The 144,179-nt window shown below is 47.4% G+C and overlaps 1 protein-coding gene across 4 annotated transcripts; it reads left to right on the forward strand.

Annotated features, from left to right (window-relative positions):
• The first annotated feature begins 5,249 nt into the window (after window positions 1–5,249).
• On the forward strand, window positions 5,250–100,436 carry LOC119445459 (ribosomal protein S6 kinase beta-1-like). 4 transcript variants are annotated; one of them, XM_037709738.2, is made up of 16 exons: window positions 5,250–5,693; window positions 10,566–10,603; window positions 18,072–18,189; window positions 20,665–20,733; window positions 35,822–35,893; window positions 39,973–40,106; window positions 43,088–43,188; window positions 46,412–46,502; window positions 47,533–47,623; window positions 54,278–54,319; window positions 56,354–56,419; window positions 56,999–57,139; window positions 68,575–68,682; window positions 73,921–74,027; window positions 75,191–75,422; window positions 81,582–83,024. In XM_037709738.2, exons 1-16 carry the CDS (start codon window positions 5,601–5,603, stop codon window positions 81,621–81,623), a joined length of 1,545 nt encoding a protein of 514 aa, XP_037565666.1. In that variant the 5' UTR covers window positions 5,250–5,600; the 3' UTR covers window positions 81,624–83,024. The 4 variants fall into 4 exon arrangements, with proteins under 4 accessions (XP_037565666.1, XP_037565665.1, XP_037565667.1 ...); XM_037709739.2 differs by lacking the exon at window positions 81,582–83,024 and adding an exon at window positions 94,525–100,436 and having other exon boundaries at window positions 5,251–5,693; XM_049663323.1 differs by lacking the exon at window positions 81,582–83,024 and adding an exon at window positions 94,528–100,436 and having other exon boundaries at window positions 5,251–5,693.
• Window positions 100,437–144,179: the final 43,743 nt, after the last annotated feature.

A 144,179-nucleotide genomic window follows, 5' to 3' on the forward strand; every position in this document is an offset into this window, starting at 1 on the left:
TATTTTCTGTGCGTCTTCGAAGACAAACTAAACAAGCTCACTCAAAAATGCCCCGAAAAAGTTATTATTGCGAACGGAACGAGCCGACAAGCCATTGTTTATGCGGGATACTAAATTACTCATGCGAAAAGAGCGATAGCCCTTTTGAATAAATATAAACTAAATGCTTAATTTTTTTTAGCTGACATAAAACTGATCGTTAAAGACGGTAAGGTCATAAAGGCTCGAAATAAAAGTGCAAGAGAAAAACTGAATTTTTCCTCCCACATTTAGGACTCCAGGCCCAAATATCCCTGGAAATTCGTGAAGTCACATGCGTAAGGAAATCAAGTATTGTAATTCCTGCTTTGGAATCAAATGGTACAATGGTAAACATTAACTCTTATAAAGCCTGTTTGTTCAACGCATACTTTCAATCCGACTTCACTCCGCCTTTTCCAAGTAGCCTTCCCACTCCCTCTAGAGCGTATATATGACTCCCATATTAGTCCCGTGCAACGGTGTTTTAAAATTACTGCACGACGTTAAAGTTAATTCGGCCAGCGGACGTGACAGATCAATACAGACCTGCCGGGACACATATTTTGTGGTGTAATCTTTTGAAAATTTGTGAAATCATATAATTGTGGGTTCTTTATATATATATATATATATATATATATATATATATATATATATTGTGAACTCAGGGCCATGACTTCTGAGCCCAACGACCAGCTGAGGCTCTCAGAGACGACGCCAGGCAGACAAGCAGGGAGCACTAGCTTTACTGAGACTAAAGCCCCTTGATAATTTGAAAATAGCGACACTCTCCTCCCCGCGGCGCTTTCCTTCTCGATTCTCCTCGCGCGCCGACTACGCGCGCTGCGCACGGCACGCTTTTCCTCCTTGGCTTCCGTGAACGGGCCACTGCATCCGATGGAGGCGCGTGGTTCTGGGCCAGTTGCGCGCCCCACTCGTCTAGACAATTTTTAACAATGATGATAACAGCATCGAGAATGCTGAAGGTTACGTTTATGAGGAGGTTGGTTTCTTCCTAAAGCCGTATGAGTGGGGCACACCGATGTAAAATGAGCTTTGCGGCGAGTTCTATACTCGAGGCAATTTTTTCTGCCCCATGATAAGATATTGCCTTACTTCGTGCATCTGATCTAGTATTGCTTGTTACAGATCCCTCTCTATTTGGCTTTTTTTTTTTGTTCTTGCCTGTGCGCGCATGTGCACCGCAAGTATTATATTTTCAGCGTGCCTTCTCATAATGAATTAGTCGCGAGTGCATGGTCCGTCCTTGTGTTTGTCTCCTTAATGTGAAAGTAGCTTTTGCGCTATGGTCTCCAAGCTGAACATGACGGTTAAGCAATTTCAGTGCGATCAATAGGTGCCGGCAGCCACTCATCGACCCCCATAATAGAAGCTGAGGAAAAGATTTAGAGAGTATTCTTCAGGCGTCATTGTCAAGGAAGCCTTTAAAAAATACTAGGTATATGTACCTATGAGAGAAGGAGGCATTGTATATTTTTAGGCAAGAGAAACACCCCTAGAAAACGTGTTTTGATAGTTCACACCAAAATACCGAATCGGCTCGTGTTACATCGATGGAAAAAGTTTTCCCACAGAACAAAACCGCAGAAAGGTGGTTTTAAAGCACTCGCCATTAAAGCGAATATTCCCGGCTTCTGCCTAGAAGTCGATATCAACAGCAAGCGATCATGTGAACACCCCCTGCACACCGCCGTTATATCCGTGAGAAAACCAAATAATAATGGTCGCCAACTCATGCGTGCGTGGCAGCCCAATTCAAAGGAAATTCAAGAACTGATAAAAAACGCTATGTGGACTAGGTTGCGTTCATCACCCGCAATACCATGGGTATACTTGCCATGAACTGTTTCAGGGCCTGCATTCATTGTATCTAAGTAACTGACGCACACATCGAAGTAAGCTGGAAAGAATAGCTCCTCTACAAGCCGCTATTTCGATTTCAGAAAACAGGCAACGGATCCTAACAGCCACGAAAAGTGCGATCGAGAGGCTGTATCTTCGGACATAATTATTCACAGCCGAAAGCAGGACCTATAGTGCTGCATTTCGATCAGTCAGTTGACAACGTGCGAGGTGATGGAGTCCGAGCAGAAAATTCAACATACTGAGGACAGCCCCATTTTTATGCAACGTGCAAATTGTGGCAGCAAACACGCTGATGAGCAGGCCGGAAGAATTTTAAAATGCAGCATTAGGGGATGCTTTGATAAGAGCAATAAAAAGACGCCTTCTCGCAAACAACAATGTTCTTTGTCGGAACAAAGTACTTTCGGCCAATTTTGTGCAGCCACTGCGCCTTATGCAAGCCGTCACGCTTTCCTTGCGGTATCATAAAAACTGCATAACCATCTTCAGGCTTCTTGCTGCAGTTATATGCGCTACAGCAGGGCATAGCGCTAGCACAACACCGCAGGAAACGCAGCGTGCAACGTTCGCTGCTCCGAGCCATCTGAGCTAAGGAGAAACATGGCGCCAACGAAAAAGAAAAACACAAGCAAAACGCAAAGTCCGCTCGTTTCCAAGGGCAACGGCAGGGAGACCAATCGTCGTGCAGAAAACGGGCGCAAAAGCGGTTCCCGCGGAGGGGACGCGCGAGGGGCGAAGAGGAGGCGCGGCGGTGGCAGAGTACAAAGTGTGACGGTACTTTAAAATTTTCAAGGGACTTCGACATATCCCAGGCTCCATCTGCCGAGGCTGCAGCCATGCAGCGCAGCTCCCTGAGCAAGCCCGGCCGCGTGCCACGGGCGCATGTCTCAGATCGGGCATCACGATGTCGAGGAGCTCGAATGATGACAGCGCTCATAATGGGTAACTCAACCCCTGTCGGAGTTACTCAAAGCATGTGCACGGCGTAATACCGGGTCACTAAGCTAGCTCGTACTAAACTTCGCGGCGACCTGAAGTTGTACTGGTCTCGAGCAGTGTGGATCATAGAGCAAACGGGGATAGCCGATATTTTAGTTGACATTAAGAGGGAAAAATGGAGCTGGGCAGGCCATGTAATGCGTAGGATGGATAACCGGTGGACCATTACGGTTACAGAATGGATACCAAGAGAAGGGAAGCGCAGTCGAGGACGGCAGAAAGTCAGGTGGGATGATGAGGTTAGGAAATTCGCAGGCGCAAGTTGGAATACGCTAGCGCAAGACAGGGGTAATTGGAGATCGCAGGGAGAGGCCTTCGTCCTGCAGTGGACATAAATATAGGCTGATGATGATGATATATATATATATATTACATGGCCTGCCCAGCTCCATTTCTTCCGCTTAATGTCAACTAGAATATCGTCTACCCCCGTTTGTTCTCTGATCCACACCGCTTTCTTCCTGTCTCTTAACGTTACTCCTAGGATTTTTCGTTCCATCGCTCTTTGTGCGGTCCTTAACTTGTTCTCAAGCTTCTTTGTTAACCTCCAAGTTTCTGCCCCATATGTTAGCACCGGTAGTATGCAATGATTGTACACTTTTCTTTTCAACGACAGTGGTAAGCTCCCAGTCAGGATTTGGCAATGCCTGCCGTATGCACTCCAGCCCAATTTTATGCTTCTGTAAATTTCTTTCTCATGATCAGGGTCCCCTGTGAGTAATTGACCTAGATAAACATATTCCTTTACTGACTCTAGAGGCTGACTGGCGATCCTGAATTCTTGTTCCCGTGACAGGCTATTGAGCATTATCTTTGTCTTCTGCATATTCATCTTCAACCCAATTCTTGCATATATATATATATATATATATATATATATATATATATATAAAGACCGTGGCTTAAAGGTTGATGATAGTTCGTCCCTTTCTTTTTTCTTGCGTCTTTGGCGTAATGATATCTGGCGCGCGCGCGCACGTGCTCTCGTACGTGCTACGCGACGGAAGCGCACGCGAGCCCTCTCAAACTTATTACGGTGTGTCAGGACGCGAAATACTCGTAACTAGCCCAGCTACAAGTAGTCGAGCCCTCTAGAAACTTGGCGTTGGCATGAAAAAAGTACTCGTGTGATTGTGGCCTGATGGATTGAGCATCGGGCTGTTCTGCTGCGGAGTCCAAGTTACGACCTCACCATCGGACACGTTGAGCTGTACTAGACAGGGCAGCAGCAGCAGCCACGGTCAGCAAAGTCTAGGGAGGTTTCGCTTAAACCGTGGCGGGAAGAAAACATTAGGCACCGCCGAACTCCCAGTCAAGCCAATATCATACATCCTAATTCTAAAATGTTGAGCGTTATCTAGCGCAACGTGCTTCGACAACAGTAGAATAGGGAGTGAGCACAAGATAGCACCGATTCGGGGAACAGAAAAGTTATTGCTCGTTTTACAGATTCGCTATGCTTGGAATCAAAAAACAAAGTTGTTTTCGAATTTTCGAGCATGAACAGCTGCAGTACACCCGCATATGTGTTGACTGAAATTCACGTTAACATCTAATAGCTGTAAACATTAATTGTTGCCTGAGATAGATAAAACTTATTTTCACTACACTCGTGTACTTATGAGAGGGGTTAGCTTTTATAAAGTGTGGCACAATGCATGACACATGCCTAAAACACATAAGCTGACAGAAATGCTATTTCGCTGAATGTACACCTCGTTGTCAAAAGACATACACGTGGACACACACGCCTGCCATGGCAAGGAAAACGTTAAAATTATCTAGAGATTCCGGCAGAATTTTGAAGGGTAACAGCACATGTTTGTTCAATACATGACCTAACAAGTGAAAAGAGAGCGGAATGTGATATTCAATGAAGCGTTCTTCTCCGCTTATGCATGGTGAAGTGAGAATCTTTAGTAATGAATATCGCCTGTTGTGTGCAAGTATGAACCAACTAACCCAGAAACATGTTATTTTAAATGCCACATACACATAAACTTTAAAAAAAAAAACGGCTCCTGCAGTCGCTTTTGGCGCCTTCATTGAACGATAGCAGGCTTCGAGATTGCTTCCGTTTATCCGATGAAGCAATCGCAGGGACATCAACTATTATTGATCACATGTCGGAGACAGCGCATAGGGGGTGTTGGACATGATAGTGCGAATACCTCAGTGACAGGACCGAATAGGAGAAGTTGTGCATTTGAATTTCGCGGGCGATAGGTGCGCCATGAAAATGCAAGTGCCGAAACAAGAACTGACCAGATTGCAGCGCCACGCTTTGTCTGGCAAGGCAACTTGGCAAATAAGGTCAGGCCTTGGCCCGTCGTCAATTTTTGTTATCTCTAACAAGCCTTGAGAAAAAGCCCTTTCGCTCGTGTTTTCTTTTTTTCCATTACGCTTTTGAAACTTCATCCGTTATCGAGGCTAGCTGCGGCTACCATCGACGAGGGAGTGAATTTGTAGTCCGCCGCGTCGTGCATCTTTTGTGAGCCGTGGAACGAGCATTACACCAATCTGTGACCACTGTGTGCGTGTGTGTGAGCAGCCCTTTCCGTCGCTCGCATCACCTGCGCGAGAGCGCAGCGGCGTGGTGGTGAAATTGGGGTGCTTGGTTGCGCGCGCGTGTGTGTGAGTGTACTCGTCGAGACGTCATGGGCCTGTCGTAGTTGAAGGCAGGCTCCTGCGCTATGATGGCCGGTGTGTTCGACTTGGAGCTGCACGACGCCGAGAATGACAAGAACGACGAATCCAGCGACGACGCCATCGAAGTGGACGAGCAGGTAGGCAGAGCACGCGCACTGCGTCTGCGGCACATGGCAACGCACCGCGGTCACCGCATGGCATATGGGTCCGTTCGCGCAACCGGGCTCGTTGCCGCCGTTGCGAGCGCGCTCGGCACGCGGCGTGCACACGGGTGCGCATTGCCACCGTATGGCGGGGCGGCCCGCCGAGCGCGCGCGTGGGGAAGGCCTTGCCCAAGCTGCTCCACTAGCCCAGTTCAGCCGCATTCCGAGACCGACAGTTGCGCGCCACGCTCTCTGGACGGAGGAATTCCGACGCCCCGTCGTTGTGCGGGTGGGTCGCCACCCCCCTCCGCCAACGACACCGACGAGTGTGCGGGAGCCCTGTTTATTTTGACACGTGCTCTCGTGGTCCCCCTTCCGCTGCGGCGTCGGCGGCGAAGCCGTTAAGTCTTGGGTTTCACCGGTGCGCCGCCGAAGCGCCTTGCCAGGAAGCGACGTAATTGCTCGAGCGAGCCGCAGGTGTGCGGACTCTCTCCTGCTTCTCCTCGCGGACCACGGTGCGATCATCGGCCTTTCTGCCCACGCCCTCCTCCCCCGAGGCGTTCCGACTCCGCGTCGAGTCGTGGACCCCGGCGGACGGGTGTCGCATTGCTCGATTCCGCGTAGTACTACGGCGCGCGTGGCACTGCTGCTGCGCTCGCCGGGTGGGCGTGGACGCCTTCGGGAAAGCTCGGAAAATGGGAAGAACACTTATGCCGCGGAAACGACGCCGCGCGGCGCTCGACCTCGCGCAGCGCTTTGCAGCAGTGAAGTAACGATGCTGCGCGAGTTGCCCCCTTCGCTGACGACACCGTGCGCTGAGCTGTCGCTGATTCAGAGGGTGCGTGTGGCGCCGTTTCCTGCGCGCGCGTGCAGATATGCACAGCATAATGGTGTAGTGGAAAGAAACCGGAGGCGACGCAAATAACAAAGCAAAGCGGCGCGACCAACTGGCGAAGGGAATGCGCAATACAGGCGAATAAACTTGACCTCGAAATGCAGCAGCGGCAGACTCGCCGGCCGCGCGTAGCCTTTCGCCCTCCTCGCAAGGTCGTCGATTCCGCGCTGATGTGTGGGGAGGAGCGCGGGGCGAACACGTGTGCCGTGACGTGATTGCCACGCAGTGTGAATGCCGCGTGCGACATCTGTTCGCGCGAGCGACGGGTTTTCCTCACCACCTGTGCGATAAGCTGGGACGACGACGGGGGCTGCCGCCCGGCAGATGCGCGTTTGAATGACGGCGTCTCCGCGACGCCGTACTTGGCCTTTCTGGGCCTGATTGTCATTGCGGAAGCGCGTGTTTTAACTGAGTGCTGCCAGCAGTACTGCTACATCTACAATATGGATATCCATGTATCTTGTAATACGGCGCTAGTGTGTTTTTTTTTTTCCTATTGCTATAGTTTCGGAACACCCACTACAATGTAGTTTTGCACTGTTCATGAACAGCACTGCCAGTAAAAAAAAAAAAAAAATGTATTTGTGTTATAGTGCATGCTTGCCGCATGTATTGTTTTCACACACAGTTAATATTCAATAGGGCAATTGCATAAAGCTTACAGACCTAAGCTTCAGTCAAGTAACGCAGGTTTTTTGCAGCCATTGCGAAGGATAGGCAGAGGCAGCGTCCGGTAGCAGGACAGAAAATTCAGCTAGCTTGGGGGTATCGACAGAGCACACACTGTACTTTAGCATGACAGATGTGCCGCAAGACTAATCAAGTACACAAAGCACTACTCAAAACTAAAGTGTATTAAAGGAAATAAAACACTTACGTACACAAAGAATGCCAGGTATCCAGGTAAGAATATGAGAAAAACAAAAGGGATTATATCTTTCTACCAGTGATGCCAGCAGCATTCTGTGCATACATAAGTGCAGACGGTGATGCACATAAACGTTTTTGGGAATGTTAACACAAGCACACCATCATTAGCATGCTGTCATCAACATTCAGTCGTGGACATTCCGCAGTCGTCTTACTGTCATTTCGTACCATTATCATGCATTCATCAGTCTATCGTCATCATGCCATTGTCATTAAATCTTCGTCATGCAATTGTCACCAATGAGTCATCACACAGTAGTCGTCATACCATCATGGTCGTACCATTGCTGTCATTTATGTTAGTCTAGCCATTTTGTCATACCGTTGTATTCACGTGATCATTGTAATTCCAGCGTTGTCATCGCACTATCTTCGTACCGCCATCTGTCTTAACATCATAATTCCATCGTCGTGTCGTCATACCACCGGCATTTCAGTGGCGTCCCATTGTTGTCATACAGTTGTCATCGTCATGCTTTCATTGACATTACATTATTATTTCACAGTCGGCCTTCCATTGTCATCATATCCCATTATCCTTATGTCGTCGTAATCATGCTGTCATTTCATAGTGGTCATATCATAATCATTGTTTTCTATTCATATATAGTCGTGCCGTCATGGTGATTCTATCGTCGTCAAGCTGTCATTGTTGCCGGGGTTTTATCATTGGTCATTCCAGTGCCATCATGTCATCGTCATCATTGTTTTGTGCGTGCTGTTCAGAATTACTTGGAAACTGATGAAACGATATGCCAGACCTTCTACCATGCATAGGCTAACATAAACCACAGCAGTTAACCGTTGTTGCAGAATATGCTTCCAATAATGCTGCTCTTTCTAATGTGCAATAAACGTTGAAACCACACACCAGCCTTGAAGCAGCAGTCGAAAGAATGCACCGCAAATGGCACAAACACTCTCTTTGAATAACATCTTTTCATAGAGTGGCCAGGTGCCAGAGCTGCAAACTAGGCTGTAGCAGGTGGCGGCAGTTGAAAGGCTGGTGATGCTGCACTGCTGCTGCTGCGTTCGAACGCAGTCGTGATAAGTGTTTCGTTTCTTCCAATAACCTTCAGTTGCAAGTGTAGTGCTCCATCCTTGTGTTACCTTCGTCTCGTGTCACGTCTAGCAGTCTACATGACATCATGCTCTAGTAGCTGGTCACCTGTTCCACCACCTGCTTTTGTATGTTCTTTGCTGTTTTTCCCACATTCCTTTTGTGAAATTTGACATGCCGACCAACAGCTGCATGCCACTATGCAATCAGTGAAGTGCACAGCATTCACTGTGGCATTCAACGCACTGTTTTGCTGGACAACTTAACCGCTGCATGGCCATGCCAACTGTTTGCCTGATTTTGCACTAACTGTAACAGTCAAGTGCAGCAGCTTTAGCTCACTAGTCTCTCAGTATATTGAAAGAAATGTGTAAAGGGTACAGAAGGCTAGTTATCCGTTTTTCAGAGTCATGAGCACATCACCGTCATAATAAGCTGTGTGACTCGCCTAATGCTGTGTAGGTGACAGCAACCGCGTTTCTTCAGCCAAGGATCAAATGCCGCGGGTGACAATGGCTCCCTCAAGCTGGTTTAATTGTACAGCCGAACACTCAATACTGGCGGACAGCTTTCTGTGGCAACGAAGGGAAAGCTACGGAGGCAAAGTGCGCACAAGTGAGAGCGTTTCTCAAAAGAGACCTGCGTTTTAATCCACGTTGGTTAAGGCTGGGGAAGAGAAAACATAAACAGCTTTTATTGGCAACAGTTAAATAAGACAGAACACACCACTGAGTGTAAAAGTTTACTCATTTTGCGAGTTTTCCGTTCCGCATCTGGGCAAACGCGAAACCATCGCATGTGGAAGCTGTGTCGATTCAGCGTCTGTTCCGAGCAACCAAAAGCACAGTCAAACGCTGCCGGACTACTTGGCGCGGTAACACATGATCAGCGTCCACGCGCCCGTAGCTTTGCCTTCATTGCCACAGAAAGTTGTCTGCAAGTATAGCACCTGCGAGGGGGCATGTGTGTTGTCGTTTTACATTAATGGTTATCTGGAAAGTACGTTCTTGCTACTGTTAAAAGTAACAAACGTATTTCATGTACTGCACCACTTCGTAAGTGCACTGTAACCTTCGTTTTTCTACTGTTTCCGTTTTGGATAAGGCATTTACCTTAATGCAGCACGAGCATTTACAGTGTTGTGTCATCAAATGGTGCCACCTGGAACACGAGTGCAGTAGCTGCCACAGTTGCTCGTGGCTACGGTGTTCTGCCACCGAGCACGATGACGCAAGTTCATTAGGTGGGGCCATGGTGGCTGCATTCTGATGGAGGCAGCACGCAGAATATGTTGCGCACTGAGATTTGGGAGTACCTTAAAGAGCCCAGTGGAGCCACACAGCCACTTTGTGAACATTCCTTTTCCACTCTCACAATCTCATCACAATTTCTTGAAAGCCCGCAGAGTAGGGAGTGTTCATTCGTTTGGAGAACAAACGATGGACGAAACAGATTGGACACAAGGAGTGCAAGTGCTGAGTCTTCAACTCAAGCTTTAATCAAAAACATGCAGGATATATGGTAATTCATGGTCATATCAAGTAGTTATCCTTTCAGAAACAAATTCTCTGGATGACTGGTGCATTTTTCTTCTTGAGTATGCCATGGTTTGATTACTTCCAGTGTTTCTCTGGTCATGATGCCTTGGCTAAAATGTGAGCCTGATGGAATAGGGAGTGTATTTATTACTAGTCACTAGAAGTGGTAGTTGCTCTTGCTACAAATGCTTTTATGGTCATTTTTCTCCCTTTCTCAAGAATTGTGCTAATTTTGGGGTGGGCACAAAACAGAGGCCAAGATGTGGCACAAAATTCTCTATAAAAGGTTCATTAACTTTGTGTGTGGACAATATAGAAATCTTGAGGTCACCAAAAGCGAACTACGTGACTTATAAACATCGTGTCAGTGCCCCTCGATTGCATTGGTTAAACAGCCAGCTCCCTTTTCAGTGAAACTAACTACACATTTTTCTCTTTTGCAGAGCCTTTCGGTGGAGCCCAATATCAACTCCATATTAGAGTAAGCACCTTTGCCCTCTGTCTGTTCCTTTTATTTCCTTCCTTGTTATTCGGGTCAGTTTTGAATTGTGTACGAAGCAGTGTTGCCGTTGCTCTGTTACTTTTGTGGTCTTTCAAATGGGACAGGCCGTGATAACGAGGCTTGAATATTGAAATAACACTTGCCATTCTTATCGTTGACCAGCTGGGACTGAGCCAGACATTACTGTAGCTGGTGTTCCAACCATAAAGAAAGTTGCTTTAAATTAACCTTGGTGCACAAAGTTTGTTTGAAGCTGAGGCGTGTCATGCATTGTGTGTGGATGCTCAGTGTCTAGTAAGAGTTGCTCCTTGCTGTTTTTGTTTTTTTCCCCACTTTTTGTATATTCCCAGTTTTTAAGCATGAAATACTCTTTCCTGTGCACAGCTGAAAAGCCATTTGTGATTTCAGTGATAATTCAAAGGAAATAAATTTGGCTCATGTTATACGTTCACCGAAAAGCATTGAAATCGGATGCCCAATTAACCCACAAGCACCCCTGAAGATCAAACTATTCATACACACCTTTGATTGCTGGAGATGAGAAACATGCAGACTGGGGTAACATCGGCCAGCCAGTGCAGCTGCAGCTGGAACAGTGTTGTGTAACTTTGTTGCCCTTTGTCATTGGCTGACATGATGCCAAGCCTTTATCACCCATATCAGCCGCTCACTGTTACAGCTGGTAAGAACTGAATAGAATTGAAGGAAATTAATCTTCACGTAATATTAGATGCTGCTAGATGCTCTCCGGGTGCATTGGCCGCAAGTGATTGGAACTTGTATTTCAGCAGAACAGTTCGAGTGTGCTTGCTCCTACTTTTGTGTATTGCAACCGTAGTCGTAGCAAATCAATTCTGTGGAGGCCTGCAAGGTGGAAGAGAGTTCAAATTGTCATCCACTGAACTGCAGCGTGAAGCACTGTTTTCTTCACGGAAACAATAGTAAATTCGTGTTCTCGTGCGATAGCTGTGTTGCGACTCGTGAACTGTTTGCATGGACTCTTCCTGATGTCCTTTTTTTATGTTCCAATGACTTTAGTTTTTGCCTAGTGTTTTTCTTTTAATCATGTATCAGAACAAAGAGGTAGCTACATTTCTACGAGCAGCATCTCCTTACGCACATTTAGTTTAAGAAAAAGTGTAGTCAAGGGTTTCATTAAAATTTGTCTGCTCGAGTAACATGTTGAAGATGAAGTTGCGGTCACTGATCAAGTAAAAAAAAGTTGTCACAGTTTCACCTGAAAGGCGAAGCATCAATTGCGATAGCAAATTTGTAGAGAGCTATACGGAGTAATGATATTAGCTTTAGCAGCTGTATAAACTTGAACATGCAGCAGCACCGGCAACACGCAGAACAGTTGTCGACGCCGTCGGCGTTTTGCCCGCGTTCGCTCAAAATGCGTGCGGCGTTGGTGACTGTTGCCGGAGCCTCTGATATAAATAGGCACTTGGTGCCGCAGCTAAACGTCGCCTCCCTTCCCCCCCCCTCCCCCACGGCCTCTCGCGCGTCGGAAGAAGGCGCGTTTGCTCTACATATATGGTGATTGTAAAGGAGGAAAGAGACGCCTACTTCTGCAGCCCTTAAGCGAGCACGGCGCAGAACGCGCGTTTGTTCTCCGCTGTGCGTTCACTCCCCGTGAAAGCGCGCGCCCCTCGCGCCCTTTCACTCGCACATACAGCGTTCGGCGCGCGGCGACGATTTCATCTCCATTGACGTCATACGGAACCTCACGGCGACGGCGACGCCGACGGCAGAAATCTGCTTTTGAGTGTCCATATAATTGCTATCGCAATAAAAGAAAAAGGAAAAAGCACACTTTTTGGAACCTATACGAGTTCCTTGTTGACTACCGAAAACTCGGATGGTTGCTTTCCTGCCAATATATGACAGGAGCAAGAGGTTTTCTTTCATCCTGTTGATAGTATTGAACATCGTTTGGATGAATAAGGACTTGAGAAAAAAAAATTTGTCATGGACTTCTTCCCTTTAGATGGTGATTGTGGTGTTATTCCAATTGGTGCAGTAATCAAAGCTATCAGTGTCATCAGCAAGGGACCTCTCAAAGTGGCTAGCACATTCTCGTGCTGTGCACGTGGTGTTGTTTCCCGACAGTGGTGGGTACATCCCAACCCCGTCAAACCTAGATTCAAACCGACCTGGTTGAAAGATTAGGCTTCGGAATAACGAAGTTCCCATTCGTAGTGAGAAAAGAGCTTTTGTAAGCGAGAAAATTGAGAATCTGATTTGGGGGGGGGGGGCACCTATTTTGGACTATCCTGCCTCATATGACGTTAGCACAAGCTGATTCACAAAGAGTGGCATTGAGGGAGTTACATGGGGATTACATCAACTCGCCTGTTTTTCCGCAGGCAGTTCAAATTAAGAGGGGGCAGCAGCAGGACCTTAAGTCGGCAAGTTTTTACTCAAGAGTCATACATTATCAAACATTAGGCGATGGAAACAATGATATACTTCAAAAATAATTGATCAGTTTAACTCAGTATAATATTTTCCTTTAGTGTCTCTCTAAGAGTCCCAGGTTGTCAGGATTAGTTCTGAGTCCCCTGCCTTGGCATCCCTCATAATCCAATGTGCAGTTTTAGAACTTGAAACCCCACAATTTATTGTTATTCTTGATTAGCAATGCCGTTCGATGCTTATTTGTTCTTGAGATGACTATTTGATGCTCCTTTATGCTTATTGGGAATTTGCTAGTTGATCGTGTGGGACCCGCCGTGGTTGCTTAGTGGTTACAGTGTTGGGCTGCTGAGCACGAGGTCCCGAGATTTAATCTTGGCCACATTTTGACAGACGAAATGCGAAAACACCCATGTACTTAGGTTTAGGTGCACGTTAAAGAACCCCAGGTGGTCCAAATTATTTTGGACTTGTTTGGTGCAGGTGAATCGAAAATTCCGTGTAGAATATGTTTTGAATGTCCTAAACCAATTCTTTTATTGTGCAGCCCATTTGAAGTTGTTATCCCTGGAGTGGTACGCTGGTGTTTAGGACGGAAGGAAGTGTGCTAAGGAAGGGGGGGTGTCTGCCCATTCAAGCTGTCACAGAACTGGGCCCAGCACCAGATTGCCAGATGATCAGTGCATTGCCGGCTTTCTTGAGCGATTTCATAAGTTCTATGGTTAAGGGGAGCTTTTTAAAAGAGTAGCTGTGAGAGTGGCAGTAGCGTTTGGCTTCTGAGCACAAGGTTGCAGGTTTGATTCCCAGCTGTGACTGATGCATTCTGAAGGGATGGAATGCGAAAATGCTTGTGCACCAACCTCTGGGGGCACCTTAAAGAGCCCCAAGAGGCGAGTTAGCTTGGAGTCTTCTACAGTATCTCTCATGGACCCATGGTGTTTTGGGATGTTAGAGCCAGTCACTCAACCAATTAATCAATAAACCTTGGTTGACTTTTTGTTCACAGAAAGGGACCAAAAACACAAGTGCGATATTCTTGATGCTGCAATGCATTGCCGGTGTAAATAAATCTAAAAATTGTAAGTTATTTATTTTCTGCAACCTTGATTTTTTTTTTCTGAACCAGGAAAACTTCAGAAAGAGTTCTGGAAAAAAAAAAAAAACTTGTCTCGCTGTTTTTCTTTCAATGAATAAAGCGGAAGTGCATGTTTCACTGGCTGACCTCTCTACGGTGCATACAGTTGACGAGTGGCAGTGACGTACGCTCTTCGTAGGCTGTCAGTGACAGGCAGAGCAGCACACGCATAGGCCACCAGAGGTGAATGCCCGTCCTTCCCACCTGTTGTCTCCTCCACATCTGGCATTAGTCGTCATGGTCTATTGTTGGGCGCAGTTCATTGTGCTTTTCACAGCTGTTCGCTTTTGCAAGTTGTGTAGATGTCTTGACGTCAGAAGTCAACGTGCGAAACTGGGGTCACTGGCTTACTACGTAGCAGGAGATTCTTCGCAGCCAAGTCTGCTCTGACTGTTGACGTCAAATATGTCGCTGCGACACAGATCTGAAATCTTTGTTGCCTCTTTAACAAGATCGTAACTGCATATCGGATGACATAAATCTAGAGACCAGATGTCAGTGTCTTCATGTCCTTTTCTTTTGTTTGGTGATAGTGGGGATTGTGTAAGATCCGAGGTAAAAAGCATTCATTCACAAGCGTAGGTGGATGTTGGTGGCAATGCTGTTTTGTTGATACCTGCTTCTTACCGAGGTGTGCAGCTCACCAAGATGTTAATAATCCCGCAGTAGCGTCGACTGGCACAAAGGTCTGTGCCGTGACGCAGAATAGAGCTAGGATACTAGCGATGACAGGCACATAGGCACAGAGCATACTCTTGTCCAAGCATCGTGTGCTAGGCTGTACTGCTAAGCTATGCGTAGCCACTGTTGCATATTTGCTTCCAACACAAACAGAAATCCACACGCATGCCCCTTTGCACATGGTTACAATAGATGGTTGCAAACGATAGGCCTGCTGGAAAACAGCAGGGGCTATCTTGAGTTCAATAGAATAACCTAGCAGATGATACAGATTGCACATAAAGTAGCGAGGGTAACTCTCTACTTTCTCAGGTGGGCTCCGTGACACGGCCCTGACCGACATGCCGGTCAACGCTCCAGTGAGGTACAGATAATGCATCAGCTTGAATAAAATGACACTTGTATTCAAACTGATGCCATATTTGCAGGAATTGAGAACTACTTGGCTCATGTGAATTATCGTTTTGCTAGCCTCCTGAATGACTGTTGTTTTGCTTGAAATAAGGTTATATTCAATAATAGTTATACCGCATTTACTTGTGCAAGGCCTGGACTTTATTTTTCGGATTTTCTCACAGGATGCGGGCCTTGCATGAGGCAGGCATATAGCTACTCACTGAAGCCTCCCAACTGTGTGCGGACAACTATCTACAAACGCAAATGCTGCCGACTATGAACACATTTGCAGTCGCCGACTGATTTTCTAAACAGTGACAGTGCTGCAGAAATGTCCGATTAATCTCGCAGTGTGAAGTTTTGTCCTGTAAGCAAACTTGGTAGGCGTTGCTTTGGCCGCAAGTTGTTGCCAGATGATAGCCAGCAGACCGAAACTCCGTTTCACGCACGTGGCCATCAGTCCTGCCCATGCGCAGGATCTCAGGCCGAATTGCCGGTGGGGTATACCGGTACAAACATTTTAAAGGCGAACTTACCGCTACGACTTGCCACTGCCGCCCCCTTCAGCTAGGCCAAACCAGCTGCGCCGTGCCACTTCATTGGAGTCGGTGACAAAGTTGCAGTTTAGTGCCGAATGCAGAACATGAGGATGATAACTGATACCATTGTCGGCATGACAACTAGTACTGCCATTTATTAGCAGCTTCCGGAAATAACCAGCACGCAGGTATGCATGTCATGCTTAGTAAAAATTATTTTCCAAGATTTTCGCACTCTAAAGGGGCGTGCGGGTCTTGCACGGGGGTAGGCCTGTGGGTTCTTGGTGTCTCACAGGAGACCAACCACCGCGGGTTTGAGCTTAGCGAGCCACAGGGCCGCGTCAGCCGTCGCCTCCAGCACCGCTCGCGAGCTCAGAGGCCGCAAGGGGCTACCGAGCGACGCACGCAAAAACACAGTAAAGCCCTGAGTTGACGGAAACCGTTTATTGAATCCGTCGGCACCAGCACTGCACAAAGGCCCACGCGGCGGGGAACCAAAGGGGTCCCGCACCAGGGCAAAAATACAATAACAGGTGCCTATAGCACGTCGCTGCCAAAACACAGGCTCAAGCTGGGACACGCCGCTAGGAAAAGTCCCGGCGGCTATGCTACTTGCTCTGGCGATAACCAATGGGCCAACTCGCGAGAGCATGGGCAATCTCCTTCGGCTTAGGCTTTCGGCAAGTGTGGCTCGGTGTGGTACGACCTCGCGCGAGCGCTAGGCACCGCTCGTTGGCTTAGCGTCGGGAAAAGGATCAGCACAAAGTACGCGCTCCCCGCACGGGCAAAGGCACAGTGCGCGAGCTCCAGTCCTAGTCACAAAGGTGTCGGCGGACAAGAGGAAAGCATGTACGTACCGTGCGTTGGTCCCGGAGATCAGAGAGCCACGCTCCGCCACTAGCAGCCGACACGGCTGCATAGTGACATCAGCACCCCGCCCTCACCGCAAACCACCGCGTGCGCAGTGCCACCGCGGGAACCGGTTAGGAGCAGGATGGGGAAGAGGCGGGGGATGGCAGAACAGGTGAAGCCCGCGCAATTACACCGGCGCCTCCCTCAATCCCCACAGGCCTTACACGAGTAAATACAGTAATTAAGTAGAAATAATCAAATCGCTTGTGTAGAATCAAGTCGCTTAGTTCAGTGCAAGGTTTTGGACTGATTTGGCTGTTGTTGCAACTGATGTACGTGTGGTGGTGTTGCAACGGTATGGAAGCAGAAAGACTACTGCAGAGGGAATAGATAATTTAACTCTTTATTTGGTGAACTTGCACGCAGAATAAATGTAACACTCGCAAGACAACAATAACGCCATGCACGGTTGTTGGTCATCATATCTGATGTTATCGGTTATGGCTTTGTGTTGTTTATACAGGCGTTGATATGCATTCCACAGTAACCACTGGGGCTCACGTTCATTAACATCGTGCAAGCTCGTGATTAGTTATGTCTCTCGCAGCAGATATGGTTAAAATGTTCAGGAAATTTTGGATACTTGCACCGAATGTAATCTTGCACCGAGTGTAAACTCGATAAGTGAATATCCAGTGCAAATGGTCATCGGCAAGGAGTAAATTGTCACGTATTAGAAGAGGGTCGCAAATTGACACGCATGCTCAAGAAAGTAAACAGGACGAGCAGCCTCGTGCAGTCTACTCATGCCCTCTTCTAATAGCTGTGTTTCACCAACCAGCCCTACAAAATGCAAAAAAGACAGGCAGTATCTTTTAAACTAAAGTTTACATACAATAGGAAAAGTGAAGCTGTGCTATGCTATTATGTGCTAAGGTGCTAATGCCATTATGTTTATATTTTATTCATGTAACTGCCGGGTCATTCACCCGGTAGTTCGTAGCAGCTTGTGAGGTTGGAAAACTCTTGTCAATGAAAGATACGACAACATGGTAGTGCAAACATACAGAATGCCTTTATTGTTGCTTGTGCTACAATAATGTCGGCTAGCTGAACAAGAGTAGCTCCTCATTTTTTTCGTATAGTTGCTAAATATTTTCGCATGATCAGGGAGACAGTTTGCTTTTAATTGTGGTATATTAAGCCTCTCAGTTCCCCTGATTATCCTTGCTTATTACTACTTATGTTACAGTAGTTATGATACCACCAGTGATATTACAGTAATGACATCAGTACTGCTCATTGCCATGTAAATGCATTGTGTGCATGTTCTCAAGTTTGCCTTTGTCTTGAGCTGTGAAAGTTGCAGCAGTCATATAAATGTTGCCCGTCTTCTCCTCGCTGGGGACCGACCACTGGCTCGCAGATTGCAGGATGTGGAAAAGATTCAGCTGTCAGAGGACACAGTCAACCCCAACCAGGAGAAGACTGGCCCCAAGGACTTTGAGCTGCTCAAGGTGCTCGGCAAAGGTGGCTATGGAAAGGTGAGTTGGGAGACCTCTGCATTTCATTTTGAAAAAAATTATTTACCCTCAAGCATCACCCAAAGCGTTAGACATTCTAAGTCATGGCAAGCAGCTTAACTGTAATCCTTGTAAATAAAAGTGCAATCATTGCATTTTACTGGTAGTACTAACACGTGGAGTGAAACTTGGTCCCGCTGTGGTGGGTCAGTCAACTAAGGCTTTGCACTGCTGAGCACGAGGTCGTGGGATCGAACCTCGGCTATAGCGGCTGCATTTCGATGGAGGTTGCCGGGATATGGGGTGCATTGCCGATGGCCCTCTGCCTCGACACACCGAGCCCCGCGGTAGACGCATGCCTGCGCATCAACCGCGGTCCGGTACAAGCTCGAGGAAACAAGACAACCACGTGTACACTCGGAAAGCATTTATTACGACTGCAACTAACACTTCGAGCAGGCCAGCTAGCTATAGTTGACATCGCTGAGGGTTCCCTCGAAGAGAATAATACACTAGGTAAAGAAGGGCTTCCGACTTACCAACTGGGGAATACGGGGCGGCCGCGGCGTTTGCCGCGGCAAGAACGCGGTTGACTAACCACCTGCGGGAATATGGGAGCGGCGGCGGAGACTTCCGCCATCGCCGCTTGCTGGGGACCAAAGAGACCCGGGCGATATCAGCGGGATCTCGCGTGACCCACCCGGTGGCGCTGATAGCGCTTGCGATTCCCGCGCGCCGCCCGCGGAAGGAAAGTTTCCCCTCTCCCAACTCTCCCTGGCACGCATGCGCTTGACGCGACGTTCGCTGCCCGTGCGGCGGTTATGGGACACGAGGATTCCCACAAGGTGAAATGAAAAAACGCCCGTGTACTTCCATTGTAGTGCACGTTAAAGAACCCCAGGTGGTCAAAATTAATCCGAAGCCCTCCACTACGGCATGCCTCATAATCAGAACAGGTCTTGGCACGTAAAACCCCAGAGAGAAGTGAAACTTGGAGGTTTAGCAACGAAGCTCAAAAAGAAGTTAACGAACATGCAGCGAGCGACAAAACAAATAAAGTTATGGCATAACATTAAGACACAGGAAGGCATTGGTGTGGATTAAAGAGCACATGGAGGTACTGTATTCAAGTGGAGATGAAGAGGAAGAAATTGAGTAGGGCAGGCCATGTTATGTGCAGGGCAGATAACCTGTTAGTCTATTGGAGTTGCGCAGTGGGTGCCAAGGGAAAGGAAGTGCGGTCGAAAACGGCAGGTGAAATTGTGTAGGATGGCATCAGCTGGACACAGTACTGGGGTTATTGGATATTGTTGGGGAGAGGCCTTCGTCCTTCAGTGGGCATAAAACAGGCTGGTGATGATGGTGGTGATTACAGAAAGGTTGAGCTGTTGCATCAGCATCGAGGATAGAGAGGTAGGTGAGATGCTGAGGGGTCAGCCTGAACCCTAGTGTTCTAGCTAGCTACTCAATGTTGGGACAAAGGGAGGGGGAAACAAATGGAAAGGGAGAAAGTGGCGATTTCAATTAGGAGAGTAAAGGTGATGCCCGTGAATAAAAGAAGCACCAATAATAAGGTGTACATAATAGATTGTACATGCAAGACCCAGCTGTGGTGGTTGAGTGGCTATGGCACTCTGCTGCTCAATGCAAGGTTGCAGGTTTGATGCTCTTCCTCATCAGCAACACTCCGATCAAAACTCGGTGCAACACAGCTTGTGTTTATGTTTTGGGTGGACATTAAAGAACACCAGAGGTTGAAGTTTGAATCCTCTACAGCGTCCCTCATAAACCAGTGTATAATTTCAGCACAATAAATCCCACAATTCTTTGACATACACAAATTGGGAATAGGAAATGTGGGGAGAAGTCAATCACTTTCGCTTTTTTTTTCTGTTCTATTAAATGCGAGAGCATTTCTTTAGATACTCTAGCCAACTTTTGTCTATGTGGCCCCGATATGGTGATCGCGTAAAAAGAATCAAGTAAACCTAGCCCCTATGGGAAATCAGCCCAGGGCCTGCAGCATAGTAAGCAAGTACCTATCCTCTGCACCAAGGCAACAGCTGAGAAGAGGCCCGAAATACGTGCTACATTTGAGCGAAAGGGCACCACCGTTATCGTGCTGTCACAGTATCAAAGTGCATGCGTGGCTCGCACGTGGGTTTGGCCGCAAAAGCGACAAAGCCAAGAAAGTGCACTCTCACACTTTGCTCACTCGGCTGTAATGGAAGTGGAATAAGGGTAGTGTGCTGTGTGAATGCTATTGCACGACTTCAAACTATCATCGTAGTAGTGTTCTGGTAGATTTTTTCTGGCCTGAAATATACATAAGTGCATGTTAAATATACTGACATGTATTGTGCATGTTCCTTTCGCCATGTTAGTGCTGCGGCTGTTGAAATAGACATTTCTGTGCAAGTTTGTGTCTCCAGCCTTCCTCATGTGTCAACTGTCGTGGCTGCTGACCTTGTCTCTTTCCTTCTTGCTGCATTGCAGGTTTTCCAAGTCCGCAAGCTCACAGGAAAAGATGGAGGTCGCATCTTTGCCATGAAGGTGCTCAAAAAGGTGTGCAATCTTCTTTCTCTCCCTCACAGCACGTCTCTTCCAACAGCCTCAAATGTTTTTGGCGATTAATTGCACAAAGCTGTTGACTATGTCTGTCTGCCAGAAATACGACCTTTCTGTGTAAACATCTTGCTCGTCTGGTTAGCTTTAATAGTTTCCAACGAAATATAACTTCTGCAAACATTATCACTTCCTTATGTGATTAGTATGTATACAGTTGTGCCTCAGTATAATGAAGTTATACTTGCAGCGAAAGATTTCATGCAGCCGTGGCCTTGGTTATTATTTATTTGGTTTGCACACATAAAAACAATCGCAGAGCAAGGAAGAGCGCTGGCTGGCAACTGCCACCAGGAGGGGCACACCACCTGCCAACTCTAGAAGAGAAAGGTATACATAGAAAAAGAATAGTGAATGAAGAACAGGAGAGATCAACAAAGAGAAAAAAAAAATGTCACAGTTTCGCCCTAAGGGCGAAGCAATGAATGCGATAGCAACACAGCAATGTCATACGAAGTAAGGTGAGCGGCTTTGGTAGCAACAACACGCAGAACTGTTGTCGACGCCATCGGCGTTTTGCCCGCGTTAGCTCAAAATGCGTGCGGCGTTGGTGACTGTTGCTGGAGCCTCTGATATAAATAGGCACTTGGTGCCGCAGCTAAACGTCGCCTCCCTTCCCTCCCCCTCCCCCACGGCCTCTCGCGCGTCCGAAGAAGGCGCGTTTGCTCTACATATATGGTGATTGTAAAGGAGAAAAGAGACGCCTACTTCTGCAGCCCTTAAGCGAGCACGGCGCAGAACGCGCGTTTGTTCTCCGCCGTGCGTTCACTCCCCGTGAAAGACGCGCCCCTCGCGCCCTTTCACTCGCACATACAGCGTTCGGCGCGCGGCGACGATTTCATCTCCAAATGACGTCATACGGAACCTCACGGCGACGGCGACGCCGACGGCAGAAATCTGCTTTTGAGTGTCCATATAATTGCTATCGCAATAAAAAAAGGAAAAGGGGGGGGGGGGGGGGTGTACGAACAACACAAGAATAAAACATGCATGTGCGTCACACATCGGGCGGCACTTATCGTCCGGCAAATGGTGCGCAAGTTAGGAAGAAATGGGAGCAAAATTTGGTTATTTCAAGGTTTCTACGTTTCAGCAGTAAAAGTTACTTCACAGATTCCCAGCACAGTTAGGGAGGTCAGCATCCTCTCAATAAGCATTTACAAATGAAATCCTGGAAGAAAATAATTATGCGATCAAAAGCACTAGCGCCATGCATTACAGATTGTGTCGAGAGGCTAAATTTTGGCAGGGTCTGCGCGGGGGTGCTAGCAGCAGACATCAAACGAAACCACCCATACATGTGTATTCAGGAGCATGCATATGCACCCCCACTTTCTTGCTTTAGCATGATTTCGGCGTTTTAAAGGCTATGTGCAGCACCCCTCTGAATTTGCAGGATCAATCTTGATATATTTAGCAAATGAGAAAATAGCGGTTGGCAAGCAGGCCACCTAGAAAGGCCATGTTGCCCATGATCATCAATGTCACACAAGTAACCACATTTCTTCAATTAACTGCACATACACACTCATACATACAATGTTTACCCTAAGAGAGAAGTTAGGTTTTAGACTGAATATTAAACGAAAAAAATTTGTCTGGAGTTATGATGCTGACACCTTTTTGATATGTGTAACGTAATGTGTTATTTTGAACATGAGGTCTATTTTTGTTAATCTCATTTAGTTCTAATTTTGTGCGAGCTTTGTTTACTTTAAAGTGATAGATTTGTGCTTTAGAACATCTCAGGCGTCAATATTATCGCAAACAGAGCTTTAGTATCCGAGAAATTGAGGTAAATGCAGGACACGATTAGACTCTTCTGGGACATTCAAGTACTAGCTCGATGACGAAGGAACTCCTCATTATAATTCTGTCACTATAGTACTCAACCACTCGTAATAGAAAAATCATTGTATTGCATTATGAGACAAAATAAAATGCTCCTTCTCGAGTTCTATTTCAGTTTTAGAAAAAAAAAAAAACTCATTGATGTTACCCTTGGCAATGAAGTGGGCAGTTGAGAGGTTTCGTTTTCGCCACTCTGCGAAAACGAAACCGGTTCCAGTAGTTTCGTTATCGCGTAGTGCTGAGCTGCTTTTGCTGTCTCGCAAAACTCCCACTTATTGCAAGTACAGTTAAACCTGCTTATAACGAACCTCCATATAACGAATTCCTGGATATAAATAACGAAGTTTTTGTATTCCCCGCCGTGACTCCATAGAAGCACATGTATTTGAAACCTCTATGTAACGAAGTGGCAGCGGGAGACCCCCTCGATATAACGAATTTTCCCCGCCGACAACCTAGAGATTTCGCCCCAAATTTTGTCATTTTTGCGCAAGCAGCAACCGGAAGCACCTTCTCCGTCGCGACGGAATGCAAAGCGACGGCGTCGCACTTGGCGCACTCGAATTCACGGCGCGAGAGCGAGCCCACGTGTGCATTCGTGCATGCGAGCGTGCGCGAGGCGGGCCTGCATCCCTCGACCCGGCAATCTTGCCGCCGTGGGCGTGACCTTTCCCCTTCTCTTCATTCAAACCTGACCCCGCCACTTGCTGCAGCTGGCCCAGCCCGTCAAGCCGGCACTCTCCTTTTCCTGGTGATGTTGCCGAAGGAAAAAAGAAAACGTTTCGTTCTTTTTTTTTTTTTCAATGTGCTGGCTGTGTCACTCTCTGGTTACTGCGCAAGTCTGTGTGCTTCACTTCACTAACTTGACACTAGGTGACACTATACAACGCTACGCCGCCATCGTGTCGCTCGCTCTACGTTTCCGACGCCTCGCGCTTGTGCGAAACGACATACGGGACGCGTCCGCGCATCCAGTACCTGGTGTGACATTCGAAGAATGAGTGCTTCGACGAAGAAACGCGAGATATTGACCTTGTCTGCAGTTCGCTTTGAAGATAAGCCCGCGCGGGCGCACACTTTTTCCACATCGCAGATCGCTTTCAAGATACGGCGGCCACCGCCGAAGTAAACGCCTCCTTTTCTCGCCTCCCACGCCGTGCCTAGCCATAAAATAAAGCGCGCTTCCGGCCCCCTCCCCCCCTTCTCCCTCACGCGCGAGAGATTGAGTCAGCTGACCCCCGCAAGCTTTCACTCGTACGCACAGCGTACGGCGCGCGGCGACGATGTTGCCGTGTTTGGACTTTACACGGAACCGCAAAGCGACGTCCACGGGACGGCACAAATGCGCTTCGCAATAAAATGTGCTTCTGCGCGGTTACTACTCCGACGGAGACAGCGAATTCGCACCCCCTACCGGCAGCTTCTCAGCGTTACCGGGAACTTATCTCGAAGGCCATGCTTTTGTGTGCGGCAATCGGCAGAAAATACATCATGGTGGCAATGTTGTAAGTTCACTATCGCTGGTGACTGTCGTCGGGGCGTCGCAACTCGAGAATCGAACGTCTGCGCACATGAGATTTTGCCGATTTTGTGCCTGTGTGTGTAGAACAAGAAAAATAGTACGCACTAACCGTTTGGTGAGCAATGAGCGACTACGGCTTAAGCGGTCAGCCAATACATGGGGTTCAATGGGGGCTGGGTAGGGGAATCTTCGCAACATTTAAACCACAATTATGCATTAAGCGGGTACGTATTAACGAGGTTTGACTGTACTATCCTTACTTTGTATAGCTGCATGTCTGCTAATTTGCTGTCGCAATTGCAAAGACCTTCGCCTTTCGGGCGAAACTGGGACTTTATTGTTCATCGCAACTTAAGTGTATTGGGGGTAAATCTTGAGTAATAGTACATACTGTAAGCGTTTCTTTTTCCAGTTTTCATGCCGAACCTGCATATCACGAAATCCTCTTTATAACGAAGTTTTTCGGGAATTTGTCAATTTCGTTATATCCAGGTTTAACTGTAGTAGACAATGCCACGTCCGTGTGATGTCGCGGAATTGCCATACAGTTCCCGCCACTTGACCAAGAGCAGCCGCAGAGGTGGACCCAACGCTTTGTCTTGGCTTGGCTTTTTCATGGCCTCGAATTAGCGTTCTGAGCAGAAAATCGTTGCGCCGCCTGTCAGGTGCCATTTTACTCACCGACGGCAGTAAAGGGCGGTGATGGCGTATGCAACAACGCCACTCCCCCACTTGGGGGCGGGCTACTTGAATTGCGTTAAAGGTATGTGGACCCTTCAGATGCAATTTTCTCCTAAATTAAGTCTTTTCTTGGCACGAAGCAAGTGCTGCGAGGTTTCTGGAAAGGTATTTTAACAGTCCACGTCGACTTAATACAGTTGAATGTTGATAATTCGAACTCGAAGGAGCCTGAAAATTTGTTCGAATTAAAAGGACTTATTTTTAACGTATTCGTGCACCATAGCACGGCGTACGAACAATGCGAGTCGTGAAATATTGTGGCGCGCAAGCACATAGCGAGCGAGGGCCACGAAACTGCTCACGTCGGCCAACGCTCGCATCCCGATACCGGCAGAAAACAAAACTTCAGGGAGCGGGCGGCGCCGGCACGGCGACGGGCACGCGTGAGGACCGTCGAAGGTGAGGGAGGCAGGGAAGCAGATTTGGTCTCGGCAACACCGTCGCTTCGGTGGCTCCCCTCGCCCTCCCTCACCTTTGACTTACTCCGTGCGCCCTTGCCGCCGCTCCCGCCGGCCTGGCGCCAGCTTATAGCCCGCTCCCTGAAGTTTCGTTTTCCGCCCTTGAAACGAGCGTTGGCCGGACTGGGCCTCCATCGTTGCTTCCCTCTGCGCCGCAGCCGCAGCATTGGCTGAGACGTTGGCACGTACACCCATGTTCCGGCGCGACGCAGAAGCAGCGACCTTGCCATTTGAGAGAGTTAAATTTCTGCCGCTTTTTTTTTTTTTTTTTTTTATCCACGCGGCATTGAGGGGTCTCGCCTAAACTTTTGCTCTACGGCGGTGTCAGAGCAATGCCGGTCGGAGGCGCCGCCACGTGATTTGGCTTACTGCTGAAAGCATTGTCGGTGCGCGGTATGTTCGAATTAACCGTCGCAAATGCTTTCGTGTTCGAATCTCCGGGCGTTTTCGCCCATTCGAATACACATAACTTTAATGGGACCACGGTGTCAGTTCGAATAAATCAGAAGTTCGAATTAAGCGTATTCGAATTAACGAGATTCGACTGTATTTGCCTTTAGTGTCCCTTTAATTTTCCCTAAGAACTTGTGGAAAAACAAATTCCTCAGATTTTCGCTAACTAGGGTTTCAATGACTTCTGTATGATTCTAGGAATTAAATAGAACACACCTCATTGCTCTGTCTAGCCTAGAACTAGATTAGCCAAACTTCAAAGAAGACTTCCAGAGAAACACTATTCAGGTGTGCCAAACAAGTCTTTCATTGCAAACGAAGCATTCCCTTATCTAGGCTAGTCATTTCTTGGCTTGCAATTTGTGAAGCACGTAAAGGCCCAGGCAAGCATGGGAACCACAAGTAGTGCATGCATTTGTGTGTAGATCTCATTCAAATTTTTCCAAGTGCACCACCAGTGGCACCATTTGTGATCGCATTACAGTGAAATGTCAGTACCGAACAAATCTCACAGGACTGCTGGAAATCATTGCTATCTTTTAAATTTTTTTATTTGTTGTATCAAAAACATGCAAATTGACGTTAAAACAAAATTAAATCAGAGGAATCATCTACGTTTCCAAGCAGTACATTCACACAATAGAAAAAACTGCGCAAAAGCGACGAGGACAAAAAGAAAACGGGTACAACGGACGGCCGCCCGTCCTCAGTCTCTCTTGCGCTGTTTTTTCTTCAAGTATGTTGCACCAACTCGCCCACATCAAGCTCGTGCTGCTCCACATGATAGGCATGAGAACACGCGTTCATGTGCCGAGGTCATCTCCGCTTGGTGCAGGCACAGCTTGTACAGACCTCGGATCTGTTAACACTGTGCAAATCTGTGCCCAGCCGTACATCCGCACACCGTATGGACAGTGACCGACGGTGAGATTACGTGCCACAATTCCAAGCATGTTCCATCTGTTTCTAGATGAAATGCGATGCTGAAGGTCTACAGTTGTCCTGGCGTGATGATTCCCGAGTTTGTTCAGGCTCTCGCAGATCATTCACGAACCGTGCAGCAGTGAATTTCTTCAGAGTGTAAGATGAGGAGTCTTGAGCCGTCGTACCCAGTAAGCGTAGAAGCGAGCTGATGACACCAATGGCTGTTGGTAAAGTGCAAGGCGTGCATTTACATTGTTTATGTATCGGAGATCTGTATATGCTGTGCCACTGCTCGCTGTCGCCAAACATTACCAAAACCATGAAGCATCTATAAATTTTATCGCTTTCTTTGTGTCCTTCGCCGACTTAATGATCGATCTTGGCTTTAGGTGGCGCTTGGCCGTCGTTTTCCTCGATCCTTCAAGACTGTCGTGATTGGGAGCCGTCCAATGGGTGGATCTCGCAATCGTTGCAATGCCAACGGTGCCGATACGTATAGTTTCTAGTATTTCTACGGGCCGCCATTACTGCGGGTGATGGGGATAGGGCTGGTACAGATTGGTAATCGCAGCCACCTGGTGCTGGTGGTGTGCCCAATTTTTCCCCACTTCTGTAAGTGACAAGTGTGGGTGACATTTTGGGTTGCAAATTTGCTATCTTGAGGTGCTACTAAAATAGAAAAAGCATGAAATTTTGCTCGTCATCTTGAAATATTCGGTCTTCAGAAATTCATAGCACTGAAATATTTTCACATTAAAACAATAGGCTTTTAGCTGGAGATGTTTAAGTTTTCAATAATCTGAAATCATTTTTAATACTACGAAGTTCGTAGTAATGAGAGTTCACTGTAGTGGCAGCTTACAATGGTCGCCCAGTGCTCATACATACCAGAGGCAGGCTTTGTAGGAAATGTGGACTGTCGGCACTGCACTGGATGGCACGCAGAGAGATGTCAGTAATGCGGCAGGCATTGGAAATACTTCTCCAGTAGTTCTTGTGAGCCAGTATTGTCATTCATGGAACCTCTTCCTCAACCCTCAATGTGCTTCATTGATTTTCTCCCTCACTCGAAGTGCGAGTGTCATTCGAAACAACTTGTGTGACTGACTACCGCTTTATAATGTAGTACTCATCAGATCACTCCATTGATCTGCCTGCACTTGCAAGGTTTATACGTTAGATCTTTGTTCTACAGTGCAGTCAGCTTGTAACAATACCATACATTACAATATATCAGTTAGTCGACTTGAGCGTATGAACCTATGCATTAGGGCTATGATAAGGAAACCAATATATAACAATGTTTCATCCACCACATATTGGATATAACAATAAAAATTTTGCCTTCTGGGCGGCGTTTTCCATGCAGAATAATCATTACATTGCTAAGTTCCCCTTAACTCTTTCCGTATCGCACCCATTGAGCATCGTTAGCCCGCTATCGATGGTTTGAAACGCAGCTTACGAGACCTTACACGCCGCTCAAGGACACGCTGCACTATTGGATGTGAAGTAGGAGAATTGTATTGTTTTCTAAGCAGTTCGCATATTTTCATCCAGGTGGTAATTTTTTATGCGCTCCGAAGTTTAGCGATCATCAAAGTAGAAAGTAAAAAGCCTCCGAGAGGGGCATGCACGCTTCGAAAGATTGCAGATCTTGTGATTCTACTGAGTTTGCAGCTGATTTTATCGATGGATCGTGCAGCAGCGAATTTGAGGATTCTGCTTTATCGTCGGGCTTTAACTCTGAGAGTGACGGCTATGCAAGCCAGCCCGGCACTCCCAACTGTAGTGCTTGCAGTTAAATTTTTATAGCGAAATACCTGTTCAATAAAAAAATGTTATGTTCTTGGAGATACTAGTGCCCATTATAGAGCAGTGCATTTTGTAATATTTTTTGTTTGATTTTTTTCTTGGTAGGTACAAGCATGTCTTTACATACTTTGTTCAATTTTATTCCACAATCTTGATTCTGGCAATTTATATCTTTTTTATGACATACATATCGTTAATAAAACTATTATGCATAAAAGTGCATTTATTCTGCTTTTTGTTTATGTATTACATAAAATATTGAGTGCAGTTCCTTCAGAAAAAGAAATCTGGCGTAACAAACAAAAAACACCTATTTTCCCCATGGTAAGGAAAGAGCTGAAAACTTTTATATATATGTAATGTTATGTGCTTATTACGAATATAAGGCCAATTTTCATTTATCTCTTTTGGTTCAAATTTCACGCAAGTTTCCTTTAATTATCTTCCGGAAAGATTTGCCAATTATGTGTTTTCTAGATATCACTAAATAGGGCATCAGTGGCTTCTGTATGATTCAAGGAGTGCAACAAAATCAACCTTGTTGGTCTGCCGCACTTAGAACACGAGTTACGAGGTATTGAATTAGTCACCAGAAAAACTTTTTCGAGTTTCAAGCTTTGAAGTCTCTCAACTCTTGTTCTAGGTAAGGCAGAGCAATAAGATTCATTTTGTTGCACTCCTTGAATCGTACAGAAACCATTAATACCCTGTTTAGTGATATCTAAGGAACACATAATTGGCAAATCTTTCCGGAAGATAATTAAAGAAAGCTTGCATAAAATTTCAAACCAAAGGACATATACGAAAACGGACCTTATATTGGAAATAAGCACATAACATAAATGAAAGATGCCGAGACGGGGCCAAAAGTTTGCCTATGCGAGTTTGTATCTGCCATTACCACGCTGCCCATCCCACCTGCACGCCGATTGCGAAAGTCGTGGGGAGCATTGCGAGTTGTCGCAGCGCGCCACAAGATGGCGCCAGACGCTCTGTGTGAGTCTCTCGAGTGAAGCCGAACAGGACGGTCGTGGCCGAGTGGAGCTCAGCGCAGCAGGAGCAGTGAATAAGTTCAATTTTTGTTTATTCTTATTTGGTTGATAGAAGTGTTAGGGTACCCGAGCTATCTATATATATTGTTTTTCATGCTTTTTTAGTTTCTTGGTTAGTTTGGTAGGACGTTAGTAGGTAGTGAATAGTTCAATTTGTTTATTTTTATTTTTTTTTTGGAAGCGGGTTGTGGCGCACGTGTTGCATGGTGAAAGCAGTGTAAAGCGGCAGTTTTAAACCGCGTTAGGGAAGCTAGCGGAGGTAGCCGGATAGCGAGTTTGCCGTACGGCTTACCGTGGCGCTTTGTTCAGGTATTTTATTGGGCTTTCTCGTTAGGTGGACGGGTGGACAATGGTGCGGCAGGCTAGGAAGGACAGGGGTGATGACGAGCTGGTGCAGTGCGAGGAGTGCAAACGTTGGTGTTATTTGGACGAGACGCACTTCGCCAGTTTAGCCGACGCTGAGGAGGCTAGCTTCGCGTGCAGGTCCTGTGAAGGATTTAAGGGAGCTGTGCGGCGGATGGAAGGGGAATGGGCAGCCAGTGTGGAAGAGCTCAAAGGGGAGCTGAAGGTGGAGCGAGAGCGGCGAATTGAGCTCGAAACTCGGATCGGTGAGTTGCTTCACAGGGAGGGGGCCGAGGTCGTCCTGGTAAAGCGAATAGCTGGCGAGCTACAAGAACGGGAAAAGCGGGCCGTGCTGGAAGAGCGGGTGGAGGCGCTAATGGTACAGGCGGCGCGTAATCCCGGGTCAGCTCAGGCGGGCGGCGGGGACAGCGCGGAGACTCAGGCAGAGGCATGCCATGAGAGCAGGGAGGGACGCCTAGGGGCCGTTGAACAACAGGCGAGAGCCGGCGGCAACACGGCGGTCCCACAACTCTACAGCGAGGTAGTGCGGCAGGCTTCGGGTGGGAAGGGACGAACGGCAGGGAGCACATGGTCACGTGTAAGTGGCGCACGGCGGGTGGAGAACCAGCTAGCGCGAACTGGAGGACGTCAATCGCAGGCGGGAGGCAAACGTGTAGAGCGAAGGGTCCTAGTGGTAGGGGACTCCAACGTAGCTAGGGTTAAGGAGGGCGTCCTTACAACAGTGAAGGCAGACGGGCGGGTGAGGGTGGAGGCCCAGTCAGGGAAGTGCATGGTTGACGCAATGGCAAAAGCTCAGAAGGTGGTATCGGACAACCTCGAGCATGAACATCTGGTCGTTATCCATGCTGGTCTCAACGATGTGCTGAAGGGAAGGAGCCAGAACCTAAACGGACAGTTGGAGGTTGGGTTGCGTAAACTCAGAGAAACCTCTGCGAAAGTGCATGTGACCATATGCACAATCCCACATGTCCGGGGCCAGGCTAGCGCGATGGAATGGAGGGTGCTTGAGGCTAACCGGGTCATTAGGGGGCTGAGCAGACCACTTGGGTACGGTATAATGGAGGTAAACCGGGAAGTGTACGAGTCTGGCTCCCAGCCTTTTGCACAGGATGGCATTCACCACAGTGGTGCCACGGGCGGGAGCGTAAGTAGTAGGATAGGGCGCCAAGCTACGGCTTTTTTGGGGGGACCCAGAGCCCTAAGACCACCAGTGTAGACGAAGACGGACCCAGAGAGGCTCCAAGATTCAGATTCAAGAAACGTAGAATCGGTAGAAGAAATAGACGTAAGCACCAGGGGCAAGGTCATTCTGACATAGGTTACATTAACATGCAAGGTGGCAGGAATAGGCTGAAGTGGGAGGAGATAGACGAGCAACTAAGGCAAGAAAAGCTGATGGTATACGGGTTTGTGGAGACACATCTTAGGTACATGGAGCAACCTCCCTGTAATCCTGACTATACATGGGAATATTGCAATAGAACAGAGGGCAGCAGAAAAGGGGGTGGAATTGGTGCATTCATTCATAAAAGTATGAACTGGCAAAGGGTCAAACAGGAATGCAAGGAGCATTTATGGCTAAAAGGGAAAGTTGCAGGAGAGCAGACACTCCTTGGCTTTGTATACCTGTGGACAGGAGCAAATGCCAAAGAGGAAAACAAAAAAATGCTGGAATGCATATCAAGTGACATTAATGAGCTAGGAGAAGGGTGCGAGATTATTATACTAGGAGATATGAACGCACACATAGAAGACATGGACGGGTACACAGACTCAACAGGCAACATGATGCTGGATATGTGTGAAATGCATGACTTAGTTGTATGCAACAGTACTGAGAAGTGTGAAGGGCACATAACATGGGAGGTAGGGAGCCTGCAGTCGACGATAGATTATGCACTAATGTCACATAGGATGCACGATAGGCTAAATGTAATGAGCATAGATGAATATGGCTCCAGAAGTCTAGGTAGTGATCACAAACGTATTAAGGTGAGTTTTAGAAGGGAAATGAAAGTAGGTAGGAGGCAAGATGAACAACCAGGTGGGATATTTTACTCGGAAAAGCAGCTTGAAATAGCAACCCAGCAAATTGAGGAAGTAATTTCAGAGGATACAAAAACAGAATGGACATATGCAAATTTAACAGGACTATTTGAGCTAGAGCTTACTAAGGTACGAGTCAGGACAAAAGGGAACAGAAGACGTAAACCCAAGAGCTGGTGGGATGAGGAGGTTAAGAAGGCCATAGAGAAACGCCAGGAAGCATCCAGGGAACACAGATATTCAAAGCAGAGGGGTGAACCAGAAGCTGATGTAGGCAGAAAATGGAACAACTTCTTAAACTGTAGAAGGGAAGCATCCAATTTGATCAATGAGAAGATCAGAAGAAAGGGGAGCCAATGGTTGTCAGAAGTAAACAAAAAGGATAGAAAAGCAGCGAAGAAATTTTGGAAACATCTCAACTCCTTGATTAATAAGACTAGCCTAGAGCAGAGGTTTATAGTTACAGCTCAAGGTGTTCGACTAGAGGGAGATGAGGCAATGGAACATATAAGAACAATGATGACAGAAAAATTTAAAGAACGAAACATAGCATGTGCTCAATCAGGTGAGGATGGACTAGTTAGTGCAGTGGCTCCACTGGCACAAAGCGAGTGGGAAAGGGCAGAGAAGAGGGTTCCTAGTAGCACGTCGACAGGTCCTGATGGCATCCCAATTATGTTGATAAAGACATTGGGCCCAAAATCTAAGAAAGCATTAAGAAAGGCAGTGAGCAAAATGATAATGGACGGTAAAGCCCCTGACGGGTGGAGACTGAGCAGGATGAGCATGATATATAAGGGAAAGGGGGACAAAGCCGACATAAACAACTACCGTCCCATAACAGTGACGTCAGTGGTTTACAGGGTGGTGATGCAGATTATAAAGGACAGACTGCAGGCATGGGTGGAGAGCGAGGAGGTGCTGGGGGAACTACAAAATGGGTTCCGAAGACAAAGAAGGTTAGAAGATAATCTGTTCTCATTGACACAGTGTATTGAAATAGCAGAAAAGGAACACAGGCCCCTATGGCTTGCCTTTCTGGATATCAAGGGAGCCTATGACAGTGTAATCCAAAAGGATTTGTGGGACATACTGGGCACTCTAGAGGTGGAAGATGGAGTAAGAAATCTTTTAAAAGATATCTATAAAAGTAACAGGGTGCTTATAAAATGGGAAAACAAGGTATCTGGGCCTATAGAGATACAGCAGGGGCTTAGGCAGGGGTGCCCTCTGTCACCTCTGTTGTTCATGCTGTATTTACAAGGATTAGAGAAAAAATTAGAGAGGAGCGGACTTGGCTTCAACCTTTCCTATTTCAAGCAGGGAGAATGGATTAAACAGTCATTACCAGGACTGATGTATGCAGATGACATTGTACTTATGGCTGACAGCAAGGAAGACTTGCAGAGATTAATGGACATCTGTGGTAAAGAGGGAGATAGCTTAGGTTTGAAGTTTAGTAAAGAAAAATCGGCAGTCATGACTTTTAATGATAATCAGGGCAGCGAGCATAGAATACAGGAGGTTACGCTGGAGGTGGTGGATAAGTACAAATATCTTGGAGTGTGGATAAACAATGGGGCTGAGTACCTAACGGAACATGAAAAATATGTGACGGCTAAAGGTAGCAGAAATGCAGCTGTGATGAAAAATAGGGCACTGTGGAATTACAATAGGTACGAAGTGGTGAGAGGGATTTGGAAAGGGGTGATGGTCCCTAGTTTGACTTTCGGCAATGCGGTCCTGTGCATGAGATCAGAGGTTCGAGCAAGGTTGGAAGTTAAGCAGCGAGGGGTAGGTAGACTGGCTCTGGGAGCACACGGAAATACACCAAATCAGGGGGTACAGGGTGACATGGGATGGACGTCATTCGAGGGCAGGGAAGCCAGCAGCAAGATAGAATTTGAGGAGCGATTGAGAGAGATGGCAGAAGGAAGCCAGCAGCAAGATAGAATTTGCGGAGCGATTGAGAGAGATGGCAGAAAAGCGGTGGGCAAGGAGAGTTTTCAGTTATTTGTACATGAGGAATGTTGATACAAAATGGAGGAAGCTGACCAGAAAACTGTCAATCAAATATTTGGACTGCAGGAGGGGTGCAAACCAGGAAACAGCGGTTAAGAAAAAGGTTAAGGAAACAGAGAGGGGTCTGTGGAAAACAGGGATGCAGACGAAATCAGCACTGGGCACATACCGAACTTTCAAGCAAGAAATTGCCAAAGAAAATATCTACGATAATTCTAGGGGAAGCTCTTTGTTGTTTGAAGCCAGGACGGGAGTATTGCGGACTAAGATGTACCGAGTCAAGTACCAAGGTATAGACACGTTGTGCTGTGCGTGTGCAGAAGAAGAGGAAACGGCTGAACACCTCATACTTTTCTGTAAGGGGCTTAACCCTACAGTGCAAGGCAACGGGGCTGATTTTTTCAAAGCATTGGGGTTTAGGGACAGTGAAGGCAAAATAGACTTTAAGCGGGTAGAAATGACCAAGCAGAGGTTATCTGATTGGTGGATAAAATTAAGGCAGGGGTGAAATTTCACCCACCACAAAGTACAAATTATGTTAATGGTCATGGCTAGGTGGCGTGTGCCACCGCCCGATTTAAAGGGTTCAGCCTCATCCATCCATCCATCCAGCGTCGCCTGCGATTGTGCTCCACTATGCTTTGGAACTATGCTCCACGCATGAAGAGAGAGCGGGAAAAAAGAGCTATTAACGAAGCGGCGCCCGCTCTTTCTACGTTCTCTCAGCAAGCACGGAAATTCGCCCGAAGCAGCAAACAGCCCAGTTAGTAGAAGATGGTGCCGACAAAGCGCAAAGCTGTGTCGCTTGAGACGAAGCTGCAAAATTTGCAAGATTCAAAGAAGTACAAGACCACGCAGGAGCGCCGCGATCATGAAGGCTGCAACCAGGGGCCATGCCGATCAACGGAACAGACGGGCTTGTGCGCCAGGCCGAAAGCGAGCTAAACCCTCCATGATAGTGAAACCAACACGGTGGAAGTCATTACCGACCTCTGGGAGTGCGTCGCTACTGACGATGAAACAGGTGGTGCTTCAATGGAGGAGTTTCTGAATGCAAATAGTGCTGCCTCGTTCTGCGAAGAAGTGTCCGACGGGGCGATCGTTGTCGCGACAGACAGCGGCGTTGTGCGACAGAGGCGACGACAGCAGCGGCAGTGATGACAAGATTGACAATGGCCCGTCTTTACACCGACCCCGATCAAGTCGCTCGTTGATTTCATGCACGCCAAATTATTGCCGCCAGTGTTCGCGCAGCAGCTGGATGTGATGCACACGGTGGTTGTGAACCTGAAACTGCCCTGAAAGCAAGTGCAGATTTCTCATTACTTCAGCACCATTCAGGAAATTCTGAATAAATCAGAAATCGGTGTGGGTGTGCCTGCTTGTGTGCGTGTGTGAAATGAGGACCTGCTTTGGAAGGAAAATAGTCAAGCCTCCTTAATGAACATGGATATATAACACATTATTGGTCATAACTAAGTAAGTCTAAAATATTTTTTGTCCTGTTCGTTTATTCTGTTTCTTTGTGTCGTATTTCTGTGTTGCGGCTTGACACATTTAGATGATTTCTCACCTACATTAACATCTAACAAATGTGTGGTTATATGCCGAGTATTCGATAATGAAGAAGGCATTTCAGTGTCCGATGCGACTTCATTGTAATGAGGCACAACTGTAGTTGCTAGCATCCTGTGTTGCAGCTGTGTAGGGCATGTTGCAGCATGCAGTATGTGCTGCTCGGTCCTGCTGACTGACGACATGGGTTTCTGCTTTCCTTTCAGGCCACCATTGTCCGGAACCAGAAGGACACTGCACACACAAAGGCTGAACGCAACATTCTGGAAGTAGTCAAGGTGGGAATGCCAAGTGGTCTCTTTGTGGTTACACTGTGCTAAAGCACCCCAGTAGACTCATATACAGTGGCCAACTTATAATTGAGACACTGACTATTCGGATATGCTCAGTTATCCAAGCCACTCTTGCGGACCACTATCGTGGCACTAAAATATCTTGGAATCAACCACAATTCAATCATTGAATTGTGGGTGACATCCACAATTTTAAGCCACCAGCGTCATTGGAAGGAGCAGTGAGCCGATGAAATATGAAATTATCAAATCAAGAAATTGCGAGGCTAGGCAAGGTATCTATGTATTGCTGTCCAACAAATATGTTATCTTTCACGTGTGTGGTAGGTTGAATTTATGGGGCAGACCATTTCATCCAGATTTTATGTTTTTTGTACAGTAGAACCTCTTTGATACAATCTCATTACGTATGATTTCCTGGTGGCAACATTCGCGATTGAGAACACAAAAATTGACCCAACACAGTCATGCTTCTATTTTACCGGTGTATTGTTCCCGGAAAACGCACAATTTCGGCACCAACATTCAGTACATCGCCAAACTGCAATCATATGATACGTCTTTCGGCCGCTAGACCCCATGTAAACAAAAAAACAGCACGAGGCGCCTGTGATCGAGAACAGTAGCCGCTTGCCGCAGCAGCTCCCCCGCAACTCGCCTGTCTGTCTCGCATGAACATACCGGCGCGCCCTCAGTTTCCTATTTCGGTACCAGCAAAACTCCTCCCGAGTCATCGCATGCCACATTCGCAGTTGTCACCGCCAACCCTATTGCAATAAGCATCTTCAAGAAAATGCCAGAAACATACTAAACGTTCGGCGCAGCCGGTGTAGGGCGCGGTATCCGTACACGGATCCACAAATGTGAAACGCAGAGCACCGCGAATAAGCAAGCTGATGACGCTCTGCGCAGATGTGAGTATGCGTGTTGCAGAGGTCATGTGTACTGTACCTTATCGCTCTGCGTCAGGGGTCACACTCTTAAAAAAAGTTTGCACCCTTTCGGGCTTATCTTGTCCCACAGCAATAATCGCCATCTGCCTTGCTTGCGTTTCCTTTCTTGAAAAATCTACGCTTGCTACTTTCCTGTCGCAAATGCTATTTCACGCTGATAATGCGGAAGCCGTTCGGGACCTGGAAGTGCTACCAGGCTCCCAGCATTAAAGAAAGGATATGCAAGCGAGACAGATGACGGTTATTGTTGTGGGACAAGATAAGCCCCAAAGGGTGCAAACTTTAAGAGTGCAAAACGACACTCCGCCCGCATTATCAATGACATCGCAGCAAGCCATGAAAAGGTGGATGATAAGAGTGGTGTAGAATGAAGTGCAATTCGCTACAAACTTGCGGTTCTATCACTTTTTGGCGATATCACAGCTGTGCACAAATTATGGAAACCTTTGGCTAATCGCACTTTCCCAACATTTTCTCAGTCGAGATTTCTAGATATCTGGAGTACAGCGCAAAAGGCATTTCGAGATAACAGGAGAAAAATATGTTGAGTTGACACCGAGCCAGAAAAAAAATTTTGACTTAACCGATATTTTGAGATGTCAGTCTGAGTTAGCGAGGTTTTACTGTATACATTATTAATCTAAGCTGATTCAGTGCTGCTCTTAGTGTTCCTTATCATTCTATTGCCAAAGCTTGTGATTGTACCCTTGTTTATGCAAGTAGATTTACAACACTGGACTAAATTTTCAATAGCTGCTTTTTAGTGCAACAGTGTAATCCGAGTTGCTTGTTCGTGCACTTTACATATGTTACTATTACCAGCCTGTAGTTACCTTTTAAGGGGGGACGCGGCTTTTGCATCGCGAAAAATGGCTAAAAAAATCGATTGTTTGAAAATCAAATTTTCAGTTTCTATAACTCTTATTCTATCTGATTCCGAAATATCATCACTGAAAACCAAGTAGAAGTGCTCTAAAAAAATTGTTGTATCAGCCAAGGTGCCGAAAAATTTCGCGGAAATAGCGAAAGAACGGCGTTTTTCAAGCCACAATATCTCCGGAACGGCGCAGCGTAGCGCCGCCATCTTGGTCTCGTTGGAAAGCGCATTTCTCCGTCTTCAAATTTGCCGCTTCAGCTATCTCCTCCATACAGAAACGAGCACACAAAAAGCAAATGATTGAAGGTTGTGCCGGAGCCACCGATTGGCCGCGCCCGCCACGTGACTCCAGCACGGTTCGTCATTGGTCCGGTGCTCGCTCCGTGATGGTGTCATCTGCACCGCTTGTTGCGGTCTCCTCGTATTTCGTAATCTCGACGAGTGTTAAAATGGGTGCTATGCGGACATCGCAGTAGCATGGCCGATCCCGGTTTTTGTGGACGTCTCAGACCCGCGGCTAGGCATTCCGAGCATCGGCGACACGGACTCCGCGACCAAGCTTCGGGCACGGAATCCTCGGACACGAGGCTAAGCCTATCGCGCGCGGACTTCTCGGATCCTTGCCTAATCATTTCGTGCATTCTACCAAAAGAAAATGCCTCACCGACTGTACTAGAGACTGCTATCAATGAGGCAGTCTGCAGGTACAACACTAGAACTACTGTATATTTATGCCCACATAGTTCTGCACCTCACTTGGTTTGAAACCCAGGCACCATGCTCTTTGTAGAGCAGCAGTAAAGAATGCCATACAAACATGAAAAACGCAGAACAAAGGCACAGCAGACCAGAGGCCACATGTCCAAGAAGCGCCACATCACAAAACACATCAAAGATTACAAATTTGGTGCGTTTTAGAGAACTGAAGAGAAGGCGAAACTTTGAGAGCCGTTTTCTCAAAACTGTTTTTTCGCCTTTCTGCTCAGTTTCTGGAGCTGATTTCTTCATTAGCGTTTAGCCTATTTTGATTCTGTTTTTTTTTTTTTTTTTTTTCCACGTTCCTTGGACTACAGTGCAGGTCGAGACAGTCTCACATTTTTATCTTGACTTTTTATAAATTTACGGTGTGGCTATTCGTTCACTCCGAAAGTGTGCTTGGTGCGAAGGTAACTTGAAAAATGACTATCTAAAAAATGTGTAGCGAAAAAAAAAAGTAAGACTGTCACGACCTCTAGCACGCATTGAGCTATGCATTCAATACTCAACGAGCCTTCCATCATGTTTTTTAAGCTCCCCAAGCCCTCCAGAAAGTTCAAGAGAGAAAAATTCTGCTCAATAAAATGTTCTCAAGGTATCACTCTGAAACTTTTATGGAAGTATCAGGGAGACATTCTAAACATTTGTGCCAATTTTCATCAAAATCCATGATGAAATCAGGAAGTTGATTTTCAAAGCCACGTCCGCCCTTAAAAGAACCAGTTTCCAAATGTCTTTTTTTTTAAGTAAACAGTTGAGCCCACTTATATAACAATCCGAGTTGAAACCAATGCTCGGTTATTATGAATAAAGACAGCATGACAGTTAATTTTCATGCGTACTGTGGCAGCATGTCTCACAGAGAGCAAAAGTGTCACTGCTCCGAGGTCCTTTAAAGCAAATGCAGAAGCACCACTCACTCTCCCATAAAGGGAGACTGAGAGGGCAACGAAGTTGTCCGAGCTCACAACAGCAGAACAGGGCTGCGCTGCAACAATGCACTAAGTCTGCTGTCAACTGTATACTTGCTTACCTTTGCGTTTTCAAACGACCCTCAGCTCAAAGCTCTCCCTCCACTCCACCGAGCAAATCCTTCTAATGTGTACTGCAGTTTTCTCGTCTCCTCATGTTATGCCTATTATTCCTTGTTTTATTGTTCATTGTGCAGTCCTTAGCTTCATTTCAAGTCTGTTATCCTCCCAAGTTTAAACCTTATACATTAGTACTGGCAGCATAAACTCATTAACACTGAATACACTGACGTGTAAATTAAGTGGCAGGGAATGTGTGCGCCCACCTTATGCTCTAGACAAAACACAGACATAAAACATAGACAAAACGTAATTGCCCTACATTTTGTCCACTTGGCCAGCTTCTCTCTTGCATGGATGTCATGTCTGCCTCTATGGCATCTTTCTTTGGTGTGCCAGTGGCCTTGCCTAATGCTGGTGACATTGCCGTGTCTGTCGTGTGTGTAGCACCCATTCATAGTGGACCTCATCTACGCCTTCCAAACGGGCGGCAAGCTCTACCTGATCCTGGACTACCTGAGTGGCGGAGAGCTCTTCATGCACCTAGAGCGTGAGGGCATCTTCTTGGAGGACACTGCTAGGTGAGGAGGCGTCTGTTAGTGCACTGCATTAGCTGCAACACAGACTGCAATAGGGCTGTGACTGTGTCTTTTACGTGCACTTGTATGTAATCCGTTTTCTACGACAGAAGAGCGGTATGTCATCTGAACATGCATACATTAATTACAACAGAAGAGCTCTTTGTGTTGTGGTTATTTTGCCATTGTACTGTTTGCAGGGCACGTGTGAGGTTCAGGATCATAAACTAAGCCCATTCGTTGTTCATCCGTAAAAAAAAAAAAGTCTGAAGTCACGGAAATGAGCATTATTTTATGGATTAGGCACATAGTCTCGTGAAGTTATCAGATGGTTTTAGCATACTATATGCAAATTTCTTGCATTTGTAATAAAATAGCATTTGAAAAGTGTACACCCTGTCATTTAGGCTTAGCAGTGTGTGTCTTGCGTAAGGAGCATGACAGTACAGCGGTGCCTGAGGTTCTCTTCGAGCTGAATTCGCGCTCTCTGTTGCATTCTCATGGAGCACATTGTAAATTCTCACTTCAGTGCCAATTTAGTTTGCATTAGCAATAATTTGTCACTATTTTTTAAGTAGGTTGTCTGTACCACCACAGAAGGGTTCAATTCTTCTCAACCAGATGGCATTACAACATTCACCCCTCAGACGGGGCAGGCTGTCTAAAAATGCGAAGTTATATGAGGAGGTTTGCACAGGGCGGTCTGTGTGTAGCACGCAAAAATACCGCAGACAGTTGCACATATCTTGGTTGAAATGTCATTGTATAGATCCAGCAGTAGATGAACATGTGGTCAGTCTCCATGAAGCCTCGGTGTTTATGGACAGTAATGGTAGGTAAGCCTTGGCACAAATGAACATGAGCAAGAGACACTTGGATGGTTGGTAGAGAAGAACCAGAGAGATGTCGAACAAAAATTGGTACATGGTCGTACTGTAGTGTAATCATATGCTTAATACAGTTGAACCCGGATACATCTAATCTGCCTAAGATTAGGCAGATTCTAAGAGCCATTTCAGACGTGCCATTTCAGCGCTTGGGGGTACTAAAAAGGCATGCATTCATTTTTTCAGACGTTTTCACGACCCCTAAAGAGTCTGAAAAATCGGACGTTGACTGTACAGCGATAAAGTGCCATCTTTAGAGCGATGATGATGGACATTACCTAAATAAATTTCCATTTTGTGAAAGTAAAGTTCAATGCGGTTGTCCTTTTCTTTATATCAGAGGCATGCTGCACTTTTTTTCCTAAAAAAATTGGGTGTGTGTCTTGTTTCTACTTTGTTTTAAATATGCGAAGTTGACCGTGCTAAATTGCTGTGGGGTACTGTTGAGGTCATTTGTTTGTCCGATTCAGTCACATTCATTACCTGCATGCGTGTAAGTTTTCATTGTCATGGTTCACTACTCAGAAGTTTAAGACTTGCTCTGTAAACAGTCTTGGAGCTGCATTTTGTGGGTAGTTTTGTTCGAGACCGTGTTTGGTGACAATGGTAACTCCAAACTCGTTTGCACAGTTCCTCACTGCTCATTGCTCGTGCTCATTGCTCATTGCAAGTGCTCATCGCTTTTCACAATGCCTTAGCAGCTTGTGTTTTACAAAAAATGCCTGGCTTGCAAACCAGCCTGCTATAATCGCTAACAAGTTTCTGTGGCAATGAAGTAAAAGCTACAGAAGCAAAGCGCATGCCATGACAGCGCTCCAGAGAATTAGTCTTACAGCTTCATTTGCGTTTAAGCCGTGGAACAGGAAACAAACATCATTTCTATCACAGCACTTATATTAACCCATTTGCTGCCAAAGCTGGCAAATCGTCGGGCACACCTGCAGTGGCAATATACAGTCTAACGCCTCTACAGTGAAATGACCTGTATAACGAAGAAATAATTCTATCCCGGTTTTATTGTGAGTGGTGCGGTGTGCAGTCTTTGCAACAAAGTGACCTGTATAAGGTCAACGAGGTGACCTGATTTCAGAGGCCCCAAGCGCTTCGTTATAAAGGCGTTCGACTGTATTGCCAGAACCGGCGAATCACTGGGCAGCCGTATTTTGTACTTCTCTAAGGTATTGATGTATGGCAACACTTGTCAATTTATCTGAGCATAGTTAGATATGTTACCGATAGATAGCAATAGTTACTTGTGTTGCTTTAATGCACTTTTGTATGTTTGTGGTTGTTTTTTGATTGCCTCGAGTGCCAGAAGAATGGCAGCATTGGGTGGACGCTGTGCTTTCTTCGAACGACAGATATTAGATATTCTCTTTGACAGTTACAGTGATGATAAACCTTGTGACGACAGCACTTTCTGTGAGCCGTCTTCTGAAAAAGAAAGTGAATCTCTGACGGTAGGTGTGACTTGGATTCACCAAAGGACGACCCATCTTGGAGTGCTTCAAACTTTTTTACACAATGAAATGCCTGTGACTTCAAAAACTGCACTAAGTAAAATCTGAATGATTCTCAAATGTAAATAAATGTATGTGTCATAATTTTCCCGCCAAATATTTGGGATAGGCACTCTACGCAGAAAAAAAAAATAAACTGAGCATTCAGCATACTAATGTTTTTGGTAAAAGATATGCAGCACAAAAAGCCCGCATGCACATGCGGCAGGCGGCAGCGAATGGGTTAAAATGACATGAAATGCACCACTCCATGTTATATCCTGAATTTAAGATTTTATTTCTTGCCTTTAATCTTCCCCATTATGGCAAATTTCAAACTATCGTAAGTTGCAAGCTGTGCTGATTTAGTATCTGCTCCAAGAAGCCAACAAAGTGCAGTCAAACTCTGCCTACTTGGCGCAGGAAAACGTGTAGAAACTCTGCCCTTTTCGTTGCCACAGAAAGTTGTCCGTGAGTACGCAATTAAGCTGGTGGTGCAGTCAAAAGGGGCAGAAGGTGTTTTGATACGGAAGTGCTCATCTAGTATGTGCGTGCGCCCTTCCTCTTGCTTATTTAGAAGTCCATGGGTTTTTTGCAGCTTCTACCTGTCTGAGATAGTGCTTGCATTGGAGCACCTTCATCGTGAAGGCATCATCTACAGGGACCTTAAACCAGAAAATGTCCTGCTCGATGCACAGGGTGAGTAATAGGGAAGCTGGTCATTGGTCATGGTTCTTACTTCACCACTCTGTCCAACAATGTGTGCTAGGCTCCAGAGTGTGAAAAACAAGTGGCGCATATTTGTTGCCACTGTCTTCAGCATGTAAAATACCTTTTCTTTTGAATGAGCTTTCATAGCAGAAGCACTGCAATGTCATTTGCCAACACACTATGGTATTTTAGTGCATTTTAACTACATAAAAACATGTTCTGTCGCCATTTTGTGATGGCAGTCGCATTGAATGACTGGTTCAGACATTATGTAGCGAATGCTGCAAACATGGTTTTGGTTTTGTATCCAATTGTAACATGCAGGCAATATTCAGATCGAGTTTTTTTGGGTTGGGAGGGGTGGGGGGAGAGATGCACATTAGTATTGGGTAGGTATGGTAAAAGGAAACATATGTTTCTGTACATACACAATTGCAAGTCAATTCGAACGTATGTCAACACTCCCATATCGCATCTCAGTAAAAAAAAAATAATAAGGGCATACCCATGGGCACATCCTGCAACGAAAATTTCTTAGTCGCTGGACTACTTGCCCTCACTTGTGCCATCGTCCCTTACTTGTGCTGCCGTCGTCATTGCCGCTGCATTCCCACAGCACATCTTCATTAAGCCTAATCTCGCATCGTTTGGTCACCAGGACCAAGCTGTAGGCTCAGGGCCTCAGCATCTTGGACTAGGGACGCCAACCACCTCAGACTATACTACTGTCGGCTCACTTCTATAAATAGTGTAGACTGCTTATAACGGAAGTCGCTCTAGTGGCGAATGTCCGCACTATAAACGGTACCACACTATGGCCAAAACAATTTTATTGCAATAGGAATTATATGGGCACTCCAGGCGCTCTTCTGTCGCAGTTAGGTTCCGTACAAAGTCCAGTGGCGATAAAATCATCACGACGTGCCATATGCTGTATGTGCGAGTGAAAGCGTGTGAGGGTGAGCCGCCGATCGCAGCTCAAGAGGGGGGGGGGGGGGGGGCTCTACTCCGGGCGGGCGCACGCGCTCACCAGGGCTGCTGTACCTTGAAAGATATCTGCAACGGGGGCACAGTCTGCCGTGCGTTGTGTTCTCTCAGCTTAGTTTGCGTTGATGCCAGTGCTCGTTGCTGCTGCCGCATTTTCTCACTCCAGCATTTTGAAAATGCTGGAGTTTCCACGGTCATTGAGTGAGATGCGCTCATGTTTGCTTGTGCACACGTGACACCATGCTTGTTAATGCGCAGAAAGCCGCGACGGGGGACGCGCTTTCACGCGCTCCCGCCATTGCGTCTGTGCCCGTTCCGTGCGAGGAATGCTGGGATGCATGGCCGGTGTGGCTCAGTGCGGCGGGCGAAAAATACGAACGGAGCTATTCATGTGCCAGCAATGTTTGAACGCGCCCGACGACTCCAGACACACCGGTTGCGTTGTGTCGTTGGGGAATAGACACCGGTTGTTCGCCAGGGTAAATTTATATGTCGGAGCATACCTACAGCTTGAGGGGAGTGTTCGCCGTCTCGGTTGACTGCCGAACTTCCAGGCAGCTGCACTGTAACCGATATTTCGTCTCCCGCAACTGCACTATAAGCGGTGCGCGTATACATAGAGGGCTATGGGGAAATTACCGGGAGTCTGAAAAGACCGCATTATATCCGGTCCTACACTATAAGCGGTTACATTATAAGTGGTCTATACTGTACATTTCATTCCTCCTCCTCCTCCCACATGACTGCACCACAACATCGCGTCGAACAGCCGCCCATGTCGAAAGCACCCAACCGCACACAGCCATTAGGGAGGCTCTTTTCACACACCTGGTGGGCATAAGTTCGCGACCTTCTGCAGCTAGCCACTTGTACTTACGCAGGTCCTTAAAAGGCTTGCACAAGCTGAAGTCCAGATGTTGCAGCTGCCCTGTCAACCAGCCGGGAATCATGAGCATGTCTGTGAGCTCTTTCCACAGCTTCGCTTTCACGTTGGCTGGGAGGTGGCCCTGAAACATGATGAGGTTGGCAATGTGATCTTTGAGGGATGCCCCCAGTCTCAGAAGCCATACCAGGCGGTACTATTCTACCACCATGTCATCCGTCATACAGCCTTTCTCGTTGACTCGCACAACTACACCTTTGGGGAATGCTTCCGATGGCTTGTATTTCGCTTGAAAACAATATATGGGTGGAATTTCATATGATCTGCCAAGTATGACAGTAAACTGAAGCTTTTCATTTGAGGTTGTGAGGAGTTTCACCTTACGAGCTCCCTTCACCCTCATTGTCATGCTGCTTGTCATGTCGACATACACGGGAGTTTGATTGGCATTACCACAAGTTGCAAAGCTTGAAAAAGTGCCGTATGGAATGCGAGGACTTTCTCCTCATATGTGGCAGGCAGCTTCTGGCACATGCTGGTACACACTAGCCGTCACAGATGAAAATTTTGCCCCGCTGCAGCCGCCTCTCTCGCACCACCTGTTCCGAAACATGGAACATGCAGTTGTTCGCTTTTTCAGCATAAAGTGCAGCCCTCTTGAACATTGCCTTGAATGAGCGCCGAATGTTTATTGGACCCGGAGTATTCGTGACGATTGATGAAGCATGACATTAAAACATGGATGGCAGTCAAGTCAAACAAAGAGGCGAAGAGAAATGCATGAGCGGTGTCGGTTCTACCATCACCTAACAATACTCCCCATTGATGGTTGATGGAAGTCTCGTGTCGGTCTCGCCGCAATTTGAACAGTAGTCCTTGCTTCAACTATGAACTCCCGTGAGCGCCGCATGTTGTTAAATGTTGTTAAAATTTTTTGAATCTTTCCAAACTAGTGTGCGGAGTTGACGAATGCTAAGGGTAGAGCTGTAAAGGAAACATGAAATTGTAACCGTGCTGTAGCGTCACTGATATGTTGTTTCTCTCGCCTTTATTGGTAGTGCCGTGCTTTAGTTGTGATTGTAAGTCAACCCCTCCTCCACCTTAGATTTTCAAAAAAAAAATTGTTGATTTGCAATTGTGTAAATATGGAACTCTTGTGACTTAAACTTTTATTCAGCTTACATTTATGCTGAAATTAAAATGCACTCTCTAATGTCCCAAGTGGGAAGGTTGTTGCTGTCTCCAATTTCTGTTCACATAGCTTTGAACTGTAATCCTTTCAGTGTCATTTATGCAGCTTCTCAATGAAAGACACATTTCCTTATTTATTGTTCCTTGCAGGCCACGTGAAACTGACAGACTTTGGACTTTGCAAAGAGTCAATCCAGGACGGTGCCATGACGCACACGTTTTGTGGGACGATAGAATACATGTGAGGGTCTTCCATCTCTCTGTGTTCTGATAGTACGGTCGAGCCTACCTATAACTAGCCCAGTCATGCTCAGTTATTGTCGGTTTTAATGAATGCATAATGAATGCCTAGTTATTAGAAACAAAGGTATCATGACTGATTATTTTCACGCTGTCTGTGGCAGCGCGTCTTAAATATAACAGACATGTCGCAGCTGCGAGCTCCTTTAGAGTGAACGTGCAAGTACCTCATCCGGTCTCCCAAGATGGCGCCACTCTCCTTGCATGCCCACTATTTAGCATGCTCCTTATACATGCATGGCCAGGCACAAACTAAAAAGTACCTCTCAAGTGCCAGAGATTGCGCCACACTGTACTACTCCGGTGCATGCTGTGCTCGGACATGAGGCAGTTGGGAAGCAAGGTGCTTCAGATTTCTGTTTTCCTCGCTGAGCATGTAGGTCTACAATTTTGCTGCAGTTTGTTCCGAAGCGCCTGTCTTTGGAATCTTTCTATTGTGTCGTGTCTGCTGCATGGCTGATTCTGCGCCAGGCCCTTCCATCATCGACTGCGAAAAGGAAAGCAGTGGCAATAACAGCGAAAATTGCAGTTCTAGACGCTTTCCCTTGGTGAGCATAAAACAGTGATTTGTTGAAAAAAAGTATGGCTTGTCCTAGTTCGCAAGTTCGACCATTATTTAGATGTTTCGAGTTGGCAGATGAATGCTGACCCTTCGAGAGGAAACTGGTTCAGACGGCTACATTGAAGAAGCCCTTCTTACATGGTCTGCCAATGCTTGCTCATGAAATCTCCCCATCAGTGAATTGTTCATGCTTTACAAGACGTGGGACATAGCTGTTCTTCTGAAAGTGGCAGATTTTAATCAGGGAAGTGGCTGGCTGCACCGCTTTGAGCTTGTGTTCAAAGCAGTTGCTAGTGAGGCCGCCTTGGTGAGCAGTGAAGTGTGCTCGACTGTACTGCGTAGGCTGCTTGTGCTGTAACTCTCTTCACATATGAGCACCTTCTGACCCCTTGTCGAATGTCTAACACAGGGCTCCGGAAATCCTTACAAGGACGGGTCATGCCAAGGCAGTCGATTGGTGGAGTCTAGGTGCTCTCATGTACGACATGCTCACAGGAGCGGTGAGTGTGTTTGTTGTGTTCTTGCTTGTGCATGCAAGTTTTCATTGTTGCTTACAGATGGTGGGCGCTTTCCAATCTGTGGGCCATTGGTAACACAGCATTATGGGAGTGGCAGCATGCTCACATGTTGGCCACAGGGCACTGATTCTGTGTGCTGTCATTTTCCCAGCCAAGGGTTCTAAAACTGTTCAGGCACGAGAAACTTGACAGATGTCCATGCTATCTACTCCATGTGTATGCCCTGGAAATAGGCACATGTCCCGTATTTTCTCATATAAGGGGCTCACCTTTTTCACTAAAATTGGGTGTGGGTTCTTTAAGTACCACCTACATGCACACAAATTGAACAAGTGTCTACTTACTATGAAAATCCATATAGTGTTCTGCAGCCTGTGAGGTATATGAAATAAAGTAAAATAATAATAAAAACAGTTCCGCTTATGGCCTTGTGTATTGACCCAGAAAGCCTTAATTTTAGCTTGTCACTGTGTTAACGCCGACTGGCTAAGTGTCACCCTTCAAGGGGGGGATGCCAACGGCGCTCTGCCTCGGCACACCTGAGCCCCGCGGTTGATGGCCAGGCGTGCGCCAACCGCAGGTCCAGTACAAGCTCGAGGAAACAATAGAGAACCACTTGTACACTCAGAAAGCATTTATTACGACTGCAACTAACACTTTGAGCAGGCCAGCTAGCTATAGTTGACATCACTGAGGGTTCCCTCAAAGAGAATAATATGCTAGGTAAAGAAGGGCTTCCGACCTACCAGCTGGGGATACGGGTGGCCGCGGCGATTGCCGCAGCAAGAACGCGGTTGACTAACCACGTGCGGGAATACGGGAGCGGCAGTGGAGCTTTCCGCTATCGCCGCTTGCTAGTGACCAAAGAGACTCGGGAGTCGGGCGCAGTCAGAGCGATCTCCCCTGACACACTCGGTGGCACTGATAGTGCTTGCGATTCCCGTGCGTTGCCCACGAAAGGAAAGTTTCCCTTCTCCCCACCCTGTCTGGCGCGCATGCGCCCGACGCGATGTTCGCCGCACGTGCGGCTGACATGGGACCCGAGGATTCCCACATGCTATATTTTGGTGCATTGACTGACATGATTTTTCATCAGTAATGAGTTGTGGTATGGGTATAACAATGGCGAAGTAAATGCAAGTAAAAAGAAATTCACACTTCTCATCAATCCTAAAGAAATTTCTCATGGCAGTTAAGTAGCTAAAGAACCCTAGGTGGTCAAAATTAATGTGGACTCCACCCACTAAGGTGTGCCTCATAATCATATCGTGGTTTTGGCATGTGAAACCCCCCAAGAAAACAAGCTATATTACAAGTCAATGAATTGACTCTAAGGTAATGCCTAGTCTGCTTTCCACTAAATCAAAGGAAATGACATTCAGAAACCAGGTGTGCCAACAATCCATCCTCACCAATGCGGCTCATGAAGCTGCATCCATGGGCAGTGGGCCCCCATACAGGCTTTAGCGTTCAGTGGTATTGTGATGCAATGTTTGTGGGTGGAGTTTGCCTAGGAGCTGCTAAACAGTTGGTTAACACCTTCGAAGCAGACTGCTCAGGTGTTGAATCAGCCAGCTTTAACGTTCTCGAAGTGTCCGTGTTCGTCCCTAGTCGGCCCTGCGCACGCACCTAACGCTTACAGGCACGCACTGATGGTTCAGCCTATTCTGGCGGCATCCTTCCATTATGAACAATCGCGAAAAACAATAGTCACCTATGCACACAGCTTTACGCTGCTCCACCATACAGGCCATCACCTTCACTGCCACCTATATGAAAACAAACAGAAAAATCCTGCGCTTGTGTAGTTCAAACTCTGCTCAAATTCTGTGCCTAATGTCGCTCCAATCCTGCTCAAGTTCTGCGCTTGTGTAGTTCAAATTCAGTGCTAATGCAGCTCCGCTAACGTGAAACCTGGGGAAGTGCGAAGCAGTGATGCGCCAGTGTTTCCTTTATGTTAACTCATTGTTGGTTTGAACTACACAAGCGCAGGATTGGAGCTACATTAAGCGCTGGATTCAAATCATGCGCTTGTGTAGTTCAAATCCAGCGCTAATGCAGCTCCACTAATGTGGAACCTGGGGAAATGCGAAGCAGTGATGCGCCGATGTTTGCCTTTTGTTATTCTTGTACTATTCTTGCACAAGTGAGGAGGAATCGAGCGCTTGTGGGGTGGTGGCCCTCTCTTGCGCTGCGCTGGTACCGGACTGGCATTTCGGAAGCTATTTTCACGAGTTTCTGCTACTTCTCGCATATCCCTGGATCATACCCGCATATCCAGTGCTGGTATTCACCACACGTGATTTTATTATCATTAATCGTGACGTAACTGACGAGCATGTGATGTTATTGATGTCGTGACCCATCAGTCATACATTCGTACCCTTCCATGCCAATTTTGGTATATATCAAGTGAACGAGACGCGAGTTTTCGGCAGATCTTGTTTTTGCGCGTGATCTCGACATGACATCACATTAGACGCCGACGGCCCGGACCCCTAAAGTGCTTCGCACTTAAAGAAGGTGTACATAGGCTTGTGCACCTGCCCATAGAGGCAGTCACCTTCACGTGTGATAGGACGCTTCAGGGGTCACCTCCATGGATGCTTAGGAGGCATATTGTGCATTTGTTGATCAGAAAGAGTGATATTTTAAAAACTATGCAGTAAAATCTAGTTACTACGAATCCCACATTAACGAACATTTCAGATTTACAAGCTTTTCAGAAATCCCCTGCTGACTTCATATAGTTTCAATGTAAAAATGTTTCAATACTACGAACTTCAGAATACTGAACTTTTCAGAATAACGATGGTTATTCAGTTTCCGTGTCATGTTAACAACGCCTCAGTACTACGAACTCATATTCCAAAATCTGTGATTCTTAGATTTCCGTGTATCCAGTCACGGCAGCCGAAACAGGAGACTAGCAGACAAGGCGCAGAAAGCGGACGCCGCGGCGCACGGGTCCAGAAAACCTGAGACGGCGCCTGAGGAAAAAACTACGCTGGCACGCAGCATCAGCGCATCGGAAAGTGGGGCGGCAGCCTATCGCAAGGCCAATCGCCCACGATAATCACTCCACGAGTTCCGAAAAAGACTCGAAAGCAGTGTGACTATCACGCGAATTGGTGACAGCGGCGTGTCACAAAGGAAGCGGCTGTCGCCTGCGCACGTATACAGGTTCTTTCGTGCACGCCTTTTCCGTACCACCCAACCCTCGGATGACACGCCGGCGCGCGTTGCAATGGATCCGTCCCTGGTTTAGGATGGCGCCCTTGCCCTCTACAGCAGCACAGTGTGCCCGAAGCCCCGCGTGGACGGATATGCCAACAGCGCAGCTCAGTAGAGCAGTGGGACCAGCCGGGCGAGAAGGCGCTCATCGGGTTGGGTATCACCGCAAAATACTTTCGCTCTCGACTCAAGTTTTTTCGTTCCAAGGCAAGGTAACAGTGTGTCAGCTGTACAGTCACGCGACCCGTTCTTTCCGAGAAGGTCCCGAAGTGGTGATTGTCACGAGCAGGACCGTTCAAACGCTAGCTGGCCTCAGGCTTTGCGAGCGCATGCTCCGCCCAGACAAGTGTCGCCTAGCAACAGAGGCTCGTCTCTTCCTTCTTTCCGCGCGCCTCTACAGTAAAAGCTCGTTAATTCGAATTTCGCGGGGACGCCCAATGAGTTCGAATTAAACCGAAGTTCGAACTAACGAAATTCATTGAAAAAAAGCAGGAATTGAGACCGGGTTGTTGGAAAATCACTCAAAATATTTACTTGCGAAAATAATCCGTGATCACTGTCTGTTTCTCTTCTTTGAATGCGATCGCTATAGCCTTGTTTTCCAACACGCGAACGTGGCAGAAAGCATCCTCTGCGTCTTCCTCGAAGCTGAAGAATAGACGCGCGACACGCATAGCCTCCATTAGTTCCAAAGCTGAGGGCCGCGTGGGTGCATCATCCTCTTCGTCATCCGCACCTACATCGACGACGGGCGCTTCTCCACCAGTCACCTGCGCGATATCATCGTCGGTGATTGTGCCGCAGACCGCTGCACAGCGATCTGCATCGACGTAGTCGTCGAAGGTCACGTCCTCCAGCGCATCCCGCAATCCGGCAGGAATGACCACGGCCTCGCGCTCGTCGGGCTCGCAAGCTGTGCCCTCATTGGTCACACAAAAGCCACTGTGGCGGAAGCAATTGGCAACAGTTGTTGCCGTGACCTGATCCCAGGAACGCACCAACATATGCAAGGCCGTGAGAAGCGTCACATCGTAGCGACACGGCACCGAACGACTTCGTAGCTCTGACGTACACGAGGCCTAGCGACTGAATGTGCGGCACACGATGCGAAGAGCCAGCGCAATCAATGACGACAGTGACGCCGCTGCGCTCGCGCCATCTATCGTTGAGCCTTGAAAGCTTGCGGCGGCAGTATAAAATACCACCACGCAGCGGCGCGCAGTTCGAATTATCGATAGAGGAGCCGATGCGCGCGTGAACTAACGAGTTGGTTAACCCATAGACGCCTATATATTGTGGCCGGACCATGACCATCAGTTCGAATTAACCCGAAAGTTCGAATTAATGAGGTGCGAATTAACGAGCTTTCACTGTATTGTGCTTTCTGCGGCCGTACTAGCTGAAATGTAACCTTCGTACTCGCGGGGTTACCACATGATCACACTTTGTACTTTTCGGGTGGTGCCGTTTACGCGCGCTTACGCTTTGATATAGTTAAGGTGTCCGCCTCGAGGGAGACCGTGGCGGTGTCCATGACAAGGATTGTGAAAACAAACAAACAAGAAACATTGCGCTTTGGAGGCGACATGGAGCTTCCTTTTTGTTGGTGGTTTTCTCGGTGTCAGCGTCTGTTTTGAGTGCGTCACTCTTATTACACGGTGCTTCGGTGGTGCGTGAATAGCAACAGCGCGGGCCGAGAGCCAACAGCAACGTCTTCGTGGATAGCTCATATGGTGACAACTTATCAACTGATAAGTTAATGGGCATTCCGTTTAATTTCGGGGCCTTCACTATAACGGCTTTTCAGAATAACAAACCATTTACCATGGTCCCCTGAAGTTCGTTATATTGAGATTTTACTGTATAAAGTTTAAAGGGACACTTAAGAGAAACAGGAAGTTCAGCTGGAACAAAAGAGGGACCTTCAGGAATGCATGCAGTTTTTGTTGGGTGCAAAAATATGAGTTATTAGCGGAGAAATTCGTAAACAAAGACCAAATATCTCTTCCTCAATTTCTCTCACCCCAAATTTGGCGCTGAAGCAGTGTCGTCACAGATTTCATTGCTCTCAGCGAATCAAAATGCGCCATGATACGTCACCGCTTGCGTAAACGGCCGAGGCGCTGGCTGCATCATGGCTGCATGGTCGCTGCGTTTGCGTTCACCGCGATGGATACCGTTGCTGCCGCTGAACCTTACGACGAAGAGCTGGCCAGGGAAGCAGGACTGCATTTCAGCGATATTAAGTGGAACGGAGCGTGAAATGATCCTCCGTGCTCGAGCGGTAGGTGTTTCCGCGTGCGATGGCGGAAAGCAAAGCTTCGTTTTCGTCGACAGAACGCGAGGCGTCCGGTCTGCCAGGCGACGATGTTCCCGACAGAACGAGCGTAGAAAGTTGCGCACGTACTAGGTATGGTTATTTCGTGGCTTTATTTAATGACATTCAGCACTCACCGAGCCGCCAGTTCGCTGCTGCAGGGGCAGCGGTAGGGGGTTTAATGAAGGCCGCAATGAGGGAACAGCTGCTCGAGAAAGGACTGGCCTCTGGGGCACGCCAAGATACTTTCCGAGGGCAGGATTATACACATAATGCGAGGGCGAGAAATGCAGAGAGCACACCATCAGTTTCTCTGGCTCTTTTGCCATTTTATCATCGGCAGAGCACTGAGCCATTGCAAACGCCGGGGAGCCGGGGCTGACCGCGCGGCACCACATGAAAGGACACAATCGAGTCAACACTGCCGCTGCCCCTAAGCAAGCGCCTTGGGCCATTTATACATCCCTCACACACACGAGGTATTTTCTGGCTGTTTCCCGCGAAGTCAACGTTTTTTCGAGCCACGCAACCAAACGCTGTAGAGCGTAACAGGCGGGCGCGATGGTGCACTGAGAAAATCGAAACTACGAAACTACCACGACCGGATGTATCGCCATGCCATTTTTTCTTATTTAATTTTACACTAAACTTGTACTTCCTCGCTTGAAATGGTTTAAAAAGTTGGCAAATGCTGTTTATGGTACGTTTAAGATGTATTTCATTTTGCGTTTCATTAACAGCGATAAATCGCTCTCGACCAATCGCGACCGACCTGCGTTTGTAATCTCTGACGTCACGAACGTGTAGTGCGGGAAATTCGAAGGGGCGTCAGCACCTATCCTTCAGTTTTTCGCTATTTTCTCGCTTAAACATCTGTTCGCCGTAAGAATGGTATGACTGTGATTGTGATAAGATAATCTACCATTAAAGCTCAACTTGCGGTTTCTTTTAGTGTCCCTTTAAGAGATCAAGTTTCGTTGATAAGGGCCCAGAGCACAACCGCCTTCCCCGAGTATGTGTCGCCTTTGAGAGTTTAGTTGTCCAATGAGGTGATTGTTGTGTGTTGCTTGTTTTAATTCTTTCAGCCTCCATACACAGCGGAGAACAGGAAAAAGACAATAGAAAAAGTGAGTACCCTCTTGGTGTAGCATATGTATGTTCACTTGCGACATGCACATGATAAACTAAGCTTTGGCTTTGCCTAAATGGCAGGTTTTTCTTTTACGGCATGAACGTTGAAGGGGCCATGACATGAAATGTTCGAGCTTGATATATGCATTGCATTTTAAACTCTACACGTCCTTTAGGAAGCTGGCAAAATTTGAGCACATTTGATGTGGTCAAAAATTTACATATGAATGCTTTTATTTTGCAGTTAAACCATACAACATTCTGGCAACACTAATGAGTGAAGAAATGAAATGCATTTAGCATGGTCGATCTTCATGATATATCTTCACGAAAAATACAAGAAGATAACTTCAGTAAACGTTCATCCTAGTGACTACCTTTAGCGCGATGCCAAGGTCAACTCCCAGCCGTCTTTTCACACGAAACTTGACTCCCTGCCCAGCCTCCGGCAAATGATCCCAACTGAAGGATGTTAGCAGCCTGCAGATAAGAACCTTCAGCACACGCAGGATATCTTTATATCAGCGCACGGCAGCTTTGAAATGGCTTGGCTAAGGAACCGATACTCAGTTCTGAATTGTGACAAACCGAAGTTGTCTTCCCTGTCAGTGCTGCTTCCAGAGTCCAAAAACTCCCATGCAAATGCATCAGAATCAGCAGAAATGCAAGGTTTCCATGGATGAGTGGCATGTGACGCCAATGCCATTCTGGAAACTACAAGTGCTCATCGCACCGACTGTGCCCCTTCTCTGGAGGCACTTTAAAAATCCGTGTGCAGTGCAAGAAGAAAACGAAAATGAAAACTGACTAAATAGTGCCTAAATAGCCCAATAGATGGCACTAGCTGTCTGAGAGCGCCAGGAAAGCAGCAAGACCCAACTTTGCAAACATTGGTAGCAGGGCTATTGTTGGGAATAGGCGTGGACAGGAAAGTGTCCCAAGCTGGTCAAAATTATCCAGAGTCCTTTACTATGGCGTGCCTTGTAATCGGGTCATGGTTCTAGCATGTAAATGCTCAGAATTTAATTTTTTTTAAGTGCATGTGGATATTGAATGTGTGGCATGCAATTTTGTTCCAAACTGTCGTCGAGAGCTTCAAGGTGACTGGAATTTTAAACAGTATAGATGGCACAGAAGAGAACAAGCTTTGGGCGGGTGCAGCAATGAGGCGTGCTCGTCCGACGACGACGGCAGCAGAAACCATGAGGACGACTGAATTAGTGCTTATAGTGGAGCATCAGTAGCGGCATTATTCTGCATATCAGTTTGAGGCTTCGGTGATAAGCCTGCCTCGACTAAGGCCCACAGCCTGTAAAAATTAATCTTAAGAAGTGCGGGCCTTACATGAGTAAGTACGGTAGTTTCTGCCAGCATTCTCTGGTTTGTGCTGTCTTTATCGTGAGTTGAAAACTTGCAGGTACCATTCAACGGCAGTGCCCTTGTTGCGCAATTGGGTTCCAGAACATAGGGAGCTGGAAGAGTCTGGCAAGATGCACACATAGTTTGGGAGTGCTTCCGAGCAGATGACACAGTAGTGGCATCACACCCCTTGAACTCATGCAAGCCGTGCCAAAGTGGTAGTCACTGTCGGTGGGAGGGGCTTAGAGGCAGCGATTTCAGATTGGAAATTTGAGTTAGAATGTGCACTGAGCCCTTTGTGCGTGCGTGTGTGCATGCGCGCACATTGTGTGTGTGTGTGTGTGTGTGTGTGTGTGTGTGTGTGTGTGTGTGTGTGTGTGTGTGTGTGTGTGTGTGTGTGTGCGTGTGTGTGTGTGAGAGAGAGAGAGCAAGCATGTTGAATGCTCTACACTCGGTTAACATGATAAACTGACACTATTCAGACATCTGTGGTCATGGCCCCTGGGAGGGTGATGGGGTTGGCAGCATGAAGAAAATCGGCTGAGTGTGTGGCAGTGGTAGCACCATAGTTTTGAAATGTGTAACATTATTTCAGTGCAAAACAATCACCAGATGGCATAGTTAAGATGTTTTGTGGTGAGTAATGTTTGCGCATTTTCTGCCCATTCCAGATCTTGCGCTGTCGGCTCAATCTGCCTCCTTACCTGACACCCGATGCAAGGGATCTCTTAAGAAAAGTGAGTGGTGTTAAAGTGGGCCGCAGGTTATAAGGCATGGGTAGCAGTATGTTGTGACTTGGCGCAGAGAAGAGAGGGACAAATGTGTTTGCTCATTTACTCCCAACTGTTAGTTAAAGAAAGCATCAAACATGGGAGGTTATTAACAAAGAATGGAAAGTCAGAATGCACATGTGCGAAAAATGCATACAAGCACAAATGTGCAGAGAGCGGGGGCTGCCATGCACGCTGGTTATTGCTGAGTACTGTGCCTAAAATAGGAGTGTATGAGTGCTAATTTGTAGATCTCGAATCAATTATGTCAAGTAAAAAAAAATATAGAACAAGTTTTAAGGCTTACAGAAAACTTTCTGCAACAAAAGCAGCTACATACAGTGCAGCTAGCTCATACTCGAGGGTCTGCTGTTCCTGTCACGCCTGAGAGTGTTGTCAGCCGCCTGTAACTTTGGTGCTTATGCTACTAAAGTAGTCATGTACTCCATAGCTGTCTTTGGTGTCTTGGGAAGAATTTCTGCTATCACTCCAGTTATAAAACCGTGTGAAGTTGCTGAGTCGTGATGCTTTGCCTGTTGTACGTAGCTGCTGAGGCGCAATGTACTCCAGCGGCTGGGCAGTGGACCTAACGATGCGCGTGACATCAAGGTGCACCCGTTCTTCCGGCACGTCAACTGGGAGGATGTGCTGGCAAGGCGCGTGGAACCCCCCATCAAGCCACAGCTGGTGGGTCTCTTGTTGGGCCAGTGGAAGCCATACTATGCTGCTCCCCCTCGCCAATCAGATGAAACAGCTGCCCACTTCTCTGTGATCTCTCTTCACTTTCACTCTCAGATTTCTGCATGGGACAAGTGACACCATGTTCTTCCTGATGAGATGTGAACTTAGTGTACGTAGGCATGTGTTGCCACAGTCTATGCTGTCGCGAGTAGTTGAAGCTGTTCTGCAGTAGCATCCTTACAGAAAGAGTATGCCTCATATTCTCCGTATCTTAGATGATCCCATATACTGTATGTTACGCAGTACAAAAGCGTGCACGGTTCTACAGTTGCCGGCCAATAATTCGGACACACTCGATTATTCGAACAGCTTCAGGGCACTGCCACTGGCCAGCTGTGAAATTCCATACACCTTACAGCGTGTTGATAATTTGGACTCCATATCCACAATCACGTGGTTATTTGGCGAGCAAGTAGAGGAGAAATATTTTGGTTTTGATACTTCGCCAGCATGGTCTTGCCAGAGTTTTCACCGGTATTATCAAGCATTTTAATAGTGCACGCATGCACCTGCCGTCTCCTGTCACAGTACGAGCACCAATACGCCAGATACCTGTACTGGTAGGCCTGCAGAGCCATTTCAGGCATGCCTGTGGCAATTTAAGCCAGTAAAACCAGGGTGTCTACCAACCGGGAAAACAGGGAATTCTCAGGGATTTTGAATATTCTGGAAAAACTCGGGGAAAACTCAGGGAATTTGTGCCTCTATCAGGGAAAATTACTGTGGGGATGGGCGAATATAGGGTATTGTCGAATATTTAATTGAATAATTCTATGTTCGTTATTCGCTTCGATTCGAATTCATGGATTCAATATTTTCGAATTATTCGGCGCTCCCGAATAGGCAGCCAAAAGCCACGGACGGTCGGTACACATCTCGGAGGCTATCCTTCACGTCATGGCTGCCATACATGAACCATAAATCTCGAAGGCTATATGTTTTTGCATTAAAGAGCCTGAAATGTGCGACGCAGAAGAGCAGAAACGGCGCTAGCGCACAACCGAAACGAAGCGGTGGAGTCCGCATGGCCATAGTCAGCAGCGGAAATCGTCCGTGAATGACAGCAACGACGGAACGCTTTGTGCCTATTTGTGCCTTTATTGCGTTTACCGCCGCGCATAACAACGCGTTGGCTGCAGGATGTCATAGTCGCCACCCATCATCGCGTCGATAGCTGCCGCGGTTTCTTTCGCAGCGGTTTCGTTTAGTTTCGTTTTACTCAATACGCACGTCGGCCGCGTGCCTAAAGAGCTGCGTAGTGGCCATCCATGATCGCATAGATAGCGACCGCGATTTCGTCTGAAGTTGTTGCAGTGAACGGTAGTTTCGTTCTGACTGGGTGCGTGCGTTGGCCGGGTACGGCCACACTAGCGGCAAGTTGCCGCGCGTCAGCACCTTGCCGCGAAATCCACCGTGGCAATCACGTCTCGCAGCGCGGCAGTGCGATATGATCTCGCGCGCTCTTGGAACACGGAATCACCGTGAGCGAAAAGAGTGCGATCGGACAGCGTCCAGAAATCCCTCTATAGAACTGCGAGAGACGACAATCGTCGATTGATAACCCAGCGCAACAGTGGCTAGAATGTACCGGCGCGGAGCGGCAGAGGTCCGGTTGCCATTGGCTCCGTGACGTCACCCTTGTCGCTCTCGGCACCCTCGGCAAGCCGTAACCCCCGATTCCGGCCGCTTTTGCTGCGCGCGTCATGATGCGTTGCCGCTCGCGGCATGACGCGGGCAGTTTTTGCCGCTATCGTGGCCATACCCTTAAGCACCGCAATGTCGCCGTTCATAATCGTGTCGATAGCTGGCCGCGGTTGCGACAAGCAGTTGTTTCGGTTTGACTCGGGGCAAAGCTGTCGAGGATGAAGCGCACCGGCTACATCACGATGGACGTGCGATCCGTTGGCGTTCAGCTTACTGGCGAAAAAATTATCGGGATGTGCGCGCGGTAGTGCAAAGCGTGTCGCAAATGATGGCGCGCGCCACGGCCGTGCTGCGAAGGAAGTCGCGAGGCCTCGATCGCCGCTGCAAGAGCCAATCAGTCACGAGATAACGAGAATTGCAGCTTCCGCACTGCTTTTGTGCTAAATAGCGAAAGGATTTGCTCATCCATTATACTAATAAAATCGTGCTGACGTAGTAAGCATTTGCTTATTGTTTTCTGCATACCCTGATAATTCGGACATTTTTTTTTTCAATCCCGTGAAATTCGAATTAACTAGGTTTTACTGTAATATGTAATATATACTGTTCGAACTATTCGATTCGAAATTATTAGACCAAATCACTATTCGCTTCGAACCTCAAATCCGCTATTCGCCCATCCCTAAATTAGCTGTAATTTCATTGAAAGGGAACGAAAGTTGCGGTAATGGAGGGAGGGAGGGGAGGCGACGTTTAGCTGCGGCACCAAATGCGTATTTATATAAAAATGTGGTGAGGCGAGAAGGTGGTAAAGACTTCGGACGCTGCTCGACGAGTGTCCCGTTCTGATCTCGTCGAAAACTTCCGAGCCGCCCCCAGAGGCACAGGCAACAGTCACCAGCGCTGTGCAGCGTTCGGTGCGAACGCGGGCAAAACTGCCGACGGCGTCGACAACAGTTTGGCGCATTGCTGGTGCTGCTGCATGTCTAAGTTTATACGGCTGATCAAACTACTATCCTTACTCCTTATAGCTCTCTACTAATTTGTTATCGCAATTGATGCTTCGCCTTTCGGGTGAAACTGCGACATTTTTTTTAACGTGCTTACTAAAGAGTGACAGCATCAGGCAACATGGTGTCAGCCCATCTTGATGTAAAAGAAAGTTCCGTTTCACTCAGGGAATTTAGCAAAATCACTCAGGGAAAACCTGGAAAACTCGGGGAATCTGAAAATGTCAACTTGGTAGACACCCTGAAAACAAGTGCATTAATTTTTTTGGACTGCCCGATTTTTCACTGTCTCATAGCCCCCTAGGGAGTCAGAAAAATCAGACGTTGACTGTGACTAAAAATGCTCATCTCTAAGGTCATTTGCACCCTATGGCTCTACTGCATGAGATGGAGCAACATACAGTAAAAGTTCGATGATATGATCACGGCTAATACGAATTTCCGGATGATACGAATTTTTCTGTGGTCCCGGCCGAGCCCCATTACTTTGCAACGTGCTAGAGAATGGTTGTTACGAATCGATTTTCAGCCTGCGTCGGTTGATACGAATAAACGCCGCCTCACCGACGGCCGCGAAAGAGAACAGCGCGCAGTCACGCGCTTTCTCTCCTTCTCTTTTGGTGCGGAGGCACGGCGCCGGACAGTGCGGACTCCGCGACTGGGCGTGAAGAGTTTGAAGTGGTGGCGCTTTTGGTGCTTTTGTACTTTTCCTCCTTTTCTGCAAGCTGTCAGATGGAGTGGCTGCTGCGCTTCGGGCCTCGTTCTTCGTGTTTGCGCCATTTTGCCTAGTCGCAGCGAGCTATGTCTCGCAAGCGGAAAGCACTCTCCTTTAAAGAGAAATTAGACATTCTTCGAAAGGTCGATGAGGATCCCAAGAGGAAGCGGACGGAGTTGGCTAAGGAGCTAGGCCTCGCAACGTCAACACGGAGCACAATTGTTGCACAGCGAGACTATCATGAAAAACGTGCTTTCGTTCAACGCGAAGCAAGCGAATTCGAACACGCTTATTTCGAACATACCGCGCACCAACAATGCTCTTAGCAGCGCGCCAAATCACGCGGCGGCGCCTCGACCGGCATTGCTCCGACACCGCCATAGAGCAAAAGCTCAGGAGAGACCCCTCAATGCCGCGCGCAAAGGAACGGGGAAAAAAAAAAAGAACCCGGGGCGGAAATTTCCTTCTCTCTCAAATTGCAAGGTCGCTGTTTCTGCATCGCGCCGGAACAAGCGTGTATGTGCTGACTAGAGTGTTCTAGACAACCGTATTCTAGCACACACTAGTGCCGACGTCTCAGCCATGCGGATAAAATGGCAGTGAACCCTTCTCCTCTATTTTCTAGTCACATGTTGACCTTGCACGCTGTGGCAGCAGCGCAGAGGGAAGCAGCGGCGGAGGCACAGTGGGCCAACGAAACTGCCATGCCCACAAACGCTCGCTTCCCGATAACGGCAGAAAACGAAACTTCAGGGGGCGGCTAAAATAAGCTAGGTGCCAGCACGGCGGCAGGCGCGCACGGAGATGTGTGCACGGAGTCGAAGGTGAGAGAGCTACGAGGGAGTTGAGAGGGAGGGCGAGGGGAGCCACCGAAGCGGCGGAGTTGACGCGGCCAAATCCGCTTCCCTGCCGCCCTCCTCCCTCACCTTCGACGGTCTCCGCGCGCACCCGTGTGCCGGCGCCGCCCGCTCGCTCCCTGAAGCTTCGTTTTCTGTCATTATCGGGAAGCGACCGTTAGCCGGCGTGGGCAATTTCGTGGCCCGCGCTTGCTATGCGCTTGCGCGCCGCGATATTTCACGACTCGCACCGTTCGTGCATCGTGCTATGGTGCACGAATACTTCAAAAATACGTCCTTTTAATTCGAACAAATTTTCAGGCCCCTTCGAGTTCGAATTAGCGAGATTCGACAGTAGTTTTAATTGTGGTTCGATGATACGAATTTCGGCTAATACGAATATTTTTCAGTGTCCCCGTGAGATTCGTATCATCGAGCTTTTACTGTACAGTTAAAATTCGAGCTAGCGAAACCCGATCTTGAAGTTCTCTATCTAACAATGAAATTTCCATTCCCCGGCAAGTATGCATTGCTGTCAATGTTGTCATCAACCCGAATTAACGAAACTAATAGCTACCAAACCCAATTTAACGAAGTCTTTCCTGAAAAGAATGAGTAAAAAAAGGGGTAATTTCTTTCTAATTTTGACACAGACGGGTTTTTCTTGGAGCGTGTGCTCTATCGCTATCGCATTAAAAACATCCAGGCGCCCTAGTAGCGGCCCTAGCTTTATTTTGATGAGGCTGCACGCCGCGCCGCGCCCATGCACGGAACAACGCACTCTGCATTCGGTAGCACTCTTACGTACCAGATGGCGCTAGGGGCGGCGGTGGTTGCTTTCGTTATTTCGTGGTTTACCCGACAGATGACACTGATCGTCTCCTTGCAACTTTCTTGCTCCGCCTGCTCGTACAATCACTGCATTCGTTTTCGGTGTCTTTGCATATCGGCAACCTGTCAAAGCTTCACGTGACCATCTACCTGGACTACATCGCACAAGCAATTCAGGCCGCCCTCACAGACTTTTCACACACGCAGGCGTGGGTTAGCAGCAAATACAGTGCCGCGGTAGCTTTTGGGGTTCGCTACGTTGCAATTTTAGATTTCAAAGGACCGAAAAATTCCTTTCTCGATTTTAAGAACTTCCCGATTTAACAGAATAATTTGGCCGTGGTCATCACTTCGTTAAGTTGAGTTTCAGCTGTAGCTCATATTGAAAAAAATTTGTCACTCAGTTGGTTTTCTTTCTAAATGTCCATTTGATTTTTCTACGCAACGAAAGCTAACAAATCTATCACGCTGTTTTTCAATCTCATGCTAATTACTGTCCTTTGATCTGGAGCACGACATCAGAAACTAGCCTAAACTTACTACAGAGGAATGTCGTTGATACAATCTTCACGGGAACCGGAAAATAAAGCGTATCATCAGAAAATTGTATCATCCAACGTATTATCCAACTAAATCGTATTATTGTGCAAAGAAAAAGAAAACGTATCATCCCGAAAAACGTATTGCACAGAATCGTATCAACGAGGTTCCACTGTACTGGTATTGCAGAAGGAAGCCATGAGGCATATTGCTAGTTATAGAGAGTACACATTTTTGTTCAGTATAATATTCACATTTCCACTACTTGTAATATCAGCTACTCTATTACATTAGATTTTCACCACGTGCAGTGACTGAGTTTCGGAAATCTCTTGCTGTCATAACCTTAAAGGAAAAAGTTGTTCGTAAAAGATGCGCTGAAAATGTACTGTTCCTTGAACCAGAATGAACTATGGTAATCAAACCCTGCAATTCCTGATGCAAATGATCCTTAACACTTACAAAATGAATGAAAGTAATATATTTACCCTCACACTTTGATATTAGAATTTAAGTGATATTTTGTAATGTCTAGTATGTAGGCCTTTCTGTTTTATGTAAGGTGTTCACGAGGGACTTCTACAAGACCGTATGTACTCGCATAATGAACGCACTTTTTTTCCTGAAAGATATGCTGTTGGGGGGTTCATTATGCGGGGTAAAATTTTGAGCAATTTTTTTTTTCACAGCCACCTCGAAAGAAGTCTGTTTCAGCCAAAAGGCGAATCGTCGTTTGCGATAGCAAATGTGTAGACAGCTACACAAAGTGAGGATAAGTTTTATCGGCCGTATATACTTGCAAACATTTGCTAACTGTGTAAATTAACCCTTTCAGACGCCACTTTATCCTGTTGATTGAAAACTTACTTCTTGCATTTTCAGAATCTTGGAAAGTGTAGAGCTGCAAAAAAGATTAAGAAACAATTTTCAATACTTCAGTGAGTTTTGGCAAGCTTACAGAATGTGGACTCCACGCGAAAGCTCACTACAGGGACATCAAATATGAGAACATCAACTATTTCGTGTGTTGAAAAGCTTGGAAAACACTTATCCAGCCGCTTGAAAATTATGCTTGGTGTATGGCGTTGTGAAAAACAATGAAAGAAGTGAACCCACTACATACAGCGACCTACTGACAGTCGAGTAAAAACACCAATCCGTCTACCTTCCCATTCATTTTACTAAAACATTTTGCACGTGTTATTCAAAATTGCAGCACAATTCCAACCTTAAGTGTTTAAAGATATATGCAACACATTTTAAAAGTCATTGCTTTCATCAGTGCTTTTGCTGTTGATGCACTACCTTGATGTACACAATCCACCTTTTGCATGTCCCGAGTGCGCATGCGCTGTACCCTAGCGGCGAGTGCCGAAAACGTTTTGTACGGCGTCGGTGGTTCGTGCAGCCGACGACGCACGCGTATGCAACATAGTTGTCGAGGACGCGAACTCTTCATTGTCGGCGCTGTGCCGGGCTACGACGTGGTATTTGCGCTGTGTTTCGGTAGAAACTTCAGCTGTTCACAGTGATATTCGGTGAACGTCCGGTACATCACAATATATGCCGATACGACACCGATGTCGGTCAGAAGTCGACCGCACGCCGGCGCCAACGTTTGGCCGGCTGTAGTTGTCATACTGTGCCAGTGGGAGACCTATATTGTCATACAAGTATAACAAAGAAGCGACCGACAACAGCAAGTGATCGTAGTGTGATAAGCCGACGACGCCGACAAAACCAATGTGCTGATCGCCGTGCGAGCGGCCGCCGTGTGAGAACATTGCACCGACAACGGGAATATTGCCGCAAATGCACTCGTGTATGTATTCATTGACACTCAGATTGAGTCGAAACGTGCTTCCGACGCTGATATGCACGATTTCCAGCCCTTTACAGCCCTCCACATCAAGTTTGAGGCGGTGTTGATCTCGTTCAGGCAGCTTCATTAGGCCTAACACAGCCTACGAGTTCGTCCGCTACCAGGCGGACCTGAACAAGCAAGTACGACGAAGGAAACAGCTTATATAGGTCAGGCCTGACCATACCGACTTGAAGTGAACCACTCTTAGCATAGTACGATGCACACACAAAGAGTGGGAAGTGGCCGACACGGCGCAGTGCTAATACCGCGGTACAGGCACCGTTCTTGAACGAAGGCTGACGGTTGCAGTCGCCGGCGCTTACATGAACGATGTGCAACTACGGAGGGTGTATTTTTATGCTGCCAGATTTAGCAGTTACCGAAAACACAGTTTGCCTCTTATGCTGAACAGGCAACAAGTGATGGCCCTTTCGACACTGCATCGTAAGCAACAACACCGCTCGTTGCCATGCGAGTATGGACAGGCGTCGGCATTTTCGCCTGCCAGTGCGGCTAGGTGGTCGTTGTTGCCGTTTTCGATGTGCCTGGGACATTCATGCCTTCTCGTCTCAGTGTGATCGCTTCTAATATGTGCATGATTGTCACATGTAAGAGGTCGCCGGTGGCATAGGAAAAAGAAGACGACAAAGATCACAGAGCATTCCGAACAGCACGAGCGCTCGGGGCACGCGAATCGAGGTGTAATCCGCGAGGGAGAAGCGACGAAACAGTATTATCGACGTGGCTCTTGAGCTGGAAGGTCGCTTCGTCAGCCATGCTCTGACGATGGGAGAGAGGAGGACCCATCCACGAAGCTCGTGAAGCTGGCAAGGCCTGGCCTAGCTGTAGTCCTCGGAGATGTCCGGGCGAAGCTCCTGGGACCGGCTGCTGCTGCTCACGGTGGTTCCGGTCTTCTTCTCGAGAATCCCTCGTCCTCGGCCAAGCCCGTTCAACCAATAGTCACCGTGCTACCGGGTTGCCATGCCAATCGACGTAAGGCGAAGATTGCTTCGCGAAGCCTAACCCGGCGAGTGACACGTCAGCGGCGGCTACCGGGGCCCCAGCCACATACTCGGTCAGGTCAACGGAACCGCGAGTCGTCGGAACTTACAGCATCAACAACACCCTGAATGAATACGACTTGGACACGACGAGAGGAACTTCAAGTCGACAGTCCATAAGAGCCCACGTTTCTGCTTTGCGACGCAGTTAGGCCGGTGCCAGGGTGGTCAGACTTTGACGAGTCAGGGCTAGGACTTACTTAGACATTAAGGCGGAGTTAGGCTCCGAGACCGAGACAGTGTTTTTGATAGCTTTGTATTTAGTCAGAGTTTTGCATTTCCTATTGAGTGAGCATTTTGGTTGAGTTATGGTTTGAGTTTTGTGTGCCTTGTGCCTTTACCGTCCCTGTACATATAAATCCTCGTTTGCTGTGCTGCCAGTCATGTCTCTCCTCCATCGAGAGTGGCGCATGCACCAACTCTCCGGCTCCCAACCAAGTAGAAGTTGACAATAAGTGTTCATATATGCTTTGAACATTTCCTCATTATTTCGTGTGAGCGGAGCACGGTTTCTACTGTACTTGAAGCGAACAGCGAGCGGTGGCCGTACGCGTGCCGATGTAAACAAATGCGCCGTTCTTGCGTTGCATAAATACTCTGGGCATAGAGCTATGGCTATGGCCAGTATGGTCAAGACTCAGATATAAAAGCAGTTTTTATCATCGTAATAGCGTGTGTTCAGTGCAGGTCTAACAGTGGCAAATGCATGAACTCGGCTGCTATATAAGATACGGCTAACCTCCGCTGAGCGGAATCGACCCCTGCTTAAACTTTATGTGGGCGGTTGGCGAGTGCTCACGTTCGTGCATTTCAACTTCCGAAGCATGTTTCGACTCATATTCGGCACGAATAAATATGAATAACAGGAATGCAAGCGTAGTCACTGTGTCAATTGCGTTACGATGAGATGTATTCGTTCAGAGACACATCGCACGGGGACCGGTTTTGTCGGCATAGCTGCACGAAGTCCCGTCATCATATTTCGACTACTTTCGGTTGTAAGTCGCACCAGTCATTGTCGGCCTAGGCATCCTGTCCAACAAGCGGCCACTCACGCAAAACGAAAATTACGACTGACAAATGCACAAACCCATTTCAGCTCGCTTCTTGCAGCCTGCCTCTGCGTTCCACGGGGCCCCGACGCCGTACATATTGTTTCTCGCGGAGCCCGCTATGGTGGTGCCGCAGCACAATGCAAAAGGTGGATTGTGTACACGTCTGAATGGGTTAACAAGCATGGTGTCAGCATGCACAGGCAAACATGAACACATAACACTCAATGACCGCCATGTGCGCGACGGAATTCTGCAAGTTTCCTCCCCGCTTTCCTCCCTCGAACGCGGGAAATTGAGGCGCGATTGTCGGCGCCGACGGCAAAAATGCGACTGAAGTGTCCATTTAATAGCTTTCGCTGTAAAAGTAGGAGATTCAACATCCGATTCGGCGTCTGATACGGCGTCCAATACAATCGTACCCGCCGGACGCCATATGGCATCAGACACCGAATTGTACCATGTCTCTCCTACTTCACGGCAACAAGTTCAGGGTGCATTCATTATGCAAGGAGAAGAAAAAACACACTTCTTGATTGGAAAAGTGGGGAGTGCGTTCATTACGTGAGTGCCTTCATTATGCGAGTAAATACGGTGTTTCATTTATTGCAGCTTGTATTTGCAAATTTTGGATTTTGTGATACAGTATAGACCACTTATAACGTAACCGTTTATAGTGCAGGACCGTTTATAGTGCGGTCTTTTCAGACACCCATTAATCTTCCCGTAGCACTCTATGTATACGCATACCGCTTACAGTGCAGCCGCTTGAGACGAAATACCGGTTATAATGCGGCTTCCGCAGGAAAATCTCGCCGACAAGGGCGGCAGCGAGCACTGCTTCTCAACAAGGCGCATGCCCCCGGCCGGCGTATGCATTATTCAGTGCAATCAAACTCTCATTAATTCGGACTTATTTAGTCGCACATCGGTTAATTCGGACTACTTTCGGAGCTCGGGGAGCAAGGAGTGCCGCAAATGTGCGACGCAAAAGAGCAAGAACAGCGCTAGCGTCCAACCGAAATGCAGCGAAGAGTCCGCATCGCCACAGCCATCAGTTGAAATCGTACGTACGTGAATGACGGCAACGCCGGAACGCTTCGAGCCTATTTGCGTCTTTAATGCCTGTATTCTTGCGTTTACCGCCGTGCGTAACACCGCGTTAGTCGTGGGCTTTCGTAACTGCGTAGTCGTCATCCACGATCGTGTCGATAGCGGCCGCGGTTTTCTCCGCAGCGGTTGCGGCGAACAGTAGTTTCGTTTTTACTCGTTACACGCGCGTCAGCTGCGTGCCTAAAAAACTGCGTAGTCGCCATCAATGATCGCATAGATAGCGACCGCGTTTTTGACCACCAGTTGTTGCAGTGAATGGTAGTTAATTCGTCCAGACTCAGTGCGTGTGTCGGGCGGGTGCCTTTAGCACCGCAAAGTTACCGTTCATAATCGCGTCGATAGCAGTCATGGGTTTTTCCACAGCGGTTGCGGCAAACTGTTGCTTCGTTTTGACTCGGTGCAAAGCTGTCGAACTTGAAGAGCACCGGCTACATCGCGATTAGGTTTTCGCCAGCTCACTGGCGAAAACGTAATCGCGATGTGCACACGATAGTAAAAGCGTGTCTACATGCTTGGTCTACATGTTTTGAATTCCAGCATGGCATCGGTACCGGCCAGAATGCAGATGGCGTTGCATTTGCAAAATGGTGGCGCACTAGTTAAAAATGTGTATAGCTGGTGTCCATCAATACTGTGCTTAACATCACATGTCGCATTAAACTGTTCTTAAACGCTTTATTGTGACACTGCTGGTTGTATTTTTGTTTGTGCCCAGCTGAACGATGAGGACGTGTCGCAGTTTGACACCAAGTTCACAAAGCAGACGCCCATCGACAGTCCAGATGATGGAATGCTTTCGGACAGCGTCAATCAGGTGTTTGTGGTAAGTGCTGAAATTTGGCTGGAGTGACCCAGGTCTTTATTTTTTCTGGTCTTCTGTTTCATTATTATTACTATTATTATAATAATTATTATTATTGTATGTGTGCTGTGTGCATGTATTACGAGGTGTTCACTGTCGCAACAAAACCGTTTGTTGGCTTGGTGGGTGTTTTTTGAAGGACATATTTTTCACCGCAAATTAAGACACACACACACAAGGAAGAAACATCGACACATGCCCGGTGCGGCACTTCCAACTGATTTATTTTAGGTGCTGACACAGAATAAATACACATGCACGCATGCGCAGGCTATTCACTAAGTTATGATATCCAGTGGACGAGCAGTGTCGTCTCCAATTGGTAAAGTCTAACTGACATATCACTAACACAGCTCGAGTTTTTCTTTTTTATATAATAAGCTTCCATTAGCTCACTTGCTGTCTGGTTCTTACTTCTACTGAGAATCTTAATCTCTTGGAAACGTAGTTGACACATGCAGGTGTTGCAATGCACTGGCAAATGTGCCACGCCTTCTTTCATTAGATTTAGGTCATGTTCCCTGGTTCATTCATTTATCCCAGTCGGTCCAATGTAGGACTTGCTGCACGTAATGGGAACTTCATTGACCACCCCCATGGCAGATTTCCCGTGAGTTGTGCCACAGTCTCTTGCCACAGCCTTCCTGGCCGGTCTCCTCACGCGTGGTTCTCGGGCAGTGTTGAACCAGCTTGACAGGGCAGAAAAGGCAATGGGTACCTCATACCGGTCTGCCACCTTCGCGAGGGTATGGGGGACCTTATGAACATTAAGGAATCTCTGTAGGTCTTACAGTTCTAGTACTTTCTTCCTCCCTTGTGGCACTTCTTGTACCTTTTACCTTTCATAAAGGGTTTCGGTGGCTCATGTCACAGTCAGGGAACTGTGCTGCCTTAAGTCTCTGGATCTAATTATAGACAGACGCCTGCATCGTGTGTGTACACAATTTCCTCAGGGAAGATGCCAGGCAGTACATAGCAATTCCACGCCTGACAATTTTAGAATGGCAGGAATCGTACGGCAGCACCCCTTTCTTGGAATGGGGAAAATATTGCCAACAGGCTCATGTGCTTGTCACCATCAGGCGGCAGCTAGGACGCAGCAGTGAAACTCGTGATAGCCAAGCAGATCTTATTGTTTCTACTTATTCCTGAGTCAGCACCCAAAATAAATCAATTGGAAGTCCCGCCCGTGCTGTCGTCAGTGTTTCTTCCTTTTGTGTGTGTCTTAATTTGCAGCAAGAAATATGTCCTTCATTGTCACAGTCCACGTAAGAGCCGGTGCTTATTTTTTACAGTAATCTCAGGGGGCTGCCGTAGCTGCTGCTGCTGCTGCCATAGGCATATCTACCGGGGGGGCAAAGTATGCCATTTGCCCCCTCCCCCACTTTTGAAAGCCGACACTTTCCAACAAAACACAGCTGAAGCAAAATTTAATTTCTTCTTTTCGGTGACGGAAGCCGATTGCCAATCAATACAGTGTTTTTTTTCGTGATGCTCCGCCAGTGCGCTTGACACCGTGTACCATTTGGCTACATCATTGCGGTGCTGTTGTAGGCTTGTTTTTAAGTTCCCAGTTCCGCCTTATAGCACGCCTGGCAGTCTTGGCACGAATGTTTGTTGAACGATGCCAGGGTAATATCTTTTTTAAGGTGGTCTTTGACTCTGACGAGTTGCTGCGTTATTTGCTTGTAGAGATGTGGTAGACTCGCACTTCGTAACCTTTGAAAATCCTTGAAATCACTCGCTCACCCCTCGTGCCTAAGGAAGTGAAGCCCGCTTCTTTGTTCTGCTTGCTCTGGCAGGAAGGTTAGCAGCACGCCTTTTTTTTTTTTTTGTTATAGGCTGGTCGGGATAGCCATTGTCGAGGTAGTCTTCAGCTCACGTTTTCATGCGACAGAAGTGGAGCATAAAAGCGTAATGCGAAATATATAGGCGAAACTGAGAACTTAAAAAGGATACAACAGCGCCGCAATGATGTAACCAAGTGGCACACTGTGTCGAACGCACTGCCAGAGCATGCCGAAAAAACAGGACATGGTATTGATTGGAAATCGACTTTCGTCATCGAAAACCAAATAAATTATCATCCCGCTTGTTCGTTGAATCATTTTGCATATAATCTACGGCACACACGATTGACCGGACACGGGGACTCCCCCTGAGCTACACGCAAACGCATTACGCCATTCGCCATATATATAATAAAGGCCGTCATGGTACCTCGTTCGCTGTGAACAAGGCACCCGTATTGCGTGCAAAAACGCCAAAAAACATTCTCGTTTTTCTTTTTCGGTTGGCGAGTGCTCGTTTTCTTCAACCATCTCGCAATTTTTATGCATTATACACGGCATTTAGCAGCATTTATCCCGGTATCCTCGGCAAGCTATGCGAAGAACGTTGCTTATACTTCTTCGAAGTATGAAGCAATGTTTTGAGTGAAGAGCGATAAATGTTAGTAGAAAGTTAGTAGAAAAGATAAAGAGTTAGTAGAAAGTTACTCATTCAAGCATTGCAATGTGACATACTGCCACAAATTTAAATGTTTTCCAGACTCGTACAACAACTGCACGTTATAAGAACTTGAAATTTTGTCAGAATATGTAGAATTTTGAGTGAGATACATTGCTAAACATTCACGTTCTTGCTTTAAATGGAATTACTGCAGATAATTACTAAACCCTTCTTTTTCCATGTGCTTCTTGTGCATCATATGAGATTCGTAATTTGTTTCTCCGGTGTCCTCGGTGAGCTAAACAAAGCATCTTGTTTACATCTGGGGAAAGCTAGGGGCATGGTATGGGTAATGTGTAGGGGATGTTTCAATTGAGTAGGTTAAACGCACCTTTTCCAGTAAATTACGTATGCAAGTGGTCCATAGCGTTATTAGTGTGTTTTACGAGCGGTGTTAAACTTACACTGCTGCACTGGCATAATTACAACTGAGGTCTAATTTTGCGAACATAAGGGGAACAACACGCCAAGTTTATGTACGATGGTAAATGCGTGTTGATCAAACAGTTTTGAAACAACGCAAGCAAGCATTTGAAAATATCAGCACTACTGTTATTGGAGCGATAGCTCCAGGTACAAACCGAGAAAACAGCCTGGTTCCGTAAATCTGGCCTTCAAGCTCAGTCAAGGTCAAACTGGGACTACCACTACCGGCGGCTGCTGCATAGGCCGCATGGGCGCCCATATCTTGAAAGCGATCTGCGATGTGGACAAAGTGCGCAGAGTGCTGGTAGCTTCGTATGCGCTGTGCTCTCGACACTTAGTTCGCGTTGAAGCGAGACAGAGCATGAAGGTCAATTCGCTCGCTGCTGCTACCGCGCCGAGCAACGTCTGTGTGTTGTCTTGCGGTGCAATTACACATGCGGTAGCTGCTAACGGCACTGAGCAGCGTCTGTGTCCTTATTTCTCAAAGCAAGCAAAACTGTGCTATCGTTCGACAAACTTGGTTTAACCGCGTTGAACCACGGCATATTTTTAGCCAGGTTTCCCAATGTCCCAAGAGAACTCTGCGTTTCATAAATTTTGTACTTTGAAGGAATAAGCAGCATTTTAAATGCAATGTGTCGCGAAGTTCTAACGTTAGTGGCTTATTTAGAAGCGTTACGAATAATTCTCCCACAACTCTCTTCTTTTTCTTGCGTGATATATTATGCTCGCCTGGTATTCTCACTGAACTAAAAAAGGCAGCTTCTTTATGTTTGGTAACTGTAAGGACTAGGTAATGGGTGATGTATAGGTAAAGCCTAAAATAGATAGGTAATCAAGGAATTGCCTATGAAAGTGCTCTAAAGCAGTCATGAGCGTAACGAGTGGGGCAGAATTGAGACTGGCTACCCTGGCACACAATGGTAAATGTTCTGGTGAAGTAACATGTGTGTTGATGAATTACTGGCTTTTCAAAAATTTATCCCAACACGAAGAGCTCCAAAACGTTACACGTGGGCATGGTTTCAAACGGAACAGTCATATACGGGCAACGTTTTCAAGCATGCGATATAATTACATGACACTGAAACTTTTATTGCAACTGCTCGAAAGAAACAGCTTCGCTGGAAATGGGGTAGTAATTCTCCAAGGTCGCACACATCAGCTGTCTTTTTTTCTTGTGAATGTTGCAAGTAATTTATGTGTATTGTGTTTTTGTTGCGTATGACCTCAACAATACTATTACGTCAACTAGCGATACATTCGTGCTGTAGACTTCAACACGAAGTAGAATTCTTTATCTACTTATTAAAATTGTTTCTAGAAAATGTGCTTTTTTATTGTGCGCCGTACTGCTGCTACAGTGCGGGATCAGGGACCTCTGTGAGGCACTCATTGCCTTAGTACCTGCATCATCTTGAAATTTTGTATAGTTCCAAGAAATAAATGCAAATTAAAATAATTTCTCGGGCCCTCGTGGTTCACCATGTGTGATTGATAAATAGGCCATATAAAAATAACTAACAGACGCCTTTTCCGGGCTCTATCACATAATAAAATAGTTTTCGCAATTATGATATATATATATAATATATATAGAGTGAGAGAGAGAGAGAGAGGAGCAGGTGGTTTGCGGTTTGCCCCTTGCCCCCCCCCCCCCCCCCACTCGAGAAATAGTTGGTACGTCACTGGCTGCTGCTGCTGCTGCTGCTGCTGCTGCTGCTGCTGCTGCTGCTGCTGCTGCTGCTGCTGCTGCTGCGTGTGTGTGTGTGTGTGTGTGTGTGTGTGTGTGTGTGTGTGTGTGTGTGGTGTGTGTGTGTGCAAATTCTTTGTGGGTGACATGCTTGTTTGTTCTCGGAGCATGAAATGTGAAAAAGAGGACAGAAAACATGCAAATAGTATACAATCTCGATTACATGAATCTTTAAGTAAGGCTAAAAAAATTCATATCACCTGAAATTCCGATCACCCAAAAAGAAAAAAAAATTGATATTAAGGGGGCCGTGGCAATAAAATGGCCGACTTCGTCAAAATTTTCTGTTCTTTATTTTGTTCCACGATCCTAAGGCCTTTTTTATCTCATGGTCTTAAAAATAATAAGCAACAGAATTTGAGAAAATTGCACTACTTTAGTGTGTTGCACTGCTGTTGGTGTATGTCATGGCTTCCTTGCAAATCCAGCAGGGAAGTGTGCCCATGTGCAACGTTAAGTACAGCATGTTGTCTCTGTCTCTCTCAAGTGCTTGGCCTTATACTGTGCAGGGCTTCACGTATGTGGCCCCCTCCGTGCTAGAGGAGCTCCACCGGCCCATGGTGATAAAGGCACGCTCACCACGCAAGATCACCAACAGTCCCCGGGCGCCTTTCAGGTGAACATATGACCAAAGAGTAGTGATGCGAAATGATCGATAGTACTATTAATAGCTTAGTCATTATTGAACTATTAATAGTACAATAACTATCAATGGGGCCATGAATAGCGCACTATCAATAATTTAAAATTGTGCGACGTACCGCACTTAAGCACTGCAACATAAACCAGATGACGTTTCCCTGTTCCCACTTGCACGAACCAAGTTTTACTCATTGGCAGTTATTGCTAAATTTCTGGTAATATCACTAGCCAAGAATTGCAATACAATTGATCGCACTGTCAACAGTGAACTATCGTGATACTATTGACAGTACAGTAGGCTTCCGTTCACTCATCTCCAGTTCATTCGATTCTGACCGAAGGTCCTGGCCAGCAACCATAAATTTCTATGGAACCAAACATCAGTTATTTCGATCTCAAAATTGGCCTTCGCCCAATAATTCGAAATTTACTGGTGGAAATTTACTTTGCCGTAATACGGCTGCATTATGCGGTAAAGCATATGCAATATATTGTGATGAAGCATATCAAGAATGGAAAGGGACCACTGTCACGGGACATAGTACCTGTTTTTAATTATACAGGCACGAACACACTGTCTCAAGTCACAGTATGAGCAGCTAGATGCCTATTAAGCATACTGGCAACCATTCAGCGCTGTTTCTGATGATGTTCTGGCAATTTGAACCCTTGTTTCGCCCACCATGCATGTCTGGTATATGAGACCGTTAACCTGGCCTAATGTGCGTCCCTTAATTATATGCGTGCACACGCACCGTGCAATATACATGAGTATATTGTCAGAGCCGTCAGACGCCACATCATCACCATCACAAGAGGGTGACAGAGTACCGTATTTATCCAAATGTAATGTGCACCTTTGTTTCACGAGAACATGGGTCCGAAAATTGCTTGTACATTACAATTGGATACGAAGCCAAAACCATGTTCAGTGTTCGCAACATCTTACCGCCAGAGCTATTGGACGCAGCGTCATCGCCATCATGAAATGGCAACAGAGCACAAGCAGGATTTCATTTGCGAAGGTCCATTTTGTGCTCCGAGCTAGAGCAGTATTCTTGGCCCATACCTTTTGGAGATGTACTGTAGGGTGCCTCTCACTGCTCTGCTTCCAACCTCGACTCTACTTTCCTGCAGCCCAGTGTCAAAGCGTCCCCAGCCGCACTTTGGCTTCAGCCCCTCACCGCTGGTGACGGGTAGCAGCGGGGTCAGTGGGCGGCGAAACGGTGGAGTGGTGCCTTCCTCGCCGGACGAGCAGATGGACACGACGAGTGGACCTCCCCTGGCCCCCACGGTGGTCAGCGCGCCTCCTCCGCGGTCACCAGCCATCCCGACGCGGAGCAAGGTGCCACCTCCGCCTCGACCCAAGGCACGTGGTGACCATGCTGTTCCTTCCCTGCCGCGTCGTCTACTTGGATATCTGGGTGGACCTTTCCGTTGAGGGAACACCGGTTCAGGGGAACACTGTAGCAGCCCAATACCCCTGTCACAGCGGCACCCACTCAGTGATAAGTGAATTCGTAATGTAACTAACAATGCAGTTAAAAAGGCAATGACGAAGATGAGTTGCACAAACGAGAGCTGACTTTGCACTAGTGATGCATTACCCATCTGCGTAGAGCATACACAATGACGAGGTACGAAAGGAAGGAAGCCATGCAGAGTTCTCTGTCCCTGTGCCTTTCTTCTGTAGCAAGCATATCTGTGCACGCTTTGCAGAGATCATGAATTACCAACTTACCCAAGCCTCCACCCTAACAAGTTGCATTACTCGCCTCCATCCTTGCCTTTACTGCACTCTTGGTTATGCCATGGCTCCAAACCATTTTGCCCAGTTTTTCTCTAAGTCACTGAACATCAAACTCGATGGCTATCGGAGATTGTTGCAACGCTCAGTGATAGCCAGGCTACTCTCAGCTATGGTTATTCAGTATTCTGTGGATTTTGTCCTGTCTGCAAGGCTGTTCGCAAAACTGTCTTGACTTAGAGGGGGGGAGGGGGGGGGAAGAAAATAGGCTCAAAGACACTGCCTTCTCTGGAGCTTAGTACACTGTAGTAAAGTTTGCTGCATAATTTTGAGTTACATTCCATGTTGTTGAAATCGATGCTGCGTATTTGGATGCAGTATTATCAGTCCTTGGTGGAGATTCTCAAGGGGCACTGAAAAGTGTGGTCACCAGCCCCACACCTGGTGATCGAGAGTTAATCAACACCTCTATCTGCAAGGTCCAAATAACAGATAGCATGTGTTTTAAGACTGCATTGTTTATCAGAAGCTGGTTTATCATAGATTAGTGTGCACCGCTTTCAGACATCAGTAGCAATGTTTGTGAACTAACAGTAATAAAAGCCCGATGTTTCGGACTTCCTAGTGGCTGCGAAAACATCCGAAAAATCGGGCAGTCCAAAAAAATGAATGCATGCCTTTTACTACCCCAAGGGCTCAAACCGCCACAGACACGCCCGAAATAGCTCTCAAGGCCTGCCAGTAGAATTATAAGTCGTATCGTTGCTCGTACTGTGATAGGAGACTGCGGGTGCACGTGTGTATAGTTAATAAATACATACCGTGTCCCGCGACAATTGCCCCTTCCCTCTCTTGGTATGCCTCAACACGTAACACTGCTGTGTTAAGGTGAAGCTGACTTTCAGGAACCAGCATTTTGCAACGCGGCCCAGCTTTCCGAGCTTTGAAGGCATTGGCGAGCGTTACAAAGGCAGAGTTGGCGCTATTGCTAACAGAGGCGAATTGTTTTAATGAGAAACACGGTACTGAACAGCAAGCAGCTTGGTAGCGAACGTCGAAGCAGCTAGGCCTAGCGTTGTACTTGGGGTGGCTATGGCTGTGAGCAGATCTGCATGCGGGAGCGCCGGTTTGAGGCGATGATATGATCAAAATGGCGGCGGTGATGGCTTCAATTAATGCCGTTTCGGACCTGCGGTCATGGAAAATAGTCTGGAAAATCGGACGGCATCCAAAATTTCAGACGTTCTTATACATTGACTCTATGGCGGTACGTGGTGGTGCCGCGAAGGCATGCGAATCATCGGGCATGTCCGAAAAATCTGACAGCCGGAAAATCGGCCGTTGACTATATATTGCAAGTTATCTTGCAGGTAATCGGTAGTTGATGAGGCAATGCTTTTTTATTTGAGAAGTTCCCTGTACCGTCAAACTACCATACAACGAAGGTCGTACTTGCAGTGAGAAAATGTGTTAAATTGGGATTATCACTAATTGAGGTTTCCTTGTTTCAGCAGTAAAAATTAACTTTGCAGGTTTCTAGAAATCTCATGGTGAATAGCATCTTGTCAGTAAGCAGTAATATTGAACAGAAGCTCCTAGAAACTTAACCATTGATTACATAGTCAAAAGCACTAGTGGGCGTGGTAAATATCAAGAGCTCCGCGTGGACTGCATCTACTCCTACTGGTTGCTGTCACATGGCGCCCTGCATAAATGGGCTCAGTGCCCATCATTGTGGCACACCACAGGTGACACCCAGACAATGCGCATTTTCTTTGTCCTTGCCAAGCCATTGGTAAGCTCTCTTCTATTTGGCGAATGGCATGAGCGGGGCATTGTGTCCTGTGCATTCACCGTATCTATATGCGTTATGTCCTTAGCTAGACTGTGAATGCTTTTTTTTTTTTTTTGCCATCCCGGAAACATTTGCATGTGTAAGCAGGTGCAAAAACAATGAATTCACTCTTTGGCAGTGTAATTGCTTTCTCTTGCTTGTTGCAAAGGCTTCGGGCACATGCATGCAATGTACAATATTTGTCAGAAATGTGCCTTCGACCGTCTGACCCACTGCAGTCTGTATAGAGAGTTTCCTTGAAATGCCATAACCCTCCAACACCCTCGGGAATGAAAGGAATCTCGTGCATGTTATTCAGGTGTCTGGATTGGCGGGCGCACAACAGGTAGTGCTCCACACAGTCAAACAGCATACCTACTGTATATGGTGAACATGCGGAGTAGCCCATATATTTTTGCAGAAGGCTGTACTGTCGCGCTCAGTATGAGTTGCAACACGGGAGCTCGTGGCCCCAAGGTTCTCTGAGACTGCACGGCACTGCCGGCACATGAAAAATTGCTTAACTAAATGTTGTTACTGGTAGCACCTCGTTTCCGAGAAAAATGGCAGAAAAATGACATCTGCCATTTTTCTTGGTGAAAGTAAAAGTGGTTGGTGGATGTATACCGTATTGCAACTTGCATTGTGCGTGATGTATGCATGGACTTTGCTAAATGAAAACGGTGGAAGAAAATCACCCTGCTAGTTTGCTGGAAAACGTACATGGTACTCAATAGAATGGAAGATAGGAAATGAAAAAAGAAAGTTTAATATAATGTGGATCTCATTAAACCAAGGATTATAGTATTGAGGTTCAACTGCGCATCGTTTTCTTTTAGTCCAAGGAACGTTCGTAAAAACAACTTCATAATTCAGATGCTGATGACACCACTCTGTTTATTTTACTGGGGCAGTTGATTCTCAATGATCGCTGAAATGCAGAGTGCCTAGACTCATTCTGCTGGTGGGTGCTCAATTGTTGAAACAGCCTTCACAGCAGCTGTGCACACTGACTTTATTCCGCTTTCTTTTGACAGTGAAGTCAGGGAGCACACTGGAAGTACCGATGTGACAGGGGTAGTATTACAGTCGAACCCGGAATACCGAACCCTCATCTAACAAGTTATTGTGTATAACGAAGAGCAGTAAAATCCCCTTGAAATTTTTTGTATAGAATTTTTATTTTATATATCGAATTACCTTTTTATCAAACTTTTTGTGATCCCCTTCAGATTCGATATATCTAGGTTCGACTGTATGTTGCCTTTGCACAGTTGGGCAGGGCTTTGCCTTCTGCCTGCGTTACGGCAACTACGTCTGAGGCATCTGACGACTTTGTTATTGGCGCTGTCGCTCTCTGCTGCTGCTACACTGTACAGCTGGCGTGCAGTGGGCGTGGCAGATGCCTCAGTTACTTCATGCATTTGATGCATGGGCACTGCTTGCACAGTGCATTCAGTGGCTGGGACGTGCGAAAACTGAAGCAACTCGCGGTTTAAGTAGAGACAAGAGGCACTTGCCTCTTGTCTCTACTGCAGTGCATGTGAATACACAAAATGGATCCTTGAGACCTCCAGCACCCCCCCCCCCCTTCCCTGGTGGTACGTACCACTGTGCTACTACCGACCATCCTGTCGCTCGCCAAAAGCGACGTAGAGCTTTGATTGCAGATGTTGCGGTGTGCTTGTGCCAGAAGTTACACCATAGATTTTAAGGAAGGGCTTGACGACCAGTGGATGGGGCCCTCGCTTTTCTGGACACAAATCCTTGTCCAGTCTGTTCCCACTCAGTCTCACATGGTCACACTCTGCGATCTCTTGAAATGTGCCATTTAAAAAGCTATCAGGGCTGATGTTTCTGCTGCGATTTTATCCCATCTTGCATATCACGTTTTAGGCCAGTTGAACGATCTCTGACATTGATGCAGGTAGAACCTATCTCAGCCCTTCTTTTTTCTTTTTTTAATGGCTACATTTTCCTTCTACTTGTCATATTCATGCCCAGTTCTCAGATTTGCACATCCTTGTGGAATGCTGCACAGAAGAAAAGATGAGAATGAGCAGAGGAGTGTAGCCTGTTGCATTTGGTGGGGCTTGAGTAATTCACAAGGTGGAGTTAAGCCACTAGGATAGGTGTAGAGAGTACTGGACCATTATTCTTGCAGGTGTATAAGTGCTTCCACCTGATGTGAGCTCTTTATAGAAAAGGTGCTATGAAACGAAAATTGAGTCGAGGCTTTGTCTGGTGTCTCCTCTCATTGCAGTTCCTTTTCGTTTTGTTCTTCTGCATTTGGTTATTTGTCCTTAGTGGCATTGACAAACTAGACATAAAACAAAGAAAAAAGAAACGCAAGCTACCAACTGCAAAGTAGTACGAGCTTTGTTATGAGCCTACTGTGAGTTGGCTGTGACACTTGTTCGTGTATCTTCAGACCCAATTAGCCATGGCATTAACGGCCAACTTGCCCAGTAAAATATGGTAGGTCACAAGTAGTGTTTGCTTTGCTGCTGGGCCACTTCTAGCAACTTCTTCCTCTTTCATTACAAGAGGCACCATGAACATCACTTCGCAATGTTCATCGGGCAATGTTACAACTTAGCAGTTCCCACACATGCATAAAGGCCGTCCGGCCTTACAGCCACTTTTTGTAATGGAGTGCTTTTCGTTAGGAGGCTAAAAGGGCCCCACACCACCACATGCTCTTCCATTGGAAGCAGTGTCGAGACTGATTGCTGGCTTTGCTGTAATGGACAACTGCTGCTTCAACAGTACGCTGCTTCACCAGTACGATGATTAATTAGCAACTCGCCCAACTTTCCACATTACTGAACTATCAATATGCACAGCACATGCAGCAACACCTCATTAATACCGAAATGCCTAATGTATCATTTGGTACCTCAAAATACTGATTTGAGCATGAGAAAGGTTACACAAAACACATAGCAGTGTTCTCAATGCAAACACATTTACAACTCAAAAAAACATTACCGTACATTGCTTTTCTGGTACAAATGTACTCTGTGACCAGAAATAAAGGTCAACAAGTTCTCGTAATGTTCATTGGTGTGGAATCATATGTGGCCTTTGTTAGGTTAAAACACATTTAATTAGGGAAGACATGCTGCGAGTGCTTGCTTGGTAGCGAAGACTAGGCATAGTGGATTTCCACTTACTTCACTCTGGCTAATTTGATCTCCCACCTAATGCAATCTTGTCTGAAGGCTCGAGCTGTTGCTGGGCATTATGGGCCGAGCCTCCATTATTTCAATTTCAGTTGTGATCGTGTGCCATTAGATTCCACTGTTAAAATACTCATTAATGGGACCTGAATGCACCAATTCTGAAGTCCCCTTATGTGCACGTGCCGAACCAGTTGGATTCACAAAGGCAATATAGTGCAGGCGTACTTGTAGCAGGTTAGACCCTTCAAACCAAGGCTTTGTTTCTTAAAATAGAGCAAGTGTAATTAGGTTACTTTGCATCGTTGTGCTTTTGTCGTTGCACTGAGTTCCACTTTGGCTTCTTCGCAAACCTGTACTTGCTCCACACGTTTTGCCTGTATGTACTTCCTTAGGCCTACAAAGCTAACTTCACTTATTCCAAGTAGTATCATCATTTGTCACAATTGCAGTGCACTGAAGGGGACACAAAAGTATGGAACAAGTGTTTCACCTTAATTTTTTTTAAAGCAGGGAAAAATAACACAGAGGTGCATTTGCACGTTGACACTTTCTAGGACCATCCACGAAACGAACAGTATATCACAATGCTTATGAACAGAAAACGATGCAGCTGCTCTACGTAATACTGGTGGCATCTCAGGGTCACAAGAGGCAGGGTGACTGATTTCGGGTGAAATGCAAAGAAATGTCGATGATGGGCAAGGGCATCAGTTAGCAAGGACTCGTATTCATCTCAAACCACTGTCATTTATCTTTTTGCAGGTGTATTTTCCCAGGGGCCAAGCGATAGATGGATGTCCTTGAGGCGACTAATATGGTCAGGGTTTGCACGATACGCGTGCTGCAGTCGTTGATCGGGACGGAGTTGCATGCAACAGTGTTCAAGTTGCGGTTCAGTTGTGGTCGTTTCAGCACGACATTCAACCAGCTGAAGTGAAGCCTTGTCCGGGGCTGCTGTGGTAAAAATTCGAGGCCCTCTTGACTGAAGCTGCAGAGATCAAGCAGGGATCAAAGCACGACTCTGTTTGCAGGCTCGAGGAGGCAATGTCACACTTCCAGGGCATTTCGTCATTTCAAAAAAGAGCAGGGGCATGCCTGGAACAGGGCCCTGCACCAGGCTAGTTGGGTAAATGTCTTCGAACGGTGACATCGCAAGCGAGTGGCAGCATGAATTCGCCAGTGCCTGTCGTGTGATCACTGTGTCATCTTTCAAACGGTTATGCACCATTTCATATGTGGCAAGCAGTGCTCGAAGATACACAAGTAGTGCGGTCGTAGAAGTCTCACTCTGCACGTGTCGCGGTGCATTTTTTGATCGGCAATGCCTTCTGTGGTGGAATAACTAGTCTGTACATTACAACTACAACTCAAAGATGTCAGGTTACATCAAATCGCACATTGATTACGCACCTTTGCGCTTCGACCAAGGTGACTTTCTGTAGCCACTAGTCGCAGAAATGTGTCATTCCGCTTGTTCGGTGATAAATACGTTCAGATCTGCGATGTCTTCCATGCGATAATTATAAGCATTTTATGGACAACTATCTGGTCAGGTAAAAGTATGATTGAAAGACTGGGTCACTGAATTAATCAAAACAAAAAAACTTATTGACAAGTTTCATATGGAACTGGTATGGAGCTGTCTCATTGAAGTCGTTTTGTACGGAACCATCGTGAACCTGAAATGTCGACAATTTCTTTGTATTGACTTTGTCAGTGACCTTATCCTTTCGTCATATGTTATATTTTGTGACATAGAAGTGTGTGACAATGTTACATCTTATGATATATAGCTATACGACTAATTGAAGCACAAGGCAGACTACAAAGACGATAGGACATGTGACGCAGTATTTTTCGGTTGAAAATGCGAGCAGTGAGACTCTAGGCTCCGTAGCTTTCTCTGCTGTTTATGAAATGGAGTTATAGTGTTTGAAGAGAGACATGCCTAGTCCTCGCAGAGAAGGTTGCTTGCTTGCCCATGGACCAAGACGTGCCTTCCTGTGTGACCACACTTTTGATGCTGCTTCGCAGAAAACTGCAGCTTGTCACAAACAAAAGGATTGTGTTCAAAGATAGGTTTCAAATGACTGTTTAACATCTACATTAATGGCCGTGATGCAGCTAGCATGCAAATCTGCCCTTCGCCAAACGAAGAAAACTTGTGTATGATTGGCAGGCTGTAAATAAAAGTTTGTTTCTGATAAGTTTGTCTGTTACTGAGCGGTCTTATTTCTTTGGTATAAGCTCAAAACCATGCAGAACTCACTTTACAGACTGTTCTGTGGAGAAGCCCTTTTCAGACAGAAGGCCTGCAAAGGTGCCTAAGTCCACAAAACCTTTGTGCTTCCTTCGAGACTCAACCTTCCTAGGTTGATAAGGCCAGTTTTAACCAGGTTCATCTATCTGGCTACAGCACACAATGCAATTCATTCCTTTTCCACAAATAATTGTGCCTCGAGGGCAGTTGCTAAAAATTCAGGTTTGCACAGCAATTATAATTAAAGATGAAATAGATGTGCCTGCTAACAAATCCAACTTGAAATTCCAGATAGTTGCATCACTGATCCTGTGTTTTATCACCATTGCATTAACTTCTGTTGCTTTTCCTTTGTGCTGTCAGTTTGGGTGATGCACAGAAGATACCTGCCACATTCATTATTGCCAGCTGCTGATGCACAGCAGTTGTTAGCGTTGCACAACTGAGTCACTGCTGTCTGCTGCGCCTCGGTACTTCTGGTACAGTGAACTAGAATATATGGGAAGTATGCCGACTGAAGCGGGCTGCGTCTTATTGCGCGTGTCGCATGAAGTGGTGCTCCTAGCAGTGGCGTTATCACGAACTATTGAATGCATCTAGTAAACCATGTCCGGAACGGCTGCGTTACAACGCGTGACGTGCTTCACTGCGATGCACCTTTAATAGTTAGCGACTGTAGTGCCGCTACTGGTCACACAAATTGTGTCAAGCGGAGAGGCCGGATCACGCCACACCTAAAAGGTTCAAGTACCTTCTACTTCTGGTGCCAGGCCATTTGCAGTGCAGTTTGTTGCTGTTAGCCATGTCGTGCTCTGTACGCCAGTTCCTGTTGCACCGCTGTGGCTCATACTCTCTGTACTTGGCAGGGGGTGGTAAATGCCTCGCTGGTGTAACCTATATCTCCTCGCCCGTACCCCTCCTCCTCCCGTTTCCTTCTCCTCTACCCTCCACCGCCGAGCCGCGGGGTATCCAAGGCCGACGCCGAGGCGCACGGTAGGCGGGGACACCGGCTGCTTTGCCGACGCTTGGTCGCTCAGTCTCGCAGCACGCCGGCCGGGCTGTCTGTGCATGCGCTTCAGTGCAAACGACAGGCTGAATCCAATCATCCAGTATAGATATCCCTAGACGGCAGGCTGTGAAATCTCAACCAAAGGCAAAGCTGACTGCTGAAACACTGGAGCAAAGGGAGGCCAGATTAGCACGTTATAGATAAGCTTACCTAGCGCGGAAGCAGGCATTAATGAAATACTGTGTGCATAGTCTTTGCAAAACCAAGCCAAACAGACCTTTCGCTCGTGGTAACTGGATTTACAAGAGTTAAACCTCAGCCAAATTTTTTCTTTCTATTCCAGCGAGGCCGTAGCCAGGCTCAGCGCGCTACTACGCCCACCTGCTGGGCTCGTTAGTGTTACATAATACATAGTGTCAGTACGCATTGACGCACATACGCGTATATATTAGGGGCTCTGTCGCATGGTTGTCTGCGCTCTAACGAGATATAACAGCCGCTAAACGTCACTGCGTGTTTTTAAAATTTTTTTATTTAAATTTTTTTTCCCAGCAATAGAGAAACAGGCTCTAGATAAATGCTGGTGGCTCCCTCTTCCGTCACGGAATGGTCTGCATGTCTATCCATAGTGGTCCACAGTTTTGGATATCACAAGAGCGATAAAGACAGATTACACAGGCCAAGCGCTATTTTCAACTAAAGTATATTGGGAATCATGCACTGTTTGCGTAGGTGCAGACCCCTTTGAAAAAAAAAAACACGGGAAGAACGTTGTAGAAATGTAAGAAACATGCAATCGCCCGAAATTATGCCCACATGTGCGATTCCAATGTGTTATACGTGTTGTATCAGCAGCATCCATGGACTGTAGAAACCATGCCTCCTAGAATATATGGGAAGTATGCCGACTGAAGCGGGCTGCGTCTTATTGCGCGTGTCGCATGAAGTGGTGCTCCTAGCAGTGGCGTTATCACGAACTATTGAATGCATCTAGTAAACCATGTCCGGAACGTCCTTGCTTGTCCGGAATGTCCTTGCTTGTCAGTGAAATAGACTGCGTGCTAGCCATTGCAAGGTCATCCTTCTGCACCTGTAGTGAGTCATCCTTCTAAAGCGAAGCTTTCTTTGCCTCTTTCCCGTCGCTTTGTGGGTGCTTGCTGCTGTCTTGCATGGCAGGCCATTCTTGGAGATGCAGTTGAGCCAGTTTATTACGACCTCAATAGTTTCGAGAAAAGTGATCGTTATATCAGTAGTTCATTATATATGGACTCGCCCTTAATAACCCTAAAAAATTAACTGCACTGAAGCTGGCATCAGCTATTACAATTCGGCAGCACTTTGGTCCGAAAACCATATTTTCAGTGTCATTTGTTTTTCCCGGTGCGTTCCCGCACGTAGCCGCAAACTTCCGTTAAAGAAGTTCATCTAAATAACGAAATGCAGCTCATTCAAAATGGAGCCCTGTTCCGATCACCTGTCCTTCCGAAACTGCAAGTGCAGCCGCCATTTTTTATTCAAGAGCTTGTGATATATTTTACTATCAGAAGGACATGACTGCCTTGCTCACAAGAGAGCAAAGCATTCTAGTAGGCATGAAGCAAAAACTTTGGGAACTACTGCAGCATGATGCCATTCTGCGAAGGTCTCTGACATCGTGGTCCCTGTGTCACGACTGCCCATCAGCCGCTCAAGAGCCGTAAAATTACGTTATCTGTCACTTTGGGCTTTTTGAAAAAAATGCAATGCTTGAAAGATAAAAACATCACCGCGAACAGTTATCAGCAATCAGCAGCACGTTAACAAAACACAGCCAAACCGTGACCTCCTGATAATGGCGTAGTAACCGCCAATAATTTGCAACATTGCATGGCGGCAGTGCTCGCCACGTAAGGTTGCATGTTCTCACCGACTTGGACCACGTGAATATCGACAGTAACGACAGCAGCACTGGAGGCTTAAATAGGCATAATGCAGGTGGTGCTGTGCGGACAATTGCACAAAAACGAGAGTGCCGCCGTCATGGCATCCAATATTTCACTAGCACACATGCCAGTGCACGCCCCTCGTCATGCTGTTTATGTTGTACACCTCCTCCCTGGAGGCGTGCTTTGAAACCAAGTAACCTTTCTCGCAGCTTCTGAAATCTGTGCATGGCAATTGCTTGCTCGCTCGCTAATCTTGAAAGACGTGTTATGGTTGTCGTTGGACTGGAGTGGGGCATGTGCTGCCATGCAGCACATGCCCCACTTGCGCTTGTTTGCTTGCATGGCGCTTGTTTGCTTGCCATGCAAGCAAACAAGCGCAGTCTGCAGGCTACACGGTGATGGCCATGCCTACGTGCTGTTATGGCACGTACACACTAGTGGCAAAACGCGCGCGGCGCGCCGCCGCCGGCAAAATGCAGCAGCGGCAGGGCGGCCACACCAACCGGCGGCGCGCCGCTATGGCAATCACGTTACAGACTAGACTCCTCTCCCCTTCTCGAACTATCCGGACTATCCGGGAGCTCACGCGTGCAGATGATAGTGCGAAACGAGAAACAAGCGGTCGGGCGGGTCCGCATGGCACCAGTTTCCCACGCGCACGTCACGGAAGCGGGCCGCTCTCATTGGTCTCCTTCTTCTGCGGCACGCGGCAAGCCGCAAGAAATCGGTTCAGGAGCGATCCCTGCCGTGGCAACAAAAACCCGTTTCGCGTCGCGCATCTTGCCGCCGCCGGCGTGCCGCACGCGTTTTTCCGCTAGTGTGTACGTGGCATTACAGTAATGTATGCTGGGAAGACAGCTGAAAATTCAAACAAAATGCTGCACACCATCTTCTTCAGAAGAACCCGTCTCGCGGTAGAGACTGTTTCACAGCTCACACCTCCACATTGCATGCCATGGCTGCAGCGCACAATTAGCCAGCAGGAACACAAAACAAATTGTGGATTTCCATGAAATGTAGAATGTGCATGACCCTTGGGCATAACTGCTCCGTGCACTAATCGTGTCAAAGAAGAGTCGGAGTTTGCATGCCTGCCCTGGTCCCAGTTTTGAAAGAGCAGCGAGGAAACATGTCTCTTGCCCATCACATGCCACACTCTTCCAGCATCATCTCACTAGTGCCGCCACGCAGCAGGCAACAGAGGGGTGATGCACTTGACATGGCCTCCAAGATGGGCGCCTGCTGGTCGGAGGACACCTTTTCATTGCCTCTTCTCACAAGTTGGTGCTGCAGTTCATTTGCGCTGTCGAGGCTATGCCTAACATGAGGCTTGCGAGTATGCACAAGATCTTGGAGGCTATGCCGTGAGTGCACTGTCTGTCTTGCCTGTTGCATAGCAGTGGTCTTGTAGGTCCTTCTGGGACGTCGCAACAGGCCGGGAGAAAGGTAATGCGTGGTGCAGGGGGGCGGGGGGGGGGGGGGGGGGGGGGGGCTGCTCTGCAACTGCCTCTAACCTAGAACTATTGGTCCAGATGGTCAGTAGAATGATACAGCTTGGTCAGAAGAGTGTTTTGAAGAGACACACAATTGCTGTGCCAAAGTGCAGATGATAATCCCATGACAGTCAGAAGTGACTCATTGTAAAGTGTAAGCCTTGGGTATTCAAGCACTGGTAACGGTGGACAGTCACATAAATAAGGAGCAATCACCATTGACAGCGGCCAATGTCGTGCTGTATCACTGCAATATGTGTGGTTGTGATACCCAGCCATTGAAGGCCTCGTTTTGATGGGGTCAGGATGCAAAAGCAGTTGTGCACCAAGCTTTGATTGCACATAAAGGGCCCCCAGGGGGGCGTAATTCCTCTGAAGGCTTCAACTGTAGTGTTCGTTATAAACCCAGTGTTGCTTTGAGACGTTAGTCAGTCGCAACATGCACTTGGGATTCTCTCTCACACCAACAGCTTTGCAAAGGGCACTTTACTAAAAGTTTGCAGTGAAGCAAGTTGGTCACGTGAGCTACTTTCAGAATCTAAATACCAGATAGTAGGTTTATCATAGCTATACCACACCACCAAACTAGTTTGCACTGCGAATGCTGAATCTGTCATGTAACGAAATTAATGGCTTAGCCTCATCGAATACGAGAATTCTCACCCCCAGGCAGATGTTCAAAATGAAGAGGCTACTGTTATTTCAACAGGCCACACAGAAATACTACTTTCAGGCAAGCGAAAATAACATTGCAGCAGTGGGGAAACCTAAGGAGTAATTTGAAAGGGAAACGTTGACGTGGTCCTCCAGTTCAACAGTACCTTGAATTTTGAAGAGGTGGAATATTAAGGCACTCATTTTCTACACTGTTGCACTAGCTATTGCAGTGGGTTCTTTGCACTTTGAAACTTCTCACAATTTTCACATCTGAACTTCTGATGATGCATTTTGCCTGTGTAACACCCACGCTGCGTGCTGACCACTAACAGTCGTGAATGGGAGCATCCATTTCAACAGTGCCACCAATTAGCAATTTCATTTTTATGAGCATGTTTAAGTGCTTGTCATTGACAAGTTGTGTTGGCGAGCAAGGGCAATTGTCATGTACCACATCGTGGCTGCTGTATATCTTTGCAGCTGAGCTTCAGATTGGAACACTTTTTTTGGTGCAACAGTGAAAAAGAAAACACTAGGATGAACCGCAACTAGGAACTGTTTATGCTGCTCGCTCGCAAAATATATACAATCTCAGTAACACCTTTTAGTGAACATGTACAACCAAATAATCCCAAGCTTAGCTGTTGCGAGCTGGCAAAAGTTGACCCAAGGACACCAACTACAGCATCTCACCTAGCCGGGTAGTGGCTGTGGGACATAAAACCCCGTATTTTAATTTTGCTAGTCTTGGTTCTTTGTGTCTTGTGCATTGGCTCAAGAGTGCAGAAGGCAGTGACAGAGGCTCAGCTTAGTACCAGCTTCGCCACTGGATCATGCTGTCAAATACCATAGCAGAAGCACCTCCGGCAGAGGGACACTGCCACCATCAAAGTACTGACTCGAGACCAGTCCACTCAAGACAAAAGACCACCTCCCAGCCAAAGCACACTTTCAAGCTCAACCTTGTTATAGCAATCACTTTGATTTTAATTAGCTTTTTCTAGTCTACACTAGAAGCATCCGCCAGGGCTAAAAGCTGCGGTCTGCTCGAGGGCGCAGATACGATCCCGGCCGTAGCGGGCACATTTCAGGGTGGATAAAATGCAAGAGCATTTCTGTACTTAGGTTAGCTGCACGCCTCTGGTGGTCAAAATTAATCTGGAGTCCTCCAGAACGACATCTCATAATTATATTGAATGAATGAATTAATTCTGGGGTCTTGCGTGGCAAAACAATTATTTGATTATGAGGCATGCCGTAGTGGAGGACTCCAGATTAATTTTGACCACCAGGGGATCTTTAACGTGCCCCCAATGCACAAGACACGGGCGTTTTTGCATTTTCGGCCTCATCAAAACTCGACCGCCCGGCCAGGATTTGATCCCACGACCTCATGTTTAGTAGCGGAACACCATAGCCATTAAGCCACCGTGGCGAGTGATAATATAATCATATTGTCATAGGTGTATCTACTGTGGGGGCATAGGGGGCAATTGCCCTCCCACTGTCAGAAGTGGGGGGAGGGGGGGGGGGCAAAGTACGCCATTTGCCCCCCCACTTTTGAAAGTGGGCACTGTCGGCTGCACGCCGGAAAGTCCAACAAAATTACAGCTGAACCTAATTTTATTTGGCAATAGAGAGGCCACGTAGGTAATGCTTTTCTTTACTATACGTATACCCGTCTTAGGCAGCGAGGATTGTCTTTTGTGCTTCCTTGTGACGAGCTGTAGCAGGTGATGCGTGGAATTCGCCATGCACACTCGCATTGCAAAGAAGGCGTGGTGCTGGGCAGTTCCAGCCATAACAAAGTTCCGCTTGCGCTTCTCGTATCATGCCCAGTTTTTTGGGACCGCCTAACTGTATTTGAAAACACAATCGGGCTTCTATATTTAACCTGCGGGGGAGAAGTCCTGATAAAGATTTATAATCAGCTGCACCCAACGATTGGTGTGCCTTAACGCATGAAATCCTTGGTGTGCATTACGGCAGATAATTTTACAAACGCAACTTGTTAAAGAAATAGGTCGATTATTGGATACAGTACTACGTGGTCCCGATTTGTGTACAGATACAACATTGGCTATTATCCAGGCATCATGAAAATAGTTCCAGTAATCATTCCATTTCAATACCAATAAAATATTGAACTAAATTTTTCCTAAAGGCGTGTGTCCCTTCCGATTTTGTCGATTTCATTTTCAGGCCATTTCTAAATAAGAGCTACACTATTGTTTCCTGGCGGGGGGAGCAAGAGCAGCAGATATTTCATGTTTTGAAGAAATTAAGGCCACCTTTTGGTGACATGTACCGAAAATTTGAACCGAGGAGGTTGCTTATGTGCTCAAAAAACAGTTACGGAGTACTCGCTTTCCCCGATTTTTTACGTGTTATACACGGCATTTAGTTGTGTCCCCCGGTATGCTCGGTAAACTATGCGCGGCACGGTGTTTATATTTATTCGAAGTACGAAGCAGTGTTCTGAGTGACGAGCGATATATGTTCATTCTGTGTAGGTTCATTACAGCCTTTGTAGAAAGTTCCTCGTTGCAGTGTCTCAGGGTGTCATAGTGCCGCTAGTCGAATTGTTTCCCAGACTTTTAAAACAACTGCACGAGATATGGACTTGAAATTCCGTGAAAATAGGGATAATTCTAAACGCAATGCTTAGCGAAACTTTTACTCATTTTTCCATGTGTTTTCATGCATCATACGAGGGGCGTAGTTTGTTTCTCCGGTGTCCTCGGTGAGCTAAACATGTCGTCTTGTTTATATCTGGGGAAAATTAGGGGCATGTTATGGGCCATATATTCGCAATGTATAAAATGAGTGGGTTAAATTCGCCTTTTCCGATAGAATAGACGGCTGCGCTGTCATAGCTACAACTACAACTGAGGTAAAATTGTGCAAACATAGGGGGAACAATATGCCAAGTTTATGTGCGATGGTAAATGCGTGCTGATCAAATACAGCTTTAAAAAAAACTGTAAGCAAGTATTCGAAAATATCACGCTGCTGTTATTAGCTAGGTTTCACAATGTCCCCAAGAGAACTCTGCATTTCAGATATTTTATACTTTGACGTAATGGGCAGCATTTTAACTACAATGTGTTGCGGAGTTTTAACATTTCTGGCTTATTTAGAAGCATTACGAATATTTATTGGAACCCTCATTTTTTGCTTTAACTTTTTCATGCCTGATATACCGGGTTCGCCTGGTGTCCTCATTGAACTAAAGAAAGCAGCTTCTTTCAGTTTTGTGACTCTGAGGACCACGTAACGTTTGATGTGGAGGTAAAGTTCAAAATAGATGGGTAATTGGGACTTTCACAATGAATTACGTATGCAAGCACTCTAGAGTGCTTGTCTCTAGAGCCTATCTAACGAGCGGGGCAGAATTGAGCCTACTGCCCTGACAGAACTGTAAACGCCACCAAGACCAAATTTAGCGAAAATTGGTGGTACACTATGAAAACTCTCTGTGTGAGTTAAATGGGGTTGGGTCAAACAGCATCTTTGTAAAAAAATTCTTATTCAAGCGTTAGGGCATAAATATGGCCGCTTTCAGCTATGCTTCCCAATGTCCCGACATAGCTGTTGGTTACAACAAAATTATATTTCGAGGAAAGGGGAGGGGGTTAAGGTAAGCGCTATGTGCGACAGAATTTTTACACTCATGGTCTAGTTATAAGCGTTACAAATAATTCCCACTATTTTTCATGTGTCATAAGATGTTCCTATTGGTTTCAGCGATGTCTTGGTGAACTAAACTAAACACATTGTTTATATTTGGCGAAAATAAAGCGCGCGGTATGGGGACTATGAAGACAGGGGACTATTTGTGATATTTGCAGTAAATTACGCAAGCAAGTAATACGGAGCTTAGTGAATGCGTTTTACGAACAAAGCAGAATTTATCCCGCTGCCGTGGGAGGACTGTGAACTCAACCGATATCAAATCTAACGAAATTTTGAAGGGGGGGGGGATATGGAGGGAGGGAGTACACCATGGTAAATGTTATGGCGAAGTAACGTGTATTAATGAATTAAGGGTTTTTAGAAATATTCGAAAAGAAGTGTTCTAAAGCATTACTTGCAAGCCAGGTGTCAAACTGAACAGTCATATACAGGCAACTTTTTAAACGATGCGATATAATTACAGGAAACTGAAATTTTTATTCGAACTGTTTGAAAGAAACAGCTTCGCTGGAAATTTGGTTGTAATTCTCCAAGGTCGCACACATCTGCTGTCTTTTTTTTTTTCTTGTGAATATTGCAAGTCATTTATCAGGACTTGTTGCTGGGCTAGGTTGGTTCATCTTATGATGAACCAACTAGCCCAGCAACAAGTTCTTTCCTGCAATAGTGGAGTTCTTGGCAATGAAAGATTGCCTATGATCTGCTTTGTGGTGCTCCTGCTCCTTCATGCTCCCACAACGCTCCACCTACTGAACGTCACCGTGGCACACAGTTCAAATTTTATTATGGATGTTCACATAGACACCACTATTTCCAATTCTGGCGCCTACGACGCGCCAAACGCAGTTGCCCTCAGCGAACGGACTCATCGCGGCACCCTGCAGTGGCTGCAGTATCTACGCTACGTAGCAGACAGCAGCTTCATGCAACTGTAGTGCGTATGCACAACATTTGCTTTGTGCACAACAGGGCTTGAGTGCAAGCTCGCATTCATATGCTCCAATCTGGCTGCGCTACGTGCTGCGGACAGGCTTTGTCCTGCACCAGCTCGACCAACGGATAGTAGCCGCATCCAAATTGCACGTTTTGAAGCACTGTCATTAGCTCAATACGTAGCGAAGTCTGCCAAGGCATCTAGCCAGGGGTGGCCAGGAGTGAGCGCGCGCTGGCAAGCGTGCAGTGTGGTCTGACCTGAAGTTTTGCATGGTTCGAGGCTAGTTAAGTGTTCAAAACTAGTCGAAATTAGCCAGACCTGATGGCTACGACACCGATAAGCGGGGTGGCCAAAGTTTAATTCCCGCATGGGCAGCCGACGACGGTCGGCTTCTTCCGGAAGTACATAATTGTTATCGAAATTTGAAAGAAGAAGATTTTCACTTAATTCAGCTAGTTTATTAAACTGCGTCAATAAATATACAGTTACAGTAGGAAGAAGCGTACTGATCCGAACACCCTTCTTGATTGATGTCAGCTGTTGGCCAATAGCAGCCACGTATGGGAATCTGCTATATGAAAAAATAAAGCAACCCAAAAAGAGTGAGGAGTAGGCTTCTTCTGAAAAGAGCATTTGAGAAAAAGGTGGCCGAGGTATTCACAGCAGCATGTGCTATCTGTGGACTGTGTTTCTTCGCCAAGCTCGAGGGGACCCCTTTAGCAAGGCAGTCGCACATAGTGAAACCAGTTGGCTAAATGCGTTAAAAAGTTTGTTAGCGGAAAGTGATCTCGTGTGTCTCCTTGAGAAATGGCACTCCTCATGCACTTGGCAAAAATGGCAAAAAAGTTTCTCTGAACTTTCCGTTTACGAAAAATTTTGTTCTATAAACCATAGATAAAGGCTATCAAAAGGAAACACGAAATCTGTTTAGACTGATAACGAATTCATTTAGCGCTCAATTTACATTCTTTTGGTACGCAATCGTTGATTACTAAAGAATGTAAGCCCGAACTTTCATTTCAGTGTGACGTCACAAATTTCAAAGTATTTTTGCATATTTGGGCTAATCTTAGTGCAGAGAATGAGTACGGTTCTTTCATTGTTATTGTGCACAAACTTTAGTATGTTCAACTATCTAGCCCACTGTCAAATTTTCCTTAATTACTGGTACAGCTTGACTGTCCCTTGAATGCATTTCTGCAAGCTTTGTCATTTCAGCTGGGCACCAAATGAAATTGTCAAGCTGGTTTGCCTACACTTTTGCCTTTTGGTCTCAGTTAGTTGCTGTCAGACAGCCAGAAAGAGTGGCCATCACTAGGATAGTTTGTTGATGCAGCAACAAAAGCTTTGTTAGGTCTGCGAGTATTTCAGAAACATCATGGCCAAAAAGCAAGCAAACCCGTTTGAGACATTTGTAGCTAGCTGCTGCTGCCTTTTCTTTTTGGTTCAGACAAGAAACCAGTGCGCAATCGGGGTGAATTCTGATGGCCGGTGTCAAATCATGTCTCGGTGTTCTCCAACGAGGATTGCGTGTATAAATTCAAATTGCTTTTATTTTTTACTGTCGAATTTTGCATAACATTGACACAACTGACAAACCATGGTTCACATAAGAAGTAGTTGTGATATTGCACCAGGAAAAGAGGAACAGCTGCATCGCCAAGAAAAAATACAAAAACTTGTTGAACGCCTGTGCTTTGCTTGGACCTGTTGTCACCTTCTTTCTCGCAGCAGTAATGCAGCCGCCGTGCTGTGACTGGCTTCTCCTGGCTTCCAAGTCGTCTCCTAATAGTCTCACGTGCCAAGCCCTCTGGGGGCCTGCTGCCATGCCGGTGGCTCGCTGCGAAAGCAGCGGAATCTGCAAAAAGGCAGAAACAGATTTCCAACACATCTGCGGATCCAGATGTGGCCGGACACGTACTCCCTCCCCATTCTACGATACGTTGGACGAAGGCAGCGGCTGCTGCGCTTTACGACAGGACGTGCTGGCATGTGCAGCAAAGCTTCTTTGTTGTTTTGTGCCTAACCAGTCGTGCAGTGAGATGGTGAACACACTCAGTCAAGCCTGAACTATATGTGCGGAGCGTACACGTGCATCCTGCTTCTGCAGTTCCCGGGCCCTGTCAAACAGATGTGCGCTGTAACAGTGCCATGTTTTGGCAGTGACCATCTCGGTTGATTACCCTTTCATTATTAGTGACTTGGTTTGCGCTTTCTGCTTGTTTCTGTTGTTGCCTGTCTCGCTTCAAGCTTTATTTTTACATGTTTGTATGTCTTGAGTATGTGTGTGTGCCATCTTGCGTCTTCTTGCTCTTGTGTTGTGCATAGTAGCTCATACGAGTAAAACGAAAAAGCAGGGGTTACTTGCACGCGCGGGTTTCTTTGTGTGCTTTCCAGAAGTAGGGGGAGGATCTACGATCTTGGAGCTTAAAGTGAGGTGCCCGGTGTCACTCTTGCATAAGCCGTTGTGAATCAAACTCAAGCTCGGTTTTCGTCCTGTAGTGGACTCTTCTTATTATGAGCTCCTCGATCGTGCAGTCTTCGGCTGTGGACTGCCTGTTGGCTGCACTACAAACTCGGCACTGGTGCTGCTCATTCCGTGGCATCAATCCAGTGCGAGGTTCTCTCCGCTACTTGTCAGAGTGTTGCCAAACAGGCGCGTGCCTGCCATGGAAGTGCGTGAATGTGTTACAGAGCTGCGTTGAACACAGCTGCAATCCTCGTCGCCCTGTGTTAGCGTAGCCTTTCTCTGTTCTCAGCCAAACGCTGCTGTAGCAGGGTTCCAGACAAACAAACAAAAACGTAACTATGGTGCTCTCAAATCATTGCCGATTGTCTTGCAGTTGCACAGCTTCTGAAACAACCGGAAACATCCTTGTGGCATGCTTGAATTCTTATTTTTGTACGCACCTTCTGCAATAACATATTTTAGGGCTCTGAACCTTTCAATCGCATATTGACAGTGTCTGCTACGCTTTTTTCTTTGTGCTGTACACGTTCGTTGCCTCTATTATGCCATCAAGGGCTGAATGTCTTCTGCTGGTATTGCTTTGTGGTCATCTGCGTCTTGCCCAGAGTCTTCATGGCGACCAACGAACAAGCGTAACAGGTGGCCAGGGTGTATTTTGTAGTGAGCTGAAAGCAGTCGCTCCGACCAAGGCAGCGGGTGTACAGGCATGAATCTGGAAAAACAAAAATTTCTCATCATCAAATGAAGGTGCCTTATTGTGAACTGGCAGTCGTGCACTAACTGCCTCAGTCTAAAATGGGCAGCCAAACGAATGCAGCTATCCCAGTGCAGATACAGGCTAATAACAAAGAAGTTATTGCTCGACTACAAATGCATGTCATCTGTCTGTCTCCTTGCTTATCTTTTTTTTTTTTTAGTTCTCTTATGCAATATCAGCTGTACGAGTAGCCAGCGTGCAGCTTCGATCTTTTTCAACCTGCTGGATCGCATTCGAGGCTTCTGGTCAGTGTCTTGCATCTCGCCAGCTCTAGTCGCGGTACCTAGTTTCCCCGGCTCTGTCACCCACTGTAGCACTTGCATTAAAGTGTATTCGGTGCAGGAATGTTTCTGCAGCGGCGCAAGACATTTTGCGTGCTTATCTTTGTATATGTCAGATGAACCCAAATTTAGCTTTTATTTTGTTGTGTGCCCTGTACCCGTTACTTCACATGGAGTCTTTTTTTTTTTTTCCCCCGAGCATGATATGAAAGTTGCAGCTTCCCAAAGCTAGTTGTCGTGCAGCCTGTTTTACGTATGTGCTTTCTGGCATGGCGTGTCTGCCTTCCTGTGTTCTTGGTGTTTGATTATAACGAGGCTTATTCAATGAACAGCATTTTCATTTCTTTTCTTTGCAATAATGCCTTCTGAACGAAGACTGAAATTTTTGCTATTGGCATCTTTCCTTTTTTTTTTTGCGTTCGTGTGTTCTGATTGTGGTTACAAATTTTACGCTGTGTGTTTTGCTTTGATCTTGCGCATTGCAGTTGCGAGAGAATGCACCAAAACGAATGGCATGTAGCACTCTGAACTGTTTAGAAGACGTGCACCAGACTTGTGGTGCCAAATTGTTGCTGTCATGCCACACGATTTGTTCAGTGCTGGAGCAAAACTTTTTGCGGTAGGTCAACTCTCTCGCATACAAAGAACGAGTGTTAGTGCCTTATCTTGCCATGTCTTGTGGGTACTACTGGACAAGGAGCGGCAATGCAACTGAAAATCACTGCGCGCTAATATAACTGAGAGCCACAAGGTTCTCAGTGAGGGAGTCTGTTTCTGCCGTTTTTAATCTGACTGAAAGTCCGGTGTTCTGCATACGTGTCTTAAAAACTTGTAGTTTTTCTCGCGATCCTCAAAGGTTGCTATGAAGCAAGCATGATATTTGCTTCCCTCTCAAAATGTTTCAGTTCTTGTCTAGCGACTTGATGAGCAGCCCATATTAACCAATGGCTAGTGCAGTGTGAGCAGCTGTGTGGTGTAATTTTGTGATGGTATGATGTGATGCATAGGCACTGTATTGGGTCTTGCTGCTTAGTCGGAATGACAGTGGTGTCCTTCCTGTTCATGCATCCAGAATTTTGTTCCCTCCCTCAACCGCATGTGCATGCACCAATGATTTGGCAGCCATCTCAAGGTCAAGAGGTGTGCTGCCTGGAGCAAGAGCTTCTAGATGCTGAGGGCGTGACAGAATATATATATATTCTTTTTTTTTTTCTGCAGAGTCGTACACTGCCTGCAGTTAAGTGGTGTAGTGAACCTTTCGATTTCAAGCTGCTTGTGCAAGCTGCAGAGGAATTTAACTATGTTTTTTTTTTTAACTGTACATATGTATCCAGACACAGCAGCACAGTACCCGACAAATTTAGCTTAATAGGCACTGCTTGAACTGGGGAGTTTTCATACTCAGTGCTTCTCAGAGAGGGTAACTTATGGTCTCCTTGGGTTAATTCAGTGTGGCTCAGCTGTGGGAATGTTGGAAAATGTTTGCTGTTGCAACACGGGAGGCAAAAGCTCTGCAAGATCTCGCAGGGGGACCAAGGAGTGCCTTCTCAGATTGTCGAATATACTACCAAGATCTGTGAACGCTTACAATTTGCAACAAGAACAGCATCTGAGTTTCATCATTTCCGGTGCAACACTTTCTCCGCTATTATCTGCCAAAAGGGCATTCGGATACAAGGTAATGGCCAAGAACACTCCCATAGGGATAATTCGCGTGGCCAAAACGTGCTCTCAGTAAATGGAGCAATGTCAACCTTAGTAGGACTAATGCCATTCCGTAGCGCAAAAGGGAAGCATTTGGGAAAGGAAAGAATCGCATTTCATGGAAATGTCTAGAATGAATGCTGCGCTTTTTCGTTTTTAAGTCACATTGCAGCTTTACATTGATAATGCATGTGTGAGCTCCAGGAGTATTCCATGCGACTGCAAACAAATGCGTGCAGCTGTTGCATCGGCGAGGCTGCCATCCAGTGCCAAGAAAGAACTGTGCTTTTCCAGCAGTTTTACTCGACAACTGTGTCTGGGTTGGTTGTTAGTGGCACGCCACTAGTCTTGGAAGAATTGCCAGAATCTCTCCCAGAGCACCTGACGGCCTAAGAGAAATTCTGGCGAGAAGTGTGTCGCGAGAAGTGTTTTGAGAGTGGTTTCATAGTTGGCATGCCTGTGAGGAACAGTGCTTGATGGCTGTGCGGGAAGTTAGTTTTTTGCACGCAGTGTAACTCCTCAGGCACTGCAGCTTTTCCAGCAGAAAAGCTAGTCTGCTTGATATTCCAACACTAGCAGCATTGCCAGAAGACACTGCAATGTGAGAATTGTGTGAGTGATTGTTGGACCAGTGTAAATTGTGCACATGACAGGGTGTCAACTTTGGTCGCTAAAGATGTGTACAGTTGCCATATCAGCTTTTTTCTTCTTTTTTTTCCCCCCCTGTTGTGTTCTAGTTGAGACATGCGAGTGTGCTCTCGCGAGGTCGTGTAAGCGGTGAATGCTGGTTTCGATCGGCCCCTCCTAGGAATTGTGAAAGCCATGCACAGATTTCATGACAGAGTGCCCAGCTTGAGCTCGGCGCTGTGTCGGGAGTACTTATTCTTAGCCACACTAGTTTCTCAAAGAGCAGTGCTTCACCAACAGGAAGACCACAGAAAACGTTTTACCCACAGGGGAACTATTGTATGACTGTCATTGGAGGGCTATCCTCGTTATGCTGCAGCAGCAGTTGAACGGTGTCCACTAATTGCTGCTGACCTGCTGCGTGGATTTTTTGATTTCGTCTTTTTTTTCTCTCTTCTCATAGTTGTCAGGCCTTCTGCCGAACTACAACTATTTTCCAATAATGCCACATTGTAGTGGCTTGAGTGATCAGGGTGCCGGTAGTGGACCGGCAAAGCATGCACTATTACAGCGACGAAATGAAAAACACTTGGCATGTCATTTATATTCCCCCCAGCCTATCAGATTTTTTTCAGTACTGCTATGTCTTGACAGTAAAGCAAAAGTTAACTGAAGTCACTAAAGAGAAAAACTGGGTGGGGTCTACGAGAAAAGCATGTGCGCAGAAAATGTACACCAAGATGGCATAGAATCAACACAGCAAGTTGGGCGAGTTGGTAGGTTAACATTTTATCGCTGCACATATACGTAAAGATGGTATAGCCGCATGGCAGTAATCTTGTTCGTCTGTCTCTTTTAGTCCAAAGCACCATCCTTTCAGAAGCCCAGGGTTTACATCACACTTCTGCAACGGTAACATGCATGCCTCTTGAGATGGCCTCACACAACTTCATCTGTGTGGATGTTGTGCGGTATGGGAACAAGAACTGGTGGCCCCAGTATTGCCCAGTTCATTGCTCTCCGCTTGCACATTTATCTCTCAGTTCATGCTACAATAAGCAACGCCAAGTACTTGGTGTTTATGCAGCATTACAACCATGCACCGAGAACGTACTTACACTCATCGCTGACCAAGATTGCCAGTGATCGAAGTGCTACCGAAATGTAGAGGCTGCGCAAACTGCAGTGCATATTCATTTTGTAAGGTGGAGGCAAGTAGTCTCGTTTTGTTCAATGGTTGTCGCTTGTAGTTCCCCTGTGTGGCAACGTAATTTCGCAGGAGACTGTTTGTTGCAATAAGCTTTGCACAAGGTTGCGCACAAACGTGTCCAGCCGTTGCTACAGGATAGAGTGCTCTCGGTTGGTCTCAAATGAATGCCTGGGGATTTCATTGCCATTTGTGATGGCCTCCGAAGTGCTGCACAAGTTGTATGAACATTTGGGCTGAATTTCAGCCCTCGCTGCACAAGATATTTTTTCTCGTGACAGATGTGAACTGAAAAAACAGCCTTACATGAGGAATGTATACAGTGAGCATGTGCATTTTTTGCCCCAGTTTTTAATATATTTTTGAGTGTAATTTGTTGTAGTGTAGGTATTACTCAGTTCTTGTTTTCGTGTTTTACATTTTGTATAGGAGACGAGCTTCTGAAGTGTTTCTTATATACTACTTTTGTTTTGAAATTTCTCTGACCGGTTTTCATTTGTGTTCTACATTTTTCCTTTTGTATTGTTACAAATATGCCGAGATGCACGTTTAGGTTGCAATATGTTATTGAAATAAAACGTGGATAATCCAAAACAATGCTGTCTTGTGATCCCTGCTCCACACTTGCTGTTTTAACCTGCTGCAGTGACTTGGAATCTTGTTGCCTTGTGCAAGATCGCAAGTGTTGTTGCTGGCCATGGCAGCCATATTTGGACAAAAGTGGTGAGCAATAAAGGCTGCCTGCTTATTATGTCTGCGCCACATGTGTGCAGGAAATGACATTAGAGAGCTTTAGTGTACATCCAGTATTCTGGTATACATAAGAGTGTTTCCATAATACCGGATTATCAAACACTGGTAGCAACGTCTTGTGATGCTTCATCTAACCACAATGCCTTATAGAGACGTTTTCATGTTCTATGAACGTTATTGTCAAAAAAAAAAAGCATTAAAAAAGCACCGTGCTCATGATTACGCCGCTACTGAAAATTCACACAAGGAGCAAACTAGAATACATTTAGTAACTGCAGTAATAGCTGTGTTTGACTGAGCTCTGCGCCACCAGTCCAGCCGCTCATGTTTATGCCTCCGCTAACCTGGTAGTCTGCTTGCATATACCGGAATACCATACATGCTAAAACTCTCTATTAACCGCCCACTGCCTTAAGGGGAGGATAATGAGATCTCAACACTTAAATCTGTTCAGATTAGTAAAATAGCCTTCAGAAACTCTAGTTATTTTGCATTTTGTTGTAAAAGATTAATCATTGCAAGAGAAAATGAAGTCTAAGGTTCTAATTTCTAAAATGTTGCACAGAAACCTTGGTGTCACTACATCAGTTTAATGTCACAGATTTCAAAAGTATTTTTTAATATTTGGGTCGTTGCTGCTCATTAAAAGCCTTTTTTTTTTTGCAAATTCAGTCTCTTTCAAACAATGGTAGTACATAATACAATCTTTACCAATAAAAAATTATCTAGGATTCCCTAAAAGTGGCTTAATTACATGAAGATTGTTCCATGTTTGTTGATTCCATTAGTGTTGCGAATAGTTTCGGAGTTTTTTGCATAAGAATGGCTTCAAGTCTGCGGCAGGAATGGGTACGGACGAATTGCTAGGTCTTGTTGCTATGGTGATGATACTGATGTGTGGTGTTTTATGGCGTAAGGGCCAGTTATGGCCAAAGAGCGCCATGCCAGTGATTGTGAGTGTGCAGGGGAGCGATGAATTCTGAGAAGTAGATGAAGCGTGGCTGTAAAGGGGCCTAAAAATAATCGCTGTAAAGTGCGTAAAATAAACATGTACTAAAATCATGGCAATGACTAATGAGGTGTACTATGAAATGAAGAATGCATTGAGAAAGAATGATACGATATTTAAAATATTTAAGATGCAGTAATTGGCAAGAAGCACTAGTGCCTAAACAGAGCCCTTGAACCACAAGGGCCTGGAGGCATGTGCTATAAAAAACTACTATCACAGCGGCATCCTCTGGAGAGAGGATGCGGTACAAACTATTTGGGCTAATAACATGCAGGAATGATAACATACAGAGGACCACATCGTTCAAGAAATCGACGACTGCTTTGGCATTAAAAAGTGGTTCTTCACCAAGAAACATAATGGGGTGAAGAGGGACATGATATCGGTACGCTTGTGGAAAATATTTCTTTCTCTCTTTCGGCTTCCCGACAATCCACGAGGACATGGAGGACGGTCAGCCTCTCACCACATCTACCACAGGTTGGCGGTTCATCACCAGTAAGCAAATAATTGTGGGTGCCATATGTATGTCCTATTCTGAGACGACAGAACAGGACATCAGTTCGTCGTGTTTTCGTAGCTGAGCGCCAGAAACCTAACTGTGGTTTAATCATGTGAAGTTTATTATTTGTTTCAGCGTCCCACAAGCACTTCCAGTGGCCTCACAGTTTCCTTCGCAAAAAAGGTTTCAGATCTGTTGATGGAACATTAACTGGATAATTAGCGTGCGATTTAGCTGATGTGGCCATTTGGTCTGCTCGCACATTACCCTCAATGCCTCTATGACCCGGCACATAGCATATAATGACATGCCGGTTTGATATATACGCTCTGCATAGGATGGAATAAAGTTCAGTTAGTACAGGATTTTTGTGTTTGCAGAGTGACACCAGGGCTTTCACGACGCTTAGGGAGTCTGTAAATATAATTGCTTTTTGAAGTTTTGATTTTCTTATATTATTCAGGGCCGACAATAGTGCATGGGCCTCAGCCGTAAAGATACTCGTTTCGGGGTGCACTACACCAGATTCCGAGAAGAATGGGCCGACGGCTGCATACAACACGCCGGCATGTGACCTAGAAGCGTCTATGTAAAACTCTGTGCACGAGTACTTGGATTGAAGCTCTAGGAAATGCATTTTAATGTGTGCCTCTGGTGCGTTTTTCGTGATCTCTACAAAGGATGTATCGCAATCTATGAGTTGCCACTGCCACGGTGGTAACAGTTTCGCTGGAGGCATAAGACCATGTTCAAGAACTGGAACACCCATTTCCTCACTGAGGTTCCTCATGCGCAAAGAGAAGGGCTTTCTCGCTGCCGGTTGATTATGGAAGAGTGTGGTAGCGGTCACCTCATTTATAGTTGAATAAGAAGGATGTTCAGTGTTTGCGCGTATGATCAGAAAATACGTGAAACTGCTATATGAACGCTGCAGATGGAGTGACCACTGATTCGACTCCACATAGAGGCTCTGAATTGGACTTGTCCTGAAAGCACCAGTCGCGAGACGGATGCCCAAGTGGTGAACGGGGTCTAGGATTTTTAATGCACTTGGCGTTGCAGAATTATAAATTATAGACCCGTAATCAAGGCGTGAGAGGGCAAGACTTTTATACAACTTAAGAAAACACTTTCGATCACTACCCCAAGTCATACGTGACAGAAGCTTTAAAAGGTTCATTGTCTTCAGGCATTTTGCCCTAAGATATTTAATATGAGGAATAAATGTGAGTTTAGAATCTAAAATGATTCCTAAAAACTTGTGCTCGCTGCTCACAGAGAGCGCATCTCCTTTGATTGCAATACTTAGGACTGGCGTTACACCTCTCTTGTTAGTAAAGAGTACGCAAGTGCTCCTCTGGGAATCTACTTTAAAACCATTTTTATCTGCCCATTTCGACAATATGTTTATTCCCAGCTGTACTTGTCGTTCGCAGATGGCAATTTTGCATGACTTGAAGGCTATCTGCACATCGTCGACATAAACGGAATAAAACATTGTGCATGGAATGACTGTGTGCAGGGAATTCATTTTTATAATAAATAGTGTGCAACGAAGCACACCTCCCTGTGGCACACCAATCTCTTGGGTGAATAACTTAGACAAAGTGTTACCCACTCTTACGCGGAATGTGCAATTAGATAAGTAACTTTCGATTGTGTTCAACATTTTGCCACAAACACCCATCGCCGAAAGATCTTAGATAATGCCGTAGCGCTATGTCGTGTCGTAAGTTTTTCTAGGTCGAGAAACACTGAGAGGCAGAACTGCTGATGTATAAAAGCATCTCTAATATAAGACTCAATGCGAACAAAGTGGTCTGTTGTGGACATACCCTCCCTGAAACCACATTGCAAGGGGTCTAGTAGTTTATTTTCAAGGAAACAGATTAAGCGCCTGTTTATCGTTTTTTCGAATAGTTTGCACAAGCAGCTTGTTAGCACTATTGGCCTGTAGCCGCTGGCTAGGGCTGGGTCTTTACCTTGTTTAAGCACGGGGATGACTATAGCTTCCTTCCACGAGGACGGGATATACCCATCCGGCCACATGGCATTGAAAAGATACAGGAGTGTTTTCAGAGTTTCAGGATGTACGTACTTAATCATTTCATATATGACACCATCACCGCCTGGCGCCGAGTTATTGCCGCAAGCGAGGGATGCCTCAAGTTCAGTTAAAGTAAATGGGTAGTTGTAGGCCTCACTCGATGAACCTTTATGTTTAAGGGGCTGTCGCTCTTCGCGTTCTTTGAACCTTAGAAATACCTGTGTGTAGTGGGACGGCACTGGCAATATATTCAAGGCGTTCGCCCAGACAACCTGCCTGATCTTCCAGGCTCTCTCCTTGAGTACTTACTAAGGGGAATGGGTGTACCTCCCGGCCTTTTAATTTAGTTACTCGATTCCACACTTTCGTCTCATCCGTGTAAGAATTTATACTGGAGATGTACTTCTCCCAACTCTCACTTTTAGCACGTCGACGTGTTCTTCTACCCTGGGACTTTATTTGTTTGAAACTAATCAAGTTTTCGGTGGTTGGAGAGTCGCGAAGTGGTCCCCAAGCTTTGTTTTCATTTTTCCGTGCTTCCTTGCATTCTTCATTCCACCACAGGATACGACGTTTATTAGCCAGTCCATTAGTTTGATGGATGCATGTTGTGGCAGTCTCAATTATAAAGCCCATTATATACGCTACAGCATTGTCTATATTTAAAGAGGCAATATCATCCCTGCTTAAATAAGTTTGTTCTTGGAAACGTTCCCAGTTAGCCGAGTCAACCTTCCATCGGGGAATGTGTGGTGAGCTTATATCTTGTTTTGTCAGGTTTAACATGATTGGGAAGTGGTCGCTCCCAAAAGGGTTCTTGAGAACGGACCACTCCAGGTACGGAATTAGTGTACTCGACACGATACTTAAATCTATGGAGGAGTATGTATTTTTCGCCATGCTGCAGTACGTTGGCTCTTTCTTATTAAGTAAACATGCTCCTGAAGAAAAGAGAAAGTTTTTAATTAGGTGACCTCTCGCATCGCAACGAGTGTCTCCCCACAATGAGTTATGTGCGTTTAAATCTCCGACAACTATGTATGGTGCCGGAAGTTCATCAGTGTAGTTTTGAAATTCAGTTTTATTTAGTTGATAATTAGGAGGGATGTATATAGAGCTAATAGTGACTAGCCTGTCAAACAACACCACTCGGACAGCAACTGCCTTTAGGGGCGTACGAAGTTTCAGTTCTCGACAGGCAACACCTCTGTCAACTATGATAGCAACACCGCCAGATGACACTTTCGTGTCATCGCGGTCTTTGCGAAAAATGGCGTATTGCTGGAGAAAGTTGCATTGTGTAGATTTAAGGTGTGTCTCCTGGACACACAGCACCTTCGGATTAAACCTGTGGAGGATTTCTGTGACGTCATCGAGGTTGTGGAGGAGTCCTCTGCTGTTCCACTGTATTATTTGTGTATTCATGTTGAAAGTGTTTATTGTGCTGTGTGTTTAAACGAGACGAGTTAGCTCACAGAGCCCTTGTCGGGCCCAGTGATGCACAATCTTTTTTTTTTTCTGTTGTCTCATCTGTGCACTAAAATACAGCACTGCAAGTAGAAGCATGGTGACCCAGACAGGACAAAAAAATGACCCAGGTGGTGACACAGTCTTGATGTTCCTGCACCAGTACCTGTGACGCCAAGAATTTTTACAGCATCTGTTCCAGGTCAGTTAAGTGTGTGTGGATGAAAGCGATGTACACTGCACCATTGAACATGTGCAACCTCATGCCAGAAGTTCTGGGAACTTACTAGCACAGAAACAGCCGAAACACAAGAAAATGCTCCATTTATGACATCACACTGACATCATTGGCACCATTGTTGTGCGGGAAATGACGATATCGGTGGTTTGGGCTCCTTCCTTTTTCTGCCAATAATCAACCTGCCTGTGCCAAATAAGTTCAACTAGCGTATTGAAACAATACCTCAACAGTGTAGCTCTTTGGCATCCCGGCCTCTGAGGGAACCAAAGTTACGAAAAACTAGTCTGTCAGCCTTATAATTCTTACAAGCCTGTTCGATCACACATGGCTCACTGCACCACAGTCCTCAATTCTTTGGTAATGGCCCTCAATTGCAGCGTGAGGCACGCAGGACAGCATTGTGGTGCAGCTAACCTCTGCAGCTGAGGTGCATTGCATCTTGCAGGTGACAACGCTCACCAGGCTGAACTTTGCTGGCACAGCAGGCGCCTTCTAGAGGACATCAGAGCGCTCTGAAATCGTTTAAGCAATGGTTCAACTGACCCAGAATCGCCTTCATCACTGACATTTATTACGGACATTTCCATATGTTCACGTGTCTTTTAAGTATTCAGAAATTTATCCGCACTGTCGGACTGAACAAGCATTCCTTGATGGTGCAAGTGCTATAGAGGTGTTTTAGACCTACACTGGAAGCACGAGACGCCAACGCTGTACAAGAAAAGGTAACATCGCACCGATTCAGCCACGTAGACGACCTGCCCTGCGCACACACAGAATATGCTGCACTAGCGCCATTGTGCATATACATTGCACCTGAACTCGTGGAACACCTATAGAAATATATTTGATGACGTTACTTAATTGTGGGGTTGGCTTGCAAAAATATGTGTCATGATGCTTCCCAAAGTAATGGTTTGCAACAAGAAAATATGTAGCATGTGCTTGAAGATGGGTTGGAAGGGAAAGGCAAAGGAATGCTCTGTGACAAATCAGTTCTGCACGAGCCCACAAAGTGGAACTCGAGTCACAAGAGGGGAAAATCGTCATGTACTCGAATATAGCTCGAAGCTCTGGAATGGCTCTTTGGTTCAGGGATCGATTCCTGGGCCAGGTCAAATTTTCAAAGTGAATAGCCTTAATTGGCTACTGTGGCAGCCTCCCAAATCTGACCGACATACGTCAATGCTTGGGGAGAGACAAGGATTCCAGTTTCGTCTCGGTGTGCATGGCGTGGAAGCATATTGGATTCTCTCTGCTCCGGAGCATGCACTCTCTCCAATTGATGCACGCACGAGGTCATGTGGTTTAACGCTTTATGTGAGGGAACGATCATGACCTCCCGCGTTCTGTGTGAAGCACTCGATCTGCTTAGGGTAATGTCAACGTTCTTTAAATTATCTGGTGAGGATACGCTGGTGGCATGTTCAAGAAACCAGCTTTCAATTGTAGCAGACACCACCCATGAATTTCCTTTTCCCAATTTTTGAGAACTGTAATTCCTGGCTAGTTATGTGGCTCATAATTTATAGTGCGCAGTCAACAGTTGAGTGCTCACTCACTTAGCAGAATTTGCATAGTGTTCCAGCTTTCATGACTGCAGTTAAAACCGACGCGGATGCCCTCTTTTCAGGAATGTCCTATGTGGCTTGGGCAACTGTCGATGCGCTGCTGCTGACAGGTTCCACACTCGGCCCTCTCTTAGCTTTCCACTGCGGTCTTCAGGAAATTAGAGAAAATTTGAAGGTCATCTCTTGGAGCAACTGCAGATGTCTTTTGCCTGCAATAGCCGAGGCAAAGCTCACTTGGAGGACCGTCAACAACAGCCATTAGAGTTCGACGCCACACCAAATGCTTTGAGGCTCTGAAACCCCGCCTGGACTTCATCATAACGGGTCCGCAGCTTCTCGGTGTCGTGGATGTTGTGCACAGGTCGGATGTCCAGCAACTTTGACAGGTATTTTTCAATGATGGCATTGTCATTTCCAAATCTTTTGACCAATGTCTTAACTGCTATTTCATAATTTTGGTCACCGAGTGGTAGCCCATAGATATTGGCTGCCATCTTGCCGGTGAGATAGCTCATCATGTACTAAAATTTGTCAATTGGATGTAGAGCTGAATTCTTGTGAATGGTAGACTCGAGCCGATTTCAGAATCTGTGCCATAAGTGCAGGTTTCCATCGAATTTGGTGATCTCCAGCTTTGGAAACCTTGTTGTCGATGGTAGCTGAAGAGTCGTCGTAACTGCACGCTGGATAGAATGAGATTGTGCGGCATGACCACTGTTATTTCCAGCGTCTGATAGTGTACTTGATCCAGCCCAGCCGCTGGCCCAGCGGGGCTTCCTTCGTTGTTCACTGGCTCCTCCATGTGCATAGCGTGGTTGGGCCTAAAGCCCTGGGTCTAACAAACGGCTGGTGATCGCTTGCAGTTCTAAACATAGCGACTGCAGCAGGTTTCCACTTGTTCTGGTAGGTTACAAAGTATGAATACAGTTCATGTTGCAATGGTCATATTAGATAATTAAGCAAAGGTATTCGTCACGTCATTAAGCCTACTGATGTTGTGGGCACGGTGCAAATGCAATTATTTGACACATGCTGCACGTAATTCAAAGCACCACATCTGCAAAGCTTAAATTATTCACTTTTCCTAACGAATAAGTGAATAGTAAGAAGACACTATATTTCAAGATCTTGGGCATAACACCGTTATGGCATGTTGCATGGGGAATTCGCAAAATGTCATAAGCCAATTGTAATACGAATAAGAGGAAATGTGCAGAAAGATCCACTCCAAGCTTTTGCCAGCACTTTAACACTATTGTGAGCAAGTTATTTTTATATGTGCATATAGTAGATGTCTTGTCAGCATCTCCATTACGAACATTAAGTGTTTAATAGAAACATTTGGGTGTAATGGGGCCACTGCATGCAAATAACAGCACCAGCACCACTCCTTGGAGTTGTTTCTCTACGCTTTTTAATGAAGGTATCCCAAACAGCTTCCATTGCTTCATCGCTTGCACCACTGTAAAGCAATAAAACGGATTAATGTGAGCAGCAACATGCATATGCTTGTCGGAAGATAACATGCAGGCGCTCCAGTGTTAATCCTTTGTGGTATGAAATTATTTCCTTGTGAAAAAAAGTTAGCCCAGCCTTTGTTTAGGCCACCAATGCCAAAAAGCTCAATGCTCAATTTTCTAAAACAATGGACAGTTGCAATTGCCTAGTTGCTGTCGCCATGGGCTGTCACAGCTGAAAATCGGGGTTGCATTTCTTGAGAGGTGATGTGCAAGTCTCCATTCTGTTTGTTGCTGGCTCGTCTGTCTCCTTGGGCCCCTCTGGTCACCACTCCACTCAATGCCAGAACAAGGCTTTTCTTTTTCTCTCCCTCTCTTAAGCATTGCTCTTTCACAGCCAGTGTTTCCCTGCTTGGGGACTTCAGCCTTTTCCTTAAGAGAGGGGCCATAGTGACAACAACCCCACGCATGCTCCTCGTCACCACACCAGCGTTGCTCCAGCAGAAGCCGCTCGACACCGGCCCCGCGGGGCATGCGCAGATTTGTGTCCGCCGCAGCCCAGCCTTCAGAAGTGACCGGTTAGGGGTTCCAGAAAGCGTTTGAAAACCCAAAGAATGCAAGTGCAGATAAGGCATCGTGGGCGTAGCAGCGGACTAAGCAACTGAGGAGACAAGTAAATTCTCTTTCAACAAAAAAACAGCTGGGATTTGTTAGCAAGGCACACATTTTTTGTGCAACTAGTTTCAGTTTCATTCTTGACAAAAAGTACAACTCAATGGTGAATTATAGTGAACTACCTTTTTGTTAGAAGAATTTCGAACTCGAGGGAGGGAGAACACTACCGCCACCCCTTCCTCCGTTTAAATGCGCTCTTAAGCTGCATGTAGTAAGTTTCCAAATGAAATGGTATTCATATTTGGTTGACCAAGTGACAGCTTTAATATCAAAAGGGTGGTTTGCTGGGTGAGTTCATAATGTGTCCCAATATGGGCAGTACGAAACAACCAAGACGAAAGGAAAAAACACAGTGAGGACTATCAACTGAGATTTTTCCTGAAAAACAGATATAGAAGAGCTGAAAAACACGTGGTCCAAAGAATTCAAAAGTTGGAAAGAATTAGGCTTCTAAGTCCAAACGTCACTCAGTGGCGCGCATCTAAGTAAACTAACTCTAGCGCAATATCAAGGTGTGTCTCTTAGCGTGCTTTTATTTTTTTTTGTTAGTGAAATGAAAATAAGAGATGTCACCCTACATATAATGGCGAAGGCTTGTTGTTTTTACATAATAGTAACAATAACAATAAATTATTGCAAAATAAGAATCAACATCATAGATACACGTACGCCACATGGTGGTGCATTGCCGTTCTTAGTTAGTGGAGCAATTGTACCTGTTTAATTCCGATAACGAACGAGACTCTAGCCTATTAAATAGATGCAGGGTTCCCAGCACTTTACTACCTTCTTAGAAGGACAACCAGCTCCTAGCCGCACAAAACAGAGCAATAACAGGTCTGCAACACCCTTAGAGGTCCTGGGCCGCATGTGCGCTACACTGAAGGAAGCAGTAGTGTCTTTATCCCCATCTGAAACGCGGGTAACCCTTGGAACTCCTTTCGTTATTGGGATAGGGGCTTGCAATCGTTCCCCTTGAATGAAGGATTCCCAGTAAGCGCGAGTCATAAGCTCCCGTTGATTATGTCTCTGCCCTTTGTACACACCAACCGTCGCTACTACCAATTGAATGATTTTGTGAGGTCTTTGGATATCTGGTTGAGCCAGTTTGTTAAAAAGGTGACCAAACTTGATCATTTTGAGGAAGTGAAAGTCGTAACAAGCCTTATGAAATAATATGCCTGGACAGGATGAGGCCATAGGAGGTTCTAGGTGGAGGTCCGGAGCTATTCTGACATGCAAATCGATCATCCGACCTCAGTTTAGGGGCGAAAGACCAATTAAACCATCTAGCAGCTGGTTCCCTTCAAAGTTTGCCTCAGGATAGCTGGCACTCGATGGGTGAGCAGTCACACCTTGTAAAGCGAATGATTAGAGGCATTGGGGTCGAAACGTCCCTCAACCTATTCTCAAGCTTTCAATGGGTGTACAGGAGGCCTTCTTGAGGCCTCCTGCTGCGAAGAGAGTGCCAAGTAGGCCAGTTTTGGTAAGCAGAACTGGTGCTGTGGGATGAACCAAACTACAGGGTAAGGTGCCCGAGTCAAGACGCTCACGAGAACCATTAAGGCTGTAGTTTGCTTAAGACAGCAGGACGGTGGCCATGAAAGTGGGAATCTGCTAAGGAGTGTGCAACAACTTACCTGCCAAAGCAACCAGCCCCGAAAATGGATGGCGCTCTAGTGTCGCACCTATCCCCAACCGTCACCGGCAGAGAAGCATGAAATGTGGGGGTGCTAAGCCGCGATGAGTAGGACCGCCGCAGTAGTGGGCGTTGAAGGTGCCGGGCGTGGGCCCACCTGGAGCCGCCGCTGGTGCAGATCTTGGCGGTAGTAGCTACATACTCAAGTGATGACCATGAGGACTTAAATGGCAAAGGGTTCCATGTGTACCAGCAGTTGAAACATGGGTCAGTCAGTCCTTAGGGAAAGGAGAAATCGTTAGGGAATGGAGAAATCCAGGAACACTGGGGTGATGGGAAGCCAGGCTCCTAGATAGACCTCAAGGTCTAGAAGTACCAGGCTACGAGTCGTCCACCGATGCCTGAGGAGTTGAGCAAGTCTATGGTTTACATTGCCTTGATTGGCTCCTTAGGCATCGGTGGAGCATTCTCCAGGGTCTGTGAGGAGGAAGAGGGCTGTGGAAGATGAGGTTTCAAAAGAAGAGAAGGATTCAAGAGGTATTTTGTCAAATTCCTGAACATTTTATCTGAAGTTTCACCTACAGTGGATTCAGAGGTTAAATCTCGACATCTTGTTGAGCCATTCGATGTCCTCAGTCCCACTGGATTCCCTCCTATTCAACTTCTCTTAAATTTTGCAACATATTGTCCATGTTTCCGAAAGAGTCCACATCCATCTCAGGAGCATCAAGAACATCAGCCAAAGGGTCCTGTCTGGACTGATGCTTATTCTGCCATGTTGGCGTGCACGACCGATGAAGGTTGTGTTGACAGTTTTTTCATAAAGGATATCACAGTCTTTGTGACTAGGGGTCTGAACACATTTGGGAAGGCATGCGGTTCTGGAGGCCGTCTCACTGTGGAGGTCTAGGATGCCCAGTTGCTTGCTGGGGTCCAGCCATTGCAGGGTGAAGAATGCTGGGGGGCCTGTAGACACAAGCTGGTTGACTGGGTGCGGTCACAGCTGCTGAAGCTTAGTTGCCGTCCTGGGAGGCAGGCGTGGAGACCATGGTCAGTTTTATCAAGGCATGGCTGTTATTGGTGGCACTTCGAAGACCTTCCAAGATGGTCCCAGTTCGGTGAGGCCCGGCAGCATCGAGCACCTGCTTTGCTCGGATGACAGCAGCAGGGGGCTCCCTACCGTCAAATGTTTCAATGAAACTGCGCCAGTCAAGAGCATTGATGGAAGTTGGCTGATTGACCTTCTCGTGTTCCGCCAGCATCTTCTGGTCTGCTCCACGCTCGACGCACCTTTTCTGTTGGTCAGCAGGGGCTGTAGTGGCGAGAGCAAACACTCTGGCATTCTGGAAAACAAGCTCCTCTTGAGAGCACCTGACGAGTCTAGCAGAGTACGAACGCACATGAGACTTAAGAGTCCCAACAGCATGAATGAATGCATGCAATTCAGGCGACACTGTGACTGAGAAAGGGGAGCGGGTGAGAATTCTTAAGGCAGAGAGGTACGGAAAGTAGGATTTGTGAAATTTGAAGTATTGCTCAATGCCTGTTAACTTCTGTATCTGCTTACTAATTTTTTCAACGAAAATCCCCTGCGACCACTCAGAACGCTCCATCCCTGTTATCTCGTTCATGTAAGTGAGGTCCTTGAGGATTGTATAGCCCTTGCAATACGTTTGGAGGGTGGCGATCCTGAACTTTGAGAGGGCATGATTGGGAAAGTTCAAGAAAAACATGTCGATAGCAGCAAGCAAGCCGCAGAAGCCTGGATGGTTGACGAGGACCGCACCGAAAGCCTTCGAGGCCAGCAGAGTGCTCCTGATGGCCTCTTTCGCGCCATTCATGGGGCTTGTCCGAGCGATGGCCATTCCTTTGGCAACTAAATGGCCTATATAGTCATTGCTGCCCACTGTCCCAGCTAAGTGGCAAACTCGGTGGGCATAGCATAGTACGAAGGCCGCTGTTAGGTCATTGCAGAGTGTGTCGTCGGCCGCGCCCGAGTCCAAGTGGTAGCTCGCGATGTCGGTCACGTGCACATCAATGAGGTCTAGCGGGGTCACTGTTTCACCTGCTCTCTTGATCAGGATGCCGTCCACCTCAAAGTTGGTGGTGAGTTGATGCTTGATCGTACCTGCGATCTTGAACAATAAAGCCGCCGCCATATCCCCTCCGATTGCGCCGTTGATGATGGAGGCTTGCACTCGGGCGCCGATGGTCTCATCATCCTTCCTTATGGCTAGGCTTACTCGGGGCTTCTCTTTGGGGTCCTTTTTGTAAAAGTTCACCAACTCCTCTTCGCCCACGTCCTCTTCGCGCAGGACCAATCTTTCAGGTGTCAGAGTGATTAATTCCCCTGTAGGGTCTATAAGAAAAATGGTTTCTTTTTCGAGCTCGGGCCTCCCAGTTTCCAACCGGTTCGAACGTGCCATTTCGGCAACAAGTCGGCCTATGTACTCGCTTATCAGCGAGGTTTACTCCTAGACAGCACGAAATGTCCGACGGATGTCCGCCTAAGAACCCAATATCCGAAGCCGAGAGCGGACGTACAACGTACGCTATGACGGTTGTCCCGCTGCGTAGAAAGTTGAAACGTTGCCCACAGAACACCCCCGTTGCCCAAAGAGAAAGACCTCAGGAACCTCACGCCAGTGTTGCCAACCATTTTTTAGGGAATACCCTACGTCATAGTCAAAATTATCTTACTTTGCCCTACACAATTTTTTTTATTACCCTACATTTTACCCTACGCCTAAAATAGCACAGTGCTATAATAATAAGTTACAGAATATACTTCACAATACGTGATAGATGCGCGGCGGCGCTAAAGTCGGTAGCGACAGTCATTGAAATAATTAGCAAAAAAAGAAGTTAGGCACTATACCTTAACGCACACCCGTGCATGGATGGATGGATGGATGAGGCTGAACCCTTTAAATCTGGCGGTGGCATACGCCACCTAGCCATGACCTAGCAGCCGGTCGATTGCAGCGCGCCCGCGCGGTGCTAAAGGGAACTACAGATCTAGGTACCACGACTAGAGTGTACTAGAATATGGTCGAGTGGGACGAGCGGCTGGGGCGGCGCATGCTTTGCAGTGAGGCGCCCGATGTGGAAAAATATTGGGGCGGCGCTGCGGTCGAAGTGGATTGGGCCGCATCAAGGTCGCGCCGTTGGAAACTGCTGGCGATGCTGCTCGGCAGGGTCATTCGTACTACTTCGCGCGCTGGTATTTGCGTTCAGACCGCTCAAATGGGGTTCATAATTGCATATGACGTGTATTTATGCCTTAAGAATAAATTACTTTTTTCTCTTCTTTATTTATTTTTATTATTTTTAATACCGCTCGGTGATTGCGTGTGCATAGCGGCCGCAGTGTCGGCTTTCATTCTGCTATGTTATTGTACGGTTCCCTTCGGAGAAAAAATGTTTTTATCGTTCTTCAAGCAGCATGTATCTCTCGTGTGTATTGTTGCGCATAAAGTTTTTCATCAGTAGGTCCTGCGAAACGCAGAAGGAGAAACATATGCAACCTTCCTGCTTGCCGGTTCAAATAAATAAAACATAGCTGCCCCATCCGGCGCCTTGTCCTCAGATTTACGGGATGTATTGTTATATATATATATATATATATATATGTATATGTAAAAGCTGCAGCGCAACATTCCATTCAAGTTTCCGACTTTCTCGCGTAACAATGCGGAGTAATTGGTACGGGGTCATTTATTGCAGTCGGACCTCGAGCGCCGAAAACGGTTTTAGTTAATTCAATCAAATCAAATTGGAATTTTATTAGACAATAATATAAAAATGCGTACAAAGATATTTGGTCCCATAGCCTGAAGCGGCCATACTATATGCTAATCTTTGGCCGTAAGCCGTACGTGGAATTTTTTTACAGTCGATACTTCAAAAAAGAAAAAGAAAAGAAAGCCTGCGCGGTAGCCTAATTAGTGGCGATATAGTATAGTGTATATTGACACGTATACATGTTTATCTTTCACCGGTGGCCGCTTTCCACCGGCTAACAAATGTTAAACGTTATCGCTCGGCGCAGGACGCGCCTGTATCGGAAGTTTCTAGAACGTTATCGATGCTTCTGCCCATTGCCTGTTTTCACCGACGCTTCTGTTATCTGATTGCATGACTGAGGCGAATTGTCTAGAACTTTCTGGAAGACACGCGGGCATCAGGGATTAATCTAGAACCTTCGATGACTCAGGTATAAAAGCCGACGCGTTTCGCCGCTGATCAGATTTTCGACGATCGCCGACTGTGTTCGCCGCTATCGTTGTGCTTTGAGTGTAGCTTGCTTTTGTGGGCACAGGTTCGCCCAATAAACAACCAGTTTCGTCATACACAGTTTTGCGACTGTTTTCTCTACCGTCACTACTACGTGACATCTGGTGGAGGTGCTTTTGTGTCCATGCAGCGGACGCCCCCGCAAAGCCGCGACCCAAGCCCGAAACCGGAGGACGAGACCAACGTCGCCAAGGACCAGCGAGCTAGCCGTAGGCAGCAAGGACTTTTGCCAGAATACGGACTTCTTCCCGAGAAGACCACAGCGATCAAGGCCAAGTCAACGACCACAATGGCAGCCCCAGCGTCCCCCATCCTGCTGCAGCAACCTCGGGAGCCACCGACCTTCCGTGGATCATCAGCTGAAGACCCTGAAACATGGCTGGAGACGTACGAGAGGACCGCGACATTCAACAAATGGAGCGACGATGACAAGCTGCGCCATGTCTATTTTTCGTTGGATGACGCTGCTCGGACATGGTTTGAGAACAGAGAGACCACCCTGGTGACTTGGGACCTATTTCGCGAGAACTTCGTGAGGACCTTCACGAGTGTCGTACGAAAAGAAAGGGCTGAAGTTCTCCTGGAAACCAGAGTTCAATTGCCGAACGAGAGCATCGCGATCTTCAAGGAGGAGATGACTCGCCTCTTCCGCCACGCCGACCCCGACATGTCTGAAGAAAAGAAAGTTCGGTTCTTGATGCGGGGCGTCAAAGAGCATCTATTCACTGGATTGATGCGCAACCCGCCCAAGACTGTGGCAGAATTTGTTTCGGAGGCCACAACGATCGAGAAGACGCTTGAAATGCGAGCCAGGCAATACAACCGCCGTGCACTGACAAACTACGCCGAAGCTCAAGCTCTAGGCGCCGACGACCTGCACGAGACGATCAGAGCGGTTGTACGGGAAGAACTACAGAAATTATTCCCAAGATCGCATCCTCAGGTGACTTCGATCGCTGACATAGTTAAAGAAGAGGTTCAGCGATCACTGGAAGTGCCAGAAGTTCCGGCATCGCCTCAACCACAGCCGCAAGCGATGACCTACGCCGCCGTCGCCCGTCGTCAAGGCCCCCCTCCGCGCTCGCGCCAGGGCCCCGTAACGCCGCAGTTCCGTCGTCCACCGCCGCCGCCGCCTGCACGCCCGCCCGTCCCCCAGCGCAGCTCCCAGCGGAAGACGGACATTTGGCGCGCCCCCGAGCACCGCCCGCTCTGCTATCACTGCGGGGAAGCCGGCCATGTCTACCGCCGGTGCCCATACCGCGAGATGGGCCTACGAGGGTTCGCCGTCAACGCGCCACGTCCACAGCTTGGCGAGCGACCACGTGACATCGCCGACTACCTTGCCGGAGCCCAGTGGCAACCACGACGACCCTCACGCTCGCCGTCACCAGGCCGCTACATCTCGCTGCATCGCCGCCTGTATGCCGGCCCAAACCGGGGCCGATCTCCCAGCCCTTACCCGGGAAACTAAAGGCAGCAACCGATGGAGGTGCGGTTGCTGTACGACGCAATGCCGAAGATCCTCCGCCGCCGACGACGACGACGATTCGCGAATCATCACGACGAGATATCAGCACGCCGCCTACCAACAGCCTTGACAACACATCGCCGCCGAACGAAGACCTTCCGACGCGACGTAGCAGCAGCAGAGCAAGCCGACGCAGCCGTGATCCGACGCCACGAATTAACCGCAACGCCAGACGCCGGTCTACCGATCTAGACGTGCTCATCGATGGTCATAACGTCACCGCTCTCGTCGACACTGGCGCCGACTATTCAGTTTTCAGTGGCACGTTCGCCGCCAAGTTAAAGAAGGTGAAGACGGCCTGGCAAGGACCCGATATACGGACAGCGGGAGGTCACCTAATAACGCCGGCTGGAATCTGCACAGCGCGAGTCACGGTAAACAACCGCACTTACCCGGCGAGCTTCGTAATCCTGCCGCACTGCTCCAGGGACGTCATCCTAGGCATGGACTTTCTAAACCAACATGGTGCAGTCATCGACTTAAGGTCCAAGTCGATAACGCTTTCAACACACAAAGCGATACCGCCGGATACAAGCATCAGTTACCATGCCTTGAATGTGCTTGAAGAACAAGTCACCGTTCCGCCTCGCTCCAGCGTAATGATTTCCGTCGGTACCGAAGTGCCTGCAGACATGTAGGGCGTCATCGAGGGCGATCATCACTTACTGCTCGACCGTGAAATTTGCGTCGCTAGAGGCATAGCTGAGCTACGTGCAGGGAAAGCAAGGGTGATGCTCACGAACTTCAGCCCCGAATACAAGCACATTAACAAAGGCACCACGGTCGCCTACATCGACGAAATAGTACAAGCCAGCAGTGCGTTCGCCTTCACGGATTCCAGTGCACCTGCAACGACGACTGTAGTACCTGAACCAACTTTCGACGTCAATCAGAACCTTCCCAATCATAAGAAAGAACAGCTAAAAGCTCTGCTCCTGCAATACAAGGTCTGCTTCTCGTCGTCGTCAAAAGTTCGACAAACCCCTGTCGCCAAGCACCGCATTATAACCGACGACTATGTCCGCCCACTCCGTCAGAGCCCGTACCGAGTTTCGGCGCGCGAACGCGAGTCCATAAGGCAACAAGTCGACGAAATGCTACGCGACGACATCATCCAGCCGTCCAAGAGTCCGTGGGCGTCCCCCGTGGTGTTAGTGAAGAAGAAGGATGGAACCCTACGTTTCTGCGTCGATTATCGTCGCCTCAACAAGATCACGAAGAAGGACGTATACCCCCTCCCACGGATTGACGACGCCTTGGATCGACTCTACAACGCAAAGTATTTTTCGTCGATGGACCTCAAAACCGGCTACTGGCAAATCGAAGTCGACGAGAGGGACCGGGAGAAGACTGCCTTTATAACACCAGACGGACTGTTCGAGTTCAAGGTCATGCCGTTTGGTCTTTGCTCGGCGCCTTCCACTTTCCAACGTGTCATGGATACAGTACTGGCAGGCTTGAAGTGGCAGACTTGCCTCGTCTATTTGGACGACGTCGTTGTGTTTGCCTCAAGCTTCGAGGAACACCTCGGCGCCTTGAAACAGTTCTTCAAGCAATCAAGACCTCCGGACTCACGTTGAAGCCAGAAAAGTGCCGCTTCGCATATGAGGAGCTCTTGTTTTTGGGCCACGTCATCAACAAGTCAGGAGTGCGCCCCGATCCTCAGAAAACTGCGGCCATCTCCAACTTTCCTCCGCCCGCTGACAAGAAGGCAGTGCGTAGATTTCTCGGACTGTGCGCCTATTACAGGCGCTTCGTCAAGAATTTTTCACGGATCGCTGAGCCACTGACGTATCTCACGAAGGCCGACGTCGAGTTCAAGTGGGAGACGCCGCAAGTCGAAGCATTTGAAGAACTGAAGCGACGCCTGCAATCGCCGCCAATACTTGCGCATTTCGACGAAAATGCCGATACCGAAGTCCACACCGACGCAAGCAGCGTAGGACTCGGCGCCGTGCTTGTGCAGAGGACTGACGGACTAGAAAGGGTTGTAAGTTACGCTAGCCGGTCGCTATCGAAGGCGGAAGCAAATTATTCCACAACAGAAAAGGAGTGCCTCGCCATCATCTGGGCTACATCAAAGTTTCGCCCCTACCTCTATGGCAGGCCCTTTAAAGTTGTGAGCGACCACCACGCCTTGTGTTGGCTAGCTAACTTGAAGGATCCTTCAGGTCGCCTCGCACGATGGAGTCTGAGACTTCAAGAATTCGACATCACCGTCGTTTACAAGTCCGGGCGAAAGCACTCTGACGCCGACTGCTTGTCTCGCGCCCCCGTCGAACCGCCGCCACAGGACGACCAGGATGACGATACTTTCTTGGGACCAATCAGTGCCGACGAATTTGCCGAACAACAGCGAGCCGACCCAGAACTAAGGAGCCTTGTAGACTACCTGGAAGGCAAGACCGTCATTGTGCCGAAGGTGTTCAGGCGAGGATTGGCGTCGTTTTTCTTGCAAAACGACATTCTTCTAAAGAAGAACTTCTCGCCTCTCCGAGCCAACTACCTCCTCGTGGTACCCTCAGCATTGCGTCCAGAAGTTCTGCAAGCTCTCCATGACGACCCAACGGCTGGACATCTCGGTTTTTCACGCACTCTCGCGAGGATACAAGAAAAATACTACTGGCCTCGCCTCTCTGCCGACGTCGCCCATTACGTAAGAACATGCCGAGACTGTCAGCGACGCAAAACACCGCCGACAAGGCCAGCCGGACTTCTACAGCCAATCGAGCCACCTCGCCGACCGTTCCAGCAGATCGGGATGGACTTACTGGGGCCTTTTCCGACGTCGACGTCCGGGAATAAATGGATCGTCGTCGCTACGGACTACCTCACCCGCTACGCCGAAACAAAAGCCTTGCCCAAAGGCAGTGCCGCCGAGGTAGGCCGATTCTTCGTTGAGAACATCCTCCTGCGTCACGGTGCCCCAGAAGTCCTCATCACCGACAGAGGCACGGCCTTTACGGCAGAGCTAACTCAAGCCATCCTGAGGTACAGCCAGACAAGCCATCGCCGCACCACCGCCTACCACCCGCAGACGAATGGCCTCACCGAGCGCCTAAATAAGACCATCGCCGACATGCTGGCAATGTACGTCGACGTCGAACACAAGACGTGGGATGCCATCCTCCCGTACGTGACCTTCGCATACAACACGGCCGTGCAAGAAACGACGCACATGGCACCGTTCAACCTGGTCTACGGAAGGAACCCGGCAACGACGCTTGACGCCATGCTACCAGACGTCGCTGACGAAGAAAATCTCGACGTTGCCACTTATTTGCAGCGTGCCGAAGAAGGTCGACAGCTCGCCCGCCTGCGCATCAAGAACCAGCAGAGGACCGACAGCCGACACTACAATCTACGACGACGTTACGTCGAGTACCAGCCCGGCGACCGTGTTTGGGTCTGGACTCCGATACGCCGACGAGGACTTAGCGAGAAACTATTGCGTCGCTATTTCGGACCATATAAGATAATCCGACGTATTGGCGCACTGGACTATGAGGTCGTGCCAGACGGCATTTCGCAATCACAGCGGCGCCGGGCACGACCTGAAGTCATCCATGTGGTGCGTCTTAAACCTTTCTACGCCCGCTGACGACCTTAGGTACTTCGTTACTTTGTTATTGTTTTTTGTTTGTTTGTTTGTTTGTTTGTTGTTTATTACGCATTGTTTTGTTTTCGCTTTCGTGTTTGTAGCATCGGGACGATGCTTTTTAAGGGGAGGGTATTGACACGTATACATGTTTATCTTTCACCGGTGGCCGCTTTCCACCGGCTAACAAATGTTAAACGTTATCGCTCGGCGCAGGACGCGCCTGTATCGGAAGTTTCTAGAACGTTATCGATGCTTCTGCCCATTGCCTGTTTTCACCGACGCTGCTGTTATCTGATTGCATGACTGAGGCGAATTGTCTAGAACTTTCTGGAAGACACGCGGGCATCAGGGATTAATCTAGAACCTTCGATGACTCAGGTATAAAAGCCGACGCGTTTCGCCGCTGATCAGATTTTCGACGATCGCCGACTGTGTTCGCCGCTATCGTTGTGCTTTGAGTGTAGCTTGCTTTTGTGGGCACAGGTTCGCCCAATAAACAACCAGTTTCGTCATACACAGTTTTGCGACTGTTTTCTCTACCGTCACTACTACGTGACAATATGGTCTTGAGCTCGTGGGTTCAATCCAGGTCGCGGAATTCGATGGGAACGAAATGGAAAAAGACTCGTGTACTTCTATTTAGGTGCACGTTAAAGAACCCCAGGTGGCAAAAACTAAACCGGGTGCCTTAATCATATCGTGGTTTTGGCACGTAAAACCGAAGAATTTGCTTATATTAAAAAAAAGAAAAAAAATCAGGTGGCTGCGTTCTTCGGCTTATTTCTGGGGGTGTCAACAACATAAATTATTCTCGGGTCTGATATCCGCGAAAAACATGTTACGCTTATCCTATAATTCATGCATAAATGTAATGCCGTTCCCAAATGTATGACCGCTCAACTCAGCAGCTTGCATATTATAAACGGCTGCTTTCAGTTATTCGGTGCACTATCATAACGACCATAATGAAACAATTAAAGGAACGGCATGTCTCACATACACGTAGAGATATGTGCAGATCTGTTGCGTTCGTTGAAGAAGATAAATGTGGTACCACACGGGGCACTCAGTTTTAATGGGTTGAAAACATGGTGAGACTGTCAAAAATCCTTGTCTGAATCAAGTTAGCAGATTTACAGGCTACCCCAAAAGGGGCGTTTATATTGATTGAGAGCTAGGAACTTGTTAAGCAGGACTTATTACCACCCGTCCGTTAATTCTCTCAGGAACTGCGCCTCTGCGCAACAGCCACGACTATCCGGCAGCACAATCATTCGGAATAACAGTCCTCACTTGCATGCAGTCACTCACCTTTGAGACTTCAATAGTGCTGCTATGCGTTACATTCGAACGGAAACGACTATTCGGCGTTGTACACCACTTGCTCACACACACGCACACGCACACGCACACACACACACACACACACACACACACACACACACACACACACACACACACACACACACACATATATATATATATATATATATATAAGATGGTTTTGCCTGCTATGACTATTATTTCTGCGAATGCGAGTTTTATTTGCAGTATTCACAAGTAAGTGTGTTTGTTACTGCAAACACGTGCGCTTATTCCGCTCGGGAGTTCTCACTTTTCCAATTATTGCATTTCGAAGATTTGTTATTTTTTCCCTTACATATATATCGTGAATATGCATGTCTATGTACCCTTTGCTTTAATTACCTAGAAACACATTGGTCATTCTTCGCGTCACGCAGTTAATAAACCTGCTTTATTTCACACTAATATTGTTTTCTTCGATCATTGTCCCTGATCAATATCCAGCAACAAGATGCGCGCGTAAAATGACACGGTATCAATCATAATTAAAATTTTCAACGTAGCCTTCATGGTGCGGAGATACCAGTTACTTTTAGAGGACAGTGATAAAAACAGCTGTTCGCCTGGCTAAAACTACATTTGGTACCGGCCATCAAGAGTCATGGGCACACCGAAGCAACTAAAACATTAAAAAAAAATGTACTGCACAGAGGTTCTGCGAGAAAAACTGGGCGTCCGGCGCTCGCTAGCAGACGACGCGCTTGACAACGACAGCAAAATTGAACACGTCGCGTTGTATAATCCATGCCTCGAATATATATGTTTGGCAAAATGGTGTAAACATAAATTTTTAGTTGAAATGAAGCACTATTTTAAGAGCGTACTATGCGCAATCGGCCTCGGCGCCCGCAGCGAAAGTACGTTGAATATGCCGCGGAGCGCGTCTCCGCCCCAATCCAGTTCGCTCGCAGCGCCCTCGCACTATTTTTCCACACGCGGCGCCTCAGCGGCAGAGTGCCGTTCGGCCCACTCGACCATTGTCTAGTACACTCTAACCACGACCTACTGAACTCCAACCTGCACAGATCTCCCTCTAGTTCACCCCTTTTGCCGTTAGGGATAGAACGTACGAGCAGAGTGGCGCTAGTTATAACCTGTTCGCTGTCGTCTGCTTCTGCGATCTGTTTCAGCGCTCGTGCCGCTATTTCGGCAGCCACAGATCGTTTACGTTGTTTGTAAACGCATAAATTCAGGAAAATAAAAAAAAGAAATCAAAATTTGCGAATGATTGCTTCTCATTTCAATCACGAGATGCAGTAGGAATAGCGGTTCAAGAAAGGAAACAACGAGTACAGCCGGCAGACGATAACATTTCCTCCCGTTGCCTTCGCAGTAGGGGGAAAAAATATGATTACCAGAAGATTCATGGGATAAAACATAGTACAATGGAGTAATAATGAAATACAATAATAAGGAACTTGATATATTGATATGAACAAGGAAATTTAAAAGAATCACGCAGACGATATGTATACGCAGACCACACACAAACTGCGTGAATCAGCAGACGCTGCAGAAGGCATGTTTTATTAATGTTACAACAACTAGACCATAGCAAATCAGCGTCGGAAATGTACAGTACGTGCTCAGCAATTGAAGCGCTGGCAGCGCGCGGCTGCCGCCGTTTCTTTCTTTTTTTTTTTTTTTTTCGCGTACCTATCTCTGTCGAGCTATGGTGCGTATCGCGACTCCATAGGGTGCCTCGATGCCAGCGCCGCTGGGCATCGAGGTACCCTAGCGGCGAGCGCCGGAAACCTCTTACGGAGGTCGGAGCGTCGGAGCAGACGCTCCGTCCGTAGCCTTCGCACTGCGATGGGGTGCGCGCTACCATCTACGAAACTTGGAATTATACTGCGTTTTGCAGTTTTGCGGCGCCGAAGAGCCACGTGGATTGCGAATCTTATCACAGCAAAGCTGCGACAACGGCAATAGCCGTGTTCCCAACATCTTGCTCGAGAAAGTTATATTTCTTTTATTGCGATAGCAATTATATGGACACTTCAATCGGATTTCTGCCGTCGCCGTGAGGTTCCCTATAGATAAAATCTTCGCCGCGCGCCGTATGCCCGAGCGGAAGCGTGCGGGGACGCGCGCTATCACGGAGAGCGAACGCACTCAATCTCCCACGCGCAAGCAATGAAGCGGGAAGCCGCCGTTTCTTTTTTCTTTTTTCTGCGCCACAGGTGAGTGCCGTGGGACCAAATTGTTGTATTCCGCACCAATGCAAGATGGCGCGAAGAAAAAGACACCGGGCGAAGGCGAGCCCGAAACTGCTGTCGTAACGGCGAAACAACAAAGAGAGCTTTTATTTCCGGTCAGGGCCTTATATACCCTACGTCCGTCACGCACAAGGTTGACTACACTAGTACTATCGTAGAGAGGTTGCCAACCCGCAAACTGAACACAGCTGAACACAGGCAAACACAACATCATCCCCCTCGCAAAAAAAATGAAGTCACAAATAGAAGTCCCGGAACCGTGACGGAAGCCGTCGGTCCCTAGTCGAGGGTCCTCTTGACGTCACCACTGAAGGACTGTTAGGGGGTTGACATGAACTTGATAAAGGCGGTGATCTCGTAGGCGTGGTTACCTGCAGAGGCAGTTGCGAGTCGTCCGCACCGCGCGAGACTAAATACCGACCACAACATCGCCCAAAGTTAGCGGTATAGAAAACATCATGCTGGCAACACTGGGCTGCTCACCAAAACTAGCTCTTTCATGTACCCAGAATGGAGGCCGAAATTCCCTAGTCAAGTCGACCAGTTGAACAGGCGAAGTGAAACTCGCTGTGCATATTTTTTCGCTGCTGCCCATATGATTAATGATGGACCCGCCAATGCGCATTGTTCTGTTTATATTATTTTCTGTGTTTGTTTGTTTTAGCCAGGATTGCGTTATTTCGCGAGCGCTCACATGAATTCACGCGTAGATTGTTAAATCAACGACTTCATCTTCGGCGATGCCTTATGTCTTGTGTGGCATGTGCGATCATTTGGATGAATCGTCTTGGTGGCGACGATTGTTGGCCCTTTTTGTTTATGCGAGTGGTCGATTGTGCGTGATAAGGAATCGGTTGGTCGCATTAACCTGTGTGTGTGTGTTTATTTGACCAGAAATTTAGTTCGCTCCGCCGTAATGCTTCAGGCTCTTTCTATGTTCTCAAATTGCGCATTCTGTTCACATCTGTGCGCCCACTAACCTCATGATTCCAAAAAGTCACGTTAGAAACATGAACTTTCCGTTTTCTTGAACCAGTAAGCTGTTGCCGGTTAGAGCTACGGGAAGTCCGCGTGGCAGGTCGAAAAAGTAAGGCGACTGTTGCAATGCACCTGTAGATCGTGAGCGCGTTTGTCAACGCAGATTATAGGCTGACTTTATTTGAACTTGTGAATCGATAAGTCGCGCAGTGTGTGCTGCTATGAGATGCAGAATATGCAAATGCACAAACGGAACCGAGATCGAGTTTTCTCAGACGTGCAAAATTTTTACAATAATCGGTTCAGGTCAGCCTGCTAGCTGGAACCGTGCAGTGCTGATGACATGCTGATTGCAAAATAAACTGCACCACCATAAGCTTAGCAACTGCCTTGCGGAATAGATAGCATTACATTTGCTAAATGTTTAGAGCATCAACAAGATCGAACGACCTACAGAACGCTGATTTACGCACAGCAAGATATGTCAAGGACGGGTGGGCTGGACCAGGGAAGCTAAGAAACCGCCACAACAAACAGGTGGGAGGGCAGGTAGGTGAATGGCCTCGAAGTCCAAGCAGAAAAAAAATATATAGGAATGCTAGGCGCCGCCACGCCGTTCAAAAATCAGGTGAATGTTTAAGAGTGCGACAGTGACTAACGTAACAGAAAATAATTTTAAGAATGGGGGGGGGGGGGGGGGGGGGCGTATAAAAGGCGTCAAGAACGATTCGAGAGCGCGTCTCGTCACTTCCCGATCGCTCAACACCAGACGGCCGTGGCCATATGCAGTCGCCTAGCTGAGGCTCACCTACCCTGTCGTTACACGTGCTACCTTAGATTTCTCATAAATAAATGCAACATAGTTTCATTTCTTCTCAGAATAAGCTGCAAGTGTAAACCTTGCGCCCACGTTCATCTCCTGCGGGCACACATGTTGAAATCTGGCGCACGCACGTACGAGGAGGGGGAGGCGATAAGAAGGCGAGCGTGCACGCAGTCGCGTGACTTCACTAGGGACATCTCCGCCTCGCAAATCTAGGGAACCGCACAAGACGAGATCTGGCAACACTGGTGTGTTCTGGTGGGGATTTAGTCGCTCCCGTCCGCACCACACGGGTCGGGGTCTTCCTCAGTGGGCAGGGCGCTCGGCGACTGCTGGTTCCTCCCGATCTGACACTGCTCTGGAACAGACACCAACTTCGATGCTTTCCATGTACGCCCATCCTCCAAGCGGAAAGAGTTTGGACCTAGCTGCTTGACTATTCGTCGGGGCTTGGAGTAGGATAGTCCCGCCTTTCCCGTCGCTGCTTGGGTACGAACTCTCACATAATCTCCTTCCCGGAACTTCGGAGCCTTCGCCGCTCGCCTCTCGTCTGTGTAAGTCTTCATTGACATCTGCTTTGCCTGAACACGGGCACGCAGCCGGCGCATGGCCAATGCAGGCTCTTGGAAGAACTCCTTGGACGGCAAGCCCACAATGTCGAGGCGAGTCCTGGGCTGGCGGCGGTGAAGTAACACAGATGGGGAAACCCTGTAGTAGAATGCGGCGTTGCTCTGTACACGGCCAGATATTCCACTACAGTCGACTGGACACATCTGTCTTCCAAAACAGAGAGTTGAATGAAGTCCTTTAGGCTTCTGTTGAATCTTTCCACCAAGCCGTTGGCTTGGGGGTAATATACGGACGAGACACCATGCTTGATTCCCCTCTCCTGCAGGAAATTTTCAAATACCTGGGATTTAAACTGGGGTCCATTGTCAGAAATTATTTCCTCCGTGTAGCCTTCGCGGCTGAAAACATCAGTTAAAAAGTCGATGACAACTTCAGACGTCACTGTATTTGCGAAGTAAACTTCTGGCCACTTAGAATGGTAGTCTATGAGAGTTATTACAAACCTCGGACTTGCCTGCTGCAAGTTGAGGGGGCCTACAATATCAATGGCGAGTTTCTGCCATGGCAGCTCTGGGAACGCAACAGGCTGCAGGGGTGCATTAGTCGGTTTTGCCGACTTGTCAGCTGCTTGGCAAATGTGACAACTTCTGACTGCGTGTTCCACCTCCGTATCCATTCGTGGCCACCAGAATTTCTCTCGAAGTCTTTGCTTTGTTCGTGTGATGCCTGGATGCGTGTCATGCGCGAACACCACCAACTCGGATGTCAAAGTTTCAGGCACAACAATTCTGTCCCCTCTGAACACTATGTTGTCTATCACTGAGAGTTCCTCCTTCACCTCATGGTAGGGCTTTACTTCTGGGCCTAAAATCTTTTTGGCAGGCCATCCAGAAGCAATGTATTTAATCACAGTCTGTAAGGTTTCACTCTCGGCTGTAGCTGCTTGAAGCTGCCCTTTGGTGATACAAGACAGTACCACGGACACCACCTCTTCGTCCAACTCTGGCTCAGCTGCAGAGGTCACAGCTAGCCTGGACAAGGCATCAGCCACTACGTTATCACTTCCTTTTTGGTACACAATGTCAAAGTTATAATACAAAAGTCTGGCAGACCATCTTGCAATTCGTAGTGGCCTTCTACCAGCACCTCCCGACGACAGCAATGTCACCAGCGCTTGATGATCAGTTCGGAGAAGGAATCGCCGGCCCCACAAGTAGACGTGCCAGTGTTCACACGCGAAGAGACACGCGAGGGCCTCTTTTTCCCCCGCAGAATACTTGCGTTCGGCAGACGTCAATGACCGGGATGCAAAAGCTACCGTTCGCAGCTCTTTCCCTGCTTGCTGCTGCAGTACAGCGCCCAGTCCTGTGTCGGAGGCATCCGTAGTCACAACCACGGGCAGTTCTGGATCGAACATGTGGATCACGCTGCATGACGATAACGCCAGGCGCGGATCCAGGGGGGATGTCCGGATGTCCTGACCCCCCCCCCCCCCACAGATTTCTGCATCGCCCCCTCGCTGACAGGGGGATGGCCCTGTCGCAAAAAAATATGGCCACCAGCATTCTTCAAAATTATTTTTCGCGAGCACCAGTGGTATCAGCCATGTAGAAGTAAAGCTATATAGCTCGCTTACAAGCTTAGTTGTATTCCTTAGGGGTGTGGTGTCGCGAAGTGTTGCCGTAGTTATTTGTTCTCATGAACACCTTGGACCTCCTGGCGCAGGCCGTGCCTTACTCGTCCCGTCGGTGGCGTCGCATGAACGAGGGGACGTCCCTTTTCCCAAGCGCCCCGATGGTCGCGCGAGCGTCTTCGCGCCTGATCAACTTAGTTCCCCATTGGGGTGTCATCGGTTGCATCATTGGCTGTCATCGGTTCCGCGACCAACCTGCTTAATGAAAGAAATCTCTCGAGGAAGTGTTCATATGTACATAATAACAACTAACAGCTAAACTAAGAACTACGCATAGGCAACTTTTTTTTTTAACTGTAGCACTCGTTGTGATCACAGTGACACATTGACAATATCCAGTACGAGCACAGTACCGTTCGTACGCTAGAAGGTTTTCATTTTAACTTCGCAGTTTTATTGTCGTACATTAAGCATAAGAGGCTCAAAGCCGCCGGATCCGTTTATCTGAGTGGCCGTTCTCGCGGAGCGGGGCGAAGTCTCGAGCAGCGGCTGCGAAGTGGGGAAGCGTGACGTCAGCGGCCAACGCCAGCGCGCGGGCCTAGGATGGCGTTGCGTGGTTAGAGAAACGGTAGCAGATGCGCGCCTTGTGTAAAAGGATGACGTCGCGTGGGAAACAAAACATGAAGACGCCGGCTCGCGCTCTCGGCTACTACGCCACATCGTTCTTCTTGTAGGTGGCGTCGTGAGTCTTCATACGCGGTGATTCGCATATCGCAAACAACCATCGTAGTGGTTGCCGCGTTGGAGCGGAGCGTTTCCTCCAAAGCAAACGGAGGTGTCTCAGCCGAACACAAAGAATATTCTTAAGGAAATCAAGGTGTCCCAACAGAACTCTAAAGATGGACCCGTGCTTACGCATTTATAACGAACCTGCGACAGATCATCCCAAATTTTATTTTAAGAAACAATACAGGCTATAGATATACCGGGTGTTCAAAATTAAGCTTTATGGTTTTTATAAAATTAGGCACTGGAAGGCACGTGAATACCACCTGCGCAAATAAGTTATGTGGCCAGGGGGACACAAAGTGAGATGATAATTATCGCTGTCAGCTGCCGAATTAACTAAAATTGAATAATTAACTTTTTATTGACTGCAGTAAGTGTGTATGTTTGTATTTAAAAGTTAGAGGCAGTCGTGTTTCTACACAGTTTCACTTGGAAGAATTCTTCTAGAATGTCTATGCTCCGAGATATCCAACTCCAAATTTTAATTGTCGTTCGCATGATTACGCATGCAAGACAGTGAGGATCGGTGCAAAGCTCGTCCCTGATGTGACGCGGCTGTTGCGTGCGGCGTTTCGTCTGACAACGCGATGGAGACATTGGCAAAGATAATAACTCTCCCCATTCCCCTCACGGCTGGCGAAAAAAAAATCGAAGAAACCGTAACTGCTGTCGCAACACGCGACCACTGCATGGGAGGCCTGTAAAGATGGCGGCAGCTGCCATGCCGAGATAATGGCGCGCGCGGAGAAGCCGGAGGGCAGTGCGCGTGCGTAATGGTGACTAGACGACCGGGCATGGTCCTTTCCTGGGCTACGCAAATAAGGTGACTGCTGATTTCCAAGTATTGTAAGTTTTATTGATATCAAAAGCAACAACTGCACCATCAATAGCAGAAACCTTTAGCTATGCTAACGAATATTTCATACTGCCGCTTTAAGTTTGGTGTTGTCATGCACAAATCTCATGACAACACTTCACCCATCAAGATGTCAATGCCCTAAAAATGTTCAAAATGCCTCCCTTCCACAGCAACGCAAAGCATAAGCCGCTCTCGCGTCGACTCGATAACTCTGCGCAGTACGACAATTGAGATTTGGAGTCGGATATCTCCGAGCACGAACACGCTAGAATAATTCTTCCGACTGATACTGTTTAGAAACACGACTGCCTCTAAGTTTTCAATACAAACATACCCACTTACTGCAGTCGACAAAAAATAATTGTTCAATTTTAGTTAATTGGGCTGCTCACAGCGATAATTATCATCTCACTTTGTGCTCCCCTGGTCACATAACTTACTTGTACAGGTGGTCTTCGCGTGCCTCCCAGTGCCTAATTTTAAGAAAGCCATAAAGCTTAATTTGAACACCCTGTATTATCAGGCACAGCCGCCAAGCACATGGCTGTATTGGGTAACGTCCTTTTCCTATAAGCTCGGAGAAACCGATACCTGGCTTCGCTATAGGGCTTCTTCATCTTTCTGGGGTTTTACGTGCCAAAACCAGTTCTGATTATGAGGCACGCCGTAGTGGAAGGCTCCGGATTAATTTTGACCACCTGGGGTTCTTTAAGGTACACTGTACAACGGAAGCACACGGGTGTTTTTGCATTTCGCCTCCATCGAAACGCGGCCGCCGCGGCCGGGATTCGATCCCGCGATCTCGTGCTCAGCAGCGCAACGCCTGAGCTATCCGAGCCACCACGGCGGGCTACAGGTGTTGCTCCAGCCGTATAAAACGCGGGTTTATATCGTGAGCAGAAACGGTGAATTTTGGTAAATGAGAAAGGCTACTATCATCATCATCATCATTGATAAAAGCTGACCCCCCCCCCCCCTCACAAAAAACCTGGATCCGCCCCTGGATAACGCTGCTTTGACTGCATCAAAGCTGTGCTGTGCGGCTTCGTCCCATACGCACGCTTGTTGTTTGCGCAATAGTTTCCTGAGCGGTTCTACAACGTCCGCATAGTGTGGCACGAAACGGGCGTAATATCCTGCGAGTCCCAAAAACGATCGTAACGCTGGTGCATCTTTTGGCACTGCTGCCTGGGTGACTGCTTCAACTTTTGAGTGCATGGGTGCGATGCCCTCACTACTCACTACATGACCCAAAAAGGATATTTGGTCCACATCAAAAACACATTTTTCATTCAGTGTGAGACCTGCATTGGAGATCCGTTTCAGAACTTCTCGCAAGTTCTCATCGTGTTCACTGGCAGTTTTTCCCCATACTATCACATCATCTATGTAACACAGTACCCCTTGGCACCCTTTCAGTATGGATGACATCAACTTCTGGAAAGCTGCAGGTGCAGATGCAAGGCCAAAGCATGCTCTTCTAAATCTGAAAAGGCCTTCGTGAGTCACAAATGTTGTTAGTTCACGACTTTCACGTGTCAGTTCCAGCTGATGGTACGCAGCTTTCAAATCCAGTTTTGAAAATCTAGTTGCACCTACCAGGTGGTGCAGCAGTTCTTCCGTGTGGGGGAGAGGGAACCCATCCACTATGATGGCCTTGTTCACTTCTCGAAGGTCAACGCAGAGGCGTATCGTCCCATTGGGTTTCTGCACAACAACGATCGCCGATACCCATTCGGCCGCATCAACTCGTTCTATGATGCCCGACAGTTCCAGTTGGCGCAATTCGGCAGACACACGTTCACGGAGAGCAAGCGGTAACCGTCGTAGCTTGGCAGCTACAGGCTTCACCGAGGGCCGAACTTTGACTTCGTGCACAAAACCCTTGACCTGGCCAAGTTTACCAGAGAACAGGTGCGAAAATTCACCACGCAGGTGGGCTGGCAGCAACGATGAAGGCTGTGAATCTGTTTGTAGACACGGCAGCGTATCCCCTTCAATGCAAAGTTGGAGATTCTGTATGGCATCCAGTCCCAAAAGCGATGTACCACGTTCCACGACGTGAAAAAGAACACAGGTTTGAACCTGCTTGTAGGCTACGTTCGCCAGAAAGCATCCCTTGACTGCAATCCGTTGCTTTGAGTAGTCGACCAGCCTCACTTTAGCATCCGTAAATGAACAGCCAGAGAAATGTTCTTGAAAGCTTGCTTCGTTAAGCAGAGAGACAGACGATCCCGTGTCGATGAGGAGGCTCGGAGTAGTATTGTTAACATTGACATCGATGTAAATTCCTTTCCCTCGCATACCTTCAGTGCTGAGGTTGAGAACAGAGATAGCATTCGTCGCTTCAGGCGTGTTCTTGCTTTCGGTGTTGCCCTGAGACTCACCTGGGCATCTTGAACGGCACACAGACGCAAAATGTCCCACTTTGTTGCAGTTTCGGCATTTCACCTTCTTAGCACGGCATTCTCTTGCATTCGCTCGATGTTCGGTTGACCCGCAACGGTAGCATGCCGAAAATCCACTCGCACTCCTACGTTCAGGCTTGTCAACTATTCTTTGCACCACTGAATCAGCTGACAGTTCCTTAAGTTCATGTCGAGTCTGTTCGATGTGCTTGCCAAGCTCCACAGCGCGGCTCAGCGTAAGGCTTGTTCCCTCAAAAAGCAGACGCTCACGTATTTGTTGCGATGTCGACCCCTCCAGTAGCTGGTCTCGTACGGCTTTCTCCGTTTGATCACCGAAATCACAGCTTGCGGCTAGCTCGCGCAGTGCAGCGGCATAAGCTTCGAAGGGCTCACCCGGCAGCTGACGACGCTGTCGAAAGCGGTGTCGCTCCATCAACTCGTTTACGCTTGTTGCGAAATGCTTGTCAAGCAGTGAAATTGCCTCGTCGAAAACATCCGAGTCGGGCTCAGTCTTCATATGTACGTTGATGAGCTCCGACGCAGTAAGTGGCGCCAAACTGTAATATATTCGCTGCCCCTCCAAGCCTAGTGCATTCAGTAGGATAGCTTTTCTGCGTCGCTGCGTGAGGTCCTCGCCGCCGATAGCCTCCAAGTAGTTGAGAAACGCAAGCTTCCATTGTCTCCACGGTACTGCTGCAGGACCCGGCGTAGCAAGAAACGGAGGAGGCGGCGGGTTGCAGTTGAATAAGGCAGCCATGGCTTACCGGCGTAGAGTGAGGCGCAGGCGTGAAAAGAGTAGCGGGCGACACGGCAGCGCTGCGATGCCTAACTTGCCGGAGCGGCGTCGCGAACGACGGAGACTGCTGGATTGGGCGAGGCAACTCGAGCTCGCATCCTTGAGCTTGATGAAGCTTCTGGGCGATGAGTGCAGGCGTGCATCGATCTTGAAGAACTCGCTGTTTTACCTCGTCGCCATTTTATGTTGTATTCCGCACCAATGCAAGATGGCGCGAAGAAAAAGACACCGGGCGAAGGCGAGCCCGAAACTGCTGTCGTAACGGCGAAACAACAAAGAGAGCTTTTATTTCCGGTCAGGGCCTTATATACCCTACGTCCGTCACGCACAAGGTTGACTACACTAGTACTATCGTAGAGAGGTTGCCAACCCGTAAACTGAACACAGCTGAACACAGGCAAACACAACACAAATGCAGTCATAATGCGTTACAAAGGCTCTCCCTTTCACTCTACACCACAATGCATCAGTTTGGTGTTCCCAGCGCTTAGTCAGTGCAAAAAGCGCTGGCGACCATGCGTTTCGAGTATCGCGTTTCAATCCGCCTTTTTTCACGGCCCGACGGCGCATGCGCCCCGCCCTGGCGGATTAGTTCTACTCTGCCAACAACCGCGATCGTCGCTCGCTCGCACCGTCGCTTATCTCCACACGGCTCTGACCTTTATGCGCCGTGCATTCGCCGCTCAGTTTCCGTTGAAGCCATAGACCGCACGTACCTTCGCCCGTTGCTGCGGCGTATGCGCTTGCTGCCAGCGTTTTGACAGTCGTTGTCTGCAGTCATTCAGTGTGATCTATTCATGTTTGTTTGTGCGCGCTCACACCACGCTTGTTCAATCAGTTAGTAATAGTCGGGCCACATTTTCCAACGCACGCTACACATGCAATGCTGCCGGGTCGGCAGTGCAGCGCTACAGGTGTGTCCCTTCGCACGCGCTGCCCACGGGAAGCGCTTCTCATCAACACCACCGTTTCACACGCGCCTTCTCGTGGTCATCGAGTCTCTCTTCATGTCGGCCTACTTACGCCGCAGCACACCTGCTTACTTAATCAGCTCATGTTTACTACAATTCATAGTGCTACCAAAGCCGCTCACCTTACTTCGTATGACATTGCTGTGTTGCTATCGCATTCATTGCTTCGCCCTTAGGGCGAAACTGTGACATTTTTGTAGTTCAGTTCTGGCCTCGGCGATTTAAAATAAACTACTCTTCGCTTCGCACGACGCGTACACAATAAGCTGCAAGCCGCGACGCAGCGCTGTGCCCAACGGCTGTGCCAACATCAGTACGTCACCGTTTCCGTAGGCTGCCGCTCGTATTCGCAACGTAGATGGATGGGTTTGTACGTGTTGCTGACACATGCTGACACCTTTCTTAATACTTGAGATGTACTCTTTATCTATGCGTCAAACGAGAAACAAGAGACGGCACATTCGGTACAGCAGCATAAACAGCCGCCTCGCTCAGTTATATACCGATAGTGTCAGCGATGGCAACCGCGTTTTTGCGGGAGAACAACACGGCCTTTAAATGAGTGCTTATGTGAGCACAACTTTCTCAAATAATGCTTTATGACACGCGAAAACTAAGTATGATGAAGTTAAAGAAAAGCGAGAATCAGTAATAAATTGAAGAGCCCGATATTTGTAACTGGATCACAGTCGCTGTTGAGTAGCTCAGGCGCTCATACTACTGACTCGTCTCACGGTGGAATAACGCGGCTCATATGAGCTGGTATGTGTGTTTTATTCGACCGTTTCGACATTTTTTTTCCATATCAGCGATGCACCTTTTCTCCAATTTTTGACGCTAACAACGATCTATGGCTGTAGATGCCGATGAAATCAAATGAACCGCTTTGCTAAATCCGACGCGGAAGGCTGCACGCTCGAAAACTTCTTATTTTTGCAAAATGTCTAAAGAATGTGCAAAAAGAAGTGAAAAAAAAAATGTGGTTGATCCCTCTTATATAGGAATCGGTATAGAACACGAAAGTGAAACGTGTCTTCACAGAAGTAGTGTAATGTTTATTGCACATTGATATATAATGTCTATTGGTGTTTTGTGGCTAAAGCGCCCTTAGGCGTTGATGCACCCACGCTGACGCCTGGTGGCACGTCTCCTCCATCACGACTACCAACGTCGATGACCATGAGCAACCGTCGTGCATATGGAAGCTGCACTACGCTGCACACGCTAGCACAACGCGAAAGACGAAGCACGTAACTGACACACTAATACAACGCGCAAGACAAAGCACGTAACTGAATCGTCACCGAGTCAAATCAGCGCGTACAGCGCGTCGTAATTGCAGCCTCCGCGATCAACTTCAGAAACATTTTCAGAGCTAATTGCGGAGGCCACGCTCCGCTGTGCTGAGTACGGTGAACGCCGCCACCTAGGTGGCGTTGGTAGTGCTTCTTGATGCCAGCGTCCCTTCGAATGCTGGCATCGAGGCGTCGTAGTGCTGAGACCACCGAAGCGTTCACTGTCGGTGCGCGTTAGTGTGATAATGCAGTACTTCTCTTTTCTGCTCGTAGGCGGCGGCACCGCCCCGAGCAAGAGCGCGGGTACACGGAGGAGTGTTAGATATATAAGGCGCGTCTGTGTAGCTCTCTGCAAATGCGTTTGTGGCGCAATGGGTTAAACGCTCGGCGATCTATCGTCGCGGACCGAGAGGTCGTGGGTTCGATTTCCAAATTTTGCATGTTTGTGGAACTTTTTCTTCTGGTTTCTTTCTTTGTATTATGTTCGTGTACATTGTAAGAACGTCATTCCGTATTTCCGTATGACGTATTTCCGTGACGGAAATACGTCAGTGAAGTCTTGGTGGACCCCGGCATAAAACACTTTCGTGTTAAAAAAAAGCGAGGTGCAGCTGCAGGAGTCAGCGACAACAAACTCCAAAGCAGCCGCGCCGGCAGGGGAACTCAGCATGCCTTTATCGGCCACACTATACAAACAAAACAGCGCGCTCACGCCTGGTTAGTGCTACATGGCTTCCAGGAACGACATGCTGCCCCGCAGAAGCCATTGATAATTAATCGCGATCCACGAGATGCATAACCGATGCGCACTCAACAAGGGCGCAGGTTCAGAAATCAACCGGCGAAAGACCCGGCACCCTTCCAAAACGTTTCCGGCGGCGTGCGGCAGAGGGCAGCACAGGAAAATGAAAAAGGCGGTTTCAATTGCTGCAGCACTGTAGGCGCTGTTGACTACAGACCGCACATATACAGACTTTCCGCCTGAAAAACGCGATGCCGCGATGAACGATTGAATTGAATGGTCTAAGCAGCTTCAGTCATGTTTCAGTAACTGTTGGCGCACCCAAAAACGAAACATGCTTGATCACACTTGGTTTCACGGCAGCGCCTGCTGCATGCGGCCCGGCCGCCACATGCCATGACATTCGCGGCGCCGCCGCATGAAGGCGCCACCGGTTCAAATACTACCCGCGCCCGGTATCGCAACTCAAATGAACTGCAGGGGGCGCTGCGAAAATTGGCCGCGTCTGGCTACACTGCGCAACATGGCGGCTATACGGAGGTTCCCGCGTCGCCGCAACCGCTTTGTTTGATGTACAGTACACTGTAGTTTGATGATTTTCGTGCAGTGTGATGCCGGTTTGCACCGTTTTTTGGGAGGAAAGCGAGTAGCTTACGCCGACCAAATCATTTTAGCCGATCTGAGCGAGGCACAGTTGGTAATGAGGCTGAAGTGGTCGCACGGTGTGTGCAAACATTTGGCGTGACAGCGGACCCGCACGAGATTCTGATGAAAATCACCGATGTATTCGTTAATCCATTGGCCGTGGAACCGAAGTACTCGTGTACTGTTGGATGGTCAGAAAAGTACAACCACGCTTCTGCTGCTTTGATTCACTGTTAAGGCGCGGATAGACAGTCCGGTGTTTCGAGCGTGCGAGACAGCGACCGGCGAAGTTGGATACGTCACGCTGGCCTCGCCAGGATTGCCGAAATCTTACAACCTGCTCAGTTTGGCACGTTTAACATGGCCCGCAGAAGCGCACTAACTTGCTCGATCAGCTGTTGCCACTGTACAGTCAACCACAAAAGTTTGCGGACCACGCGAGCGCGTGCCAGACTGCCTATCCGCGCCACCTAGCGGTACGCCACCTAGCGGCGACAGGGGCGCTCTCCCGGATATGAGCCCTCTTGGTACTCGCCTGCCTGTTAATTTTTTATTCCCGTGCATGACATTGTTAGTTCGTTGTGTGGACGCAGAGCGCTGTCTGCGATAAGACCGCCACATATCTGGCTTGATAGCAGTATCGGAGCAATCACTGCAACCTTTGTCGACTGGTGTGCCAGTGGGTAGATAAGTTTCACGAAGCGCTGCGACGATTTTTTTACGCGACGTTTACTGGCGCACTTTGGTTGGCAGCATCTTGGTCCAATGAGTGTTGCTGCTTCTGCGTCTTGAGAGAAAGGGTAGGGAGGTGTTTCACTGTCATCAAAAATAAAGAAAAAGCGGATGCATAGAAAATTTTCTTTCACACATAGGCGCATCTTCGCATCAGTCGCTGAAAACGTAGTAGACTTGCTTCAGGCCACGTGGTGATTGCCTATTTGGAAAGATGCCGCTGCGTGTTCCACTTGACGAAAGAAGGCACATTGTGCGTTTATTTATAGAGGGAATACCTCAGCGCGAAATCTGCCGCTGAACCAACAGGAGCCGGACTGCCGTGAATAGGATTATTCAAGCTTTCCGCGACGATGACAGATTCACAGATATGGAGCGCAGTGGGCGTCCAAGGGCCACGACTGAGGAAGAGGACCGCCTGATTACGGCCGCCATCGTGGCTGATCCTTTTCAATGTGCAGAGGATATCCGAGAAGCGCTCTCGCTCATGGTATCGTCTGAGACTGTAAGAAGAAGGCTGAGTGAGCTTGGCCTGCAGTCTTTCGTAGCAGCACAGAAGCCCTGCCTCTCAGACAGCCAGCTACAAGAACGACTCATGTTCGCTACAGCAATGAAAGATTGGACAACAGAGAAATGGGGCGATGTCATCTTTAGCGACGAGTCAACTTTTTCCACGCGCTGGGACCAACGGAAGCGGGTTTGGCGTCCACTAAACTGCAGGTGTGTTTACAGTGTATTGGCAGTTAATTCACGAAGCTAATTCTACATCACAACATGTTTCACGTAAAATGAGCTTTTGGACATTACGAGATTTTTCTGTAGTGGTATTATGTTGAAAACTTTAACGATTGTTTCATAGTACTACTTACTCTGAAGCTAATTAAAAGCTGCCAGTGGGTCTTTCAGTACTATCTAATGATGTTTGCACGTTTTCTATTGCAACTCTATAACAGCGTGATAAAGTTCATACGCAAGAGGAATCACAACATTTTTAGACGCGCCGCTGGAACCCAACTGTATGCTATTTCTTGCAGATATCTGCCTAATTACACACAGAGTGTTCTATCCAGTGGACGGTGTTCCGTGAGCGTGTGGGGAGCAATCAGCAAAGATGGCCTTGGTCCCCTTGTGCGTCTGGAAGGGCCCTTCACTGCGTCACGGTACTGCGACGTCATCACTAGACACCTCGTTCCGTATGCGCTGGATGGTCCCTTCAGCAACGGCTGCTATTTTTTTCAACACGACCGCAGCCCGATCCATAAAGCACGTATCGTCCAGTCATTGCTAGAAGAACATGCTGTTTGCCAGCTTGAGTGGCCTCCATGTGGCGCCGACTTGAATCACATAGAAAATGTCTGGGGCATGTTGAAGAAACGGCTGTCCACACGAGCCAACCGCGGCCGCACGGCCGATACGCTGTGGCAAGCGATCGCACAAGAATGGGAAAGCCTGCGCGGTCGACCGGAGATTACTGAATCTTTGTACGAGTCGATGCCCACACGCATCAATAAGGTGCTAGAAAACAGCGGACATTTCACTTCCTACTAGATCATTGAGAGACCTATGTTTCATGACACTTCTGTAAATGTCTTGTGAATAAATTCATCCCCTTCAGACACGAATTATGATGCACTGTCTGCAAATGCGTCAAATGCGCATGGCATCATTTCAAGACGCTCACTATTACATTCCAAGAAAGAAGACGAAGCGATGTGCTGTTTTGTGCGAGTTTCAGTAAAAAAATTAATTAGCGTATAACTCATTATCTAATTATTCTGAAATCCGTCAGCTTCAATGCTTGCATAAAAAGAATCAACTATTAGGCCCGAAACGCATGCACACTTGCTTTTTCGGTTGTATTCGTGTCGACCGGAGAAAAAAAAATACTCTTGACGTTGGTCTTGGAACGCGGCACGTCGAACGATTGTCTAACATGGTAGTGTCTCCAGCAAAGTGATCATCTGCAGCAATACGCAGGACAATGAAGTTAACTGACCGCTAGTTGTCCCATCAGGAAGCGGACACGAATGTGCACACTGAGTTTTAGGTCATTTGAAGAAACACGTGGCGTGGGACGCGCCTCCGAAGTTCGAGTCCCCAAACGAGGACGCCGTGTCGCAAAGGGTTATAAAAAGAGTCATCGCACCCGATTATTTCTTATTTTTCTAAATGTAACCACTATAGCAGCGCGGTGGTTCGGGCTTTGCGCAGCAAAACCTGGGCGCAGGCGATCAAATCCCGGCCGCTACTGTCACTTAGCGATGGGGGAGGAACGGAAAAATTCTGCCTACTGACTAAGCATCTGTGTCCCATGGCTGCCTCACCGCTCACTCACGCACTCACGAAAAAAAAAAAAAAAACAGCGTGGCTACGCGAAAATAGAACTGATAACAGCCGAAGAATACGCTGTCTGATTACTTGTACTGATATTCTGCTCTCAAAATATAAGCAAGTAGCCCTGGCTAACAAAGAGCGCGTCACGTTGAAAGAGATAGGTAGAAAATATTTGCGCACAGTGCGAAAATAGACAGGCCATAGATTTAAGGAGGGATGCGTCTTCAACGTAGCGCTGCTGTCGATCGCTGGTGACGTAGCGGAAGTGTCGCGAAGAGGCTCTTGGCCACGCGCTCGCGTGGTCCGCAAACTTTTGTGGTTGACTGTACATGTGGATAAATGCGCAGCCGGCACGCACTTTCTCATTGTTGTTGCTTAACACATTTTCGTTCGGCGAAGGCGCAAACTCTGCACGCTCTTTTCAGTCCAGAGAGCAAGCGAACCTAAAATCAAGCTCTGCACTTTATCGCGAGCATGCACTATGAATCTGTGGCGAACCTTTCCCGCTACTTTTGCGTTCCTGTTATCTATTTTACATTCAAGATTCGCACAACGTGACTGGTGCTTCGCTTAGCTGTAGTTATTGCAGTAGTTGGCGCATTGTTTCCCTCGTAGAGGGCAAAACAATAAATAAGAAACCGAAAGATCTGCTTACTACAATAAAACATTTGCACACCATGTACATGTATGGCTTGTGCTACGTGGCCTGGCCATGCAATGATTACTCCCCTCTGTCTACGAACATGTCGCTTATGGCTGCTGTGTAAACTATAATGAAATAAAACAAATGTTTCTGTGCAAATTAATGTCAACTAAGCTATTGCATTATGAATCAAATTAATTTTCCATGTTATTCTATAGTTTACGTATCCTGCACTTTAAGTGGCCAAAACTGTGTTCGCCTCTGAACTGCCAATTTCCTTCAGACACTGATAAGAGTTACAATTGCTTTGTTAATTACGCATTTTCAAATGAGCGCCTACTAATTTGCGCTAGTTACACGGGCAGCGTGTCCAGGTCGCAAGGAAGGCGTACTGCTATGTCACCCCATAGTTATTTTGCACGCTGGCGCGCACATGTGGTGCTTACATAGAACGATTTACCGACCTTACCCGGGAGTACCTGAAACTCCGATGTACTAGATTTTCGCTGATGTACCATACTCCGTAGTTTCACGTTGTGCGCCGCATGTATCCGATATAACAGCTTAAGGAAAGCTTGAGTACCGCGGCGACGTTTGCATCATAAACTGCATTGCCATGCCGGCTATCACATGAAACTGCATGTTGCAGCACGCATACGCTAAACGTTATCACGATGGCAGTAACAACCTCAACGCAAACTTCCTGAAGTTCGCTGTAGCGCTCTACTGCAAACATAGTACAAGCAAAAGGATCGCGTTCTCTTCACACAAACAACAAACCGACCCTCGCCGGAAAAAAAAAATGTCACAGTTTTGCCCTAAAAATTAAATTATGGGGTTTTACGTGCCAAAACCAGTTCTGATTATGAGGCACGCCGTAGTGGGGGACTCCGGAAATTTGGACCACCTGGGGTTCTTTAACGTGCACCTAAATCTAAGTACACGGGTGTTTTCGCATTTCGCCCCCATCGAAATGCGGCCGCCGTGGCCGGGATTCGATCCCGCGACCTCGTGCTCAGCAGCCCAACACCATAGCCACTGAGCAACCACGGCGGGTGCAGTTTTGCCCTAAGGGCGAAGCAATGAATGCGATAGCAACACAGCAATGTCATACGAAGTAAGGTGAGCGGCTTTGGTAGCAATATGAATTGTAGTAAACATGAGCTGATTAAGTAAGCAGGTGTGCTGCGGCGTAAGTAGGCCGACATGAAGAGAGACTCGATGACCACGAGAAGGCGCGTGTGAAACGGTGGTGTTGATGAGAAGCGCTTCCCGTGGGCAGCGCGTGCGAAGGGACAGACCTGTAGCGTGCGTTGGAAAATGTGGCCCGACTATTACTAACTGATTGAACAAGCGTGGTGTGAGCGCGCACAAACATGAATAGATCACACTGAATGACAGCATACAACGACTGTCAAAACGCTGGCAGCAAGCGCATACGCCGCAGCAACGGGCGAAGGTACGTGCGGTCTATGGCTTCAACGGAAACTGAGCGGCGAATGCACGGTGCATAAAGGTCAGAGCCGTGTGGAGATAAGCGACGGTGCGAGCGAGCGACGAGCGCGGTTGTTGGCAGAGTAGAAGTGCGCCCCCCCCCCCCCCCCCCGCTCCCTCCGGCGCTGGCTTCCCGCTTCCTTGCTTGCGCGTGGGAGATTGAGTGCTCCGTGATAGCGCGCGTCCCCGCACGCTTCCGCTCGGGCATACGGCGCGCGGCGAAGACTTTATCTATAGGGAACCTCATGGCGACGGCGACGGCACAAATCCGGTTGAAGTGTCCATATAATTGCTATCGCAATAAAAGCAGTTTCCTTTGTCCTAACTTGCTTACTTTTTAGTACAGGTCTGCCGGTAGCGGGTGCACGAACTCGACGGCGCCAGGCCTAACCTTCAATGAAAAGGATCAACATTAGCTCAAACTTCATGTGCACGGCTTGAGAGGATCAGAGCTTGCGCATTTCAACCCTTCAACTTCGTAGGCATGTTTTGACTCACTTTGAGCGCGATTATTTGTATATACCAACTAAGGCGTTGCGGCTATCGCGTTATCGGTTCGATGGCCTATCGCGTGGGGTTCGGTCGAACGATGGTAGGCACGGTGATTTTATCGATGCCGTCGACAAGAAAGCCCGTCGCAGTACCAAAGCCAGTCTTACGCTACGCACGCTTTCAGTATCGCACCGACGTCTGCAGCTACCAGTGGAGTTTCAACGCGGTACACGGCACTTAGTGCGCAGTAGCGCGCGTCCCAGCGCTTTTTTTTTTTTCGGGGGACCTTTCCCCGAGATGGGGCCGCACGGCCGCGCGCGCGACCATTCCAAAAGGTTTCGCGACTAATCCGCCAGGGCGGGGCGCATGCGCCGTCGGGCCGTGAAAAAAGGCGGATTGAAACGCGATACTCGAAACGCATGGTCGCCAGCGCTTTTTGCACTGACTGTAAGCGCTGGGAACACCAAACTGATGCATTGTGGTGTAGAGTGAAAGCGAAAGCCTTTGTAACGCATTATGACTGCATTTGGTCCCACGGCACTCACCTGTGGCGCAGAAAAAAGAAAAAAGAAACGGCGGCTTCCCGCTTCATTGCTTGCGCGTGGGAGATTGAGTGCGTTCGCTCTCCGTGATAGCGCGCGTCCCCGCACGCTTCCGCTCGGGCATACGGCGCGCGGCGAAGATTTTATCTATAGGGAACCTCACGGCGACGGCAGAAATCCGGTTGAAGTGTCCATATAATTGCTATCGCAATAAAAGAAAGATAACTTTCTCGAGCAAGATGTTGGGAACACAGCTATTGCCGTTGTCGCAGCTTTGCTGTGATAAGATTCGCAATCCACGTGGATCTTCGGCGCCGCAAAACTGCAAACGCAGTATAATTCCAAGTTTCGTAGATGGTAGAGCGCACCCGATCGCAGTGCGAAGGCTACGGACGGAGCGTCTGCTCCGACGCTCCGACCTCCGTACGAGGTTTCCGGCGCTCGCCGCTAGGTGTCGCATGAATAGCTGGAGTCGCGATACTATGCCACCATAGCTCGACGGAGATAGGTACGCGAAAAAAAAAAGAAAAAGAAACGGCCAGGCGCGGATCCAGGGGGGATGTCCGGATGTCCTGACCCCCCCCCCCCCCCCCCCCCTCAGATTTCTGCATCGCCCCCTCGCTGACAGGGGGATGGCCCTGTCGCAAAACATATGGCCACCAGCATTCTTCGAAATTATTTTTCGCGAGTACCAGTGGTAACAGCCATGTAGAAGTAAAGCTAGCTCGCTCACAAGCTTAGTTGTATTCCATAGGGGTGTGGTGTCGCAGAGGTTGCCGTAGTTATTTTTTCTCATGCACACCTTGGACCTCCTGGCGCCGGCCGTGCCTTACTCGTCCCGTCGGTGGCGTCGAATGAACGAGGGGACGTCCCTTTTGCCAAGCATGCCGATGTCCGCGCGAGCGCCTTCGCGCCTGATCAACTTAGTTCCCCATTGGGGTGTCAACGGTTGCCTCATTGGCTGTCATCGGTTCCGCGACCAACCTGCTTAATGAAAGAGATCTCTCGCTGAAGTGTTCATATATAAATAATAACAACTAACAGCTAAACTAAGGACTACGCATAGGCGACTTTTTTTTTAACTGTAGCACCAGTTGTGAATCACAGTGACACGTTGACAATATCCAGTACGAGCACAGTACCGTTCGTATGCTAGAAGGTTTTCATTGTAACTTCGCAGTTTTATTGTCGTACATTAAGCATAGGAGGCTCAAAGCCGCC

The sequence above is a fragment of the Dermacentor silvarum genome, chromosome 3 (assembly GCF_013339745.2).
Source record: "Dermacentor silvarum isolate Dsil-2018 chromosome 3, BIME_Dsil_1.4, whole genome shotgun sequence".
In the NCBI taxonomy this organism is placed as follows: Eukaryota; Metazoa; Arthropoda; class Arachnida; order Ixodida; family Ixodidae; genus Dermacentor; species Dermacentor silvarum.

Excerpts from the sequence above, each read along its gene's own strand:
- LOC119445459 (XM_037709737.2), top strand. The coding sequence starts at position 5,601 with ATGATGGCCGGTGTGTTCGACTTGGAGCTGCACGACGCCGAGAATGAC. Across the intron at positions 10,604-18,071 it reads AATATCAACTCCATATTAGA|ATTGCAGGATGTGGAAAAGA; the intron begins GTAAGCACCTTT and ends ACTGGCTCGCAG. Across the intron at positions 43,189-46,411 it reads TGTCCTGCTCGATGCACAGG|GCCACGTGAAACTGACAGAC; the intron begins GTGAGTAATAGG and ends TGTTCCTTGCAG.